This window comes from Pagrus major, chromosome 2 (assembly GCF_040436345.1).
Source record: "Pagrus major chromosome 2, Pma_NU_1.0".
In the NCBI taxonomy this organism is placed as follows: Eukaryota; Metazoa; Chordata; class Actinopteri; order Spariformes; family Sparidae; genus Pagrus; species Pagrus major.
In genome coordinates, this window is record NC_133216.1 from 17,503,068 (window position 1) to 17,647,246 (window position 144,179).

Consider the following 144,179-nt stretch of genomic DNA (forward strand, 5'->3'; position numbering starts at 1 on the left):
AATTATCCCGTTATCTCGGGAAAACGGCAGTTGTTATTTCGAGATAATAACTCGAGATCTCGAGAAAACAAATGAAATTTACTCATTATCACGGGAAAACGGAGGAAATAAAATGTATGAATGCATGGCCCTTTAGGGCTTCCGTAGAGTCAAGCAATGTGACCAATCAATGGAAAATAACTGGCAACTTTTTTTTTAGGGTTAGGGAGGGTGTGACATGCAGAAAAGGGTCACAGGTCAGGCTCGAACCCTGGGCTGCCGCAGCAAGGGCAAAGCCTCTGTACATGGGTGGCATGCTCTACCAACTGAGCTACTGGGGTGCCCCTGGAAACTTTTTTCCGTTTATTAATGGTGAAAGTTATTTCCGCACCAACATTTGCAGCGTCTCAACATTCCTAGACAGTTTGTCGAGCAAAGATTAATCAACAAAAATAATCATCAGATGGATGGATAATTAAAGTTATCATTAGTTGCAGCCCTCTTTGCATTCATACCAGCATTTCCAGTAACTTTCTCTGTAATCTTTGTCAGACAAGTGAAATGCACAATGCAAAATACACAGATCAGCCATCACATGAAAAGGACCAACGATTGTGAGTGAGTAATTCCTTTTGTGACAGTACAATGTTCTGCTGGGAAATCTTGGGTCCTGATATTCATGTGGATGTAATGGTCCGCAACAGAGTTCAAGTAGCATCCAGATGAACGCCAGGACCCAAGGTTTACCAGCAGAGCATCGCATTGTAACAAGATCATCAATGTTATTCACTTCTCTCAATGTTGTGGCTGATCGGTGTATGAAATCAGCTGCCAAATGTGTGAGTGTTTAGATCTCGCTTGTGTTTCTTTGGTCACTTACACAAAAGGCTCCATCAGTTCTACTAACTGGCAGACTGTTGATGGGATCCCTTAATGGCAGTCATGACATGGTACTCGGGTTTAAGACGTGTTTGTGGCAAAAAAACAGATGTTTTTTATGAGCCCGTTTGTAGCAACCAATAAGGATTGGTTGGAAATAAGGATTTTGGATGAAAGTGGTGAAATCAAAAGCAGTGCTCTACTTGTAGGTCTCTATAGAAAATAAATGGAAACACTGCTTTGATAATGGGCTATTGAAGGAGTTAACCATTCTGCACTTAGTATAGTGTACCATGCGGAGCCCATCAACCTCTGTTTCATTTCCGTCCACCTGGAACACAAAGCGACACGTGCATTTGAAGGTGGGAACTAAAGCGCTCATGTGAGACGGGAATGATTGCAGACTGAGTTTGACCCGTTAGATTAAAGTCTCACTTTGTTGGCGGGGGTGTGGGACTGTGAAAGCAAGGCGGCCGTGTGAGAAACATCAATGTGTTTTTGTCTCACCGCGTCAGGCTGTTACTCGACTGGAATCCAAATATAATAAGTGCACTTCAAGGGACTGAAGGGGATAAATTTGGTTTCTTGTCCTCATTCCCTCCGTTTGATGCCTTCCTCACAAAAACAGCATAGAAAACCTAGCAGACTGCAGTCTCTGTAAACTGTCTGTAAACTTATCTGGAAGTTTTTTTTTTTTTAAAGGACTCGCCTGTTCTCTATTTTTATTTGTTGTCTTTTCTTGAAATATCTCACTTCCTTTAGGAGGGATACCCTGGGTTGAAGTCTAAATTTGGTCCGGACATGAGTACACGCTGTGCACTAGACTGCAGAGGTGCTGATGCGTTGAACTCTTGAATATTTCAGCCACTCAAACTGAGCGCCACCCAGGCAGAACTAAGCACCAGATCCTCTCACTTAGAGGGGTCGCGCTACAGTGACTCCTGACAAGCACAAAGTCTGTTTATTCGCAGCAGCTGAAATGTAAGAGAAACGCCTGGTCCTCTGTTTCTGTGAAGAAATCAGATGGCTATTTTAAGCAGAGTTTGGTAATGCTGCTTTGTGATGCTTCACTCGTCTGATGGCCTCCTATCACTTTTCTCTGGAGGTGATTATTGATGAGTTAAAAGGCTTTCTGAGTCTGAAGTATTCTGGTTTTTAAGCAAAACAGACAGCATTTCTTGGCAAATTGGCAGCTAGAAAAAGCACTGCAAAGAAGAAAGGATGCTGTTTTTTTTTGGCTTTTTTTTTAATCTTAAAGGATTGTGGTGTTGTAAGTGTTGCATCAGACCACTACTCTGCAGAGTGTGTAGGTGGAGGGAGCTGGCTTTAAAAGTGCCAAAATCTGTCATGAATTCTTCATTTCCCCCTGTTCCCCCCCCCCCCCCTAGGCCATCTGTAACCCATAGTAGTGGCGGCCATGATGAATGGTGTTTTGTGTCTCAGGACCTGCTGTACGCAGATGGTTCAGATATAATAAAAGCAACAGCTGTACAATATAGTGTAATCCAATACAACAGTGCTGCAGACTGCAGCCTTAACAGAGAGTAAAATCAATCTGTGATTCACTCATTACGCTTAAATAGTACACTCACAAATGTGGAGACATTTTACAGGTGTAGCTATTATGCTGAGGTAAGTGAAAGGCACTGATTTTGATCTTTTTTTTTTGGCCCACTACCATTTTGCATTATTGAGGACATTCTCCATAAGTTTTTTACAAAACCTGTTGCCTGTTCAAAAAGTACTCTATAACTTTTTACATGGAGGCCATTTTCCTCCAACGTCATGCTCAGGGTGGGAAGCTCGAATGTTGGGTAATTTGTTAGCCGATGTTGGCATTCGAAAACTTCGTAGCTAACATTACCATTTGATTACATCCTGGGTGCTTCACCTCCAGGTTTAGACAAATGTCTCCAAGATGTTTGTTGGTATTTGTGAATTAATTTAGGCCTCTCCTAATTGTACCAATTGTTGTCTATTGGAAGTTAATCGGTAAACAAACTTGTTTTACCTCGAAAGATGTCCCTCCGGGTTAATCCATTGTCCTTATAGTTGCTAATCAATCCGGAAGCAGTGACATGATAACAGTTTGTCAGATTGCCTGTGTTTATATGACTTGCACCCCAGAACACTGCGGTACGATATTTGAGCTTCACATTTTTGTGTGATGTCAGAAGGAAAATGGCTGCCAAATTAATATAGTTGGTCCATTCCATCTGCGTGGGGGTTAGTAGATAATGGCTGAATTTTCACTTTTGGGTGAACTTATCCTTTAACTAATTTCTGCCTGTTTGAGACTGTCAGCACACAAACTAACAAACTCATAAACAGCAACATCAAAAGGCAAAACTTGGACCATGCATGGTAACATTTATTCCAGACATGCAAAATGTACACCACACAGACGACTGTGAAACTGGCACATACAGTATACTGGAAAAGGAAAACAGTAATATACAGGAATGAAATGAAGGTTTGAACTGTTTTACTGACAGAGCAGAGCTTACAGGCGAAACAGTTGGCTCTTAAACACCAGTTTCAGAAATGGAACATTTGTTTTGTTCTCTTTGGATTTTGCTGCTTTCAGATGTTTGGATAAAGAATGTGATTTATTTTTTTAATGTATAACAATGAATCGGAAAGGAATTGATAAAAACCCCTTTTTGCACAGAACATTGTGCTATACAGTGTTAACATTTCACATGATTGCAGTGATGTTCAGTTTAGGACTTGGAAGAATCACTTTAGCTGCATAGTTTGATAAATTTCATCCTTCATCAGTCGTAATTAGCTGGTGTTTCTCCTCTTGTATGAGCCCTTTAACAAACAACCACTGGAACTAAAAAAAAAAAGGAACTTAGTCCAAATGATTCCTGATTTGCACAAGACAAAAAAAACACCCAAAGAAAAGCTGTGGATTCAAACAACGCTACATGGTCTTAACAGTGACGTCACCTGTGCTTGTAGCCTGTAATGTGTCAATACAACAGTCCCGTGTCATCAATCTGTCGTGCTTGGATTTGAAAGAAAGATCGTTTAAATGCTATCTGTTGTTACTCAGTCAAACGCAAACTCACCGGCCTGTTCATTTACAAAAAAAATAAATGTGTGTGAGCCCGTTTGGCCCATAGCATGCGTACATATTGCATATATATTTTCCCATATAAATACATTTCATACCAGTACAAGGAGCGGACAAAAACATTTAGTGAAACAATGGCATCTAACAGTCCATGTATAACAATGTAAGAATGGGGAGCTATGGTGTAGAAAGGTAGTACAAGGTAATATTGAAAATGATATAAATGAAGGGAGATAGCCACTAAATCAGGACTTGTGAAAGGAAATATAGGAATTTAAAGATGGTAGGAGGTTTGGCATGCGTTTCAGCCTCTGCCAGAACACGGCAAAGAGATTTTGAAGACAATAAAGGCCACGCTCTACAGTGGCTGGGCTCACATCATGTACACAAATCACTCCCGCATGTGCAAACCTGTTCGCCTCCCCGACTCCTCGATAAGAAAAGAGACAACTAATAACAGTCAAAACGAAGGCAGAAGTTTGGTTATCTACATTCAGGCATGCAGTTGGTCTCGATTTTTTTTGTTTAGTTTGAAAAAATAATAATAAATAACAAAAATTAAAAATGTGTTCCCTGCCCCCTTTTTCACAAACCCTTGAGTTTCCACTAGTAACGCTGACGGAGCAGCCACTGTGACAGTCTTAACAAACCCAGCACCACTTGGCATACAAACGTTTTTAGAAAATGTACATCTATATATATTTATATTCATATATCCATATTTCAAATATATTTGTAGCTGTATATGCTTTGAATGCAAGAGGTTCAGTAAGGAATATATGAGGATTATATGCAGCTGTTTGAAGTCCAAACCCAGAGGCTGTTCTTCTTTTTCCCAAAGGAGCCCCATCGCAGACGTCTGTTGTCCTCGCACGTAGATCCTCCTCTTCATTTTAAGAAGTCCATTATTCCAAAAGGAGACATTTATGAGTCCTCCTGACCACATACAGATCTGCATTTACTTTTTCCTCTGTTTTCACCTGAACAATTCTACATCAGGTTTTTTTTTTGTCAAGCAAATGTTACTGGATTCTAATGCATGCATCTCTGAAGGATTTTTTCATTTGTTTATTTGCTGCAGTGCCTACTCTCACGAGTTACCTATTTTTTTTTGCATTCTGAGGGTGGTCACGACGTTATTATCATACAGCATAAACTTAAGAATCGTATTATTCATTATTTATTTTGGAACAGGCTTTTTTCTTTCCCCCTTGTTTCATCCGTTGTTTGGCTTTCACGGGTCACGTTCCTCCCTCGGCTCCTTCGTGTCATTTGCTCGCTGCAAAAGAGAGAAGAGGAGAGAAAGCGTCAGGTCCGGCACGAAGACGGCTTCATTATTTTGGCTGCTGAAGCTCAAAGTGTCGAAGGCTGTGAGCGGTAGCCACCCTCGCTGCACAGTCAGCCTGCTACACTCGCTGCAGTGCTAAATCAATCTGCACACACACACACACACACACACACACACACACACATACACAGCTTGGAAATGTGCTGAGTTTGGACATAGAAAAACACACATCTCATGCTTGTGTGGTGGTGTCATATATCACCCTGTAATCGTAATGCAGTCTTTGTTGTTGAACACTTGTTGTTAAAGCCCTGTGTGTGTTTGTGAGTGGACACACACACCGTACATCATTTTCAAACGTTTCTCCCTTTACTATACTGTAAACATAATTAATTTTAAGCACAGTACACTGGAGGCTTCACCAAATATTCAAACGTGAGTCATTACTACAAACATTAAAACAGGCTGTGTTTAGTCAACATGTATCTGAAAAACAATTATTTTACATCATTGTATTTTGAAATGTGTCCGGTCTGGCTTTGTTCCTGTACCTGAAACTGAGACGTAGACGACGATGACGACAACGCCCAGGACGATGGAGACGATGCTGAGCAGGCGAGCCAGTCGACCGAGCCTCCTGGCCCCGTCGATGTCCCCAACCTGGAGACTGTTTCTGGACTGGAGACACACAAATAGCACAGGGTGTCAGCAGGAGGAACATCTGAATGATAATATTAAAGGTGCACTATGCAACTTTTCTTAACAGGCCTAAATCAGATTGTAGATTTGATGTACTTTAAAGCCATATGTTTACATTTGTGTTTGTAAACATGGCTTGTATCTGAGTTATGGTGGGATGAAAACAAAAAGATCAGAGAAGTCTTACAGTTCAAGAATAAAGGACTAAAAAGTTACATAGTGCACCTTTAAGGAAAGCATCGGCTTACATAGTTGTGAATCCAACCATGCCACAGTGGGGTAATATTTTTCAGTTGCAATGGGCAGTCAAAGCATATAAGACCCGGGGTAAATGCACTGCTAGGAATACAGGTTAATAACGCTCACTGTGAATGTGGTACATAATCTAATGACCGAAGTAGCGTTGTTTTGGCAGGAATCATAACTCTCTGACTCACTTATTACTCTCACCAATCAGACCAAATCAGACAACAGCTAGATTAAAGATAAGGAAGGTCATATTCTAGTTTAAGGGTTGATCGATCACAAAGAAGGTATTTTATTGGATGTATATATTGCATCAGGTCATGTAAGATCATTTATTGAACCATCTTAATATTTGGGGGACTTGACTCTAATGATTTGGTTAAGAGGAAACACCCACGATAATACCTCCACTCCACAGAACAGCAATTTACTCATTATTCCACACAGAATACTCCAGGTTAGACTTTTTCACTGCTTAATAATGGATACCAGCACACGCAATGGTTATGCAAAGATTATATAAAGAAAGGATTAGGGTTAACTAATTGCCTTCACCCCCTAGAAAAAAGGAAAACCAAGATATGTATTTGAATTATAGTCAAAAATGAAAAACTGAGCAAGTCAGCACTGTATTCAAAACGATCCACAAATGTGTGGATGAAGGACTTGTGATGAAGAAATTTCTCTATTATGGAGATTAGGAAAACAATTCTTTGAGGCCTACTGTAAGATCATATACAGCCATCCTAACAAAGCTGTCCTGAGTCTGACAGTTTCATGGCCAAATGATACAAACCCTTCAAGCCTGAAATAGCACCAGTGCTCCTCAGGTGCTTCAACCACAAACAACCCAGTCATGGAGCGAGACAATAATACCAATAATCCCCAAAGAGGGAGAGGATGATTTTAAATACAAACAAACAAATAACAAACTATTCACATCAATAAAAGCCAAAAGGATTGAGCGTGAGAAATTCAGAGAGACTCATATTGATGTCACTTCTAAAAACGTTCAGCACACACACAGACTGCAGGTTAAACACACTTGACTTGCCTCAAACACTTCCTTATAACATTTTTGTAAATGCTGACTTGTCAATGTGGTTCCTGTGACAACAGGAGACGTCAAACCAAACTAAAGCGATAAAACTAAAAGTACTGCCACGGAGCATCACAGGGTTAGTGGTTCGATCCCTGGCTCCTCCTGTCCCAACACCTGATGGGCATGCCATGCACAGTAGTGCCATACACAGTTGCTTTCAGAGTGTGTGTGTGTGTGTGTGTGTGTGTGTGTGTGAAGAACAATACATTTACCACAATGACAATGTTTAAAATTGGAATTGATTGCTCTTTTGTCATATTAAACCTGGGCAAAATTCCAGACAAACTCATGGCTCAGGATGAATATCTGCTTAAAATCCTTCAGCCTGAGTCTACAAAATGACCAACTTGTAAAATTCTGAAAGAAATGGAGCACATATACGTACCTATAAGATGTAAAACCATTACATATGCCCATGATAAAAGTAAAAGTGCAAATAAGGCTCCCAAACAGAACCACCATACTCCTTTAGCTGCACCATTTCTATCTTTTTACTGTGAGTTGAGTCTGTAGACATTTATGACTAGAGTTGTTCAGATAATTTTCAAATGTAGTCAGTAACTGAATACAAATTAAGTTTTGTAATCACTTACCAACTGGATTACAAAGAAATGTAATTTAATCTGACTACTTCTGGATTACCTCAAAATCAAACATTGGTAATATTGCACTTTTAAAACATGTTCAACGTCATCTTTGACTTGGCATCTAAATACACATTTTTGCAAATGTAATCTGGGCTGATCGTAGTAATTTATTTTCTGTGAAGTGATCGTGTTAATCCAATTACACGTGGGCCATTACTACCCAATCCTGGTTATGACACTCATATTTCACATAGCCAGTGACTTTTAATAAAGACAGCTCCCCTGTGAGCTTCAGTTTATCAATATAAGCCTCCGGCAACAAAGAAAACCTTCATATGTCCATGAATCATATCGACACTATCAGCACAACATAAAATGAACACCACAAATTAAAGGGATATTGAGTTTGGTTCCCAGAGACCGCTCCCTCCACACGGCGCATGTAGGGGCTCGACTCTCTCCAGCAGCTCTCAGAGAGTTAAAATATTTATCAGGAGGTTTTCTGTAAATCGACAGCCGAGTTATTTTAAAGGGAGATGACACACATACAGTACAGTATTGTTGACTTGTCTGTCGACTCCTCTAAGGGAAAATACCAACAATAATTTATTCCCAGCCATGAACGGTGAAATTGTCTATTTCAGATAGGCGTATTGGGGTTGATGGAAGAATGTGACTTGCAGAGCTAACTGGATGGAGTATGTCAGCGCAGCACTGTGAAGGGGTCGTAGATCAACTTAATGCTGTATGTATATTGCTTTATGTAAGCTGCAGATATGGAGACAGGATGATTTATGTGTATGTTTGTGAGCCATGACGGATGGATCCTCAATCCTCGCGCAAGGCTTTTATATATGAGAGACCCAAAACAACAAATCTCAAACGGCTGATCTTACTATCGTCTTATTAACCTTCGTTCGCATTTATTAAGGCTGCTTATAATTTGTGATACTGTTCAGCACACACACCGCTGTATACGGCACATACACAAGAGCAGAAAAGCCAACACACACACACATGCAGTTTGATTCTTGACATCTCGTCATTGATTTTGTCGTAAAACAAAGGTTCGATTTATTAAATGCTGATTTTTCTTCTTTTCAAAAGATATTATTTAACAATTCATTTGCTTTTAAATATTTTAACTCTTTACTTCTTTTTTATATGTTACTTATTGGATTTCTACTTTATTGAAGAGTATGAAAGAGTGTACCTCCCAATGCAAAATTGTTGCAGATATTCAGCAGCTGATATTCTTTTTTTCTTATTGTCATTAAAGACCAAACCCAACAATGAATTCTTTCTTCTTACAGGTAGTAGCTGTTTAACTTTTCCCTCTGGGTGTGTTGGGTGACATGTTCCTTCATTAAGATAAACATGGGCGCTGTCATTTATTTTGACTCAAACCCATCAAGCTGCCATAAACACTCACCAACTCAACAAAGATGGATGAATCTGTGGCTGAAAATCATCACCACCCATTAGATCCTACTACAGTGCTCAGCTGTTTCAGGAAATGTAAATCTTTACAGCACATTTCCTTCATTCAGGTGGAAGCACAATGTGCTGCACAACAGGGTAAGCTACCATGGATACTGCAGCCACAAAAAGCATGTGGATAGTGTAAAGATAAAACATTTGACATAAGTAAACACAATTAAATGAAACATGTTAATAATACATCTGAATTAAAAATCATTAGGAAAATAAAACAGATTTAGGATTAAAATCAAGACTGGCAACCGACCAGTAAAAGTTAATAAGTCATGTGAATTAAAACCAGTGAAAAGTAAGAATAAAATAAGAATTGAGACGAATGAAAGACAGATTTATGGTTTTAAATAGACTGAAAAGGTGAATCAGGCAAAGAGAAGTGTGATCCCTATTTTATTTTCACTCATTAAAGCAACATTATGTAACTTTTTTTTAAAACCTTAAAATAACAGCTTCTAAATCATGTTGTTGGCTCAGTGTCTTGTAATGAGGTGAATAGTGTCTCTGTCTCAGCCACTCCGCCCCCCCCATCACTTGTTTCTGCACTATGTAACTTCAGTGAGAGGGTAGGATCACAGCGTTACATACATGTTTACTTCAACATACAAGTTTTCAACACATAACATTGTTGTGACGTATTAACTTTTGTTTGTAGTTAGCACCTACATTACGTCTGACAAACTGTTACAGACCTGGGATCTGTATTTACCACAGTGGTGTTGCACTCAGAAACTGTGGAGGGTGCTAAATCACTAAAAATGCAAATTCCTTTCTATTTTTTAAAGGTGCTTTCTGATTATCAAACAGGTGTAGGTGTTTAATAAATACTGTGAAACCAATGGAGGAATGGCCACAGCCCATAATAAGTAACTGTGCCTTCAAACTGTCAGCACATGATGTCACATGTATGAAGTTGCTGCCCTCAGCCACGCCCCCAAAACACCCTAAATAAAACTGTGAGCCTGAAAATGAGCATAAAATGGGACCTTTAGGACAAAAGTTGTGTGCATATGTAATGCGATATAACAGACATGACAGAAAAGTAAATAAAGTCAAGTTAGAGATTAAAATCGGCAAAAATGAAGCGTGCAGAGCATCACAAAATCTACAATTAGTTAACTGAGTGAAGCATATGTGGTATAAAACCCCGTAACAATATAATATTAAGAATGCATAACCTGTTCTGTGTCTGAACACAAACACACTGTGACAGCTAATGACCACACAGAGTTGAGTTTCTTTCTGCAGTAAACAAGAGTCACAGGTCGTACCGAGGAGAGAGACAACAACAACAACATCGGACACTGGAGAGTTGGAAAAACACTGCCTACTCTGCTGAATTTCACTTCCTGCTGTCTCGCTCTGGTTGTGTGACTCGATGCATCCATCACGCAGAGTCAAAACATCGCAGTCTGGTGGTGGTGTGATGGTGTTGATTATGTCTCACTGCGCCCCTTTATAATGAATATTTGAATGTCTGACCGGCCCTTTGTGCCAGCAGTGTCACCATCTATCAGGTTTTTTTTAATAGGATAATACACCACGTTTCCAGGAGGTCAAACTATCCAGGAAAGACATTCTCTGCTCACTAGATTTTTAATTTCGAGCTACTTGGACTCTGCACACAATACCAGCTGGTGTGTGTCAGCCTGGGTCAGCATCCCAGTGGGGGGGGGGCTTTAACTACCTTTTGGGTCCACGCCCTGATCGACTGGGTCTGTTCAGAGGTCAGACTCCGGGAGAAAACAGTGTTAGAAAAGTGCCACTCATACTCTGTGTTAAACCAAGGGCAAAGAGAGAAGGTGAAGGGAGAGCACATGTTACAAAGCTCATGAAATAAGGCCACATGCATCCCCAACTTATTAAAGGATAGAATATTTATCTCACCAACAAATCTGTCTCGAGATTTGTGGATATCGATAAAAAGAAAAGAAACAGCTCATTGTGTATTTCATGAATGTCAGTACACCTCAGGATTCTGGAAAACACCCAAACCAAATATTCAGTTACACCTGAAGCCAAGGATGTAATACAATACTATGGAAACAAAAAACAGAAGGCTCAGCGGATTGTCAACTTCACATCCATAAAGCCAAGTGCGTTTGGTTTCGCCCATCGTTTCAACCTGTCGTGATCGAATTTAAGTGTTTTGAGTGTCCAAATCACAAACAATAAGAAATGATCTCACACAGTTATTAGGCTGCAAGAAGTTTGACCTATTGCCCACAATTACTGTGAGGCTACTATATATTACATTTAACAACTTCATCTAGATATTTTTAAGAGCATCAAGCATCGGTTATCTTTGTCCACTAGACAGAGCTGTTTCTATGATCTTTTGCCGTCTTGTTGCATCATGACCTGGTCCCAAACTCAAGCCTTTTGTGTTTTAAAGCCTCATTAGCTAACTTTTCCCCACACACCACACACAAGGGATTCGGAGCAATTGCATCCCTTGTTGCCTTGAAACCAAATTTTATGAAGCTGTCGTCATATTTTTGGTTGGATTTAGCTTTTGTGTGCTTAGTGTCTCCATAATCCTCACTGTCTGTGGACCTTTTTTCTACAGTCCCGGTAAAAAAACGGTGCTGAAGGGACCCCCTGTCTTAGAGAATGTCTGACCCATTCCAGCTGTGGCAGGGTTGTTCGGACTACAAGAATCTATTAGAGGTGACTGGGTAGCTTGTTCAGAATAACAGCATTTGGTCAATCTGCTTTTTTCAAATACAGTGGTGGAGAAGTGGGACTATATACCTACAAACATTAGAGACTCTGGAAGTTAGCAGCGTGTGAAACCAGCCTCAAGTTTTGGCTGTAATAAGCACAAAAGTGTCATTTCCCATGATTGTCTTGGATATATTTTCTATCATACTGATTCAACTTAAACTTACACTGATGGACTTTTTTGTTTTGTGATGTTTAATGCAGTGAATTTGCTGTTTTTTCACTACCTGCCCGCGAATAAGCTGCTGGCTAATCGTCCTTTTAAGATAGAAATCATGCCTGTTTCGTTATCCTTACATCATTACGATGTCGTTGTGTTTTATGTTTTTGACTTAATGTCACATGTCGTAGAGAGAGAGAAAGAAAAAGCAGTGAGGCTGTGTGCTCGCTCTTGTGCCTGATGAAAACTTTAGGAGCTGTCCGTGGTGCTGAATGTGTCTTTTTAAACTGGAGGCTGTGTGTGCAGCACAGCAGGAAATGGACCTCTCGTTCCTCTCATCTATATTAAATTACACAGCTTTATTTTTGTAGGGTGTGTTTCTCCATATAGTGTGGTATTAGATGGAATAAGCACTCCACATATCCTGAAATGAATGTATCAAGGACAAAATATGGCCTATTAAAGCCACTTCAGCTGCACAAAGACATCATTATCCAATGATTTGCCTCTTACATGAACCCTCAATGAATGTGTCTAATTGAATCACTGAGGGAAGAATCATTGCAAAGATGGCATGAGGAGAGAGTTGTAATTAGAGCAAATGTGACATGGAGTGCAGGCAAGGTGAGACATTATTTCAGTGGAAAAATATGCATGAGGTTTGCTAGTTCATCGTGATACAAGCACATCTTTTCAGTCTCAACTCAAGTAATTTCCATTTAGTATTTTAAGAAGTTTGGTTTGGTATTGCTGCTTAAACAGATGGAAGGGACTCCCTGAGCAAATACCTCAGAGATATTTAAAAAAAAAAAACCTAAACAATGCATTTTAAACCACAATATGTTGCGTGTCTTCTTGTCTCAATCACGCAGTCAATACTGAGGGTGCAGAGCTGGGGTTGCCTCAGTATTAGATAAGATTACACTGCAGAGAGAGAGAGAGGGAGAGAGAGAGAGAGAGAGCTCTCTACAAGTGACTTCATCCTCCCACTCCCATGAGCCTCTCTGTCTCCAGGCTGTCTCTGGTGGAGTCAGATCCCACAGTGCAGTCAGTGCAGGTGGGTGGGGACGGTGCAAACCCTGGGGTGATGCACTGGAGGGAATGACTTTTTTAAATTAGCATTGAGTACACTTACTTTCCAGTCTGATTCAGTATATTTAATTTAAATTGAGTGTAACCTTCGCTTTCATGTATGTATCCTGATTTTTCAAATGTTCTTTTGGGAATATGAACACCTTGGATATTTATATAAACCGGCAATAGACATTTTTTTCCCTTCAACGAATCATTATGGTTTAAACATTCATTGCAGGATAATGACAATAGTGACATTTAGATTGGTTCCCTGTCAACCTGATTTACAGTATGCAGTGCCAACAGGCATATAATCTCCTGGGAAAAAGATGACTGACTGGCACCATTACTTTCACGTCTCCATTAAAGACTAAATAGATGAATAAACTCACACTTTGTCATGTGTTGCTGGTAGTTGCGAATCTTAGGAAAACTGAAACGATCCAGTTGTCTTTGTGACAGCGGCGGCAAATTAGAATGGCACTGAATAGAGTGTATAACTCCGTCTATTCTGGGTCGAGACCATCCAAGTTTTTGTGTAATCCTGCTGACAAACCAACCGACAAACTGACACAGGTGAAAACATATCCTCCTACAGTGGCCGCTAAAAACATGAAAAAGGTGAAAGGCCCACCCTGAAACCAGTGTTTGGTTTGTCCATGCAGGGCTACTGTAGCAAAATGTTGGTGCAACATGAAGGAGAAGGATACAAAAACACAGCTTTCTCAGTTTCAGGTGATTTTACACTATTGAAAACATTGTTTTGATTAAATTTTATTTTTGTCAATAGATCCCCCTGAATCCTACACACTGGTCCTTTAATTCACATTACTTCAAAAGCATGAAGACGCTACAAGACAGTTAAAAGACATTTAAATAAGAAAACACAGTTTAATTGGAGGGGCAATTTAATACTATAATCCTGATTAAATAATGTTAAAATTAAAGTAGGCTTTGGTACAATTTCAATGTGACTTAAACCACAAAGGTTTAATCAATGCACATGTCACTTTGGGCTCCTGACACTAAAATAAGAGATTTTCTTCTCTCGCTCACACACACTTCAGCTTCTCACTTCCAGGACCTGCAATGAAGCTATGGTCCAAACACAGTCCCAGTGGAGCCTGTATTGATCCGGACTCACATCACAGAGAAAAGCAACATCAGCACCTTCAATCAATGGAGGCCTCTTTCAGAAAACACTGCCTATTCAGCCGGCTAAGAGAGAAAATGTTAATGAAAAGGATTTGAAAAAGTTATAATAATATTCTACATCCAACACAAAAAAGGAAAAAGGATTGAGAGAAATTCAATGTCAGCATTCTTGTTTAATATACCCAGCCTTTTTTTTTTGTTAGCCTCAGGGGCAGCAAGAGATTTAGTGTGTGTGTGTATGTATGTGTGTGTGTGTGTGTGTGTGTGTGTGGTTAGTGGGAGGCCCCTCTCCTGGCTGATGAATGTCTATATTGATTCACAGCAAGAGTAAGCCTGGTCATATTTGTTTTCTGAATGGGAAATTCTACCCTCAAAGTGTCTTGTCCAGTGTTCATTGTGCTACCAGTACACACACACACACACACACACACACACACACACACACACACACACACACATTACTCTCTCTCTTTGTGGTTCATGTGTTCAGTAGAGGAAGGTGGAGGCTAGTAAGTCAGTAAGTGCTCCCTTTCTCTCTTGTCATTAATAATGGAGGGCCAGCAGCAGCCTGGTGGAAAGGGACACTGTACAACCAGGAGCTAGTGTATAGTTATGTCTGTCACAGTGGCCATTTTGATCCAATTAAAATTGTTTGTTTGCATTCACACCCCTTATTTCCTGTAAAACGTTCAGTTTTTGGGTTCATTTTCAACAAATTTACCATTTTATGCCTCGCCATCATTGCCTGGAACATAGAAACCTTCATTTAAAACAGTTTTCAAAATTAAATGTTGAAAATGATCTATAATTAAGTACTTGTAGTCATTTCTAAGCCCATAAAGAGAGAAAACAATGCTGCTTGGTTGGTCTCCGAGTCTGTTGGTTTTAACCACTTTGGTCTGGATGGGTGTGAGGAGCATCACGGCCCCTAGGGGCCGCTAACAAGGCTTTTAGACTCAGTCTTGTTACGCTAGAATCGCCATTAAAATTTCAGACCACTCAATGTAGTCAGATGATCAAATCTGTCAGACCCATGAAGGCAAAGCTCTCATTCTCGAAGCTATAAAATGCATTCTAGCAGCTGCTGGAAGCTCATAAATTTTAATTGTATTTATATCTTTGTTGGCTGTTGAACTGGAAACACACAGTTCAAATATGCTAACTCTGTGTTAGCGCTACAAAAACCCAAAGTCATAATGGCATATGCCATGCCTTATTCCATATAGCACATCTGTAATGTGAGTTTCACAATTTAGTCCGTGGCACAGCTATCAAGATGAACAGAGTATGGTGCTCTTAGTAGCATAATGTGTTGGTCAAAAGAAAATTAGATAATAAAGTGATGAGCAGACAAAGAGAGTGCAGTTAGAAGTCCCTCACATCCTCAATGTGGTGAAAAAAATGAAATTGTAAAAACATGATAAAACAAATTAGAGAAAAAAACTAATGTTAGCATGGTGACACACTCACAACATACTGATGTTAACTAGATGCAATGTTTATTGTGTTTACCGTCTTAGTTTAGCATGTAAGCATGCAGATGCTAATTAGCACAAAACAAAAAGTATAGCTACGGTTGATGAATACGTCATAAACTAAATCATTGGGCAAATGTAATATCTGACCTGATGATGATGCCAAAGTTACAACGGTTAGAGCTGCTGTAACGTTGTTGTCATTTTAGCTAACTTCACAATCCCCTCCTTCCTCTCTACATCACCACACTTGTGGGACTCTTTTTTCGAGCAAGCTCTCATTGCCTCTTTCTTTTCTTCAAGCGTTTTTCAACACTACGTGGTAGTATAAGTCATCACCGAGAGCGCTGGAATTGGTACATTTCCGTGTTCTGCTGTCGCCGGTGTAGGTAGCAGAACAGGAGGATCCTGCTGTCCGCTTGTTTCCTGAGAAGACAGGACCGTAAGGAGGAGTTCTCTGTTCTGATTGGATTAAGTGAGCAGGGATACCAGAAAAGTTATTTTCCTTTTTACTACACGAGTGGGGGGCAGAAGAAAAATTGATTACTGACCAAACACTCTATGACGGCGATTATTTTGGAATATAGAGCTATATAACACTTATTTTAATAAAAAATATATCACTTACAACCTTTAGCCTGACACACCAGACTGTTTGTCTTTGTTACACACAGCCATCTGGAAAGTTGCCACTAGAAACTATATGGAAATGGCACTTATAAATTACTGTAATAACAAAGCTATTAAAAAGAAAATGTGAAGAACATGTAGCAACGCGTAAATATTTTTTATTGTGCTGCTATTACATTTTCATTCAATGTAAATATCAAAGCTCCTCCTTATAGGACCCGTACAGTATACAGCACCCCTCCCCCATGCCTCAAAAAGCTGAGGTGGTGCTCTAATGCAATCACTTGAATCTACAACATGACAGCATACGCTTTCTCTATATTCTATTTCATCAGCTGTAGAATGATAATATCATCACTTGCGCCGGTTAAACTATGCGAATAACAAATAAATCTGTTTTCAACTGCGATACGAGCGGCAGTCCCTGGTTTTATGTTTTCTCCTACAGTGTGAGCAGCAGTCTCTGGTTTTCTCTCTGATAGGCTTCATTTTATCGGCAACAACAGTATGAAGTGCTCTCCCACTATGACTGCGGTATTAGATTGCTAATAAGAAGTCATTTACCTATGCACACTCACATACACACACACAGTCATCCATCCAGTGCAGCACTGCGAGTCCATATTTCACAGGCAAATCTGCCGAGCGTGCAATAATGCTCCTGCAGTTTGGGCCTCCCCATTACTGGGATAGGCTGGTCGGGGCAGTAAAAACCCCTGCCTCTCCAATCCCCATAATTGACTGCACATCTTTCGCGTTTGCCAGCCACAAGCCTTCCCCACCAGAGCATCTGTCAGAGATCTGTGGCGGCAGCCAGCTGGAAGTTGGCTTTTAGGTGGTCCTGCTGCTGGAAGTGGTGGTGGATGATGATGGATGTAACTTTTTGGCAGTCCCGTTGTTAGCAAGGCACCATCTGCCAGAATAGAAAGATGCTGACTCTTACAAGGCTAAATGAGGCCTCAACAGATTGTACTTAATTATTGTTCATTTTAGTTGTTTATGGGATTAAAACAAGGAAAGCTGCCTTGTTGTTTGATGTTTCATGCCTGTCGCCACCACAATAAGATGGATTATGTGACAGCGTAAATAGTTCAGGGCCTTTTGATGGGAGGAGCAGACAACTCAGAGGATTTGGTTAAAAGTACCATATTGTAGAAATTGAGTTTTCCTGTCGTTTTTTGATTATAAAGCATGTCAAGGTGGGATATATACAGTATATGCAGTAAAAGTATCAAATGCACACAGCATGTGTTCAGTAACTGTGCCTTCAAACAAGGCGCCAGGACGTCTGTAAGGTTGTGATGTCACAACTTTACAGTCACTGCCCTCAACACGACCAGGCAGAGCTGATGCAGGGGGCTTAAAGAGACAGACAGAGGGTGAATAGAGGTGCTGCAGCAGCAAAAATAATGTGTGGTTTGAGCATTAAAGCTTGTAAACTTTTTTTAGTAGACACCGGACAAAAGTAAGAACCTGAAAATGAGCATAATATGGGAGCTTTAAGGTTACTGTCATGATTCTGGGGTTAGCTTGTAGTCTGTGTCCTGTTCACTCTTGTCATATGTCACATGTTTCATTTAACTTCCTGCCTTTGTCTTTTTTCCAGCCCGTTTTCTGTCACTTGTTTTTTACACTAGTTAATCAGTCCCTTCTGTATTTAGTCAGTGTGCTGTCCCTCTTTCAGTTGTCAGGTCATTTGTGTCACTTGTTCCTCGTGTCGTAACAGTTTCTTACTCTTTGTTTGACTTTTGAATTTTAACAGTACCAGCTGCATACATAGCTGACCTATTGGCACCTAATATAGTTCAGGCAGACATGGAGCAATACTATCATTCATTTAGAGTTGTTTTTGTGTGCTGACAAACGTAAGTTAAAAATTCATTCTTCTTTGAGCTCTGTTTTGGTCTCGACCAACTCCTCAAGTAAAATCTGGTTCACCAGCTGCTAAATGCTCCACTGCCCTGTCTGGCCAGTCCATTACTTTGTCTGTCTGCTGTTTGGTGCTGGGCCTTTTTGTGTAGAGTAGATTTACTGGAGCTTTTCTGCTCAAATGAGTCGCCTGCTGCTGCTCAAAGGAGGGTTGATGTGAGTGTGCAGTAGCTGTTGGCCGAAAAAACCAAAATGATCCAAAATAAAATTAAAAAACAAAAAAAAAAGCTCCCTAGATCTGCAGGGCATCTGAAATCAGACTTGGCTAATGATTCTCTTTTTTTCTATGTATAATTTCCTGTAGTCTGGGCTGTTTCCTCTGACTCATTAATACGATTTTAACATCAGTTGAGCGGTTTGTTTTTTTCTCTTCAACTTTCCAGCAGTATCCATTTCACATGGGCGAGGGGGAATATTAGCACTTAGCAGCGAGCTGGCACTCTCGGGCTGCGTATCTTGTGGTATCAACCGCATTACTTTTGATTCATTTGCTCACAGCGCGTGTTGTAAAAACCTCTGTTTTCCTGCTCTGACTCGCTTGCACTTATCTGACATCACTGTGGTATCTGATTCAATTCCTTTCTAATCCAGTGATAGGAACTACTTTATAGCCATTTGCTGTCTCTCTCACACCCATCTGCCCTTGTAGCCAATGATGTTCATTGCGAGGCTCGTATCCCCTTTCCATACATCCAGGAAAGAGGGAGGATGTTGATCGCTGCCACAGAGTTGGCTAACTGCTGCAATCTGCCCTCTGCAGAGAAACTAAATTGACTCTTCTCGCCTTCTATTGAGTTAGTGGCCGGCTCCAGTTTCTCCCTCCTTCACTTTTGTTTCTTATGTCCTCTGTCAGAGCCTCTCTCTCTCACACACACACATACACACTGTGTGCCATTAGCAGGCGGCTGACTTGTGAATGTCAGTGGGTTCATGATGATGGCTTGGGGAAGTACAGGCTGTCTCGTGGATACTGCCTGATATTCCCTTTGGTGTGTAGTGCCCACAGGAGTGATATTACAGAACTAATGGGTTTGCTGCATTGCCTCTGCCTTGTTTCTCTGTAGATCTGAGTGTTGGCTGCCGTACAGTGTCAGAAGTAAAGTGCGCTGAAAAACACAAATGGCCGTGCCAATAGAGACGATGCTGCCATCAGCCCACAGGAGTTAAAATCCGTACACAAGAGAGCTACTACTGATGCCACTAAACGCCTCCTGGTAGGATACTGCCAGGCACTTAGAGCAAAGGTCAGTCAGAAGCCGGATTTATCTGTGCTGTATGCTAACAATGAATTGCCTTCTCTGCCTCTATTTGCACTTTGCTTGGTTTTGTTTTGGTTGTTACAGATCTGGATGAGCCAAATGAATAAAGTGATTTATCACCTGAATGTGCCGCTCAAAGCTTTTATTGAGTTTGGAGGTATTAAAGAAAGTAGGAGAGAATGGCTTGGGATGTGAAAGTTAATTGATAAAAAATTTACAAATGATAGTTTGCAGTTTCCGACTCTTGTGCAAGCTTTGCTTTTTTGTTCAGTTTTTTTTTTATGCTCTCCAATTAAAAACAAATGAACTAGATATTTCACGATGACAGCATTCAAGATTGGAGAAACTCCCAACAGATGTAACACTGCCTCTGGCTCGATAGCGGTGGTCCGGCCTGAATTGGTTCCAATATTTTGTCTCAGCTCCAAGGATGTAAACAAACCTTCACTGAGTCATATTTCATTCATCACTCCTGTAGTCTACAGGCCTTAAACCCTGTCAGTTTGTGTGTGTTAATGGTTCAGTTTTCTCATTTCAGACTTGAATACGAGCGCTGAAAAGGGTATACTGTAGCAACCAAACTGAACCCTCCATTGCTGTTCCATAAAACCTTGGATTTCATTTCCTTCAGCTTTACACCTATAAATAAAAATTCACAAAATAACTTAATTAAAGATGAAACTTATTGAAAAATGTTCTCTCTTCCCTTTTCGGTGTTATTCTTAATTTTGTGATTCAATACTTGGTTCCATTTGTGTCTCTATGTGGTGTCAGTCAGTTTAACACCTCTTCACTAAAGATTAAGGCAATTACAGATTAAAAGGTGCAGAATTTGGGGACCATCCAGCCTTAGAGAAAATCCTGCTTGTATCACGTCATGTTAACGCACATTTGCTTTACATAAGATTTTTTCAGAATACTGCATGTGTACAGTATGTTATATAACAATGATATCTTATATATATATATTGATTACCAGGCCCGACATTCTGTGATCACCTAAATGAAATAAATATTGAGCCATTCGCATTTGCAGGTCTTAACCCATAAATCCATGTTTTTTGTTTTTTTCCCACATCATCCTTGATGGAGGTGTGTCAGATCGGAGGCAGGACACAGCAGAGTACAGTGCTGTTGTATCTGGCTTTTGCAGCTTTTGTAGGAGCTTCTCCTTGCAGGATGTTTTACTGTAGCAACGTTTAATTTGAAGACAAAATATGGAGCTTTTAAGACACTTTTCATTCATATCATTTCAGCTTTGGTGCAACATCAAAATCGACTAGTATTGGCAGATCTATTATGTGTAGTTTATTCAAATTAAAATATCATTTATGTATTCACCTGTGCTATAAAGTATTGTCACACTCAAAAGTGACACCAGTCTCTGCTCATCAGGTTACACTTGACCTCCGCGCCACATCTTCACCCATCTATATCTAAGATAAATCTTGCAATATCTTGATTTGTTGTCTCTACATTTTGCTCTGGCTGATGGATATAGAGAGTAACAATCTCTCACAGCCTTCAATAAAATCCACCATTTTACTGCAGACCTGTCGCCACTTCAGAAGGTGACAACATCAAAGTGTGAGCTTTCAATTTTAGCGCAGCGCACCCTCGACATAAATCTACGGACTCGTGTGCTGCAGTATGAATGTGGACCATGTGGGGAGTACACTGAGGATCGGGTCTCCAGAAAACAATCACTGAATGAAGAGTAGGAGCTTATCCAGCATCCGTGGCTTCAGTGTCTCAGCTGCATCTTGTATCAGCGTTTCCTGCATCCTGAAACTTTCAGGGAGAGGATTAATCAAGTGTCAGCGCCTCTGAACCAGAACAACCTGCAGCTGAGTGGCAGCAGCAGCAGGCCGGAGATCGTTTAAAGCCTCAGCACCGTTAGAGCTGATGGTGCACTGAGCTCGAGGTGTGTGTGTGTGTGTGTGTGTATGTGTTTCCCTGATATTCATGAGTTTATCTGGGACCACAGAGCCAACTGCACTGTACTTGCTGCAGTTAAAGAGGTGAACGGTTTTCTGTCAATGAAATATGGAAATACGCAACATTTGAAGGATTTGGAAATGATTCATATAAAAATCATTCTTATTAATCTGTTTTATTTGACTGTAAATCGATTCCTCTTGGATTGTGAACTGTTGGCTTGACAAATTAAGTCATTTTAAGATGTCCCCCTGGGCTCTGTTCACATATGACGGGCAGTTTTTCATATTTATTTATTATTTTAATTAAAAATGATTGATATATCAAAAAAAAGGAAATTGATACACAAATAGCTGTATGACCTTCCGCTCACTGAGTTATGAGCGATATCCACAGTGGCATGTAGAGCTCGACTGACACTTGATTTTTAGGGCTGATGCTGATCAGGAGAAGTAGTTATCAATACAAAGCTGAGAAACACAAATTTTTTGCTATGATCCCTCAAACGTGGTTATCAAACACTTGTGACAAAGGCAGGATATTTGACAGGTTAACAATACCCTTTATCGAACAAAACGACATCAGTGCACTCAAAATTAAAACTTTTATTAATTATAAACGATCCCAAATATTTTTTTCAGCCTTATAATCTCTTAAAAAATGACTTTTCATATCGTCTTATATCGAGCAACATATACCGTATGTCGATAACAAGATATCTGTGTTATATCAATATATGTTTTATCAATATATTGGCAATATTGGCAGATAATAACGGCAAACCGATATATCGGTCGGGCTCTAGTGGCATGAAGATAATAAAAACATAACAATTACTGGAGACTTAAAGCTGTTTTGGGGGCGGCTTGTCTTATTTGTCAAGTCAGTTATATAATTTGACATCTCTGAACCAGATTATCTTCATGTCAAACATACTTTTTCCAATTTTGACACACTGCTCAACAAAGATATTACGCATGAATGCTCCTGTTTACTAAATGTATGAAGTTTGAAATTACAGACTTGCATGAATGTAAAATTAACACAGCTTTGACTCTTTAACTCACGGCTCCTCCTTTCTTAAAAAGGTGCACTACGTAGTTTTTGGGGAGGATTTTAGTAGAAAGATCTTCTTTGACTGATTTTTTATGCCTTAACAAACTAAATAAACAAACTCTTTGTTTCCATGACTGAATAAACAAACTGATGTTAAAGGACAACACAATTTCATACTGTTTTACTTTGTTTATATGTGGCGGACCCTGCCACCTGTCTAGCTTCAAACAGTGTTCTGGGGACCTTATTTTCCTCTGAGAACAGCTTGTTTATTCACTTATGGAAGAAATAACTATTTCTGAGTTTGTATTATTACCTCATTACTATTGTGAATATTAAAATTCTGAGTTTGAATTATTTCTCCCAAACTATAGTGCCCCTTTAATGTCAGATTTAGACATGGTCATCCATCACATTAACAATCATTCATCCATCCATACAGCCCAGAATACACTGCTGAAGCAATTTTGCACATTTTAATAAAGTGACACTCACCATGATGGAGTACACCAGTGCGACGATGCTGACGGGCCAGACGGGGCAGAAGCAGGACAAGATGACGAGGATGAGGTAATCCTTGGGCTTCGGGGTCTCCTGGACGGTAGCGTTCCCGGTGGAGGAGCGGCTCAGACTAACCTTGGAGGGGGAGAGGGGGGCGGCGGCGGCCAGCTGCCCGGCGGAGCCCGACCTCACGGCGACGCTGTGGCCGTTCTGGTCGGCCTCCGGGCCCTTGTCGCTGTCCATGTTGACGGTGAAGGAGGAGGACAAGGAGGTGGTCATCTTCACCCCGTTGCCTCCAGGCTCGGCGGTCAGCGCCAGGAGTTTCTCCGTCTCCTGGGCGTCTGCGGGCGGAGCGCCTCCTCCACCCTCACCCAAGTTGGACTTGAGGAAGTCGGTGTCCGTGTTGATGGCCATGTTCAAGTCTCAGTGGTGTCAAAGTAGATCAGAAAAAGTGTAACTCGTAAAAACTGCTTTTTTAAAATGGTTTAAGGACGCACCGACATCCCATAATAAGTTTTCACAACTTAATCGTTGAAGGTGTGGTGGGTGGAGGGGAATTAAGATGATCTGAGAGGTGATGCAGAAGGATCAACCCCACCCCCCTAAAAGAAAAGATTAAAACCAGAGAGGAGATGAAGGATTCCTGTAGATATCATTCCTGCTCCTCGATCACCTTCCTTCACATCGGCTCATGTCCGCAGGGGGCTCGGATCAGACAACCTCCCCTCCTCTCTCAGACACCCGAGGAGGAACAGACCACTCAGAGGAGCTCCTGTCGCCGCCTTCATCCAGTCCCAACACTTTTCCTCCGAGTCCGTCTGTTCACTGACAAAGTGGCCTGAAACGCCTCAGTGTGCTTTTTTGAAAACGCCAGCAGGTTGGAGGTGAAGCGTCTCTGTCAGGGCAGACCACCACATGAGCCACTTTCTCCTGCTCTGCTCCGCTCTGTCTGTCCAGCAGCCGCAGCAGCTCCGCTCTGCTCAACTTGGGACAACTCAAGTTACCCGGCAACAAGCAGGGCACTTCCGGTCAGGAAACACAAAATAAAAGCGTCACAACACTTTGTAATTAACAAATATTACTTATTTTAGAACAGTGCATGCTGGGAAGTCTGCCAATATTCTGATCATTTTAAATATTTGACTTATTTGTATGAGTTGATTGAACTCTGTATTACATTCGCCAACTCATCATTTCAAGTCAAGAGACTTCAAGTTAAAAGTCTGAAAATAAAAACTATAACCTTTAAGTTTAATTAACTTGAAACAAATAAACTTGTATATTTAAGTAAAGTTAATTATAAAAGATAAGTTGATTCCACTAAATTCTGTAATGACTTTTTACAGTGTAATGATAATTATATAATATAGGCTAATAACTAGTGTTAGGCAAGTTACTTTCAAAATGCAATATATTACATATTACTAATTCCCTCATTTTGAAGTAATATATTACATTACAATATTACTGTCTGTGTAGAGCAATGTATTACTTATGACACTACTTTTTAGTTACTTTCAACAAAATGCCCAAATAATATATATAGAACAATTAAATAGCTGAGATCTTTTGAAATACAGGAATGGCCTTGGACACAGGGATGAGCAGGAGCACAAGCTTTTCTGAGAGGAAAATAAAGTCCCCAGAACACTGTTTGAAGCTAGAAAGGATATAAACATATAAATAGAAAAAATATAAACAAAGTAAAACTGTCACACATGCAAAAACAGGACCCAAATGCAGACACAGGAGCAGATTCAACACAAAAAGCGAGCTTTAATGAAAGCTGATCACCAGCCCAAGCAATCCAAAAGAAGATAAGCAAACAGACAGGTAACAAAAGGCTGGCAAAAGAAAGGAATCCAGACAACAGTAAAACAAAAACAGAGAACAAACCATAAATCCAACGTGAACACGGGGAGCACATGAGGCCCAGGGAAAAGACAAAGGAATGCATGATAACAGGGTGAGGACGAGAACTGAACAGACGGAGCAACCAACAGCGAGGGAACAACACAGGGTTAAATACAAACAAACCTAATGAGGGGATGAGGTGCAACACAGGTGAGGGAAATTAATGGAAAATCCCCAAAATCGGGGGAAGGGGCTGATAGGCTGGAAAAGCTGGAAAACACTGGAATGAGGGAAAGGCTAATAAGGGAGATGCAGAGCAGGTGTGGAGGAGAAGCAGACTAGGGCAGAAGTTAGGTAATAGGGCTGGGCTGACAATCAGACTGAACACAGGTTTGGAGGGAATATCAGGCTGGTGAGGACCACAAGAAAACAGGAGGAGAGACAGAACACTGGAAAAGACAACACAAAACCAGAAAACACCTAATGATGTACGCCTGGCCTACATGAAAGAGAAAGGAATCAGTGAAACTATAAAGCAAAGATTTAAAAGTAAAATTAGCTGACGAGAAACAAAACGCCATGGTTCCTTCCAGATTCTGACATTAACAGGTTTTTAATTTGAAAACTCCATCGTCGTACTGCCGGTATGAAATTGGCCTCTCTGACTAACTTGATGCATCTCCCGATGGAGCAGGGCAGTCTGGTGCGGAGCCCCCTCCTCCTCCTTCTCCTCCTCCCTCTCCTCCTCCTCCTCCTCCTCAACATCAGCACCAGTGGTTTATGGAGGTGAGCCAGCGGCGCTTTGTGCTGCTATGCAGAATCCAGCCGGTGACAACAATGGTTTCTAATGGCACAGCCCGACATCATAAATCAACTCTTTCTGCGTCAGTTTTCTAAATAGCTTTGTGGATATTCAGGTGTGTAGATAAAGAAAATGTTTAACTGGATTTGAAAAGACACAAATTGTCTTTTAAATGCAGTCTTTTTTTTAAAAAAAACACAGTTTTAGTCCCCCTGTTCACCTGCCTCAGATCAGATCAGCCATGGCTGCATTAGTAAGGATGGTTTCAAAGGGCTGGAAGCTATATGACTTGAATGTTTAATCACGATCCTCTGTGTTTTTTTTCCTTTTTTTTCCTGTGATATCCTCTTATTGATTTTCCTCATCATTAGACTGGTGCATTAGCTTCAGCCTCATTTCCCAGAGTGACTGCTACACTGCACTGTGACCTGGGGAGGGGGGAACCAATGCAGTGATGAGTGGGGATTCCCTGAATGAAACTGACTTCCCACTGTGATGTCATAATGCTACTGATCTAATATTTTATCTCAGCACACAAACACAAGTGCATTCAAATGTAAGCATTTCTCAGATGTATTAGTCAGATCTTATGTCTCTTCTCTATCCTCACTGTCAAACTTTGTCCCTCCCTGCTTTGTATTAAACAAAAGAAGGAAGCAACACCGCTCGTTTATTTGTATTAGCCCCCAGACTCTTCAGACTCAGGATCGGTTCTCCATCAGGTTGAAGCAGAGAAATAATTGTAGTCAGAGCTCCACCTTGTGGGAGGGCAGTGTGCCTACAAGAGTTAGAAAACTGACTTGGTTTTGATGTGATTTTACACAAGGGTAGCTAAAGCTTCAGCCTACACCTTTAAGGTCAATAAACCCTTTATTTTTTTGTTTTTGTTTATTTCTATGGTCTTAGTTTTTTGAAAATTGTTGATAACAATCATTAATGCATCATGTATTTGCATTTAGGTACATCTTGAGGCTAAAGACATGAAAATAGTGCAATACAAACAGCCATTCAAAGAATTTCATGTAATATCAGCAAATTGAATAAAATTATGCATGTGAAAAATCCTTAATTAAAGTTACACAGATTGTAACAATTAGGATTGAGACAGACCAAAAGTAAGATGTTTATATAACCTTTATTATAACCCCAATCACTTGATCTAATAAAACAGATTTTATTGGACTTTCACACTCATGGGAGTGAAGTTGTGGTGGTCATGAAGATTTCTGCAGCTACGAGTCTCTAAATCAAAACAATGAAAAGCAAAAGACATAGTTTCATGATGTTGTGAAGTACTGGGGGATCATGGGAGTTGTTGTCTTCTTCACAGAACACCAGTGCAGATGAAAATCTGTCAGACAAGGTAATGTACTACATTTTTCTGCACCTTTTGTTTAGTAACGTTCCCTGACTTCCTTTCTCATGCTCTGATGCAGCATCTGATGTTTTCCCATAAGTTAGAAATACAGATAGCCATTAAATAAAATTACAGATTTGTCTGGATTTGAACTTTATTGGAAAGTACACAATGCTTTTTTAAATTGCTTTTAGACACTTAAATGCAGAAAAGTTACATATAACATCTTTAACAACTTCACTCTTCTTTAACCCGTCATTTCCCTGATCCTCTGTCCTCTCTGCAGTCTCTCACGATCAAAACATGCCCTTGTACTTGTCCTTGTCCTCCTGGTTCTTCTCTTCCATGCGCATGTTCAGCACAGCCAGGTCCTTCTTCACGGCCTTCTTCATGCCCGGGTCCAGATCCAGCACCCTGCTGAAGTCCTGCCGGGCCTCCGCCTCGTTCCAGACTTCCATGTGGGCCTTGCCTCGCAGGTAGAAGGCCTTCACCGCACCTGCAGGACATAATACAAACACATACATGTTTGACAGCAGCAGCTCATGCGAGGGACATCTATAGTTTTAAACAAGACAGGAGTGTGTCTTTTACAGCCTAGTTAGATTCACATGTGCATCTATGAAAACCTTTTATAGGGTCAGACTTTTATAGATTTTACAGCTACTCTTAAAAATACACATACACACACAGAGTGAAAACACACCCAGCTTATTAAAGGCTGAATAAACTGCGAGGCTTTAATGCTTACACAGCGTGACAGTCTCTCACACTCGTACATAAACTGTCTGGAATGTGATTATCTACTTAGCAAAGAAAACTTTTTCTGCTTTAAAATGTCTACATGACCCCTCAATTCATCATCAGTCTATGTCGGTGTCAGACCTGGGTGCTGGTTGATGATGTCGCTGGTGTGTTCGATGACCTCGTAGTACTCTTCCATGCGCAGCAGACACTGGCAGTAGTTGAGCGTCAAGGTGTTGCCCATCTTCTCCAGCTTCATCCATGGGACCTCCCACGCTTTCTCCTGAAGTCGAAAGCAGTTCAGATGGACGTCTGTTGTATAGAAGTAAATACATTTCTGTTTTCGACACACTCACCTTGGTCTGAATGTTCTTGATGCAGATGATGGCCTCTTTGTACTTCTGTGTGGCCTCTTGGTAATTCCCTTGTTTGTAGAGCTTGTTCCCCTGGCCGTGCAGCACAGGGACGGCCTTCAGCCTCTCCTCATCACTCATAGCCCACGTCTCCCTGTTGTACTCACTGGGCTGCTGCACCTGCCAATCACACACATACATATATATGGGAGTTTGTTCTTCAGTTTTCTAAAGATCCGTGTGGACGTCTCTTGTCCTTTCTCACCTTGAGCAGCTCCAGGACAAAGTAGAGGGGCTGTGGTTCCTTCATCAGCTCGTCCAGGTCGTCGTAGCCCAGGCTGCTGTAGGCGAACATGTTGGCCATACCACATGTATGGATGTGCCAGTCGACTGGGTCTTTGCCCTCTGCGATGCGCCTCATACTCTTTGCAACAAGCGGATAAACACCAGTGTGCTGAATAGGAGAGAGGAGTCAATATTTAAAAGAGAGTCATAGAAGTAGAACGCCTACATAATGAGCGTCTTGCCTCACTGTTATGTTACTGCTACTGCTAATCTCATGAGTTGTTCCATTGTTGGCTATTCATTTTCCCACTGAAGTGATCATTGCATTGCAAGTATTTCATATCTTGTGATTACAGATGACATTTTGTTACCTTTTTATTTATTACCGATTAATTTGACATTAAATATATTAAAGATTCATTGTAATTTAAACTGAAATCACATTATCTCCAGTCTAATTCCTCCTATAACATGCCAACTTTGCCCTCCTCTGGATGGGAGTAATACTGCACAACATATGCAAGGGACTGTGTGGTGCAGCCATGTTGTTCAGAGGGGTGAATAAACGCTCTAAGCCCCATCACATCTAATCAGAGTGGAGGGGAGTCAGTGGTGCTGATTCAGCAGGAATCAGAGCCGATTAGGGAAAAGTGAGGCTGCTGCAGATTAATGACAGTATGCCTCAACCCATCTGTCTCTGACACACACACACACACACACACACACACACACACACACACACACACACACACCAGACCAGACATAACAAATTATAGCTTACATAAGACACAAATACTTTAACACATATACAGAGGAAGTGTTTTTGCTTCATAACACCTGTCTCTGATACGGGGGCATATACGTGTTTGTTGACCAGGTATCTGCATGAGACAGCAGCTTTTATAACAGGAAGAGGACACACACAGACAACGTTCAGCAAGACAAAACATTACTCATGAAGAAAATATGCAGGGAATTCAAAGCGACAATAAACTGAAAGTGAATCAGATGTCCCTGAGACATTGTTGTGAATGTTTGTTATAAACCATTTGTGTTACTATTATGTGGGTGTTTCCACTGCAGCCTGTTGATCCACGTTCTGCTCTGTGTTAGCTCTGTGCAGCCAGACAGTGACGCATTTTCTCTTATTATCTGCTCCTGTGTTCATTTTCTTTTTTATGGACAGGAGAGTTGAATATATTGTGATTTTGGTCTGGGCTATAAATGTACAATGTATGTAACTGGCACCGAGGGAACTTAACTTAGTAGATTTACTCAAGTACCGTACTTTTTGAGGTACTTGTACCCAGGTTTGGGAGGTTTACTTGAAAAGTGTATTCCAATGAAGTTACGTATAATCTGTTAAAAAAATGAAGTATCACAGGAGTATCACAATAATAAAGTAATGTAACTTGAACTTGTTACTTTCCTTATTGATTACCTCAATACCAAACATATGGATAATAAATATGAATATACTTAATTTAATCTTAATACATAAGTGTATATTATGTATTTGGTTTCACTCAAGACCAGAGTGATGTTGTGTGAGACTCATGAAGTGTTGTCGTGAAGAATGTATCTGTAATCAGATTACATATTTACTTCTGTAACCGTAATGGAATACAGTTACCTTGTTGTTGTATCCTTATTACGTAATCCCGTTACACGTATTCTGTTACTTGTCAAGCCTGCTTGAGCTTCTCTTTAGTATTTCTATTTTCTGCTACTTTTTGGATTTTGGAGGCAAATATTGTACTTTTACTCTATTACATTTATATGATAACTTTAGTTTCTAGTTACTTTGCAGATTACATGCTGCACTAGAGCCAAAGTAGTACATTTTAATTTAATTTGACCTCTAGTATACATTATATGCATACATATAAATAGATGGATGATTTGTTTTCTATTCTATTGTACTGTGCTCTCAAACAAAACAAGGTAACACAGCAACAAATTAAAACACAAAGCAGTTGGCGTTTGCTAAAAATTTTTTTTAGCACTCACAGTGGTGTCACACCAGAATTCAGCCACCTCACCGATCCTCATGGAGGACATCAGGGTCTCCCAGATGTCCAGTTTAAACATGTTGCCGACCACTATCTCCATGGGCGTCCCGACCACTTTGCTGTCATCTATCACCGTACGATCATCATCACACAGCTGGGTGCGGAAGTGGAAGGTCACCTGGAGAAAAAAAGTCAAATGATGGAATACAAACCTGTGCTTATTGACTTTGTCTTTGTCTGTATATGACATGAGACTCAAAGATTTTATGTTTTCATCTGTGACCATTTGTTGGTTGGTTGTTTTGTCAACAGGATTACACAAAAACTGCTGATTTCCATGAGACTTTGTTGGAGGATGGGTCTCGGGCCAAGAATAGAAGAAAGAATTGGTGGTGATCCGGATAAAGGGACAGATCCAGGAATTTTTTCTGACTTTCTTTGACACTGCAAGATTGTTTTTCAAGAGATTTTTATTCATATCTCATGGAATAATGCATGGATCTTGATGAAAAATGATTTTGTTTTGTCTTTTAACATATTGCTATTTTATTCCAAGAGAAGCTAATTACATTTTACAATGTGATCAGACATGTAAAAGATATGCATGTTTTCTTTTTTAGATTTTATCTGCCTTCCCTTTCCTTTACAACAAAAATGGACAAATAAATAAAACTAAATTGAAAACTAAAACAAAAAGAGCGGCATAAAGCTGGCTTGTTAATAAATTGGACATAAATTGGGGGAAAATACTAATAACAGCTGTGGCAGCTTTAGAAGTGACTTCATTTCATAGAAAGGCCGAATAGTTGGTGCGTGAAATGCAGGTGATCACAAACACCATAAAATTAAATTGCATGAGGGAAAGCTGTCTCAAGCCAACAGTCGCTGATAGACAAAGTGTAACATGTTGTAACAGGGGAGTAAACACAAATGAACATCAGTCTCAACAAAAAATGCTATGTCAGCAGCTTCTCACAGCTCAGTTACTCAACAGGGCAGACAGACAGGAGGAAGGGCAGGCATGCCGAGGTTGAATGGTTGTATAACGTCCAAGGAAAGTGAAACCATTAAACAGAACTGGGTGTGCACTGTGTTGCTTTCATGAGCTTCTTCCATAATTCATGATAACAGCTCCCTCATATACAGCGCCAGTATAAGCGAAGGCCGATTTTATAAACCTGGGATGATGACAAACACGATCAGACAACCTTCAAGAGCAGTCGAGTAGATTTCCAATAAATATGACATTTTTCGAAAAGGTTAATCTCTCAAAGAAGTTGAAGCTTTTGTTCTTTAAAAAATAACCACACAAGTTGTATAACAGGATTCTTAAGGTTAGACTTATTTTGCAAACCTGACACAGATGGTTCAGAGAGTATTGATTCATTTGTGAAAATATTGTTCTCATTAAAGGAGCATTGAGTGATTTATGTCCTCTATCAGCCTCTACTGGCTGCCAGTGGGATTTTGCAACAACATGAATGTGCCTCTCTTCATCCATCTTGTTCAGTTGAACTAGCTTAAAAGTGGCACAAATGATTAGAAAAATTAAATCCATAAATCTCAAGTAATGAAACCATGCATACTGAACAAGAAAAAAACATTCAAACCTGTACAGAAAATATCACGGTTCTGCTTTTCAGCAGGCCAAGAACATTCTTGTAAATACCCTGTTACTAAGTGCTCTGTGTGCATACAGCACACAGCTGAATTGATCCTATATAACATAATTTATTAGAACAAAATTGCATATCTATGTTAAGTCGACACAATTTATAGTCAAAGACAGGAAAATGGAGCCTCCTCTCATTTTTTAATGCTTTGCAACAATTATACCAAAGTCTAGACAGACTGTTGTTCTGTCTTCTTTGATGAAGGTCATGTGATGCACAGTGTGATAATCAAGTGCACACAGGATGTTCAACTCTAATTAGATTTAGAACATTAAAACTCTGAGAGAAATATTTTAATCATCCTCTGAAATTGGTCCAATAGAGAAACCATACAAAACTGATATTTGTCTGAAATGAGTGACGTAGCTGTGGATTCAAACTCCTTAGTCTATAACTAATGGGGAAGTTATTAAAAAAGTCAGTGTCAGTGTCAGTGTAAATAAAGCAGTGAAGGCCTGCAGTACCTTTGCCCCCGTGATGAGTTTTGGGATGTCTCCGGTCCCTCCATGCAGAATGGTTTTCTTGATCCCCTCCAAACCCATCAGCATCGTATCCTGCATGTCCGACATCTTTTTTCCTTTATTGATATGGGTCACCTTATATTAACATGCATAGATATATCTTACGATTAGGTCTGTCTGTATGTTGTGTGGAGTACAACACATGTAAAAGGGTGTGGATGACTCGGAGGTGTTGTTCCTGGTGGATTAGGTCGGGATAGGGATAATGAGATTAGAAACTTCTCCTTACGTTTCATCATCTCTCGTCATCAGCACTTTCTCTGAATGCTGTCAGACGACAGAAACATCCAGAAAGGATGAGAAACAGATTCAGGATGAAAGAAACGTGAAGTGGATTCAGTTTTTGGAAGGAGTGGCTTGTACAATTTGCCTAATTCAGTGACTTGAAGTATTTTAATTGGGCGTAAACTTACCATTTAATTCTATTCGATAAGTGAACGTCAGATGCAATAAGTTTAGTAAGTTTTTCATGTTGAGTCAATGTGAATACATTATTTAATTACATTTCTAGATGATATTTATTAAAGGAGACAAAATAACCAACTTTAATGTGTAATACTTGAAAATTAAACACTACAAAACACATTATGTTTATATAGCAGTTCCCTTTAAGAGGCAATGTGTACGAATTTTGGTTAAAAATGTAAAAATGTACTAAAATTATCAACAGAATGTGAATAAATAGCAGTTTTGACATTATGGTGTCTGTGTATTGTGTTGCAGGGATATCTACTGAAGTTATCATGCTAACCAGCTAGCCTCAGCCTGTTGGAGTCCAAAGCTCCTGTGCTAGTGGTGTAAACGCTAACACTCCCCTGCTCCCCAGACCCCGAGCTCCCAGTCCGAACTGCTAAATGCACGGCTAACTGGGCTAACTAGCTAGTGTTAACAGCAGTTAGCGGTAATTCTGGTGATATGCTGCCCCCTATTTGTTTGGTCAGTTATCGGGCCAGGGATAGCTGGTTAGCGTGCTAACTTCAGTAGACATCTCTTCAAACCAATACATGGATGTGTTGACATAATGAATACTTTTGTTTCTTCACATTTTGTTGATTGTTTTAGTTCATTTTTGTTTTTGTGAACTAAAATTCTGACATGTTGCACCTTTAAAGTCACAGTTTTAAGCACATTTTTATTGTCTTTTCAGTCGATAGGTTTTTTTTAAAAAACATTTTTTCCGTTGTTGTTGTCTGAGGTGTACATATAAATGTCTGTGGGGGTCATGAATCCAACCCCTGACTATTCCCTGAGACCAGAACGAATGTGTGTGTGTATGTTTCAGAGAGAAAGAAAGTGGGAGAAAGAGAGAAAACAAACACAAATATGTCTGTGAGAGTAGGACATGGTTTCCATTCCAGAGGAAATTTCCTGGATTTATGTGGATGTGGTGATCTGAACAACGCCGAGAATACTGAGAAACGGTGGAGCAGACAATTACTGTATGGACTCCTTGACCTTGTCTATTAAACATCTGTCTCCCATCTGGGCAGTGTGTGTGTTTGAGTGTGTCTGTGTTTGTGTGTGTGTGTGTGTGTGTGTAATCCAAGGCTCCTGTAGTGTTTGCTAACAAAGTCTGCAAGCAGTTTGAGGGGGCAATTATTCTCAAACATTACCCAGTGTTAATGCTTTATTCCCGACTAATTGCACAAATAGAAAACCCCATAACTGAACCTTGGCAGCGCTCACAATTGTATAACTTTACAGCTCTGTGTTTCCTCTGTGAAGCAATGTGGAGGAATATTTCATCATGAATTATCAGGCAAGGCTGCTGTCTTATCTCTATTCAAATAAGTCCTCTATATCCCTGGAAAGTGCTGCAATGTACTGTCAAGTTTGCCTTTTTTTTTTCCACTGATGTGACAAACAGGATTGGGCAACAGTTTGGTATGTACTTGGCAGCTCTCCAAGCACAGGCAGTGAACAGATTGTACGCTCTCTTGTGGAGGAGGTCGGCAGTGCAGCAGGAGTCGGCCCTTCTGTTCTTGATCACGTCGGGCCCAAATGATGAGACGTTTATGTGTGATACTGGGATACTCAAATACACTTCATCTGAGAGGACACAATCGAGGTGGCAGCAGGGTGAGTTGGAAGATTCATGAGCAGTATCATTATAATATCAACAGCTGTGACTATATGGGCAATAATTCCTCAATCCGATTGAAATAATTCTGATTAACGATTCCAACTTAACTGTTATATTCACACTAAATATCAGATAAGATGTGTGTTTCAAGGCCCAAACGAATTCAATCAGAACTTGTTTGATGTGCGCAGAGTGGTTCCACTTGCTGTGAGAAATACAGGAAAGAAACACGGGAAGATGAATAATAATAATATTCTTTTCTTTATTGAGAAAATTCAATTAACTCATTCATTGAATGTCGATGAATGAATGAATGAATGACTGCCTTCCAGCGTTCTTGCCAGACAGAAACAGAGGAGGTTATTATGTGCTATTATATGTATATTTTTCTATTGAAGAGATTTTCAAAGGTTCACACCACCCCTCTCGGTCAGATTGAAAGTTAAATCACTGCGGATTGAGGTGGTTACATGAGGCATTTTTATTCTGATTATTCATGAATTTTTAAGGTCCATGTAAACGCAGCTACTAACTGCATGCTTGAATAATTTAAAGAAGAGGTAAACTGTTTCTACCTCTCTCTGGATTTTCCTCCTCCATGCTTCTCTGTGGGAAAATTGGGCATATGGTGGGTTTGCTTCTCTTGGACGACAGGTTTGTGTTGCTATAGTTACAGCCTTTTACATCATTATCATATCTGTGAGTTAAAAATAAAAGTAAAACAGTGTGATTAATCTTCATTGTAGGACCTCTGTATGTAATTATACACCTAAAAGATGAGGTGTTGTGCTGAATCATGGTCTCAGTTTGGTAATTTAAAGTTGTTTCCTCCACTCTGGTCATTTCTCCCACCAGTGAGGGGAGGGAAGGCAACAATCCATCCAACCTGTTGGAAAGGTAATACTATAACAATGGTGTGTGTTGTAACGCAGGGCTTTGTGTCAGAGTGACTCATATTGTTTGCGTCACACCGCCTACACCTTTCTCCACCGCTCTGCCTGTGCGTGTCTGGGTGCATTTGTGTGCGTATGCATGCATGCACATCTGAATATGCTGCATGTACACTGTAGCGTGGGAAATCCACTGTGCCAGTTTGCTGGACTGCGTGCTCACGCGTCTTTGAGAACAGGTTCAGCTACAAGCGGTCTTGCCAGCGGGAGGTACACCTCGGTCTCCATCATGTTTAGCCCTGCTGGAAACCCTTCGCTGATGCATTAGTTCCACTTTCAGCAAGTCATACTCTATTTCTGGAAAGTACAGTCATGGATTTCCTGGGGAGGAGCCGTTCCCTGTGTAAGAGCCATTCATTCATATACATAACGCACAGGGGAGGGCTCCTTCCATGACGCACAACATATACGCACATAGCATAATGTTTATGGATGTGTAAACCTTTTGTGCTGCCGCTGTGGGAAATGAGGCTCAGAGCAGGCGAGGGAGAGAACAAGGAAGAGAGAGGGGGGAGAGAAACAGACAGAAAAAGAGAGACAGAGAGGGAGAGAATATTTCCTTCTGATTGACACAGAGCTGACACAGCAGATCTAAAAGGCAGAGGAACATGCCAAAAGAGCAGTGTGGAGGTCACGATGCAGGGCTGCAAGGTCACACACAGACACACACACACACACACACAAATGCGTATGTGTGTGTGTGTGTGTGTGTGTCTGTGTGTGACCTTGCAGCCCTGAAAAGTGTTTTATGTTTTTACTTTTATACTCCAATACATTTATTTGTCTTACAATGACCATAAGAATATTGTTTAACGGTAAGTTTTATGTGTATTGTAACATGTGTAAGTGACCGTATTGTGTGTAACGTGGTTACAGTTAGCACCATCATGACCAGCAACAGCATTAAAATCCTGCAAAGATGTTAAATCATTGACAAATAGAATCCAGTTTACTATAAATCTCACCTGTCTGTCCACCGGGTTTGATTTTTTCCACAAAAATGAGGGACTCATTGCGTCACAAGACACATCTTCCATTGTGCAACCAAAACAGGAAAAGGCATTGTTTTCCCCGGTCGCTATCCCCAGGTAACGGTTGACCAACGGAAATAACTACACTCTACACTGCAAAAGAAAAAGTACCCGCTTATGGAGGAGGCCAAGAAGGCAAAGAGGGAAAATGAAAGAAATCTAGGTGAAACAGGAGAGGACAGATGAGTATTCACTTGAGGGAGAGCACCCTGGTGTTGTGTCAAAGTCTGTTCCCCTGCTGATGTGTTTCCTCTTACCACTGGGTCTTCAGACGGTTCAAATCTGGCATTCTTTCTGCTAGATCAGTAAGAAACAAAACCTGTGCACTTATTTATACAACCTGATGTTTGACTCTGCCTTTTCATAGCACTAAGATCAGGATTTTGAGATCAAATTGGGATTCTTATGGTTGTTTTTTTTGCTTTTGACAGTAGCCAGGCTGCTAGCGGTAGCCATTTTGGTAACTCTCGCAACAGTAATACCACAGGGGAACACTACGAGGTGAGAATTTTAAAAGTTGTCTGTCACCGTTTTGAGTAAATTTAGTTGATTACACTTAATTTGACTTTTACTTTACTTTACTTGCATTACATGATTTTTCTCTCTATGTTCAAATTATCTGTCCATCCTCTTTCCTTTATGATATTTCAGAACCTGACTATGCAATACCTCATAACAACTTTTGTGCAATACTTCCTGCACCTATTCACTGTCCCATACATCAACTCACCTGTTCATTTTTGTCTGTGCAATATCATGTGCAATACTGTCATTTGAAGCATCTATGCAGCATTGGTTTATACACACTTGAATATGTTTCTCTTCTTACTGAAAGTCATCCAGTAAGATTTTCATTTCGTTATGTTGTGGTTGAGTCACTGAATACCAGTCAATGGTTTGCCGTTAGTCACAAGCTATGAAAGCTTGCTGGAACAGGTGAGGAAGCTGAGTAACAGCTGTACAACTGTACCAACTCCTACAAACTCAACCTTCCAGTTCAACTGTTTATTGTACTGTACTGTACTGTCCTATTGTCTGTATTTTTTAACATCCAATTGTCCTGTCTTTTTGTATAGTTATATTTCACCAATAGAAATGGGGGAAAAGCTGTCCAAGTGTACAACAAAATACAATTCTTTATCGAAAAAGAGAAACAAGTGAAGGACATCATCAAACAAGTACATTAACTAATGTTTTAAGTCAATATTCATTAAGCAAGTTAACATTTTCTTCTATCCAATTACAGCTTTTTGACGTCACATTGCAACTGCAGTCATATGAGGCAGTGCATTAATATACTGTAAACGTCCAGATTTCACCACACTGTGTCATTCATAAGGACAAAACATGATGAATGAGAACAATAAAATGTATTCCTTCTTACTCTTCTACTCCACTGGATGAGGAAGTGAAATTCTTAAGATTTCCAGTCCATCCCTCATATTTCCTCCAAAGATTTGAAAAGGATAAGTGAGATGGCAGCAGTTCAATCAAGCCAGTCATATCCTCCAGGCTCAGGGGATTTCGTATTTGGATCTTCTATTCAACTTTTTAAACTGTGCGTATGGCTTATTTATCACAGTGACCAAAATGGATCAAAGCTGTGCACACAACTTCCATTCATAGATTACAGATGTCTGTGGAATTTGAACAATCACCCGCTCGGCTAAGCCCCGAACAACGTGTCTGATAAGTTACGGGTAAATGAGACTCTTCTGGTCCTTGTTGGTATGCATCCACCTCATTATATCTACGGCATTCATAACACAGGTGTTCGTGATATGAAATGTTCCACTAGCACATATTTCTAAACTTCAATTTCCTTGTAGGTCACAGAACAGAACCTCCCGAACACGTCGTAAAGTTCAAAACATGTTAATGTTTTTCTACGGCCGGATTAACAAACAAACATAACAAAATAGATTTTTCACCACTGACTGTATAAAATGTGGCTGGAGGTTGTGAAAAGTGAAGCCAATGCAGAAGTGCTTTAAAACTGCATTCTTTCTGATGAGCAGGAGGCAACTCCACTGGTTTCAAAAAGAAGTGGGATTGTATGTAAGCTTATGAGAAAATGACCCTTCTTCTCACTTGGTTTATTACCTCTAACAGAGCTGGAGCTTGTTTAGAGCCACACGTCAGTGTGACTTTCTGTGTGGCTCGCTCCTTACACCTTGTAGTGTGTCACTTTAAGAACTCAAGAAGTGCATAGCCATGGTAATGTAGCGGCATGGTTGGTAGCGTTGGGTCAATGTTTTGTTGTTATGGAGTGCCATCCTGTTGAGTCTGCTTGTTAGTGCTGCAATAAATCTCCATTTGCAAGTTATTTCGATGTACTGACGATATAACGTTACGCAAACAGCTCCAAACAGTTCCTATTGACTTTATGGTCTTAATTGCGAGTTTCTGGCCTTCTTCTATACGGCATGATGTTCATTTAGTAAATTATGGTCCCACTGAGAGTAAAATACACAATAATAAAGGATGGTATGTTTTAGGGTGTGGCTACCTTGTGATAAGTCCCTACCAAGGTGACCACCAACTCTTTGGTCCAAAATTTAGTCACTTCTGGCTAAACCCTCCCAAATAACAAAACAAAAAACAAAAAACAAGATGGAAATGGCCGTAATGCCAAACTCAGGGCTTCAAAGTAGTAATCAACAAATCAATGGGTGACATCATTGTAGGTTTACACTTACTGTATATGCAAAATAGATATATTAGTGTTTCCATATTCAACCAACAGTGATATCCACTCTCATCCCTGTGTACATTCAAGTTATTCATGCAGAGAAGCACAACACTGACATGTGCAAAACAGCCCACAAGCCCAAGCAAAGGTCAGAGGTCAGAGACTCTGTTCTCTAAACCACTGAGACAGAGCACCCTGCAGTACCTCTTCTGACCAGTAGGAGGGCTGCTGGATAGCTCATTATGTGTGTGTTTTTGTGTGTGTTTGTATGTGTGTGTGTGTGTGTGTGTGTGGGCGCTGTAGCTGTCCTGACTTGCAAAATTCTCAGGAACAGCCTGCACTGGAGTCCTGTGAAGTCATGCAGTGGGTAACGACAGGCGAGAAGTTTCTGGAATTACACATAAACTCAGATTCCCGAGGTGTGCACATCAATTGCATCATAAATTACCTACAGGTTTACTCGATGCCATCCCCGTGGAGGAAGATTATAAATACTCAGCTCACTAACTGGTTATTTCCTTTTGCATTCTGTGGGCTGTAATCTTTTAGCCTGTGCACAAGGATTGTTTTCCTCTGATATTCACGTCCTAATCCCCGCTCTCGTCAGAGCTGCTGGCCTTTGGCTCTGCGGCTCTTCCCCAGCCACAGCTTCCCCCTGACCGGGCCCCTGCCGTCCTGCTCTCCGCCTGGCCCCGACCTTTAGCAACATACCAGAACACATAGCAGCCAGGACAAAGGGCAAATGCACACGACGCATAAACGCGCTCATACAGTACATACCGGCTCTCTGTTTCTTATGCACACACTAATGCAAAGGTGCCCTCTGTGGCACAGGAAATATTGGATCGAGGTCTGTGATGTGCAACAAGAGGGGGATATAACTTCAACTGAATACACACACACACACACACACACACACACACACACACACACACACACACACACACACACACACACACACACACACACACACACAGACTCACAGCATGGTTGCTGACACAGCCACCTTCGCAGTTCACACTATCACATGAGCTGGGTTACCCAGGGTTACCAGCTGGCTATGGGGGAATATTCTGGGGTAGAAGTGGGGGCTGATAGATAAATGATAGCCATCCATCCCCCGCAAAATGCAAACCACTTGCTTGAGATCACAGTTTATACACTTCATACACTTTTCTTTCAATGTTTTGGTGTACTTGTACTTTTAGCTGCAACCTTAAGTAACAAGATATATTTCTGTCATAAAAATGGGGGACTTAAAAGAGACACCATAATTACAGAAAATAGCAACTGTCAAAGATATCCTAGCTTTTAGGCCCTAACATGCGTCAAGTCTCAAAAACACTTCCCTCGATGCGACATGATATTATCTTTCATAAGCCTTAAAAAAATCCACATAGTTTCAAACCTATATCTTTAGTTTGTTACCAAGGATTTCTATTAAATAAGTAGAGGGTCTGAGCCCAAACTGAGATTTTCTTACTGGTTGTTTTTATATAACTGTTTTCAGGGGCTGAGCAGAATTTCCTCGTTTTGTATATTGTATAATACAGTATAACATGTGCGATCAGTGTTTCTTTAAGAGCTAAGTATCCCTGGAGAAGTATAGTTGAGTAAACATCCGCACAATGAACATAACCATCTGCAGAACTTCATCACACTCCACCCTTATATAATCCCATTAAGGCATCATTTTTATAGCTTCCTTAAAGGAGACATATTATGCTCATTATCAGGTTCATAATTGTATTTTGGGTTACTACTAGAATAGGTTTACACGCATTAGTGCCCAAAAGCACATCAGTTTTCTCACACTGTCCAGTGCTGCAGCTCTGTATTCCCCCTCTGTCTGAAACGCTCTGTTTTAGCTCCTGTCTCTTTAAGACCCCCCCCTCCCGAATACCCAGTCTCCTCTGATTGGTCAGCTCACACACGCCTGACCCAGCACCGCTATCAACAACAGAGCAGCTGGGCTTAATTAATTCTTACATGCCAAACTAGCTGCTAGGTATAAATGTCATGTGATGTCACAAAGTCACAGAATTAACTTGTCCTATATAAAAGACTGAAGGAAAGGAAAAATGTCTCCTTTAACCTCTTGATTTTAAGGGCAGGGTTATGGTTCAAGAGGTTATTTTAGAGAAATCATACATGTAGCTGTAATGTCTCTTAAGTTGTCAATGGTGTCAGCAGTAAATGACAGTATTGTTTTGATGAGACACTTACATAGACAAGGCAAATCCTCCTGCGCCCCTGCTGTGGGTTAATAGAGCTGATTGACCTGTGCAGACCTAATCCTGCTATTTACTTACAACAAGGTTTTTTTACCACCTGGATGATAAACACAATGTAAAAGAAACCCAAATACAGATGGAGATACAGAAACCATGGACAGAAACATTAAAGGCAATACAACTTATTGTCATTTTACCAACTCAATTCTTGCAGTAAACAGACTTTCCTAGCACCAGATGCATTGAAGTTTTCCACATAAGGCAGAAAACAGCTTTTAATGCCTATTTCAATCAGCTAATGACAAATGCAAAGCCCAGATCCATTAGCTTTGTAATGAAGGTGTTCTTCTTTGTACCACCTCTCTGACCCAGTCTCATGTATTATGCTTCAACTATCTATAGCAACACTTTCCTAACTGACGTCACTTTACAAATCTTTAAACAACAGAGACGAGTAACTGCCATCGCCTGCAGCAGCTCTTTTAGCTGCAAATTTTCAAAAAAGTGTTTAAAGCACTGTTAACTTTTTAAAAAGATGTTTCATTTCCATCTGCCTTGACCTCTTTTTTTACTCCTTGAGTTATCAGTGAATATGCAGTCAAATAGCAGGTATGTCCCATTTGAAATTCAATTAGAATAGTTCAATGCTGTGTTTTGTGGTTGTTATTCAACCTGCTGCAGTTGTGTCAATGTTCTGGTGTTAGGCAGCTTGATTAATGGAATTGCTCTGGCTTATGGTTTCATTGTCTGTCCTTTTCTGGTTTTTGTCCATGAAGTCATCCTGTTACAAAATCCTGCCTGTGCTTCCGTCACTACTCATTGTTTAAAGTAGTCCTGTGCTGTGATGAAGCTATGTGACGGTGCCGTATTGACCTTTTCTGCCGGGGCCGGCGGGGATATGAGAGGGGGAAGTAAGATATTGAATGCGATTGAAGTGCAGCCAACAGAGAGCGTCAGGATCGACCTGAGTATTTCCCCCAACAAGCTGGTCTAATCTGTTGGTTGGACCGGGCCAAGGGATTAAACGGGTGCTGTTCAGGGGCCATCCTGTCTGACCTCAATACACTTAACCTGGCCCAGTCCTTAAGATAAATCGTCTACCTGTTTGGAAGCAGATGGATGAAGCTACAAAAAGAAGCAGGAACTCCACAATGGAAAATAGTGAGATTAAACTTATGAAAGGCCCAGTTGGGGATGCAGAAAAAGATTTTTGTTTAGTCATGATGTACAGTCTTCATAGAATTGATAAATCATATTATATTTTTTATTTCTTGCTGAGACATGAGACAAAAATGAGAACACGAGAAATGTGAAACCTTCAGATTGACTTCTGCACATTTTATTTTGATTGTAACTTGCCACCTTGAGGCGCACTGTACTGTATATCTTTAAAAGGAGACTGTGCTGTATTGCTTTGGAGCTCTGGAGCTAAACCAAGTTATGTGAATAATGCATCGATCCCAGCCTTACAGTATCGCAGTCCACTGTTACACTCTGCATGACTGAACACAAACCCAGTGAACTTGGAAGTCTCTGCTAACACTCCCGGGAGAGATTATCCACTCAGAAGCCCTATTTCAAACGCAATGTCATTTCCTAACCAAGGACGACCACTGAAATAGGCGGATGTTTGACTGGAGGAACCTGATGGCGAGCACGCCCTTGTGGGAGATGGCAGCGTCTGACGGGGGCCTTAATATGGACCATGTGCTGTCAGAGGGCAGGACGGTGCTGAGTTGGTCCTGCTCTTCATGAGCAACTATTGACAATTTCCTCAAGTATGCGTGAGATGCACACAGAGAGGGACACTCCCAGATACACACATGCACACACACACACTTTTTCCATCCTGGTGAGGCTGTCGCATGCAGCTAAAATCAAAGGTCAGCCTGCTCCCACATGGCGAGCAGACACACTATACACTTGCATGCATACTATCTATCTATCTATCTATCTATCTATCTATCTATCTATCTATCTATCTATCTATCTATCTATCTATCTATCTATCTATCTATCTATCTATCCATCCATCCATCCATCCATCCATCCATCCATCCATCCATCCATCCATCCATCCATCCATCTATCTATCTATCTATCTATCTATCTATCTATCTATCTATCTATCTATCTATCTATCTATCTATCTATCCAAGAAAAGAAAATAGTGGTTACAGCTAAGTTCTTGCTTGCTGAACCTTCCCACTTCAAACGCCCCAAAGCTGCCTCTGGTCATGGGCACGCATCCAGAGGATGAAACCAGAGGGTGGGTTCAGCTTCCACTTTTTCACTCGAGTAAAATTAGAGGAAGCTTGTAGGTGGTCTACGTTTACTACTTACAGTGAGAAGAACACAACCTGAAGGAATGTGAGCTTCATGCATGTTTGAAATGTACTTGGTCAGTTTTTTAAATGATCTCTCAGCCCTCTTTTTGTTTAGTTCTGATTTTATATGTTAAAGTCATCGTTATTTTGTTTGATATGCTTTTTTTCTGAAAGTAAGATGAGAAAATTGATACCACTTGCAGCTGGTTAGCTCAGCTTAGCAGACAGCTAGCCTGGCTGTCTGATGGTTAAAAAAAGCCTGCTAGCACTTCTTAAAGGTTAGATATATAACATTTTGAACAATAATATAGGAGCAAACACGATTTGATATGTTAAGGTGTGATGGAGTACTGTAATGGCGTCTTGAACAAAGAGACAAGCTGAGCTTCTCTGTTCATTGTTTTGGTAGCATGGATGTGAGTAGAGAGTCCCTCTCTGTCTTCCCCACATCTGTGACCAACATGGCCGCCTTGTAAGAAACTTTCGTATATACAGCTAATCAGCGCACTAAAATATGTTTCCTGAAAACATTTAGGCAAGAAATAAGATGTAGTAACAGAAATTTTATTCATATTTTACATTACACAACATTGTTATTGCTAACGCTAGCTACCTAACATTAGGGCAGTACAATGTGCGCGGCGCATACTGTAGATGCTATTGGCTGACAAACCTTGTTAGAAGCTGGAACCAACTGTCCTGAATTTTTACACAGATTTTAAACAAACTTGACAACATTTCCAAAAAACAATTTCTTTAATCATGCAAAGTGTTTTCACCTCCTGGTGCCAAACATGCAGTCAAGCCGCAGTAACCTTTTAATGTGAGGGTGAGATGAAAAGTATAGCAGAACAATGTGCATCCGTTTATAAGCGAATGCGACCACAGTATGCACACGTGAATTACAAGCCGAAGTGTATCCAAAAAAGATCCCATGTTTGTTCCTCTCCAAGTGCTAATAAGTAACAGTAGCTTGGAAATCCTAGACGGCCCCACGTTCACCAGTCAGTCCCTCTGCCTCTCTCTCTTACAAGGGATTAAGTTGTCAGGTTACATTGAACTCTGAGCGCCCTCCACCCAGACAAAACTGTCTTAAGGTGCAGGCCGTCCAGTTATTTATAACTCTGTTGGGTAAGCCTCCACTCTCCACAGCCCACTCCAGCGCATAGACATGTATGGGCCTCTGTGTTCTGATTTATTATGTCGACATCGCTCTGGCTGTGTGTGTAGAATAGTGTGATACTGTATCTTTCAGTCTGTGTGTGGCCATCACAGCCATTTAACAAGACTGTCTGGCCACTACTGGTCAGACTTTCCAAAGTATTACATAATAGGCCTTCAGTGAAGAGCACCAGACTGACAAGAGCACCTTTGCTGACGTCACCACACACACACACACACACACACACACACACACACACACACACACACACACACACGGACATGCACAGTGAATTAGGAGTGCAGGGTGCAGGCAGCAGATTGCAGACACACAATACCGCTCCTCTTTCCTTTTGTTACACTATCCTACCTCCCACTCTCACTTGTCTTTTTCCCACTTTCTCTCTTGTTCGCCTCACAGCCCACCTATCTGGAACTGCCGTCTATTTTGGGAGCTCGGTGCCGGCCAAGTATCGGCTGCAATGTGTAGAACACATCACGAGTAGGGGCCCCTTTGAGACAGGATGCGTTCTGGCTTAAGCACAGTGGTAAGTGGGTGTAGGCTACTTTGTATAATCTCTCAATCCCTGGCTGTACTTTGGTTATCAGATTGGATTTTTAAACCTTTTTTGACACATTTAATGACGATTTTGTCTTTGATTCGCCATTAGACAACTAATATATCCGATATGCAGGGTTGAAAATCAGTTTTCTTCATTTTTTTTCCTTCTGAGTGGATTTTCACCTGTGTGTTTCCACATCCATGAAAAAAGTCATCTTAGGTTCCTGCGAAGGCTGAGTTACTGGTGCCAGTAATGTGCTCTTCATACTGTAGGTCCTCATGATTTATGGCCCATTACACGGTTAAATATGACAAAAACCTCTGAAGACAGCTACAGTATTGACTGTTTCAATAAAATGTTCATTTATCAAAGCTGTGCGGCCCCGGCTGCATGAGACAAAGCAGAAGACGATGGTGATATATCCCCGACATTTTAAATAAGACCATACAAGCCTGAAAAAAAAAAGACTGCATGAGGAAAACCAGACCTCACCACATCTCAGCTGCTGACATTTCTGCAATTACACTTAAATTCTTGTGAGCGTCTTGCTGACATTTTTGTGCATTTCACCATTTTTGCAAGCAAGTGAATGCTTTTATCAAATCAATGTGTTTATTTCAAGATGTATTTGCACTTTTCTGTTTTTGAACAGAAACCAGAGAAAACCCTCCGGAGTGTGTCTGTTCATCTGTGAATACACTGAGCATGTTTTATTTATAGTTATATATCTTTATTTATATATATCATGCAGAGACAACTGCTGATGCAAGGCTTTCACACAGTATCTCGTTTATGTCTGCAGATCATAACATATCTCATTTTTAAGACATTTTAAAAACATTTTTAATGTTTTCAGTGATTTACAATGCAACAGAATACTGTCAATAAAAATCACTTCACATCAAAGTTTTATTTCTTACATCTTTCTGCCATATTTGTGTGTATAAGTAGTGAAACAATAAATCTTACAACATTTAACTCCTGTGCAATAATATTTTGATGGATTATCGCAACAGATTTGTTCATTTTTATGAGCGTCTGCGTCACTTTTCTTGTATCTTATGTTTCTGCCAGCTTTAAACTTTGTTAAATTGACATAATTGTCAGTTGTGGGGTAAGGACAGTTTAAAAGGTTAAAACAAAGTAAAAAAGAATGAGCAAAAGTTTACCAAAACAAACATGGACTCAGTGACAGCCGTGAGACAGTGATTCCTCTTTGCATTCCTCTGTTTTTTAATTCATGTGATTCACAGCAGAAAATATATTTTTTGAAGTTTTCAAATCAAAGATCACAGCTGTCGTCTAGACAGTGCGTTTGGTATATTTAGCTTTGTGGGTTGTGTAATGGTCCCTGAAATTGTAGTTTTTCGAGAATACAGAGTATTCCAACAGCTCCCCATAGTTTACCTCTGCATCAGCTGAAAAGAAAAAAAGTATTTCTCACTTCAGGAAACCATTGCTGTGCAACTGAAGCTGAAGTCCCTTCATTTTTTTAATAAAACTAGCCTCAGTGGCTGAGTGTGAAAGGACATTTTATTAGAGCATTGTGTTTTCAGGATGTGACAGTGCACCTGAGACCTCATTAAAATATGGAGGGAGTCCATTCTTCTACTTATGCCCACATCTAATTTAGCCAAAATGACACTTTCCATCCAAATTTCCAGTCCCTGACAAATCCACTTCCCCAGATTGGAAATTTAAAGCAGCTGCCACAGATTGAGACTTTTCATATTTTCATAACAGGCTAGATGAAGGACAAAACACTCAGTACACTCGATATTATTCTATTACCCTTCATCCTCAAAAGGGACAGAAGCTGACAGAGAGCAGGAGACTTTTAATAAAGTCTTACATCATCACATTTGATTTTGTCTGTCATATTAAAAATGATCTGAGTGAATATAGAGAGAAGAGAATCCTTTCTGAGTTTCTCACAGCAGCTTCTCCTCTTTTCTAAACTTTCTATTTGACCATCACATGCATTACATCACGTTATCTACTTAGTTACTCTTAAAAATGTAATAGAGTATTGAAAACAATTTGAATTCATATCTAAACCTTTCATCTGCATTATTGTCTGATCACAAACGGGCCAATGAAAAATACCAGTAGTTTGACTTGTGGGTAATATTTCAGTACTGTAACTTTACTCATAGTTGAGTTCAGAGTTTCACCACTTCCATTATCTTTAGTTATACAGACCTTCAGTTAGAGGACAGTGTTTTGATTTCCCCCTAAATCAGGAAACAGAACTATGCTTTAAAAAAGGATCAGACAAGATGGTAATCGTTTATAAAATGAAGCTTTTCCTTTATTGATGTTTGAATTTTAAAGAGTTCTTGATGTCTTGTAGGACATGATTTCTGTTTTGAGTGTCGTTGGTACTTAAAAAGATCTAATTTATTGTTTATTCAAATAAATTGTTTATGGTTTCTGCTCTTTTTTCACTGAATGTCTGTCTTTGTCTTGATAAATGTTATTGGGCTGTGTAAACAGCAGGGACGATGATGGAGATAAGTCCAGGAAACAGGGACAGGATGTTGGTTTTCGGTCCAATTTGGTTGCTTAATAACACAAGAATTTCAAAATATTCAGAATATGTTGGACCAAAGAATTCAATTTCCCAGCTCATACTGAGACACGACTGACGCCATTTCAATAACATTAAAAACAACACAGTGAATGAATCATATGTTGCTTTATCAAATTGCTTTATTTTTTTTATTCAACATACGTTCAGTAAAAAAATGCAGGCACCCCTCACAATCACGTAGTATTTAAAATATTTATTCTTGCACTCTTAATGGTTTAAAACACATTCCTGAACAATCCAATAAACTGACATTTCCTGTGTCATTAGATCACCTGTCAGGTGTGTATGTGAACTCCTGCTTCAGTCCCTGCTTGCTTTAAACCACACAATGCACTTTTACCTCCGGGGCTAAAGGTCACAGAGGATTGTGGGAGCACGCTGCGACACAGGCTGCGGTTGCGTCACCGGCAGTATTGAGTCAGGTGCACTCCCAAGGATCTCGCTGCCAGCTGCCGTCGAGGCAGGGATAATCTGCCTAAGCAGCTTTCACATGATTTTACCCACAGGGAAGAATTTAGGGGAGGTTTGTAAACCTCTTCAGACCTGGCCTTGGAGCTTCTTCCTGCTTTGACTTAAGAGGTGAACAAGGGCTGGACAGCAGACACCACACCGGAGAATACTTTAGTGTGTCTGCTCTTTTACTGTTGATTCATTCCTGCACAAAATCCGCTAAAACACGTCACCTATCTCTCCATTAGCCATTACACTGAAAGCAAACGATAAGAAACTCAGATCACATCTTATAAAGCTGTCCAGAGGGAGAATATCTACAGCAGATAGAGAGCAGAGTTCACTTTATCTTCTTTAAAAGACTGTAGGAAATTTCTGCGACCTTCTCTGTGAGGGTCAGAGAACTGGAACAGATGAAGTTAATCTACTAACAGTGAGAGGTCAAAGTCAACGGCCTGATGTCTATACATGCTGTGCAAAGATGTGACTGCTATTACATATTCCAAAGGGCACTGGCAACCCAATCCTTGTAGGAAAAACTGTCTCAGTGAGTCTTCTGTTTCCACGCAAAGCTCTGACTTTTGGCATTTAATGGCACGGCAGATCAGATTTTAAAATGGTTTGTTTTCGTAAATTAAAGATCAAACCCAGATCTCACTAAAAAGACTAGAATGGTGCAACATTTTGATGCTTTTATCTGTTTTTTTAATTATTTTTTTGTCTCCCTGTTTTATTGATTCTCTTGTCTTTATATCTACATTCATAACTGACCCTTTAATACTTGCGATGGTTTCACTGTTATGCACTTACAGCACTTTGTAACTCTGCTTGTGCTATACAAATATTACATTTGTACACAAATTGCCAATTATTAGCACTTCAAAGTCAAGTTAATAACAAGAAAACACTTTTAGGTGAAAAAAAATGAACAAGCATAGAGATAATGCTGTTATAATCATTAAAATGAAAAACAATCTTTCACAAAACTGAGGAAGTTCAGAAGAGATGAAAGCAGAAAAAGTGCTTAAATTAGAGACTGGTCTTTCAGCTGGCCACTTATATTTAAAATTATTTATTTTTGTCTTTAAAGATTTGCCAAAAAATGCTGGTATCCACTTTTTCCTCAGCCTCATTTTGGTTTTCTTATCTCTCACTGAGTTCACACAGCCCCTCAGCAGCTCAGGCAGATTATAGCCTGCTGAGCTGTTCGTGCGCTCACTAACCCTCTGCAGATGCCTGCCTGATGTTGATCAAAAAAGCTGCAATAGTGAAAAGTTTGCTGCTATTAGTAAAAGCCATTAGCCAACCAACAGCAACTTCATTTTGAGGACAGAAGACCTTTCTGATGAAGGTCATCGGACACCTAAAGGAGCCGTTAATGTGTTCAGCTTCACCACTTCTCACCTCTGCTTTTCTGTATTCTAGGTCAAAGTGCGCACTGTAAAGAGGATGTCGTCTGTCGTTTAAGAGAAGTGGGAACACTGTGTTGGTATCTGTGTCAAGTTTATTATAGTTAACTCAAATGTTTTTTTTAACACACAGTTTTAGTTAAGTGTATACAAATATAATTATACTTAAAGGTGCTCTATGTAGTTTTGGAAAAGAAATTCAAACTCAGAAATGTTATTTGATGTATTTCCATATAAACAAGCCATCCTCGAGAGAAAAAGGGCCTCATTACACCGTTATGCACAAATATAAACAAATAAATGCAAAATTGTGTCTTCCTTTTCTGTTATTTTCAGTCATAACAATCAGTTAGATAAGATAAAAAATTAAAATTTCTCGCCCAAAACTACACAGTGTACGAAGAAGAAAGAAAAAAATAAAAACTAACTCAAGCGATGTTGTGTAAACTAGCTAAGATAAAGTAAAAATATACAGGAGATGTCTTTAGTTTTAGTCTTTGTCAATTTGGTCAAATTCGTCAACCTAACAAGCACGAGGTTGGTGCGTATGTTAATATCGGGTCTGAAATGTCTACATGATTGTAATTGCCTTCACAAAGTGTTGTGTTTGTATTGTAACACCTATTCTGAATTTCTTAAATGTCCTATTTGTAAGAAAGTTGATTTTTGAGTCTCATTCCCAAACTCATCAAACACTGACGCTTTGGGATTGTGGGTCGGGTCGACCGCCGTGCTCTGAAATTATACCAAAAATACAAAACTATAACATCTCTAATCTGTGTAGGTTTGAATAGAAGTTAATCTTAATCTTAAATCAACAAAAACATCGTAATAACTCTGCATGTTGAGCATCAAACTATCCGAGCAGATAACAGCGTCACATTACAGCCCAGCGCTCGTCACCATCTCATCTTCACATACAGTAAATTGCTTGAGTAAGGGCTTGCTCTTACTGCGCACAGAGCAGCTCACCTTAAGAAGATTATTGTTTATGTTCCCACTGGCAGTATAATGTATGCCTCCAAACAGGAAGTGAGTTTGCTAAGTCCATAAGCCCGGAGGCTGGAACACCAACCAAAGTGCTGTAGCTCAGCTGCATGTGAACGCCAGGTCGAATTAGAGAACCGGATTTAATGTTGACAATCTTTGTGAGTATGGTGTAAAAACGTTTTAGTAGATCACAACTATTTGTTTTATTGATTAAAAAGTGAAGCTATTGTGAGCTGAAAAGACATTTCTTATAGCGTATGACTGCAGCATAACACAAAGTATACAGCCTTCATTGTAATTTTAAATGCTGTCTGTTTAATATTGAGTTCCTGGCTGTGAAATAACTGTGAGCCAATAATGAATACATTATAATTGATGGTGAGTAGGTTGACTCAGTCCTTTGATGATGCTCCTCCATCTTTCTATTTGCAGCAGCTGTCTGTTCACCTCTCTCTGTGACGCTGCTCTGCTTCCTCACCCTGCACAGCTGGCACGGCAGCTGGCACGGGCACAGGTATGGGCCACCCAGGTCTGGTGGCACGGGTGTGGCACATCTGGATGGGAGAGAAGGAGGAAGAGAGGGGCGCACGCACACACATGAATTCAAATGTAAAGAAAGAACGCAAAATGGCTCCATCCTGACGGGGTCAGGTGGATTCATCTTCTCATGCATCCAACAATCTCTTAATGCACTCACAGGCCGATTCCTTGGGAGCGGATCAGGCAGACAAGTCACTGACCTGGAACTAACCTACACAACACATAAGGTCAAGGCGTGACCCTTCAGTGCTCCTGTGTGGCGCATTAATGCAGGTACTGGCAGTGCTACCTGAAGAGGATGTACAGGAGAGAGAGTGGAATAATCCCGGCACGGTGTTTCCCATGTGTGCGTGTATGTGTGTGTGTGTGTGTGTGTGTCACAGACTCACAGAGTGCAGGAGGATTGTGGGGGTGGCAGGGGAGGAGGAAAAGGTCTGCCAAGCATAAAGGACAAGGCGGTAAAGAGGAGCAGACAAGAAGATAAGGAGATTGGGACACAGACAGGGAGCTGGGAGCCAGACTGCGTTAAAAGGTAGTCGGAAAAGAAGACGATGTACTTGAGGCAGGCGGAGGAGAGGAGGCTGCCCAGTTCTCGCCTCCATCTGCGGCGTTAAGTAAGAGCTCGAGGAGGCAACAGAGAGCATGTGTGCAAGGGAGAGTAAGCCGGGGCATCTGGTTTTGTTAAGGCCTCAGAACATTCCTTCCCTCTGTTCGACTCTGGCTGGCAGCTTTTAAAGGGACACGTCCGCTCTCATATCCTGCTCAGGGCATCGCCTTCTCTCTTGAAGTTCGATTTACGACCGCTGAGGGTCACAGGCAAGATGTCTGCCTGTCTGATTATATGAGGGCTCTTGTGCATGACACTCAGCTGAGAAATGCTGTATGTCTTTTATGAAACGGAGGAGGAAAAGCAGAAGGATGTTGATGACAGCAGACTTCAGCCACTTGATCACTTAATTTATTTCTTATTTGTCATCATTTGGGTGTTATTTTTCTCACTTTTTATGAAGCACACAAATAAAAAGACAAATAGAAGAGGATGTCTACTATCCACTGTCACTGGTAGCAATTAGGATTTCTCTAATCCGAACCGCTTTGTCCATGTTTTACGTTAAAGGATAAGTTCACGCAAAAATGAAAATAACGTCAATCTTCTCACCGCCATGCCCATAGAAAGTGAAGTTTCATAGTCCACAAAACATCTGGAGCTTCACAGCAAAACAGCGTTGCAGCATTCTGCTAAACAACTGAAGCAGATAGGGACTTGTTTTAAAAACGTAAAATGACACCTGAAAAAAATAAATGAAATGGCTCTGTAAAGCTTGTTTGGCATGATCCAAGTTTCTTGAAGCACTGAGATCCCAAATTGAATTGAAAAGATGTTATTTACAGCCTTTTAAAAGCTGAAAATTTGAATTGTAGCTGCTAAGCTGAAAGTGTCCAGCCTGTCCATGCGTAGAGGGTGTAAATAATTTTCGAATCAATTTGGGATATTGGGGCTTTTGGTGACTTGGATTATGCCGGACCAGCCTTATGGAGCCATTTTATGGTATTTTTCCACTTGTTTTTTTTTTAAGTTTTAAAACAAGTCCCCATCTGCTTCAGTTGTTTAGGAGAATGCTGCACTTTCCATGGAGGTGAGTAGATTAATTTATCCTTTAAGGTTCAATGGCAGTTTTCAAAAAGCCAAAAATTCTTTTCAGGTGTTTGTTTTTCCTTTAAATTTTAAGAAGGAGCCATATTTCTAAAATGAGGAAAAGAAAAGGCGTGGATTTGACTGCTGATGCTGAACTAAAATTTTTTCTTTAGGATGATGCAAGCCAGGTGAAACTGTGCACCGACACTGTGCGACATCATCATAATAACATGTCATTAAATACAAACACTAAACTGCACAGCTATCATGAAAACTAACCCAAAATGACAGAGTCTGCAGTCCCCATGATGCAATGCTTTTGTTACATGATACAGCAGGTGTCATGGTATGAATCTCAACACATGAACGTGCCGCATAAGTAACAGGATTTTCGTACAGTCATCGACTCTGCTTGTCATTTTTTACGCGCCCCAGAGAGGCTGGATGTGATTGGTCATTATCGTGGTGTGCCTCCGGGGGATGGACGGGTCTTCAGTGCAGCAAGGGGCCGACCACAACAGTTCTTCAGCTGGCAGCTTTAGCTGGTACATGAGGACATAAAGCTTGCCAGTGAAGAACTGCTGTAGGTCGGCCAACAAGCACCCAACACGCCCTTGTACATACCACAACCTGAAGAAAAATATGGACATAAGCCGGTGAAGTCAACCATTTAGAAGCTTTTATTTTAATTTGCAGCCATCTGTGACTTTAACTGAGGCTAAGAGGATGAGACACCTGAAGCAAACCTTAAACATACTCCTGTTAAAATCCTAATATCTCCTTAATGGAACCTTCATTTTCAAAATCACCAGCGAGGCACAAATTAGCATTTAAATAAGTTGTTTTCTACCTTTCTTTTTGGAGTTGCAGCATCTATCTACCATTACTTGTGCTCCATCTTAAGGCGCTTCCACATTGGCTTCAGCTTTTGGCCATGATGGTTGCCGCTTGGCACACATATACACACACACACACACTCCTTCTTTCTCTGTTGGCTTTAAAGGGAACTTGTTGTGGGAGAGAGGTGAGGAGGTAGAGAGAAAGATAGCAGAGAGGAAAACTTTATGACATTCTTTTGTCCTTATTTGTGAATACTGCGGTTTGCAGCGCGTTTAAATGTGCGTGCACGCATAAACAAACAAGCTGCGTGCACGTATCGGCACGGAGCGAGCCCGCCTGCATCAGACATGCCAGCCTACTGTTTTAGCATTCTCTCTGCTTTTTTTTTTGTTGCTATAATTGAATGCAGAAGTCTTTGCTAGCGAGATAGCTCGGCCTCTGGTTACAGCCTGGAACTCCTGATAGAAAACAGCTCTTGTCCTGTGGGGCAGTTCAGTTTACAGCGGCCATGCAGGACTCAATGAAGGAATTTTCCTTGCAGTTTAGACACTTCCACTCCCTTGGGTGTGTGACTGCCCTACCAACATGTCAAGTATTTTGTTATTTCACCTTGAGAACACCCCGCAAATTTCCACCCCAGTGAATGACAGTTTGAGAAATTTCGGTAGAAGGATGAAGCCCTTAAGAGGACTAAACAAAGCCGATTTGGTCCATCATCTCCTTTGCTATGAAATGGTTTTGAGAGTTTAACCATGGTCCAATCAAGTGTCAGAAATTAAAAGTGACAAGAAAACCCTTCATGTGATGTACCACTTTAAAACATTTTCAGCTCTCAGCTGGCCACTGTGTAATACTTACGAGTAGCCCAGGATTTGTCTTGCCTGGCTTCTGTTCAGCTGGCCTGACTTCAACTATTGCAGTCAGTCAGTCTGAAAAGCCTTTCCCTAGCAGCATATTCTTTCACAGTTCAAGGACAGGACTTTGGGCAAACCAGCTCTCAGCAGCACCGCGAACCCAGCAACCCCTGGAAACTCAACGAACCCCACGCTGCTCTGAGCAACAGTGGAAAGCTCTGCGCACACACACCCTCTCAATGTGACCGAATGGTCCTCTTCCACTGAGGCAAGAATTCTGAATGAGCTTGCGGTCCGACTGAATCCGGTGGGATCCATTGTGGGTGTGTATTCTTGGATATGAGATCCAGGTCAAAGGCTTCTCCATTGTGAGTACATTTGTAAAGAGGCACCTGATAGCTCCTCTGGCCTTTGTTACCGGTGAGGAAATACGCTTTTTCTGGTGTATTTAAACTGGGAAGAAGACCACATTTCTACACAGAGCTGGAGCAAGAGGTTAACAGATAAAAGGAAGAGGAAAAGGATGAAAAGAGAACAGCAAACATGAACAAGGTCAGAGATCAGCACTGCTACAATAAAACAAACTGGTGACCATGTAATAACCCCAGTATGACACGATGAATCAACGAACCTCCCTCCGGCCAACTAGTACAATCTGGCAGCTTCAGCTCAAAACACGATGTGCAACCAAAGAAGCAACTCATGTTTAGACTGAATTTGCTCGCTAAACCAAGCTAGAAATATCTGCTGCACACCAAAGAATGCGAGTGAATTAGCTAGAAAAGTGACACTAAAGGAGAAACATGCAAGACTCACCATCAGGGGAAAAAGAGGACATCCCTTCTTTGTATATGATGTGTTAAAGGGGCACTATTTAGTTTTGGAGACGAAATTCAAACTCAGAATTTTAATATTTATAATATTAATGAGGTTATAATACAAACTCAGATTTTATTTTCCATAACTGAATAAACAAGCTATTCTCAGAGGAAAATAACAGTTTGAAGCTAGAAAGGTGGCAGGGTCAGCCAAATATAAACAAAGTTAAACAGTATGAAATTGTGTTGTCCTTTAAGGTCAGTTTGTTTATTCAGTTTATATACATATTGCACCTTTAATTGTATTATAGTTATTTTAGCCTGATGCAATCTGAGATCATTTTTCACATGCCGCTGCTGCAGCTTCCTCTTTAACATGCTTATGAATTAAAAATGAGAGTCAGAAAAACCTGTTTTCTATACTGCCTGGACATGCAGGGCTGGAGCGGAGCTTGAAAAAGAAACACAAGAATGAGCACCTAAAGTCGCAAAACAGAGCAGGCTATATGAAATTAATTTACATCCTCATTATACTCCAATTACACCCATTGGTTGGTTTTTCAAATAGCATAAAAAATGAAGTTGTGCCTCTGGCGGATTAAAAAAGCCTGTTGTGACAGAGAGCTGCAGCTTTTTCCCTCTTAATGTAATTTTCTCCTCCTATTATTCCTTAGCTATGTTCTTTCTCTGCTTGCGATATGTTAAGCATGCACACTACACACACACACACACACACACACACACACAGAGGCCATCCCAGAGTGGAGAACACAGTGTACCAGAGGAGTGATTTATTACACAGAGCTGACGATTCCCAGGACAATTACAGCCAGCCTGAGCAACAGGCTGAAAATGGCTCCTCGGAGCGTGTATGCACAAACACAAGACGAACACGGGGCATATGTGCATGAGTGATTCAAGCGCAGATCCAAGCTGTGCATGACTGATAACTTAAGTCGTGGAGAACAAGGCCTACTGTCCCCAAATTGAGTCATTATTTTAAGGTTGCACATGCACAGAGAAACATCCTGTAAGTGTTTGTACTTCAGGTGCTTAGAGGTTTTCCTGAGGCAGCACAGTGGAGACTAAACATCTGTTAAGCTCCAAAAGCAAAGAAAAAAAGCTCTGGAACGCAAAAATAGGCCAAAAGGTGTGTTTAGTGGTGATGGGGTTATGGTGGTGGTTAACTTGGTTAGTGCAAATGTTAAACTGAAGTGAGGATTCAAAGCAACACTTTAGCCAAAGTGTTGGAAAATGCAAAGTCACTGTGAGACTTGGAAAATCAATCATGACCTACTGACACTTTGCAAAACAGCCAAGTATCAACTTACCCTCACACGGATAGTGATTTGACTTCAGACAACAGAGAATGTTCTCTCTGGGGGATGGGAAACACCCTCATTTGTTTCCCGTACAACCTAACTTGCTGTGGGTTTGCTCTGAACTGTAATGGTCTTTCTCAGTAACTCTGACAGATATCTCTAACTGCTGAAGCTTGATTAAAAACACACAGAGGATGGAGAATGGATCAAATCTGAGAATGCCTGCCAGTAACAACATACTGTATCTCAGAGGGCCGTGCAAGGAATGACTTGGCTAACACGAAAAGAATGAGAAGCCCCGTGAATCATTCCAAGAATGCCATTTTTTTAAAAATCCAAAATCGATTGCAAGAACTGCCTTCCAGTAGTTTATTGTGACATTTGTACAGTTTGAGTATCACGGGAGTAAGTGGAAATATAAGCTAAACAGACCTCCCGCAGCATGACACAGCAAAATGCTAACATGGAGACACTTGAAACCACCACACAAAGACTTAAGCCGGATTGACATGACGCTGTATGTAAACGCAGGGCTAATACCACAGTTGAGTATGGCATAGTTGTTTTCTATACAGGCTGGATAAGCTTACATATGTGCTCGCTGTGTTATGAGGATGAGAGCAGCTTTGCAACAGATTCTGGCAAGCTTCGTATCAGGCATCAACAATATCCACTTCACGAGCAGCGGCACCCAGCCCTCGTCTTTTCTGGTATCGCAGTAATCTAAAATATTTTCCCTTGAAATCCACAAACTTGGCAGCACAGCTAATGTTAGCTTTATTATGGTAACCTGACGGCACACCCAAGAGTGATTAGCTGAATAACAGCATAATGATCACACATATCCAGTCTGTCCCATGTCAAACTCATCTCCAAGAACTGTTGCTACATCAAATTAATTAATCTGGCGGTAGGTTCAATGGAAGCTCATAGTAAGACAAGGGCGAATCCTAAAACACTTTGCTTGTTCCTTGGAAAGAAAATGTTACCATTTACTGCCTCGCTAACATTATGTAGTAAGGTTGTCAGAAGCAGTGGTGGAGTCGAGATGTTTATGGGGCAGGTATGCTTACATGGACAACATTTCTTCATTCCGATTGAGGATTACGGGTCAACTGTTTACATGAAATGGGAGAAAGCAAGAAAGTGATGCTGCGTCATGCATTTCTCTTCCACGTAGGATAATTTATCTCACGTGTACGTGTTTGATCAGCTCCGTGTCCTGAAGATCTATCGCCGTCTGTGTTAAGTTCTCTAAGAGTCACGCATTTACATCAACACTGTGGGCATGCAACCCAGCCGGATGAAAATACTCAAGATTATATCGTTTCCATGGGACAGTTTTTACTTTGATCGGTTTATGGAAAGGTTTAAACTACCCCTCTGCAACTGATTGAAATTGTGTTCAGTTTGGTGCAGTTTATTCTGATTGAGGTGTTTATATGGAGCATTTTGTAATATTAAGTTGTAAACGCAGCTTTTGTAGGCTACAAAAACAATTTTGTAGGCTACAAAAACAATTCAAAAGTGTTCGCTGGCATTTGTATCAGGAATGTATATTCTGTATTATCTTAGAAAAACGGCCATTTCTCAATCCAGTCCAAACTATAAAACTACTTCCTTGGTTTTTGCCTGATGAGCAGCTCATTTACAGTTAAATGTAGATCTGATTTCTCCTTCACTTCTGATCACACTGGACATGATGCAGCATCATTTGTATTCACGCTTCCAGGCATAATCCAGGATCCATGTTTGTATTAGTCCTGCTCTGAGATTTTAGAAACTCTATTCATGGCCACATTCAATGTTTAAATTATGCGTCTTGCAAGTCAAAACTGTGTGATTATTAAAATTCGATACTTCTGCAATCCCTTCATTATGTGAACATGTTTGGATACTATCACTGTCCCAATTTCAGCTGGTCTGCACTCGATCATACGTGCCAACATACACCCAACCCCCATAATCCTTTACCCAAGGCCATGACAAATTGCTTTCAAGTCAAGAGTGGATCAATATATTTGCCAGTGCTTTCCTCCTACAGCCTTGAATGGGATTAGCGAGAAGAAAGGGAATGAATTTCAAGAGGCATATACATACACGCACACGCAAACACACACACGCAAGCAAACATTGCTGAGGAGTAATTCCAGCGGAGGGGCATGCTAACACTCGCACTCTGTCAGAGTACGTTCATCATTTGTGCTGCTCGCTTCTCAGAAGAAACGGGGGACGAGCTGGAAGTGACTGGAACTGATCACTGGGAGTGTGTGAGCGTGTGTGTGTGTGTGTGCGAGAGAAATAATGTGTATGCATGAAGTATGTGCGCAGGCAAATGTATGCATGCATGGGGAGATGAGGGAGAAGGAAAAAAGTCCACGCCCTGTTTCATAGAACCGGCTCGCTCTCTCACGACGCACACACGCTCACGCCATGTGAATTATGAAATGCCACTTGACACTGCTGACAGAAAATGAGCGAGTGCACGAGCGCCGTGCATCTATATTGTATAATTTGTATTTATGCCCATGGCTGATGTTTATCTGCATGTGAATTAATGATTCAAAGTGAAACCAGTAGAGGTGGGGGAACAACTTCCAGTGGTAGATAACAGGAACGTGCATGAGGCGCTCTTTAAACGTGAAGCTGAAGCTTTGTAAAAGCCTAATGTGCTCCTCATAAGAGGTTTTGTCTGGTCCAGCTGTTCCCCTTGTAGGAAACATCCAGTAATGCCCCAACGTGCAGTAATAAAAGGTTTTCTTCTAATTTGGGGGCGGAAGCTGGAGGGTTGGGGGTGAAGGAGAGGGATGCAGAGAAAGACAGCAGTAAGGGTGGGGCCCTGAAACACGGCACAAACAAGTGACTCACACACGCACGCACATACCATTGTACCTCAACAAGGCATTTTTCGCCCCAAAAATACACATTCAAAGACAACAACCTGAGAACAATTATGCCCCGGCCATTATCCACACACGTGTGAAACTTTGCAGCACTCTTTGATCCGCTGAGCACAGCTTGTTAATGCATTGATTTTCTTCATGTGCAGGATGGTGTTTGCTCAAGGAAGACGTGATGTCAACGGGCAGGAAGTCAGCAGGTGGGAACGAGGAAGAGGAAATGGCCCTTCCAGTAAAGTCCTGCAGAGCGACTAACGGGATCTTACACTGAGCATCTGTAGCCAGGAATGCATGGGAACAGTATGGAGTATGTTTGTGTGTGTGTCTGTGTGTGTGTCTGTGTGTGTGTGTGTGTGTAGGAAGGGGTGGTATCTGTCTCTGTGATGTCATGAAGTGAGACGCAGACAACCTGGGCCCCGTGTTCCCACCACACACAGATGAGACAATGACGCAGCATGACTCTGAAACTGCAGATGTGTGTGTGTGTGTGTGTGTGTGTGTGTGATACAAGCTCCCTGTGAAGGACACGGAAAGTGTCAAATTTTCTACACACACGCACACACATACGTATCAAATCATCAAATCCTTCTTTGGAAAATATAACTGAGCAGGAGGGAGAGAGAAAGCTCCTGAGACCAAGAAACAGAGGGGTGGATGTCGGGGTGTGAACGCCGGGTAAAGAGGCCCAACATAAAGAAAAGATTTGTGCGCTTCCTCCGGCTGTCATCTCCCTTCCTACCACTGCGAAGAAGTGTGTCAAAGAGTACATTGTTTCCCTCTATGTATCTGTCTGTGTCCATCCCTTGCTCTGGCAAAATGCCCCTGTAGTCTCCACAAATCCGTCCTCTCTGTCTCTCTCTCTCTCTCTCTCTCTTTCTGTATATATATATCCTTTGTCACCCTCCCCCTCTAACTAGCAGTTTAGTTAGGGTGCTGAAAGACAGGAAATGCCTGTAGGGTAAATGAATAAGAAGTGGCAGCTGCCCATGCATGGTACGAATCCAGAGAATCTCCTTCAGTATCATCCTCCCTCCAGAGAAGGTTAAAAAACACAAAGGGCTGAAACCATCTTCTTACTGTCCAGTGTCATCTTCATCACAATTTACATTTTAAAACACAGTCGACCAGCGGTTTGACTTCAAGCCAGAGAGTAAAGTTGAATGGTTAGAAATGGTTACAAATATTGTCTCTATCATGTCATATATTATAACGTACTGGTTTCCCAGTAAACCTCTGTGAGGTGACTGTTTCACACCTTGCTTTCTTCAAATGTATTCAAATGGAAATTTTACACCACTGTACTTCACATTAGATCAACAGTTGAAGGGAAGTACTGGACTGAAAGCGATCAAGCAAGAAGAAAAAGAAATAAGAAATGTTTTATGCGTGGTTTCCACAAAAAAATTAGGATTTATTGTCCGCACCAATTTAGCTTAGCTCAGTGACGATCACATTCACCATCATGTGTTTTATGTAATTTACCTTTACTAAGCTTTTTTGTCGCTTGATTAAGATTAATACAGACTTAACTATACACGTAATAACAGTTAACTATGCTTTGTGCAAGGAGAACAATGCCTTAACACGGCTAATAAATGATTTATTACGCACTCATTACATTTTAAAAAAAAATGTATTGGATGTTGCCTTTAGTGAAATAGGATAAAGTTGGAATTTAACTCGGGCCACTGCAGAAAGGACTTGGGGACAAACGCCCTACCAGCTGAGCTACAGAGGAACTCAACTGGATCAAAAATGGTTTTATTTTTGAAAATAGTTTGAATTTTCTGATGATATGCGTGGTGTTTCAGGAGAGACTATGTTGCAGGGATTCATGGCTATTGTCCTGCTACAACCGCTGACTACAGGAGGAAGGCTGAAAGAGGTGCAACAGGCCAAAGGAAGCTACTCTGAATCCTTTCTACTTCTATCAATTAAAATCCGTCTTTCCAATGAATGTCTTTGCTCCGGACAGTTTAATTTATAATCTACCTGGCCAACCACGCTAAGCTGATTTGACCTTTGACCTCTGCCGTTCACATTTGTGTGGAGACTAACATTTACTTCAGTCCAAACCCAACTGTCTTCAGCCTGTCGTCTCCAGCTGCAGCCCGGCACCCATAAAAGGTTACCATGATGATGTGGGCGGGTCCCCAAACAACGTAGAGATCCTAATTTGGTTTATTTGTTCGTGGTTTTATGAGCTAACTTTCTAATTAGATCGAACAGGATGACAGAGCTGTGGTCTACTGCACCGGCCTAAGATGAGATTTGATGATAGTTTGGTCGGTCAATGAAAAGCTGTGGCGAGTCGAGGTCAACTGCCATCACACTTCACTGACCAGGGTGTGTATTTGTGTGTGTGTGTGTAGAGGGCATGGCCGGGGTATGTTAGACTAAAAAAAAAATGTTTGTATAAGTGTGTGTATCTGTGAGTGAGTGTGTTTCCTGCCGTTCTGGCCCCAGCTGTACCCAGATGGCCTGAGAGCACAGTGTGCTAAGCTAACAGAGACGAGACAGAGACATTCACCCGGAGTTAGTGAGCTGGAAGAACACTGTGGTCTGACACACAATAATACTGATCCACAGGAGTCACGTCCTATTAAATATCCTCCTCGGTTACATTGCACAGGTGTACGGGTGTTTATTGAATACATTAAATACGACATAACATTAGTATGCAACAATTATCGAGTATTAAATACGGCCAGGGTTACTACATGACTAGATTGTGGTAATTACTGACACATTTACTTAAGTAAAACCGACTGGCTTGAGTCTAAATACTCTTTATTTTAAGCTACTAACATCATGACACTTGTAGGCTGTATTAAGCTACATGTCAAGTTTTTATCCTCACTGTGTTTTCACGTCAGCGTGATCAAATATTAGATTAAAGGAGTATGAATCTTCCTGTCTTTACTACTTTGTCTCCTATCAGTTGTCCATTAGCCCTTCTCCTTCTCCACCCTCCCATCCTTCCTACACTCATCTCTCATGCGCTTCGTTAAGCTCTCCTCTTCTGCCTTCCGAGCTTTCATTTTCCTCCGTCTCCGTGATCTAGTTCGCCCTTTAATATCGTCGCCCTCGCTCTACCTCCATCTTTTCCCTTCCTCTCTTCCTTATCCTGCACCGCTCTCTCTGTGTCTTTAGGTTGGTCAGTTCAGCAAGGCCGAGTTACATTCCTGGGATGCCTGCTACATATGGTCCACATTCCAGCCGGTCTGCTGAGAGGCCCACCGCTCCTCACCGCTGGCCCTGCAGAGATCAGCCCAACGCTGAGCGTGCTACGGCATTGCTCCAGTCTAAAATAATCTTTACGCAGCTTTAGTTCAGCTCAGCCTGCGCATGCAGCCTCACAAATCAAAACGCAGAACTAAAAGGTACAACCTGAGCCCACAGCAAGGTTTCATTTGGCTTGCTTCTCCTCCAATGCAGGCTTCTTTTTCTGTATATCTGTTCCCTCAGGCTACTAGCTCTATCTGTGTGCGCAAATTCTACAATGCACAATAGGCCCTGTTCTTTAACTAGATCACCTACAGACACACACCAGTGTAGTCATCTCATTGCTCAAATACTTTCTGTCCAGTCTGGCATCTCCATCTGGAAAACTTACAACGTGCAGGTGCAGGTGAACTCACCACGCCTGTATTTAGCAGATAAAACTAGTCATTTGTTGTAAGTTTTGCATTTTTGTTGCCAGAGAGAACTTTTTCCAGTGGGCAGGAGCACATAATGCAACATGTGTTGTGCATATGAGTATGGGGCTGGTCTGGTAAACCACACGCAGGCCTGCAGAGGCGTGGCAGCCATCTCTCTCCATATGAGGCAGATACAATATAGTCTAGGATACAGAGTAGTGTTAGCGCTGCATCACCGACTACTATATCTCGGACTGCGCCACGCTGCACACGCCTACGCATCCCTGCGCTGTGCATGTGTGCACATGCAAATGCAGAGACCATTCCATCACATCATACACACACCTATGACAGCACCTGCCAAAGAGCTTTGGTTGACTTTACCAGACGCACACACCCTTTCAACACACTTACACTTTCTAAACTCGTTGACCTCCTGCGACTGTGTATGGATAATAGAAACGGCATTTAAATGTTCAAGTAACACTGCAGTATTCATCTGAAAGCTTGCAAAAAAATTAGCCAAAGCTAGTCAAAGTTAGCTTTCTGAGGCTGCCTGGGTGTGGCCATAAAAATGTGCAACCTCACTGCAGCTACCGCATTTCCACCGCAGATCCTCCCCTCTTTGATTGGCCATCAATAACAGTCAATGTTCAGCCTCGCTCTGTTACACCAACTCACTTGATGGGTTCATAAGACTGAGTTAGCGGAGGATGAGTGAGTCATCATATCACACATTTTTATTCTATGGTTCTGATCAATGTCAGTAACTCTGATGGGGCAAAACGCTTCCAGATCTCTCTGTGGTTATTTTGGAAAGTTCAGTAAAAGGCCTGTTAGTCAGGCTCAGCCACCCCCAATTTGCCGACCCACAAACATACACACATTTGCATGATATATGGCACGCACACACAAAGATAAATGCATTCATAAGCACTCAAAATAACGACTTACAGGATGACTTGACATTTGACTCTAGATTACAGGGCACAAGGACACAAAATTGCCTGGCACGAGCATCAGATTCCAATCTTTCTCCTCTCTTACGTGCCCTTTCTCTGTGTGTGTCTATGTGTGGGGAGTGGCGCAACGGACGTCACTGCTGGACGGCTGTATTAATCACATCTAGCAACGCGGAGATAACGACTGTGCCGGCTGAACACTAACACACACACACACACACACACACATGCACATAGGTCAATCCAATGTGGTTAAACAATCAGAGCCCAGACAAAGCAAACACTCCAACAAGATGGCAAAGGGGAGAAGGAGAGAAAGAGGGCGGAAAAGAGGACATGAGGGAGGAACTTCTTGTACACTGTACCTTACGGTACGTAACAGCAGAATGTCTCAAGTGGTGAATAAAGATTGAAAGCAATTCAAGTGAGGATTCAAAAGGTCATTCATGTCTACACAAATCAGCACCGATCACAAGAATGCAACTACCAAGGCTGCAGATTTTTAAAAAATGTGACATTGATGTACACTTCTAACCTGGACAGGACTTCATGCACAACTTCACTATGACCCTTTTAACAATAGCAACAACATCACATCCTCTCTGCATACCAGTCTGTTAACACTCACAGTGCGTCATTGTAACCAAACTCAATGAGGCCTTGTAAATACATTATCGCGCTCCTATATGTGAAAAAAGTCCCGACACAGCACTTCCTGCACGGAAGGTGGGTGGGACACTGTTACCACCGTGGTTAATTCTCTTTAAAACAACCCAGGGCCCGGTCATTCAAATGGTAGCATCCTGATAATCCAGATGTGTCCAGTGGCCCGCACTCTGACCGGCTTGCAGCATCATGTATAATTCACCATTCATACACAAAGTGGGGGTAATTACTACAGGCCGGGCACTCTTGATGGAAAAGGGGCAGCCCTGTGCAACTAACAAGCATTTTTAGAGCATCTCCAGCCTGGAAAGTGCATTTTCGGTGAGACACCGTGTAGAAATGGGCATTATTACTTATTGTCATGATTGAGTAGGCCCTTGGAAAATAAGCAGCAATGAGAAACTCTTATGAATCTCTCAGAAGTGCAGTCTTGGGGGAAATAAAGGCAAGTCACTGGCCCGCAGAAATGTCTGTGATTTGCACAAGGTCAAGCCATCCATTAGGGGCTTTTAATGCCTTGCAAAGATCAGAGACGATAAGGTCTGGGCTGTCGCTTGGCTGACATAGATGGGATGCAGGTGGACGAAGGCAGTGTTTGCTAAACAGAATGTGAAAACGGGGAGAGAAGCCAGTCCTCACTGAATTAAAACCAGGCACAATGCTGTTTTCTACCAAAGAATTTTGCCTTTGGAGCCTGAACTCTGATAGGTTTTCGTATTTTAACCCCGTTGCCTCGCTTAATGTTGAAATCTTTAAACTGGGACTGCATAGGCCCCTGAACGCAGCCTATGAAATTACACAATCCCTGCTGCTAGAATAGATAGAAAATGGGGGGCAGAGTATATAGACTGTCTGAACTTGCAACAGGTTGATGAGCACAGCGAGATGGGAAAAAACAAAACAAAAACAGGAACATTTAAGAAACTTTGAGGTATAAAAACTAAAATATGCGCCAACATTTAACCCGGATAAATAACCTCTTGCTTTATACTGTCGCATCAGAGCTGTGAGCATTCCACAGGTTGACTCAAACACAACTTACCTCCACCAATTAACACCTGGTGTAGACTCCTGGAAGTAGATCCTGATGAAAGTTGGGTAAAAAGACGAGGAGGGTCTACTGTAGGCACCTGGAGATACTGAGGGGGGAAAAACAGCATAAGACAAGCTTGAAAGGGGAAATGAATGACGCGGTGGGAGAGACAGAGAGAGAGAGAAGAGGAGGAGGAGGAGGAGGAGGGGGAGGAGGAGGTGGGGGCAACTCTCCACATCCATGTTGCGCTACAAAGGGTGGGGCCTTGAGGAATTCACTCTATCTGCCTTCCTCTCGACTTAAAGCTTATCTTAATTAGACTATACGGGGTCAGTCTGCCTATGCACTCAATTATGATTGAGTCATTGGGCTTTGAACGCATCGCGAGAGTGAGGAATGACTCCTCGATATTCTTTGACAAGTGCTGTAATACAGAGCCAACTCTTCACACATCCCCCCCTCATTCTCCTCTGCTGGGTTTATAGATTCATTCAACGCCCCAAACGTCTGCTTTGGTAAAAGACACGCCCGCCCCATCCCATAGTCAGATCCTCCTCTCACTGAATCGCAGACGAACACAGAGATTAAAAGGTTTTATATAAGGCCTCAGCCGAGCGACACACCATCTTTAGTGCCAAATCATCCGGTTTCTTCTGAATAAAAAGATTAAAAAAAAACGTCTGTGGAGATAACACGCAGCGCGCCCTCTCCTGTGGCCTCCAAATGTCACCTCCGCTAAAAAAAAAAAAAAAAAAGTTTGCAAAATGTATTTGACAGTCGCACTTACTTCGCTTCAGGTAAATCCACTGGCTCCGCCGAGGCGCTCGTCTCTACTGCGCTCACACTCTCTCAAATATGCGCAATTTGTGCCGTGCCTGGATGAGATTTGAGGATTATTAGGCTCTGGTTCGGACTGTTTCCCCCACGCCCAGTTTGCCTGTGGCATTCAGCAGGGCTGGCTACTGTAAAGTTGCCACGTCCGTTACATTTCACAGACTTATGAAACCAAAAACGAGCTGCCAAGCTGCGAGAAAATACTCGACTTACTTCTCAACTGCGTAATAGTCCCAATTAATCTAGGCTACTGCGAGGGATGGAAGCCAAAAGGTGCGCACGTCAAGATGGCAATACATTTGTTATGTAATATGTTCCTTGATGAAAATGACTGAATGTTTAAAGCGGTTGGTTGGTTTAGGAGTGGGAGCCCTGGCTGCTCTCTGTCGAGTAGAAACAGTCGGTTTTTGGAGCAGTTTTTCAGTGCAGGAGCCTCACAGAAACCCTCAGCCACACCTTAACTCTCAATCAATTTTTTTTTCTGACAGCTCCAGAGGTTTCGACGAGACGCGAAGCCCCGCAAGTTCACCCCGACGAGACTGTCGCTTTGCGCGCCCGGTGCGCTCCGGTGTTTACGTCTAAACGTCTAAAAACATTTTTAAAAAATGTAAAAACGGTCCAATGTGAGTATCCGGTTGGCCGGTCCCACCCCGTGCCGCTCGCTGCTCCTCGGGGCTCCCTCCCCGGTCTCTCTCTCCGGTCCAACTCCTCTCTTCAAACCGGCTTCTCACTCCGATCAGCTGGCAGGGCCGTGACGTAAACACCGACGAGCGGCCAATCAGACGCGCACCGGAAAAATCCCCGCTGACGCCCTCCGCGCACGCACGATGACGATCAGGTGCGTCCACCAATGGGAGCGCGGATGTCTGTGAGAAATAAGGCGGGCACTAGCAATAGTGACCAATGGGATTACATCCGCCCATGGGAGGCGTTTCATCCTCTGACCTATTAGGTGTTGGGAAGTATTGTGTGTGAAGTGTGAGGAACTTTTCTACACCAGCAGGATGAAACTGAACAGAATGAGATTTAATATTTATACAGAGTTGAAGTAATATAATGTCTTTCTGCGGGTTATGACAGGTCACCAATCAACACACAAAATGTCAAAGTCAAATGTTTTATATTCAATTCTTTTCAAATCAAACCCATTTTATTTTTATAGCCCAAAATCATAAATCAGTTTCAGAGGTCTTTACTGTCTGTACAATATACGGCACTGTCTTTCCTCAATTCTCTTCTCTTCTATTTTATCAAAGGCCCGGTTTGTTATTTTCTAACATTCACGAGTCAAGCTGACATATTAGTCCTTGCATGGTCTGACACTGCAGCATAACCACGTCTAACCTTATAGAGCGGTGTAGTTTGTAGTCCAGAACCCGGAACACAGTTAGCATTTTTGCACATCTGGCTCCCTCCTCTCAAAGTCCATGAGGTTTTTGAATTGATTGCCAATTAAATGCCTGAATTAAGGTCAAAAGGTAATAAATACACATTTTGTTCTACGACATAAAACACATCATTCAATGTCCAACAATTTAATTATAAAGCGTTTCAGTGTCTTAAAAATGGAGGTTGCCAACAAGCGGCTAAACGAGACTATAAGAAGTTGTCACGGACATTAAACGTCATCACACCGAACACGGAGACTCATCTATTCACTTGTTTACGTCTTTACAGGCAGTTACAAACTATTCTAACTCTACAACTTGTAGATTGATGAATTTACAGAGGACGTGTATAGTTACTGTGTAGTAAGACGCTTAGTGGTGGTAACATTTAAATCATGGTCGCAGTGTAGTCTGTTTATGGCCTAACATTAGCTTTTTTACTTCTAACGATTTAATTTACGCTTTGAAAATCACAAAAGTGGTGTTCATCTGTGAGGTTTATCTTGCTGAACAAAGTATCGTGAAGTTGTGTTCGTGACAGAGTTTAATTTCTGCGATAGTCCAAAATATTGAGTATTAAGAGAGTATTCCGGCTTTACACGCTTCACGCCTCAAATGCTTACCATTATGTGATAAAAGTGCCATTAGATTTAGGGTGTTACTATACAATATGGTACTTTATTCATTCCCATAAGGCAGCAGGACTACAACATGCACTCATTGGTCTTTGCTCTTGACAGTTAATGCAGTGCTGATAAAAAGTACAAACACTCGAATAAATGAGGCAGTGAGACGTCACCTCTAACCCAGATAAAGTCCATTTAAAGCTGAGGTACAGATGCATTTTCTGATCTCTAATGATGCCCTACATCAGACAGACACAGCAGGCTGCTGGACGACTTGTCAAACTCGTCTTCATTAGTGCCTTGCCCAGCCATGTTCTCCTTTAAAGTCTACATGTTGAATCCAAAATGTGCAATAGCAAAGCTTAAACAACCGAAACTCCTTTGCATTTTAAACTGTTTTCAGCATTGGGTTTAGCATCTTTTTAAAGCAAACACAGCATTCCTGTGGTTTGGAGGGGAAAACGAATCAGGTTCTACTACCCAATAAGTGATTGCACTTATTGCGGATGGAAACCTCAATTGGAGGCTTGTTTGTTGAAGTCACTACAATTTCCTCTGGAAAAGAGAATTGAGAGTGCAACGTTTTCCCTTTGAACTTGAGAAAAAAATAGGAAACTTTTGTATGCCAGCTGTGGAGATAAAAGATAAAACTACACATTTTTGATGAGGAGATCTTTGTTGAGAAGAGTAGCCACGCTACTGTCTGAAGCAGTGGAGAATGAGGAATGAATATGACATGAAGACCTGAACAGCAGGTTTATTCTTGAAATACAGTAAAGAGTCTTTGATACTTTTGAGCAGTGCCCAGTGCTGCATAATAGAAGATACCTGAAGTCTTCTCAAGCCATTGCATGCATGAGAAGACCCAAATATTGGCTGAATTTTGGTGGATTTGTGGGTGCAGGTTGCACTCGCATATTGATGCGGATAATTTAAAACTTTATGTTGTAACTTTATGTTTTCAAGTTTCTACTACTTCTACTTCTCACATCGCTGTGCTTGTGTGCTGGTTAGGTTTAGGCACAAAAACCACCTGGTTAAGGTGAGGAAAACAACCTGGTTTGGCTTGAAATACCAGTTTTGGTTGCCACAAAGCCATGTGGTTTCATACTTACAAATGACGAAATGCAGACTTCCTGCTTCAAGTCTACCACCGTCACATGTAATGTTTTGGACAAATATCAGTGTGGTACATAGCCTATGACGCGTACATATGGACATATCTGTGGTTTGCAGAAACATTAAATACCTACATTTTATCCTGGCAACTGGGCTGGATCATTTCATGGCTCTACTTTCCTGTGCACAAACAGTATGGTCACCCAGATGTTTAGATAATATACATATATCCATGGACAATATTCTAAATGTATGTGTTCACGTCAGAGGACAATCAAACGAATGCGGTTTGTATGACACTGTATCCGCCCATTTTGGCTGAGGCACAGAACAGAGAAGTTACACAGATCAAAGGCAACAATCTGTCAACTCTTTTGTTGTAACATACTTTAAACAGGCAGTAACACAATGCCGCCTCAGCACAGTGACACAGCTTTTATTCCTTGCCTCAATTTATGGTGATGCATTCAATAAAAGCTGGGCAGGAATGCGCCAGAGGCACCGTCAAAGGAAATTGTGTTTTCTACATTATCAATTTTAAATCCTAGATAAGTATCTTTTAACGCAAACATATTAGTTACAAAACCAAGAGAAGGCCATCTTGATCAAGGAAACAGTGAGGTTTTGTTCTGTTACTCAGCGTATCTATGTATCTAAGACTCCTCTAACGGGAAACTAGATTAAAGGTTTAAGCGGACAGGTGTGTCCCGTAACTCTGCATCAGAGAGTTTCCATGTGTAATGGCACATAATCACATGTGTAATTCATGACCAATCAGAAATATCTCAGCCCATGAGGAAGATCGTAACATGAGAGGGTTTAAAATTTCCTGTTACAAAAAAGTCCCTGTAGTTCCTGTTGGATCCAGAATGCAGGACATTCCTTCATACTCAGGACTTGTATTGTACTTTTCTGCAATCACCATAAGATGGCTTGACTGCTCCTCACCATTCCTTTGTCTCTGTTGACTTAACCATTTCAAGGCAGGGTGAAGCATTCAGTTCACATGCCATGGCTGGTGCATTCTCTCACACACATCTTTGCTGCAGAACTTAGAGACTTAGAGTAAACGCACAACGAAGAAACTGCAAGCTAGTTTGCCGTGGGTGACCCTCATGTCCAAATATTTGCCATATCCCAGGTAACGTGCCATCATGAGTGTTTAGCAGAAAGAATAGATTTATTTGGGGGTATTTTAATTTACACAATGACCAGAAAACCCCCTGTATGATGTAGTCAAACAGAAGAGGTCTGCGGTACATTTGTGAGACATAACATGTTTATCTTTTCCGACACTAAGTCACAGAGGATTTGTCTCAACTCCATGGTAATATTTGAGACCTTAGCTTGCATTTTGAATTGCATCACACTGAAGGTGGTTTGCTCTTTCATTGGAGTGGACATTTTGATTAAGTTGCCCTGAATAGCTGGAAACCTGTGTCTAAACAGAAGCTCTGTGTTGCTCTGAGTGCTTCTAGACGCACACTGCTGTGGTTTAGCTAGATGAAAATTGGCCATAAAAGTCTTTCACTCAGTCGTCCTTCTGATTTCTAAATCTGTTGATTAAGGAATCAGAAGGACAGTGCACAAATGTACTAACTGCAGCATGAATCAAAACCTAATTGAAGATTAGATTGCTTTGCTTTGTCGTAATCTGAATTGCTGATCAGCAGCCTTTGAGCTGCACACATTCACTTCTGCAACACGTTTAGAGGCTGCTCTTGCCTAGTGTGGCTCGAAAATGTACCACGAGGTTGATTAAAGTTAGAATGCATGATCAAATACTAATAATCATATATTTAATTTACAGTACTCAGTGTACCTCCCTCAGTCTCTGGGTTACTAAAGGACTCTTCTGAAATATATGGTCACATGATGAATTTTTGTCTATGCAAACAAGTTGTGGCTCAACTTCCCCACCAGCTCAAATCAACCAAGCGTGACTGCAAAACCTTTTACTCACAAGGTTTTCAATTATTAGGGGCACAATTGTAATTCCTAGAAACATTAGTTACTCTAAGTGGGTACTTCCTCAGACCTTCTGATGCATACAAGCAAAATCGATTTTACAAACATAGCCTGAGTGAATCAGCATTATTACCAAGAAAGAAGAAAGCAGCATGCCTTGCTCTCCTTACTTTAGAAAAGACTTGATTCACAGAATAACTGAGCCTTTGGTGTGATGTGTGGAAACATAAAGCTGCTACTTCCTGTCTCTCATAACCACACAGCACAGACTCGAGAACAATGCTTTGATTTAAGTGCGTCAGTACTACCTGCTAGTTGAAGCCACACATTTCCCATCAATACATGCTGCTCTTTTCTGCCTCTTCACTGTGTCCAGTCTCTCATCTTCCTTTGCTTGCCAAATTGTGGTATCGTTCAGTACATTAATCCCTTAAAATAAGCAATGTTTCTGCCCCCAAGTACCCAGGAACTAGAGGTTTCTCTAGCCTGTTGTTGTCTGTGTTTCCACCCGCAAAGATTAGTCTGCTGATGTATGTACGTATCATTTTTGCACATCATTACGACTATTGTATATGCTTCTTTCTGTGACCCCATGTTGATGTGTTGACTGGTTTGCATCTGCAGGTTTTTGAAAATGGTGGCTGAAACAAAATGCACAACCAATCAGGAATGTTAAGAGCTTCAATCCCCACCCCCAAATTTCCCTTTACTTTTGGAAAGTGCTACCTTGCTAGCCGAGTTTTCTGGAGAAAGTTTCTGCAGTGGAAACGCAACAAAGAAGCAATCGACACCTCCGCCGAGCCATTACCAGTTCATGGCTCTCCAAAGTAAAACATTGCATAGCCACACATTACAACAGGTGGGAGACTTTCTGCTTCGAGAAAGCGAGAGCGACTCCCACAGATGATGTTAAGAGCCTGAAGCCATAAGTCAGAGGGTTCTACACTGACAGACTGCAGAGGATATTACCAAAACCACCCTGCTCATTCAGGATCAAGGTATTATGCTCCATGAAGGAGCAGCAAAATCATAAAGAGGTTTCAGGAAAGAACTATAGCATGACTTTCCATTACTATTTTGCTGAGTGAGGTCAATTGAGACGCAGAAGGGAACTATAACATGCTGATAAAAGTTTCTGTTTGGCTGATTTATCTGTTTTAATTACTGAATTCACTGAGTCATTATGTAATCATTGCTACGTACTGAAACAAGATGCTGCGTTAGTCTTCTTACTGTATAGTCTGCATGGAGCAAACTATGGTGGATGGATGGGTTAAGCACATAACCCAGGATAACAGGGTTAGTGTCCTGTGTGGAAGTTATTATTATATTGTTGACTTATTATTTTCCCTTTTCTGTTACAGTTTGGTTGGTCAGGTTTAGGCAACAAAAGTACTTGTTTAGGTTTAGGGAAAGATCATGGTTTTGGTTAAAAAAAGACCCTTTCATAATGTTGGAAAGGCTAACATCTCCCATATGCTTATTTTTTCCCAAGTCACAAAGCTATGATGTCAAAAAACCTGGTCGGTCTGATGCAATGACGTTCCTGGAGCAACATTAATTATGATGTAGTAGTAAAAACACCAACAAGGTATCAGAATGTGCACTTACGCAAAGTGGTACTTTGAGCTAAATGCTAACACCAGCATGCTAACAACAATGCTGAAATGCAGATGTTTAGCAGGTATAATGTATATTGTATTCACCATCTTACTTTAGTGTGTTATCATGCTAACTTTTGCTAATTACACAGCTGAGGCCGATGCTAATATCATTAGTTATGCAGCTATTTTGTCATAAAACAAAATATTGGATGATTATGAACATTTTGACCTGGTGAAAAGTCAGAGGACCACAACATTAAATGAAATTCATCCTCTGGACACCATGAACATCTGTACCGAATGTCATGGCAATCCATCCAGTGGTTGTTGGGATTTTTCAATCTGGACCAAAGTGGTAGATCAGCAGACTCACATTCCCGTTTCTATAACCATACTTAATAACATATACATGTTTGTTTCACAGCTACATACATGTGTTGAAAGTTAGACATCGGATTCTGCCCAGGAGAACACTTTGAAAGAGTTTTCTGTGAATTATTGCCCACAGAGTCGGACTATCAGGTGCACCTTTGAACAGCCTGTTATTTTCCTTTCTCTGGCTTACATACTGACTCAGTAAAACAACTTGAATTGCTGACATCCAGTGACCTCCCTCTGACCCTGTTGGATGCCAGAGGTCTCACATACACCTATTCTTCTGTCACTGTCTTTAGACTGCTGACTCTTACCACCACAAGTGTCCATTTGCTCCACCACTTCACCACCGATCCTGTCTCTCCCTTTACAGCTGACTCCCACACAGCTTCTCTCTGTCCAAAATCCCCACAACTAAACTCCAGTGGGCTTCTTGGGTCTGGTCCTCTCACACTGCCTGATAGACATCAGTCACAGGGGAGTAAAGGGAGCACCTCTGTCACTTTAAGAAATGCCTCTGGCGAAAAGAAACTGATTAGTAGTGCTGGCAGCCAACCACGTGGAGTGCTGCGTGGAGACTGAAGCCAATGAGAAGCCCTGCTGGGTGGAGGTTACAAAAGCAGTCTGAACCCAATGACTCAGCAAAGTTGGGTGCGTGTGAGATGACACTTTGCAGCGATTTAAAGGGCCAGCATTACACCCCTCTGAAGGAAGCTGAAAAATGCACGCTTAAAATCAGGCCAAGTGTTCACGCTCTCCCTCTTGTGCAAATCACAAAAGTATGTGGCCCAGGTTGTTCTGCAGGGTTGTCAGTAAAAGCCTCACAGAGTCTAATAGAGGGCTACACCCATATTTGTTCACTCAGGGGACACTGTGTGAGTAAGTGTTGGCCACTGGGATATACAAATGTTTGCTGGAGAAAAGCCCACTGCAAGCTTGGGAAACATAAGTTTATTTAACTATAATGCTTTAGTAAGTGTTGTCACATCCAATTTTGACAACAAATGATCTTTGGGCAGTGATCTGAGGCCCAGCGACGTTAGGTTAGCCTAACATCTTGCTTGAAAAAGATTGTAATTATACAAATCAGCAAAGTTGTTGTTCTGCAGGAATGAGAGATTGACAAATCTTTCAGAAGTCACCAACTGCACGTCCGGTCAGAGGTCACTGTTAGACAACCATCAACACAGAACCAAAAACCAGGTTATCTTTACCCACTGCACTGTGTTTACCTGCAACCATTTAATGTGCAGCTCTCTCAATTTTAAATTTGTACTACTAGTAGTACATTACAACAGTAATTGTTACAAACCATCATTGGTTATTCTCAATTTGGACACGGACATCTTGATTTTAACTGCAAATTTTCGTTTTCAAACGTTGGTTATCAGTGTCCTTGTTTACCAGTAATTGGTATGGGCACCAAACCAGTTGCGCTATAAAGTGCCAACATATAAATATAACATATATATTTATAAAAAAGTGTATGAATGATTAAATTAAATAAAGAGTATGGTCTAGAAACTGCTCCAATTAAAAAGTGTCATGAGATAACTTTATTGTGAATTGGTGCTATACAAAGATTGATTGATTGAAAAAGCAATTCATAATAATAATATAACTTTATTTATGCAGTTTAGCACGTTTCATACAAAACAATGCCAAAGTAGGACATGAATGTCTTCACAAGACATAAAATGAAAAGTAATCCCACACATAAAGACACATGAATCAGTACTTTTAAAACATAATAGCAAGGATAGTGATGTACCTCACCACCTGCACTGGGACACACAGTCACTGATGAGCTCACTGGGTATTTTTGGGTCTGTCATCATCAGACACCCTCAACCTGGCAACCCATCCAGGGCTGATTAGACCCTACTGTGTTTGCTCTAAACCATGCAGTGCAATGATTCACTTTTGCTAGATGTACTGTAAAAATTACCATGAAGCAACACTACAGCCATCATGGCGCAAAAGTAAAGATGATCCACAAGTGTCTGAAACCTCAGTGTACTCACTAGAAGGCATTTTCTTTCTGTATGTGGAGGATATTGAATGAGGCTCCAGCTCAGGGACTTCAGTTTGGTAATGATTACTATGAATGGACTCTATGTCATGAAAGTTTAGATTTGACCTGGTTTGTATTTTAAGTCACTCTCTGGAGAATATCTCTAAAGATGGTTTTCTTTTCTCACTATAAGAATCTATTCATCCTCCACTCCCTATAATCCCTTTCCTCAGATATGACCAGCTGAGTCATCCTCACACTGGTACACAGATTTGCAGTTGATAATCAGTCAGCCCTTTCAGCTCTGTTATAGATTGAATGACCCACATTATAATCCAGCCGGGCACTGTTTCTTTCTCTCTATACTGAAACACCGGGCAGTATTGTGAAGAAGTCAGGTCTGTGAGCAGCAGTGGAAACTTCCATCAGGCCACAGGAGAAGTATACTCCTGAGTATTGTTCTGGTAAGGCCTGCAACAGTCAGCATAGCACAGCACACCTCTATGACAAGACAAGGGCTATATATATTTACTGTAGCTAGCAGTAATTCAGCAACTGCAGCCATCTTCAGCATCCCAGCTACTACTGCAAGAGAAGAAGGGGCCTCTTAAAGACACAGTTCACAAAGAACAGACATCTTGGGAAAAAATCTGTTCACAAGTCAGTTAGCCCAGCTTAGCTTATTTAAAGAATGGAAACAGGGAAGCAGTTAGCCCGCAGCGTCTCTGAAGCGCACTAATTACAACCTTTGAACAGATTCAGGCTTGCTGTGTTTTTGACTCTAAGCCAGGCTTACCAGCTTCTAGCTGTAGCTTATTGGAAATACAGATAGAATGAGGGTCTGTTTCCCAATAATATGTATACACAGGTATCTGCATATGAATATACAATCTGTAGAGAAGGACCAAATTTTGGGATTGAAAGCATTCTGGTTTCCGTTTGTAGTCCGAGTCATACTGACCAATCACATTTGAGTGGGCTTTGGTTGCATGTATTTAAAAGTTCGTGTGGAGAGCAAAAGGGGCAGAATGCATTGGCTGAAATGCAATCTCAGAGGCCATCAGCTATTGTCTGATGACAATTTAGCTTTAGTTAAATTAAGAATCGTCTTGCAACTCCAACTCAATTCTTGTTCCTCAAGTTGCTAATCGCACTTGTAAACAATCACTGGAAGTGAAAGTCTTCGCCAGGAACTGTTAATCACCAAAACATTGGCCATTGCCCTCAGAGGCTCAGGTTGTTTTCACATTAGGAACGATTGTCTCGTACTGTGCCAGAGTATGATTGCCCTCCCTTCCCTCTCCCCCGCCTGTCAGCTTTCACATGAGTAATGTCGATCTTTATCCGAGTACACTTGCACATGTACGCAGTCCGATAAAGTAGGTAGTGATATGCGCCCTGTTGGTTTGCAAAGAAGAAGAAGAAGAAGAAGAAGAAGAAGTCATCGACACATAGCAAAACAGTCATCGCAGTCCACTTCTGTGTTTTGGTACAGTAGCTTTCACACCTGATGGAAACCGTACCCAAGTCCACATGAACTGTACTCAAGACCACAGACACGTGCCCATACACAACTGGACTTTGGAGGCAAGTGTATTCGGATCCGGGCCCGGTTCCCTGATGTGAAAGCACCCTAAATCAGCGATAGAAGAAAGGTGATTGCTTCTGAGATTGATTCAGACAAAACGTCAAACTTTTGCTTCAAAACCTCCATGAGTGACAAAACATTAGTGGCATGGTCACATGACATTCAAAAACATCATCAGGTCAAAAATCTTAATTTGAAATTTCCCAAAGCCTTTTTTAGGCAAATAAAGAAACTGCTCTTAGCTGTTAGCAATGAGACATCTCTTTTTAAACTGAAGTTTTGTGTAATCTCAGCTGCCAGTGAATAAAATCCTGTTATCCTGACAGCGGTCCTTCTCTAAACATAAATTTACATATCACACCAATGCCAGTGTTACAGACCCTGTAGCCTTTCTGAAATGTTAATTTTCTTTTTCGTGCCGACAATTCAAATTTATTGAAAAAATGCTGAAATCAAAGTGAAGCTCAACCAAGGACAGCCATATTTTGTAACTCTGTGGAATCCATTTAATGTGGGTTCAGTACATGATTGACCAAACAAGTCTGAGAGGTTTTGCCTGTTTGGGCAAAAAGATGTAAATTTGCTTAAAAAAAAGTCAGTTTAGTTGTACAAGTGTGCAGCTAAAGAAATACTAGGGGAGTTATGAATGCTTAAATGAATATTAACATACCACCATTTATTTTCTATTCATGCTACAAGTTGACTGTGCGGGCCGTTTGCATAACAATCACGACAGTTGCAGATAAAGGAATAATTCTGCTCCCAGCAGATTAGACATTGGTCCAAAGTGCTGACCTCCTCGTGCTCTCCTTTCTGTGCTCGTTGTACTCTTCTGCAGTTAGTGAACTCTAACCGCTGCCCTCGGTTTCCGTCACCTCTCCACGTTGAGTTTGTTTGTTCCAGGAAATGTTCTCACTTGAACCCTGAACCCTCTGACAAATCACCTACTTTCTTCACAGCTCTAAAGAAAAAAAGGGAATCAGCTGTTTCCTCATTGATTCATGTGATCCACATACAGCTCTTTCATAAGCGTGCTGGGCTGTGATGTCAGCTCATTCATGTCAGGATTAACTGCAGAGAGAGACTTTTTATGCATAGTCATACTTGAAAATCACTTCTAGTCTGCAGGTGTAGCAGATTTTTGAGGTGTAAATGGTTACCTGGGTCAGTGTGTCTCCGTTATATCACTCACTACTATTTCCCACAACAGACAGAGAACTCTGATCTCTTTGCATGTGAGGACGAGGAGGCCACGGCAATGCGGAGAACAGCATTTCCATAAGGTTTATCTTGGTTGCCACATACAGGGCCAAGGCCTACTTACTGATATGATTAGCCTTGCTCGCGGAAAAGGAACACATTATCCTCAGACAGTCTGATCCAACCTCCATTCTTTCCAAACACCCTTACTTGTCGGATGCTCGGAGCTACTAATGATGATAGTGTCTGAAATGCACCTCACTCTTCCTAAAAAGAAAAAAAAAATGATGGTAAGGGCTGTTGAAGCTGATAGCTGGAGACAGGCTGGCAGAGCCGTGGCCGCTGAAAGTGATGACATCACTCCAACAGGGAGACTTTGAGAGAAGACGTGTTAGTGACAAGTGGTAGCTATTAGAGCTGACAGGCCACTCTCAGGCACTTTCTTTTCCTCAGTATCACAGTGCCAGGGCTTGCTATTTCACACCAGCAGGTTAAATATTAATATCGTCTGAATCTCTTTGTTTCATTTTAACTCAAAATCTCACACTCATTGGATCGGTTTGTGCCAGTTGGTTGGGCACCTCCAGCGATACCCCAGCATGTCTGCTTTCCATGCTGTGACACCATGTGACAGCATTGCGGCAGACAGACCAGCGAGATGCCTCAGCCCCAACTGGCACTCCGTTTTCCGACATGCACTCTCACGGATCAATAACCTCTTACATAACATTCTGGTTTGGACTAGAGGCGAGATTCCAGCTGACTGGAACATGTGACAGGGCTTTGACTGTGTTGACCCACATTTTCCCTTCCTCCCGAGATCCCTCCCCTCCTCTCCTCTCCCCTCCTGCCGTCCATCTCCTCTTCCCACCAAGTCTCCCTCCGTTAGCCCAAACCCCTCTCTACCCCTTCACACCCTTCAGGGAAGCAGTCATGTAGGCAGTGAGATCCAGACTTGGGTGGGTCAGGGCTTTCTGTGACGTGCCCAGACTTGCACCCAGACAGAACGAATGACACACACGGGGAATAGCTGGTGGCTGAGCAGTAGTTTTTACTCGGACAAATGACATAACGCTTACAGGGGTGGTCACGGAAAATGTCTGACTTTGTATGGTATACCATACAGATACAGTGTTATGGCTTCATGCTTTGGCAGAATGTCTCTCCTCCAACTGCAAGCCAATAATCAGAGTTATGCATTATTTTGCGACATTTTATATGTAATTGGGGTTGCTTTTTTCAAGATCTTGTACTATGGCCATTAGTAGAGATTGTACATCAAAGTTAATAATGTCAGATGACCCGACCTACAATCCCAAAGCGTCAGTATTTGACGAGTTGGGAATGAGACAACTTTCTTGCAAACTGGACCTTTAAGGGCCAACTTGTTGCTCTCTTAAGATGGGCTCAGACCACAGGTGTTTACGCACGATTTTCCCCGTTACACTCTTCTAAGGCTGGGCAATATATACAATATATATTGTTATCATGATATGAAACTATATATCATCTGAGATTTTTGATAACGATATATTGTGATATGGCATGAGTGTTTTCCTGGTTTTAATTGCTGCATTACAATAAAGTGATGTCACTTTCTTACCAGACTGCTCTACTTGTTCTAATACTTGCCTTTACCCACTGAGTCATTATATTTAACAATGATTATATCTCATACATCTCATTGTGTTAGTATTTTGTAAAAGTACCAGTCCCTACAATATTGTTGCAATATCGATATCGAAGCAGAGCCTATTTGGTCAAAAATACTGTGATATTTGATTTTGTCGCCCAGTCCTAACATTTATTAAGTGCTTTTGAGAAGATTTCAAAATATCAAGCTATACATTGTATATTGCGATCCAGTCTTAAACCTCCCGAACTGCTCACATCCACTCAATGGGGCCGCACCGATAATCTCAAAGAAAAGTTAACGACTGCTAGGTTCGTACCGTTAGCGACCAGGTTAGAGTAAGGGCAACCTGCTATTTTCAGCATGTAGGTTGTTTGCTTGGAGGTTGTTGTGGTTGTTTCTCAGGACATTCATGCATTTGACACAATTATCCCCCTTGCTCACTTTATGTCACATCATTTAAATAGCTTGATGCAACATTATGTAGAAATTGACATTTTGTGCGATTTGGCGCCCCCCACAGTTTCTGAGTGCAACACCACGGTTGTAAACACAAATCCCAGGTAACAATTTGTCAGACGTAATGTAGGTGCTAACTACAAACAAAACTCAGTACATCATAACAATGTTATGTGTTGAAACATGTATGTAACGCTGTGATCCTTCCCTCTCACTGAAGTTATGTAGTGCAGAAACAAGTGACAGAGACACCATTCAGATACTGTACCATCAACATAATTTGAAGCTGTTATTTTCAGGTAAAAAAAAGTTAGCAGCTTATTTTTGCGGCAGATACAAATTGTGGAAAACGCGTTTTAAGTAGTTGAAACGATTGAGCAAATGTTTTATTTAGATGCCAGTGATGGTGGCAACCATTTTGCTCTAGTTTTCGCCAAGTGGGTGATATTTTGGCATAAATGCAAGATATCTCCAAGTCAAATCACAGGAATGTGGTTTTAACTTGCGGTCACAAATGTTAATACCTCATGACCATTAGTCTTGCATAGCTCGACCCACAGCACTGTGTCAGCTCAGGAGAAGGGTCAGGCTGCACCAGTTATCATTCTGGTATGGGGGAAAATTCTAGCGAGCTTGTTTAGGTTTGTATTGTTAGAGACCAATTCAATGTCAGGGTAACTTGTTGTTTTTAGTGTGTAGGTTGGTAGCTTGGAGGTTATCCTGGTTTTCTCTTGTGGGGACGGGGATTTGGAAAACAGTAGCATACAGATAGCAGAAGGAAGGAGAATGCTGCCTAAAATAATTGCCCAATGGCAGGCTTATACAAACAGTCTACATTCGGTGAGTCAGACTACATGACCATAGGCTGGATGTTTGCTAAATCACAACACGTGTTACATACAGAATAGAGTTACTTAGTAATACTAATGAATAACAAGTGTAGTTTACAACTTTTGTTTGTTTTTAGAGTAATTAATGCAATAGTACAATTTTTTCCCATAATTTTTTCTATTTCTCAAGTAACATGTCCAACTAATAAGGATTAATATGTAGCGATGAATGTGGTACTTTCTTCAGCTTTTGTTTGTCCAGTTTTCTGAGGTTGTGTTCAAGGTGTTGGGTGACTAACAGGTGTTTCTATACACAACATTACCTTGTTGTGCCTTCAGGAGAGAAGGGAGATGTGTGGTTTGTGTATATGTGTTTCGGCAACACACACACACACACATAGGAGCAGCAGCTTGCACACTGCATTGTTTCTGCCAAATTGTGTGATGTTCTTAAAGCGAACAATCAGACAGCATTACAGTGAGACTGAGGTTTAGTGAGGTGAACCCCATCGTGGTTTCCTGCTACATTAACCTGTCTGACTTCGCATTACAGTAAGCTGATTAGGCCACCACAGGTGTCCTATTTAAGTGTTTGTTTCACTAAAACTTCTTCCACACAAGTGCCTCTGAATCTTGTGGGTCGGTGTACCCTCAGCAGCTGAGTGACGAGTGGTTACTGTGCTGAGAAACCTCAATTACTCTCAGAGGAGTAACTATAACAAGCTAGTCCAGGCATTTCACTGCCTTTCATGACTAGTGCTGGCCAAAAATGATAAAGTATTCCTTTCTACTGATACTTTTGTAAGTTAAACACGTACCGGGTCTACACTTGAAGATACTGCCGCCACTGCTCACACTCTTAAGTCTAATGGTGCGTGCAGACCAAACGCAAAGAAAAGATTGGCCATGCATTACACACGTTAATTTGATTGCAGGATTCTTAATTCTGTGATTTTCACCGTCTGGATGAATGCAGCTTCCAGTCTTACTTGAGGCTGACCGGTGCCCAGTGCTGAGCTGCGGAGCGCCTGTCCATCTGTCTCTGGTGAGTGGCAGATTAATAATAGGAGTGTTAAAATCAATAAAAAGTAACTGTGACCAACAAGTAGACATGGACTGAATCAATCTGTTTTACCACATTGGTAAGAACCCAAGACAAAGTTTACTGTGATCTGACTGCATGATTGGATCAAAAGGATGTGTAAATAACATCATAATGCCACCTTGTAAAAATCCTGAATTCCTGCTTTGTCAGGTCCACGACAAGCAAACAAACTGGGTGTCCGCAAATGGCAAAGATGAGTGATTATTATCCTCTCCTCCATAGCTGTTCATGAATATCCGTATATCAGTGACGTTAACATCATGACGTCAGTGTGAATGGCAAAGGCGATAAGCTTTCGGGACACAGTGTCACGCGAAATCCTCGCTTGAGTTCAATATTTTCAACTCACGCAAATCGTTCGCGCCACCCGGAGCAATTTAAACACAAATTTGTGAAGATTCATAAAGATTAATTCGGTCTATTTGTGTCTTTTCATTGACTTTGTATGTAATCTAGATGCGCAAGTGATTAGCCTCGCGTTTTACCGTTGTACACGCGGCTTGTCCTCCAGTGATTAGCGGTGCTGCTAATACAGAGGATTGTCACAAGTGTTTTCCCCAGTAAACACACTGGGGAAAGTAGTCTACAGCTGCCAGTCAGTTCCAGCACTTCGCTAGCACACCAGTGCACATGCATGAATGCTCACACAGCTGCCACTTGCGTAGATTATAGCGTAGGCTCCGCATAGAGCTTATGTGCGACTATAAATCAGCCTTATGATAGAAGACTCAGTGCCAATTAGCATGTTACCCTTTGGAAACTATTCCTGGCTGACTTTGTCAACACTCGCTGCTGCAGTTTGATTGTCAGAACAATTTCAGTGTCAATCATTGTAAGTAATTACTTTGCATTTTGATTGAAATATTTTTAACGTCGCTTCTTTGTGTCCTGTTTCTGCTAATGTCATGATAGATACACAATATATATAGGTATGTATGAGGAAGTTGGAATGATTTTGATATACTGAAAATAATCCACAGATAGCAGAGTTATCACAGATAAGAGACCCACAGGTATTTTCATATCATTAGGTGAAAGCATACTGCTTCACTTCCACATATGTGGCCTGAAAGGTGCACAACGCCCTATACTTGACAACTTGATTCATTTTGAACCTTAGACCAGGTAACCCGAGGCAACATAACACTCGAAGCTCCGGGCTGTAATCGTTAGTCATCTTGACAGAAAAATTGACTTGAATTTATACGGCGTTCTTCTAATTCTCTTCATGTTGAATTTTTTGTGTATTTATTCTATGTCTCAGTCATCTGCTTGCTCCGGTACAGTATGTAGGTAATTAGATGTCTGAGTTGCACTGGGCCTGCTGTTGATTCTTTAGGAAGTAGCAGTGACTCATCAGAAGCTCGCTTCCTGCTTCTATAAATAGCCAGTTATTCACTAGCTTGAGCACGAGGTACCAATCAGACTGCAGAACCATCTCTTTTATTCATGTTTTATAATAAACCTAACTATCAGTCAATGGCTTGTTTCTCTCCCCGGAAACAGACAAGAGGGATTGTACTTCTCAAATCTAATGTTTGAATTGAATCAGATCTTTTCAACATCCAAGTTAAAGTCGAATGTGAAGTTTGGAAAATGTTATATGGACACGTTCTGTAGTTTGAGGCCTGATCAAGCAAGATCTTTTTGAACCTACAGTAACTTAAATGCAAAGATCTCTCTTGTCTTTCCAGCCCAAGCAGGCTAAAGTCACTATGGTTGTCATGGTTTAGAGATTTTTTTAAAGTTGTTGAAAGTGATCAAATGTAACTTTCTGCACTTCACAGGTACAGGCTGCAAAATTCCCAGGAACACAAATGGTTCACATTCAGAGCCAAAACTCACAGGAATGCAAATTAAGAACAGTGACATCTTCAGGCGTTTTCTTTTTTTCACTCCAATGGCTGAAGCATGAAAGAAAAGAAGGGAACCGGGAGGGAGAAGCAGAAGAATGAGAGGAATGAAAGACTCGGGGCAGAGGAGAAGGGCAGGGTGCCACCACCAGGGTGGCGGTGGAGGCGGCCGGGTGTGTAGCAGGACAGCCAAATGGACTGTGATGAGACACATGAGTGAGGGAAGTGAGAAAGAGGGCTGGTATTTTTCCAGGGAGGCTTCCTCTGCACGTGAATGCACACACAAACACAGCTGACACACACACAGAAACTCCTCTCATCTCTCTTGTCCAGCCTCTCGGTCGTCCTCACATCCTCTTATTCCTTACGCTGCCTTCCTTGCTCGTGCTTCTCTCTTCCACTCCTTCCTCCATTTCTACTTTTCCCTCCCTGCCTCGCCTCCTCACTCTTTCCACTTTCCTTCCCCTCTCTCCTTCTCCCTCACTCACTCCCCATCTCTGTCTCCCCCTCCCCTTCAGTCCCCATCTGCGGCCCTCGTCAGACAGCCACCAAGGGCAAAGAAACATCCTCCGGTGACGCCTTGCTATCGCGCACGCTGATATGACAGCCTGCGAAAATATCTAAGGAAGAGGCTTTTGTTTTGTGTGTGTACAGTTTATGAGCATCTCGAGACAGATGCCAACATGTATGTGTGTTTGTGTGTGCTTGAGACTGCATCCTGGAGTCCATTTTGAAAGCAGCTGCTCATGGGGCTGTTTGCTTATGTAAGCCTGTACTGTAAAACACAGCAGAACAAGAACAAACCGGCTGCCCGGGACAAAGGCCCTGCCCTCGCTGCTGCACTGTGAGACGTGTGTGCTTCTCTGTCTGTCTGCATCTTGGAGACACAAGATGATAGAAACAGAGAATGAAAAAAGAGAGAGTCCTCTGAGTCCTCCGGAGATTAAGGTACTGTAGGGTCACGCTGTACCGGACTGGTGCGCTGCAGATGAGGGGGAAAGATGAGCCCTGCTGCGCCCCGGTAGCCCACCTGCTGCTATCTGGCCCTCATCTACCGCTGCTCTGTCATACAGCATACCGCCTTGCACAAGACTCCGCGGGTTGCACACGGAGAGAGAAAAAGCGAAAACAGGATAGCGTTACAGGCGGAGGGAATGAGAGTGAGAATACAAATGAGAGAGAGGTTTGACATAGATCTTCAAGCTGAGCTGTTTAAACTCTCGTCCGACTGCAGCTGCTGCGTGAGAAAGCTCTATAATGAGCCTTGTTTCCTAATTATACAATAAAACTGTACACTACAGCATCAGTGACAGCACATGACAGTCATTGCAGCGATAAATATGTCACAAGAGCCACTTTGTTTAATTTCCATGAAACTGAGACAAAATAAACCAGGGTTGACCCAGCGTGCAGGCGACTCTTGTCTTCAGAGACGCTTTGGTTTTAGTTTACAGGGTTTAGACTGTGCAGACACAGTTGGGCAGACCAGGCTGACTGTCATGTTGCATTATCTCTTCGAGTGTTAGCTGACTCTAATTTAGCCCGAAGGAGAGGTGGTTACCTACCAGCAACCTCATCTTTCAGAGAAAAGGACATGCATACACATGTGCAGACAGAGATGCACACATTCTCGCAGCGGTGGACGCTGACAAGCAACATGACTGTCATTGTCCAGACCTATCTCGCCCTTGTGTCCTTCTCTTGTGTCTCCTTCTCTTGTGCCTTTCAGGCCCAACAAGAATAAAACTAGCACACATTAGCTGTTGGTAAGCCGAACTGCTCCTCTGCAGCAGAAAATGGCCACACCCTGTACAACCCATGTAATGTGACAGTTAAGGAATTTGCTGCAGGCTAGCCACAAATACTTGCAGCCTGAATCCGAGATAGTCGAACGTCACTTGTGGTGTGAGTGACAGGAAAATTGTGGAGCGGGAATCAGGCTTGTTGAAAACAGTTTTCAGCATGTTGACTTTTACGGGTGCTTAAATAAATGTTTAGCAATTTTGAAATACTTTTACTTGGAAGAGGGGAGGGGAGGGAGGGTTGATAGTATTTGCATAATAACACTGTGGGACTCTACTGCAAAGACCTCTTAGTTCAAGATTTCGGGGTTTGGACTGGTTTTCATGTGATGCATTTGGAGCAAAAATTCATTTATTTTGTCATTGCTATCAGGAAATATCTGAGTTTCTGTTACCTCTTGTAACTCAGACAATGTTTCTCTGCTTAAACATACTAGAAGGAGTATTCAACTTGTTATGAAACAGTCTCGATCTAATACTGATGCCTGTATATGACCTACATAGGCAAACAAGACCATCAGCAAGAAAATCAGCATTTTCTGCATCCGGAACTAAAAAGTCATAAAATTAAAACTGGAAAAATGAGCTAGCTGCTCTGTAGTTTGCCACAAATTGAAATCTAGCTAGCAAAGATTAATGTTGCTGACACTATCGGCAGCTAACACCAACATTGTAAATGTTAATGTTGCTAACGCTTGCTAATGCTCACAAAGCTAACATTACGACAGTATGATGGGCGCAAACTGTAGGTAGAAATCAGCCATTCTTACGCTTCCCCCACCCACGAACTGGCAACTACCAAGACTGTTGATGCCAACGGCTTTATATAATTGGCTCACAAACCTTGTTTGAAGCTGGAACCAACTGTCATATTTCAAAACGATAATTTTGGAGCCAACAAACATTTGAAATTATTGACTCACAATCATTATAATGTTTCTAAGGAAAAGAGGTGCTTCTATTTGCACCTCTCTCTCTGTAGATGTGTTATTTAAAAAAAAAAAGATTTGTCTACGTTAAATTGTTATCAGTATGACCTTTAAAACTAATTTGTACAATGAAGTATCTTAAGTTGCCCTGACCTCATTCCCACTCCACTTTGGAAGTACGACTCAAAACCCACTGAGTCACATGAGCAGTGAAGTCTTATTGACGTCACAAAATACAAATGTACTGTGCAAGTTCAATAGCTTGGAAAATGTAGACTTTTCAGCTGGTCTCCAGTTTGTGGTAATATTACACTGCACAACTATATTTCTCCCTTTGGATCAAATTTAGAAACCTGAGCTTTTGAGTCCAGTGCGTTGACAGACACTTCCACAAGTCAAGAGAAAAGAGCAACAAGACTGCAGATGATATCACATTTACAAGAACATTCAGTATGAAACAGAACAATAGTGTATCCAGTTAAGTCTTTGTTCAAATTTCCAAGGTTACCAAAAAAAAACTGGGACATTTGCTTTGTGTTATCTCAACACCGGCGGTTTCCTCATACTTTCTGATGACCTTGGAATTAACCAGTTGATCAGTTCAGATTTACACTTACATTTAATCTACTAAAGCTGAAAGCTTACCAGTCAGCTCCTGTTAAAGCCCGGCACACGGAGAGCAGAAAAGGCTTTTTTTGAATGCACTTATTGTAAAACTACATTGTATTTATGATTGTTTCATATGTTGGTTTCATTACTTACTTGTTTTGTGACTCTATGGAGAAAATGCATTCTTTCCTCTCATGCCTTGCACTGACACTTGAATTATATCCTTGTTTGTGAGACATTCTTTCTCCCACAAATGCCAAATCACGGCAACTCAGCGTGATTTTTGTTCTTGTTAAATGGAGCTGTCCAGGTTCTCATTGACCGAATCCTGCTTTTGCACTTTAAGATTCTGCACACCACATGTGGCTCATGATCACTGATTGGGACATCAATTCTTTATTGATTTGTGGACCAAACGCGGAGAGAAAATGAGTTATCTGTGTCAAAATGCCTTTTTGGTCTTTCAGATAACATTTAGTGAGGTGTGGTTGTGTAATCATTACCTGCACAAACACGTCAAATGCAAGATTCTATTTTAGGGTTATTTAATGAGATCTCATTGCTAATAAGTTTCAGCATTAAATTGAGGTTAAGCAGGATATAATGCTACTATCAGGCTGGCCACAATCCAAGGTGAGCACCCACACAGAGGCTCAGAGTCCAACCACATGGTACACAAGGTACACAGTTCATGTGAGCTGATGCTAAGCGCATGGAGAACACATGTCCCACTACTATACGAGTTGCAAAGAAAATAATGGCTTACACAATACTTTGGTATTTATTTACGTACTTCTTACGTACTTAAGTACTTCTGAAAATGAAAACAGAAGAAATACTAAAAGACGACTTAAAGGATAAGTTCACCCAAAAGTGAAAGTTCGGGAATTATCTACTCTCCTCCCTGCTGACGGAAAGTTGGGTGAAGTTTCTGGAAAAAACAAAAACAAAATGGCTCCCAAAATCATTTTAAAAGACTTTATTCACACCGTCGATGCACGGTCGAGCTCATGCTGACGCTTTAGCTCAGCAGCTACAGTTAAGATTGCTGCTTTGAAAGGTGTGTAAATAACATCTTTTCAAACCGATTTAGGATGTTGAGGCTTCCAGAGATGTGAATCACGCTGGACGAGCTGTATGGAGCCATTCAAACAATTTTTGGGTTGGTATTTTTACATTTCAAAACAAATCCCCATCTGCTTCAGTTGTTAATGAAGAATGCTGCAACGCTGTTTTGCTGTGAAGCTCAAGCTCTAATGTTTTGTGAATTATTTAACTTAACCTGCCTTTCCATCGACATGGGGCTGAGTAGTTAGTGTCTTCATTTTCATTTTTGGGTTAACTGTTCCTTTAAGAACTTAACTAGTCCTTTTCATGCACACTACTATAGACAAATACCGCTCACCTGTAACTTTTCTATTATTTGTAGAGTTGAAAGATACAAGTGAGTCTTGTGGGCAAATAAAGTCTGTTTTCAACCAGTCACTGCAACTAGTTAAACCTAACCAGCACACCATGAAAAGTGTGTTCACATCTCTCCTCTATGGAGTCAGGCGACATAAAGTAACCTTTGTGACACATTTCATGAACGTGAATGAAAGATGATCTGTTGTTTCCTCCAAGGTATGAGTGAGGATCAATATTGAATATGCAACAGATTCAAACCTCAGTCAAATGCTTCAGGTTCCCAGAAAGTTGAACATCCCCACAGCATTAATGGACATATGTGTGTCGGGGCCAATTTGTGTGACTCGGCAGATATCTATTTAAACTGCCAGCTTAATTTATTCCCCATGTGCTGAGCTCTAATTTTAAACAGGGAGGGTGCTAAATATACAGAGACAGTTTCCAAGCCAAAAGCAGAGATAGCTGCGTCATTGTGTCTGTCAGAGCAGAGTCAACCCCTGGAGAAGTAGGAGCGTGGAACATTCCAGGCGGAAACCTCGTTGATGCTACCATCTGCTGGCCGCCGATGCAGCAGAACGGGAGGTCTCCATGGCCACGTCAGATGACGTCGTTGGGTAATTTGGATGGGCAAGTAGGTCGAGTGATCTTGATAAAGGCATCGTTGTAAAACCAGGTCACAGGGAAGCAGGCACACATACAATATTTAAAGGGTTGCGGTTGTAAAGCTGCAGTGAATGATGATGTGATCAGAGCTCTGCAGTGGTTTTAGTTCCTGTTATTGCCAACAGACTGTTTACTTCTCTTGACAGTAGTTTACTTCACATTTTGCTCCCCATACCACTTTATTACTTTGCAAGCAAAATGTATTTTCTAAGTCAAATTTTTTCCTAAGTTAACTTTTTCTTGTGTTAAAACTTGCTGTCATAAAGTAAAGGCTGATTAAACAAATTATTTTTTATTTTGTTTAGGTGAGATTCATGATCCCAATAAAAATACTGTCACAGTCTTATTTTTGTTTAATACTGTACATACCCTCAACTAAAATAACTGATACGTATTAAATTGATGACAAATTTGGACAAATACGAAGAAACGATTATTTTGGTTACAAAGGAAATCTCAATATTTTGTTTTTTTGATTTAGTATTACAATAAAGTTTGCAAATTGAACACTCACACCCTCCTCATAAAGATCCACCCTTTTCCCCTCAACAGCCACAAGATGGTGCCCCTGATCAAGGTACGTTTCAGTGGGATGTTGTGACGTGTGTTTTTCTCCATAGCTGTACTTGAAAAATTCATTAAGTGAACAAAATTGAAAACATGAAGAAGTTAATAGCTCTCACAGACATCCAAAATTAATGCCTGACCCAACAGATACATGTGATATAACATTAAACAAAAATCAGATAGACTTTGACTTGTATAATCAGAGGTAATAAAGCTTTCTGAACAGCTTAGGGGACAATTTGAGCCCTGGATGTTCAGGCAGTCAAGTCTAATTAATTGAAACAAAATGGGACATGCTCACTTGATAACCCTACTGTGACATAACCGTGTCATGCTTTAGAAATACTGCAGGTGTATTTTAAATATTTCACAGCTGTACATTTCATAAAAGATTGCTCATGCAAACAACTTGTTCCATGTCTAGTTAAAGAGTGAGGGTTTAAAAGCACTAAATGCAGCACTCTTTAATTGAGTTTGATTCAAATTTGCCTTTCTAGCATGAATGGCCCAACACCAATATTACCAAAGCATTGGCAATTTTACGTTGCGTTTATGGTCTGGCTCGGTTTCAGCACAAAAACTACTTAGTTAGGGTCAAGAAAAGATCAGGTTTTGGCTGAAGATAGCTGCTTTGGTCGCCACAAACATGGCTGGACTTTGCACTGAGGTCTCCCTAAAAATATCCAGTGTCGTGCTTATAAATGTTGAAATGCCGTGTTCCCTCATCAAAAATATCCAGTGGTTTCACACTTGTTGAAACAGTCTTGAATTGCTGTCACTGGCTTGGCAGCGTATCTCTGATGTGGACATGATATTGTACAAATGTCAATATAGTACGTATGGCAAGTACAAATATGAATGTATTAGTGGTTTGCAGAAATGATAAATGCCAACATTTTATTCTGGTGACTAGGCTGGAAAAATTAGGCTGGAGAGTTACTCTATGTCTGTTATATTTCCAAATTCAAAGTGCATTTTATTATGTTCATTTCTCAGAGCCTGCTACGTGGGGCATAGGGTAAGTAAGCATGCTTCTGACTCGACCTCTTGTGGTCAATTTGTGGCAGACTTAGTCTAGTTTTTTCATGTAGGAATAGACGATGCCACCTCCCTGCTGAATTTCAAATGTCATCATTAAGTTTCAGGATTTATTTTAGACCACAATATCAATCTTCTTAAGTCCTCTTGGCACTCTAACATCAGAGCCTGAGATAAACTGAATAAACAGAAAACTGAAAGTCATACAGTGCTTAAAACATTTCAAGCAGAAGATTCAGAAGCTAAGGGCAGGAAGGACTAAATGTTTGTCCCTGTTTTATCTGTCCACACACTATCTCTGCTGTTATTCACACATGTAAACACCAGGGAGACAAGAGGTATAATCACAGCTTGTGCACAGTATGACTCTTTTGGATCCTTACAGAGAAGCAGAGCCAACGAAGAAACACCAAAACACTCTTATTGCTCACTTCTTGATTAGCATCCAAACCAAGTACAATTAGAGTGTCAGCGACCCAAACCTAAACATCTGTTTTGTATTTTTGTTGGCCTGTTGGTCGCTGAGTCCTCTCTGATCACATTTAGTTGTCTTGGCTCCGACGAGACTCTGATAACGTCATGCTTCTAACTAAAAAATCTCTTAAATGACTTTACATAATCTCAGGCATGACTGCTATTTTCTGTGAAACAGACACGTAAAAGCTTTGCCCACACCGGCTATTAAAACCTGGAGGAGTCCAAAAACAGACATTCTCATGATTAATTTACTGCCCTGACCAGATGTCAGTGTTTTGTTGCTCCTTCTTGATCCTGAACTGATTTAATGTTGATTTTGGGTAGAGTGATTCAGTGCTAAAAAAATGGATACACTTTCTAAACCTCAGGAGTCATTTATCATCATAGACTGTATGTAAACTTTTGGTGGCATTATTGTCCTTAAACCCAAAGTTTATCTACATAACAGTCTTACAGTACAGAAATGCCTCAGGGGAATAGTTGAAAGTGTATTTTGGGAAATGCTGTAGATGTATTTGCTTTCCTGCCAAGACCTCGATGAGAAAACTGATACCTCTCTCATGCTGTGTATTCTAAATAGTAAGCTACAGCAAAGTTTGCTTAGCTTAGCACACTGACTGGAAACATGGGGAGACAGCTAGTCTGGCTCTGTCCAAAGGTCACAAAATGTGCCTACCAGCACTTCTAAAGCTCATGAAACTTTATATAAATGTTTGTTTATCATGTACAAAAACTGAAGTGTAAAAACAGCAAATTCTTGGGAGCTGTTTGTTGACTGTGGACAGACGCATCCTGGACACCTGCTATCACCATGAGGTTGCCAGACAACCAGCAGAAGGTTCTGCACCCAGCTACAAAAACAGTCTCTTACATACATTTCCCTTAAAGGTGCAATATGCAAGAATTGGCCATCTGTCAAATTCATACTACATACATATGAAGGGTCAGTATATCACTCAAGTCACCGCTAACTGTAGCTGCCATTAGCTAGTTAGCTCAGTTAGCCGTGCAGCTAGTAATCCAGACTGGAAGCTCAGGGACCAAGCGAGTGTTGGTGTTAACATAGCTAGAACAGGAGCTTTGGACCAGAACAGGATGGGGCTCACTGGTTAGCATGCTAACTTCAGTAGTAGATATTTCTGCAACACAATACATAGATGTCATGAGTGTTTTCAACTAAAATTGTTCCACAGAAAAACCACAGATTGTCTTTTTTTCACTTCATCTAATCTTCGGCATGAAAACGAACTGCCGTATTTCCCAAAATATTGCAACTGTTTCTGTTTCATTGCTTATGAAATCCACTTTTCATTTATAAGATTAAGAATGTTATTTCTTTTTTCAAAAATGAAATACTCTACAACAGCTACTGTTATAAAAACACTGGAAAACAATCGATACAAGTTGTTTATATATTGTCAACTCTTAATCTTGTTTGTATCTTGTTTATATGCATTCATACTGAATGCATATAATTTTTATTGTACAATTACTGTCTATATGTCTCAATCCCTTATTTTCACCTTTTTACTTCCATGAGGATTCTAATGCAGGAACCATTGTGTATTTCTGAGACGTCACAAACATATTGTCTTCAATAAATCCCAATCAGAGTGTGTGCCTCAATCTACAGACCCTATGATTTCGTATAATCAAAGTGATGTGAATGTCAGGTTCTTTGTTAATTAAATATCAGTCTTTTTAATTAAATCAGTCCCTGATCACTGAGGCAGACTATTGGGTCTGAATTGAATAAGCAAAGTGGGAAAGGGCAATTCAATCTTAATGGCTTAATTCGCTCGTGGCCAATGAAAGCCGACGTTTATTGCAAGGAAACGGTGTCTACTTTTGGACATTTGTTATGAGACTTAACGTCAACAGTAAACCACGATGGGTTGTAAAAAAGCAATTTTCTAGCATGGTACCCCTGCTGTCCAGCTCTCTTTCAACATGTGCTGACCAGATTTATTTCCAGTAATAAAGACACAGACTTTACACAGAGTTTTACTGTTCGTTCTGGTAAATTCAAAGTAAGAGAGAGCCAAAGGCATTTTCTGGATACGAGTGTAAAAAGGGAATTCACTGCTAAAAGTGCACGAATGGCCAAAAGATTGCTTGTTGTTTCAATCATAAATGTTTGCATACAAAGTGTGAGCGCTGTTTGTTGGATAGACACGTTCATGTGCCTGTTATTAACAGAAAGCAGCAAGAAAACATGTTGGCAGTTTCTGCAAACCACTCATATGTTCCCGTGTGCGTGTCACAGGCTACGCACCATATTGACATTCCTACAAAACATGTCACATTACGTTCACGTGACCTGACTTTCATATCTGGAGGCTGGAGGAGATGGTAGTGGAGTTACAGGCGAGAAGGCTGGCAAGCCAGTGACCACAGTTGGATACTTGGTTACAACAAGTCTCCAACTGTTGTGGCAAACTACTGGATATTCCTGACGAGGGACCACAGCATTTCAACATCTGTAATAGTGACATCACAGGGTAATTTTAAGAAGACCTTAGGACAATTTCAAACTGTGTTTGTGCTGACCAAAACAGGTCTTTTAAGCCAAAACCTAATGTTTTCCTAACCCTAACAAAGTGTCTTTTATGCCTAGACCTAACCAGAGCATAAGCAGAGCATTGTCACCAGATACAATTAAAATACAGAACAGAAAGAAACAGAAAGTTGCAACAAAGAAAGTTTTAACATATCCCTGGTTTGCAGAAACGTACATTGCCAACATTTATTTGGCGATTGGATTGGAGAAAGCACACCTTGTGACACTCGTTGTACTTGCCAACAACATAGTATATGGTAGTCTATTTAAGTCTATCAGACATTCTGAAACAACATCTTTTACAAAGCACAGGAAAATACTGTTGTAACAAAGCATATGCACTTACATAAAAATACGATGGGCACATTCATGGCTCCGATGTATGTCTGTAGTCTGTTCGGTGACATCTGTGCAACATCTTAACCCCTTCCTTGCTGAGTCAGTCAGTCTTGTCTGGTCTTGTTTCTGCTCCTCTACCCTACACATGAAGTGAAAGGCCTCTGCTTCTAATGTAGACATCTCTTCAAGAGAGAACCTGATAATTAAAGGGATTCATTAAAGCCACAGCTGCTCTTCCACCCACAGTTGCAATACTGATGATGACTTAATTATTGACAGTTACAGAGTCATTATCATGGCTTGTTGGGTCCCTCCTACAACAACTCTGTCTCTCAGTACAGCTTCTACTGAACACCGAAAGGGAAATGTAATAATTTTTGAAAATGTGTCAAAATCACATTTTAAAATCATTTTGTATTCCTGTTGAGTTTATAATGAGCTAGATTCTGTCTTTGCATCGCTTAAGGTTACTTTTATGAAAGCGTTATCTTTATTAATAGTGTCATTTACACGTGTCACGTGAATGTGTGTGTGTGTGTCACAGGCAGTTTCTGTCTCGTACAGAACTGTGAATCTTCCTGCAGATAATGAGCGTGTATAAGAATATCCTGCACGTGTGACAGCTCCTGCACACCCCTGTGTGTGTTTATGTGTATTGGCGAGGATGCGTGTTGACAGTGGGTCGGCGGGCACACATTTTGTGTGTGTCTGTGTGTACTCTGCTGTGTTCCAGCTGTCTGAGTGGATAAGACTCAGCAGGGCGGACAAGCACTGCAGTGAATGTCACACACACACACACACATGCAGCATGGAATGGCTGCAGGGACTGTGCTAAAATAGGGAGTGTCTGTGAGTATTCACTCAGCAGGGGTTTGACAAGACCAAAGATCATAACCTCAGCGTGATGAGCTTTGAAAGCGAGGATGATTATGAGCAAAAATCATGAGAAATAGCGACCAAGATATATTATTAATCATATTTACTTACCTGTAGTGGAAAGATAAGCGCACACAGTGTATATCCTCAGTTTGTCCATCTTGGTTCATTCAATTTAATTTTATTATTTTGATTCCATCACATAAAATTACACATTTAACAGGTGGAGGCTTTTTATGAAACAACAGAAGACAAAAATCTGAACCTCTGCTTTATCCTGCTGAGCTGCCCTCTCGAGTGCTTCTCGTTTAAACACTTCACACAATATTTATTACTCTGTATCATTTTAGTTTGTATAATTTATAAGCCTAAAACACAAGAATTTCCGGGGACTCTCCTCCTCAGTACGAAACCAGCCACCGTCACATCTTCACCACCTTCACATCCTGGGCTTTAAACGATGAGAGCGGAAACCTCACAAAGCGCCTTCGGCCACAAAGCTCATTAAAATAGAACCTCATTACACAGAAGTTACTCTAAAAGGTGATTGCAATCACACATGTGGTGCTCTATTCAGGGCGTCAGGACATTTCCCCATACAGAAGAGAACATTCAGTAATATGCACAATGAATTCTCTTCAATCTGTGCAATAACCATCGGATGAGTTCATTAAACTCTTTTGACATTTAGCTCAAATTAACTTCAAATTCTGGATAATCTACTCTAGGCACAAGACTTTCAACCCTCCCCAATAAATATCCTATCAGTGATACAAAGAATAACAGTAAGACGCAAAAGTTAAGTGTCCAGGTTTCAAATATCCAAAATGACCATGCAGTTGTGATTGCAAACATACTGTAGCTAACGTGGCTGCAAACTGTGTGACATGTAGGGCTGTTTCCATTAATGGATGAGTGCGCCTGGGAGCAAAGTATCAGGGGGACATTTGCAACACGGAGCTTTGCTTTTGTAACATGGATGTTGCTAACTGCTGCTAACTGTAGCTGCCAGTTAGCTCAGTTTGCCATGAAGGTAGCCGGTGGGGAGTGTTGATGTTTACACCATCAACACAGGAGCTGGACTGACGGATGGAGGACGTTTTAAAGAATGATCACCAAAGCCAGGCGAGTGGCAGGACCATGACCCAAGAGAAAGAAAGAAATCAGATGGACGATTTAATTTTACAGCGGCCCTGACTAGGACTTCGACTCCAGGGATGAAGAAGACAGATTCAGGTGGGGTCAGGACAGGCGTATATTTTCTGCAAGTATTTGTTTTTGTGAAGTTATTTATTCCCACGTTTTGAACAACGTTACATGTGTGATGTTACACTGTGTAGAAATAATTTAATAAAATGTTCAGTCTCCTTGCTGGTTGTTCGACACATTCAGAATCGCTTTTGCCGCTTCATCTGCACCGACCCCACAGCCCAGAAATGTAATTAATTAAATATAAAATAATAAAATATCATAAACTTGTGAAGACTAGTCAGCTCATGACTTCTAGTCTCAAGTCGGGGAGGGGGGGAGATGTATGTGTGTGTTGACAAAACAGTGAGAGAATCCTTCAGTTTTAACAGCTGGCAGTGAAGAGATTTGTATCAGTCTGTAGAAAAATATAAAGCCACCCATCTTGAGAGTTTAGTGTCAAGCGTTAAGCAGTTAAACATAACAACTGCGTGCAAGCGTGTGGACTGTCATGATCATTTATTTGTCCTTGTGTTTTATGGCTGTGATTTATGAACACTTGAAAATATGCCATGCCCTCAGATCTTCACAGCCTCTGCACATCTGTAGTTTTGTTTAACACTTCGTAGCTGAGTGTCACAGAACAATCTGAGTCTTCACATCCCAAATCCAAACACTATCAGAAGGCATCATTGTAGTCCATTAACTTCCATTAAGCTCCCTCATCGTGTATAGGACCTCTGCCAATTGTAAATGGCATGGATATTATGGGAACACGCTGGCATTCGTTTACATGTACTGACGCTGCGGTGGCGGAAAACCCTCCCGCCTGCTCCTCCACCCAGCCCCCTCCTCCTTGCGGCGAGCTGCTTCGCTCTCTCCTCTGCAGCGAAGAAGTCTGTGGTCGCCCTGAAGAATTCCAGCAGAGCTTTGTGGCTCCAGCTGACACCACTGCTCCCAACCCCACCGCCTGGCACAGCAGCAGAGCCGACTGCACCAAACGCACCAGCGGCGCTCCCCTCGGACTGGGTGGAGAAACCACAGTGACCTCCGCGGTCAGTTAGAAGGAGGAAAAAATGTGGGTTCGTCTCAAAGAGCTCCAAGGGCACCGTGGATTGGGTGTCGCCACGGATAGGGTCATCCTGAGCGCACACGGACAGAACAGGAATAGCCACTTCGTCTACATCTCTCAGGGGTTCGTTGCGTTCCCAGTAGGCATCCCACGCACCTGAAGCACTGCTGCTAGTGCCGGGCCCGGTTGGTGCTGTAGGTCCAGTCTGACAGAACAACGACTCCTCCAGGATACGCAAGGAGCAGCTGGAAAACAGGGCGTCTGTTTGAATGGTCTCACCCAGCGCCGTCTTGTACCTATGAATATCATTTGAGCACACACACACACACACACAGTAAACAGAGACAACAAGAGAAAACCAGTAAATCAATTCTGAAGAGCTGCATGGGTCTCATATTCTCCTTGTGGCATTGATTTGAGAAACTTCACCTGGGTCACGATGTCTCTCAGAATCGATGACCTGACACTGAGCAGACCATCTGTTGCTACAGTAACTTGATTGTACCCTTAATTGTCTGTGCCTTTCCAGTAAATGATTGGTGAGTACCCACATCTGTTTTTCTTACCATCCCTAGCTGTGTCTCCACTTTGGCTTACAGAAAATCATTTTCCTTGTTTCATATGCAGCAGCTTTATGAAGCTATTCCCCAGAGTAAGCTGAAAGAAGAGAAGCTGTTTATCTCTTTCTTTTCTTTGTTTTACTCATTTTTTTTACTCATTAAATTAGCTTAAATGAATTCACCAATTTCCAAAAAGATTTGTATGCACTGCAAATCTACACCCAGAAATCTACTGTTGACCAATCTGTTGAGCTAAGTCACTAGAAAGTATTCAGCGGCAGACACATAACAAGAGGGATTAGTAGTCGGTGCTTTTAACAAACTCCCAGGTTAGCTAAACATCTTTCTGGTTAAATTTTGACCAACCCTACTTGCCGTAGTTGTACATGCATGTATTTTTCTTGTGCAAGGGGGGATTGTTGCAGACATTTCAAGTGCTCTCGCATTCGGTTTTGCTTCCAGTCTTGTTAAACCTGCTGATTTATTTGGCCTGTCAGATTTTGTTGTGTGATGTGTCTGCGCTCTCAGATTTCAGGATTTTTTTGGGTAAACGCAAGTTCAATTATTAAGAATTATCCTTTAAAAGCCTACCAAGTTCATTTGTGTCTTTCCAGTCACCGGTGATATACCCCCCCGTACCTGCTGAGACATATCTTCTGGTAGAGCACCAAAGCCCACTGCAGCGGCCAGCACAGCCCGTTCTCAAACCAGCTCTGACAGCGGAACAGAGGCGACAGGCAGACAGCCGCCGTCACATAGCTGGACGATCCACACTCCCCCAGGTAAGACAGGAGAAGGCCCGACCCGCTGCTCTCGCTCACGGCGTACAGTCTCCCCGCAGGCTGTCGGTAGCGAATGTAGCGCACGGCCTCGCGCAGGTCTGCGGGGTCTCCGAACTGCTGCAGCTTGAGGGTGGTGAGCGGGGTGCCGTTGTGGCTGCGGCGGTTGAAAACTGCCGGGAGGTAGCCATGGGACAGCGCCATTTCACACAGCTGGAGAGAGAGAGAGGGTAGACGGAAATAAATAAAAGGATGTCCAAGTCTTGATGTACATGTCTTCAAAAACGTGTTATGGATTAGGAGCTCTTTTACATTAAATACAGACCTAAATAATTTGTTTGTCCCTCTCTGAATAGGCCACATGGTGGAACTAGCGTGGCCTGGTCTCTTGGTTATAATACAACAGAATCACACGTCTCCATTTTTCCCACTAAAAATGTCTTTGCAGTTGTCACACCTGAAAATGTACAGCGCTACTTTTTATGGTATGGAAAAATAAATAACCAGCTGCTCCGGGAAGTGTGAACGCAGTAAAACTACAGGATTAAGTGTTGCTCCCTTTAATTGTGCTGCTTAAACACGATTAAGTGCACACAGAAATAATACAGAGTAGGTTGAAAAAGAACACATGAGAATCACATGCTTATAGTTTCACCTGTTTCTGATTTAAACAGTTGAAGAGCCAACTCTAGTCGGAAGGATATTCAATATTAGGCTACTTTAGTGATACAGTGTTGCACAGATGAAGAGTTATGCATCACAAGATATATACTGCCTTCACAACGTAGCCCAAACAAGAGAACATGAGTGGCAAACACGGCCGAAGAAGCCTTCTCTTGGTGGCTTCAACTTTTCAACTTGAAAATGTCTGCTTGCTTATGTCCCACAAAAATATCAAATTATTTTCCTCTGTGAATGAGTTTATCTCAGCTTTAGCCCATGACATGTCGAACAGCTGATCCAACAGTCCATATGTGACCACAACCATGTAAATGACAGATATATGAGAAGTTAATCTGTAGCTATAAGGATGATGCCACTTGTCCTGGCATTTGAGGTCACTCTCTGACACTGTTGAAGCCTTATGCACAATCTCGTTGCCTGTGGTGATGTCCATGAAGAGAAGGACTTCAGTATGGAAACCTGTGATCTCATGTCTGGCAGGAAGTCTTCCCTTTTAGTCATCTACACTGTGGGGAGAAATATTGTGTGCATTTTGATACAAATGTGACAATATTCTGTGATAACAGATTCTCATAATCTGAAAAATACTGAATATTGGATCCAACGAAGTATACATATGTGTAAATATATGTAGAGATGACTTTTTATGTTTACTTTAAAGTACATTTATTGCCAGAAAATGACTACTTGAGTACATTAAATTGCAGATATTCTTGATTTTTACTGAAGTACTATTCGTATGGGTGACTTTAATTTTAACCAAAGTAATATTTTAACACAATATCTTTACTTTTACTCATAGTCATAAACATAGGTTGTAAACTTAGCAAGACTTTTTGCTTTATTCAGCACACAAAAACATTTTTTCATACTTTAAATGCTGTGGAGAATGAAGGAGAATGATCTATCCTTAAAGTTAAGAACATCTGTGTGCAAAACTGCAAAATGCAGGGTTTGGCTCCATAAAACTGATGGGAATAACAAATCAAGCTGATTTCACACAGCAGGTATCATTGAATATGTGTCTTTTAAATTTTGTAAAAGGCTGTTCTGCTCCCCCACAAGCCTTTTCATCTTTCAGGCACAAATGATTTTCATCATTTTCCCTCACCATCTAAGGCTCTCAAGGATCTGGCTCTTCAATGCTGATGGCTCCGCTGGTTATTTATTCTCTGCATGTTTACAGTAAACTGCTTACTGGCCTTGCGACTGTTATGGTGTTTTTAAGTACGAAGAGCAGACTAAATACATAACTTCTTCTTGTACTGGAAACATAAATTCATTCACTGAATCACTGTTAGCATTGATATTATTATTATCACAGATTCTCATGTGACATATCTATTTCTATCATTACAAAAAGTACTCACCAGACATTAATCATCGTAAGCCTTAGCTTCTAAATACATAAATTGTGAACTATAAAGAACAGGAAGTTTTGATTGAGAGCAGAGCAGAAATGACAGTTTAATATATACGTTACACTGAAAAGCTCTCCAGGCAGAGGCTGTTCCAGTCAAAGCTCTGTAAATTACCTTTAGAATAAATTATACAAATCCATTACAGTGTCTGGAAACACCAGGAGAAGATTTGCCTTCCCTCTAAATGTGCGGTGTCACTCTGCTTCATCTCAACTGAGGAGGTTTTTAATGCATCAACGTTTGTGGTCACAAACACACATCCTGAGCAAATAAACTCTCAGGTTTGTATGAGTTAAATTCTGCGTACACTCTGCAGAGATGCCGGCGAGGAAGAGCTGCAGAATCACTGCATTAAATATTTACCAGCTGAGAAAGACTGCAGAAGCATTTCTGCCACTTTCTGGGCCGTCTGAATGAGAAGAGGCTTTGCTTCGTCCAGATACATGACGAGGCAGCGTCGGAGCAGAACTAATACACCGGAACATCATTCATTGAATCTTCCTTGACTAATTCCATAGATACCATTTCCAATCATTGTGATTCAAGAGGAGCTTGTTCGAGGAGGGGGAAGAGAGCAGTTGCAAGTGAATATGAATTATTGAGTTCAGTTTCATTTCCAAAGATATTGAGAGACACGATCATATATATTGTAATTTAAACTGCAAATGAGAGCCGGCGCTGAGTGATGAATGTTGCAGCTGAAATTAAATTAGGTGAACTGAGTGTAAAGGGATTTTTGTCCTGCTCATGCCAGGTTTTAATACAGCAACACTGTGTAAACTTGTGGTGACTCACTGTGTGAGTCAGCCACTACAACAGGCACAGTGAGTGCTGAGTAAGGACTGCTCACTGTTAGATACTAAACACACCTTGAGGATGGCATATAAAGGTTTTGTTAACAGTGTTATCTGGTCTGGAAAAGCTCACTCTGATCTGTTATATCATTTGTCACAAAAACCTACTTTTTGTTTGGAAGTGAAGCAGTGACACATGACCATCGAGGAAGACTTTTTGGGACAATGTGATAAATTATTAAACTGACGCGAGACAGTCGCGAGAATCAAATGTTGGCATTTTACATTTTGCAAACCACTGTTCAAGAGAGAGTGTCAACATTTGCAGGTGTGAAATCACTGGATATCAAGACAATTTCCAGCTGTGTTTGCGGAGCCAAATCCAGATGTTTTTGGCAAGATTTCAGGACAGTTTGTTTTTGTGCCTAATCCTTAGCAGACCATAAGCACAGCGTTGTCGCAACATAAAATTGAAGACTGAGCCGCAAGAAACATAAACTTGAATCATAAAGAAACATTTCAACGTATCAAACATACAGTTAAAAATATCTGTGGTTTACAGAAGCGCATATTTGCTGACATATTTTCTGCCGACTGCGATGACTGATGTCGACAGCTCAAGGGAAACACTATTCCTATTTTTTTCATATCGATGACAATGAAATATAGTAACATGATCTTTTTTATGGATCATATTTATGCAAGTTCCTGGCAGTACTTTCCCTGAAATGTTATACTGACATTGTGTGATAGATCACAGCTACTTTGCAGAAACAGTACAAGAACCCAACAGCAGCTCGTGCAGCAGTTTCCTGCCAGAGCTGATAAACTGTCAGCTCTGTGACAAATTCCTTCAGCAGCGACTCCAGACACTGGATAGCATGCCAGCTCTCATACACACATGCAAGAGGCAGCGTTTACTCCCCTCACCTTCTGTGCTGAGACAATGACAAAAAAAATAAAGATGCCCCAAGTTCAACAACATTCAATAGTGTGATCTCCATCTGCGAGTCCGCTTCTGGTTTTAAACAAACTTCAGCAGCTTCATTGGGACGTGTGACCGCACATCAAGTTAAATTAGGGATGTTATTCGATTAAAAGCCTTTTAGAGGCAACAAAGCCTCTCGTTACAATGCTCTGTCCTCTATTCAGGTCAATAGTTTGCCTAAATACTCTCCAACTGAGTGATACATGTCCAGGGAATAGATTTTCTCTAGTGAGTTAGATATATGTAAGAGTGCAGCCAGTGTTTTACAAATAAGGGAGAATATGTTTGTTTTTGTGACAATCTTGTGGAACATGATATGTTCTACCATGCAGGCTCACCCAGCATGAAAGATACATTGAATCCCTTCTAATATTTTCACTGCTCTGCTGATGAGCCATGCAAGAACATTGTTTTTAACTAAATCACGTGAACCCTAAATGTAGCTGAATAAAAAAGGCAGAGGTGGTTTCTTCAGTCTTTTGCATTGAGCAAAATCATTTTTTCTTCTGTTCTTCCATCCAGCATGCATGGCAGCAGTGCTGGAGAAGAGTGGTGAGTTAAAATATGATGACACCCTGGATACAGGGTGCTGGGAAGTCTTACAAAGGCAGGCAAAATGATGGACAGAATAAAATATATTCTGCAGTTGCAAGGCAGTTTATTCCTTTAGGCTCCATTTCAAAGTGATAAGCTTCACAACATACATTCGAAAAGGGGTGGGAAGCTGTGAATTATTAAAGATAACGCCACAGTCCCGACATTTTCTCCATGCTATAGCTCCTGTTCCACAAGCCTCCATGAAAAGATTTCCACATGGAGGGTTTATGACATTTGTCTCATGGTAAAGCTGAAACACAATACTGGGGTTTTCTGTCCATATTCTAAGGTGAATGAGTATATACTATTGTACTGGCTGTTAAAAATGATACCTTTGTCCCACGAGCCATGCTAAATCCCGATGCCTCCTGTAGGGATAAGCACTGATAATGGACACAGTCTGGGGCACAGGTTTACATTTTGCCGAATGTCTGAACCAAAATTTCTTCCCAATCCCCTTCTGTCCCCTCCACACACTTCAGCTGTTTTTTGAATGGTGCTGCAAACTTCAAAGCTTAAGATAAGCTCTTTACACACATAATCATTGTTCCATTTCAAAAACTGAGAGCCAACACCCCAAAAATAAGTCCCTGTCCTGATACTAGAGTGCACTCTGCTGTGTCGACACCAAACTGTAAAATTCACAAAGAGATAAGAGGACAGAAAACTCGATCTGAAGCTCGTTTGCGCGCTCATTGTCATTGTTCTCTGTCAAAGCTGTGACGTGATTGCAGTAAGTATTTGATCAACGGTAGCAGCAGTAGACAGATATTGGTACATTTATGCCCTGCTGATGAAGTATTACTGCTATCATTACCTCTATCAATGATCTAATCTGGACCATCAATGGTAAAACTTTCCATGACCGTCAACCCTTCATCCTATCCCACAAGGAATCTGGAAAAAGCTGCTCACTCAGCAATCAGAAAGTAAAAAAGCAACGGTCTGAAAAACAATAATTTAAGTGTTGAAGTGTAAATTACACATAATGACCAGATTGTATCATACCTCCTATCTATGAGGAATGAAAAATACTTGATCTTGTAAACGAGTGCCAAAAGCATTCTGAATGAAACACTTGTGACTGTAAGTAGGTCACAAAAGTTACAGTAAAACTGCCCACAAATCAACGTGCTCTGTCAGGAAAGTGTGACGTGCGTAAATCATATGAGGCAAGACGGCTGCAACATCTGGATGTCTGCTTCCAGGAACATTCATGGCCTTTCATCAACACGCCGCTCTGAACGGTGATCACGGGCCGCTGAAGATGGGACTCATTCCTGCATGTCTTAACACAGCTTCATCATTTGCGTGACGTCTTTTTGATGTTGAGGATAAAAAGTTGGAAGTGATCAGGAGATATGATTAATAGGGGTGTAACTATTCTCCAAATCCACAATTTGATTTTATTTAAATATTGTTTTGTAGCGCTGACAGTTATGCCATTGTTCAACTATTGCATCTGGATTTGCAAAGATCAACAGATCGTTGGTTTTATGCCGTGACATTTTCAAATACTTCTTTAAAGCAGCACTATGTAGATGCATCTGAATCATGGCAGACTGCGTGAAACAAAGGAGCATGAGACAAACTGAAGGTAAAAATATGAATGATTAAAGAAGAGATGGCTCATTCATAAATTCATGAGCTCCTGAAATGTGCTGTGTACACTTCAAAAAGAGTCTACATCCCCCTCTCTGTTTCTTCTCTGTGTCACAGATAGAGAACCATGTGTGTGTGTGCCCACGCAAACACAAGCTCTTTTTTATCTCTTCCTCACACACACACACACACACACACACACACACACACACACACACACACACACACACACACACACACACACACAAACACACACACTGGGTTATACACAGTGAATCTCAGCAGTGACAGGAGCAATCTTAATTGGTGTATATCCCTTGTGGTGCCTCAGCCTCCAGCCCTCCCAAGCGTAACTGGCTGACAGCTTCACAAATACTCTCTACTCTGATGACGCATGAGGCACAGATCTGTCTCAATATGACAATTACAAAAATACAAAAACATTTTTTTTTTTTTTTTGAGGGGGGGGCGACTTGAAGTCACCACATAGTTATAATGTTTTAACACTGTCTTCCCTCTATTTTTGTCTTCTTCTCCTCTCTTCTGTCATCCTCTGGAGTTATTCACCCCCAGATTTATGTCAAACACATTTGGTTTTGTTAGACTTCTTGCAGAGTTGTGACTTCTGACATGTTGCCGACAGTAAGCCTGTGACGGATTTCCACACAGAGCTATTAGTATGAAATGAAATGAGCTAGGACGATGCCAGGTGCCCAGAGCTCTGCGAGAGCCAACGGGCATTCATGTGGAGCCGTGCTGCACTTCCCCAGGCCCCTCGAGTCAAGCGATGCTTTGTAATCCCTCACTCAATTACCTCAGTCAGTGTATTGAAAGAGCAGTTGAAAGGCTGGTGTTGCCTCCGCATCTGCTCTTTTTTTTTTTTTTTCTTTTTTACCGCGCTGCTTTTTTCTTCAAACTGAGCTTGGCATGCCTTAAGCCAACACGATTGCATTTGCCCAAATGGCTATTGTTGATTTGCATTGGCATCTTCCCACGTCTCTTTTAAATTATTGAATGTCTGGCTTCTATTTTGACTCGTTGAATACTTGCAAATATTGTGCATGCATTAAATATGCATCTTTTTGCTTCGCTCTTCTACCCTCTGAATTTAAAAGTGATGTATTTCAGATCGAGAGGTACAGTCCTCAAGGTAACTATGTGTACCCTTTGAGGGCCAGAGTGGTACATACATGTACCAATGTTTCTAAATGTACCCTTTTTAAAAAGGTCAATTTTGTCACCTTAAATTAAGATACAAAATTGCCACCAGAGGTACAAGACTGGGCTCTTTAAGGTGCCCCAGTAACACGCTGATGTGCCCCTGAAGCTACAAATATAAACCTTCTTTTCTGACGATGAATGAGAGGACACAATACCCTCTCAAGCTGTTTTATGCTGTGACACAGATTAGAGGCACATAGCAGGAAAGTTCAGGAAACAAAGACCATTGTTAATGAAATGGATACAAATGAGTTTCTGTGAATATGTCATGATACAGAAACAACATGATGCTGTCAGTGTCTACACACATGATAGAAACTCCTGTTTCAAACCTTAATAAAGGTTGTTTGGTTTGTGGATTAGCTTAGTTTATCTCTTTGGTATATTTAAGGACTTAACCTACTGTTTTTAATGAGTTTTTATTATGAACCTCTGTAGGGGTGCATCTAATTGACAATCTTAATTGTCGATTAGCCTAATCCGTCTGTTATTTTCTTAGTTAATCAATAGTTGTCCATGAAAGTACAAACAAAAGGTCAATTATTATTTCCCAATTCCCAACATGACGTCCGGAAATGTCTTGTTTCGTCCACAACCAAAAAAGATTTAGTTTGCTGTCGTAGAAGAGTAAAGAAACCAGACAATAGTCTAATTTTAGAAGCTGGAATCAAAGAAACGTAGCTTTTTTTTTCTTTCTTAATAAATCATCATCAAAATGGCTGCCGATTAATTTAATAAATGACAGCTAATCGATCGATCACGGCAGCTCTAAACTTTTACATTTTGTGTGACTTCCTGTTCAGTTTCTTCATGAAAATGACTCATATATGGTTCAAGGTGCACTATGTAGTATAATAATAATATAATATAGGTAATAATACAAATTCAGAATTATTTCTTTGATATATCCTCAGAGGGGGAATAAGGTTCCCAGAACAGTGTTTGAGACCAGAAAGGTCCAACACAAATAAACAAAGTTCAACAGTATGAAATATTGTTGTCCATTGAGGACAGTCATGAAAATCAACCAAATGAATATCTTTCTCTTCTAAATTAAAATCCCCAAAACTACATACTGCACCTTTAATCAAGTACTACCTCCTCTACAAATTGATTATTTCATCCAAGAACGCACAGATTACCTTCAACACATTTCTGGTGATCTTCCCAAAAGAGTTGGGGATGATGAGCAGGACGGGACTGGTGGAGTGACTGGAGGTCCTGCGTCTTTTCTGGTAGGATGGCACTGCCCAGTCCAAGGCCACCAGTCCGTCATCGCTCAGCTGCAGGTTGTCCCGCACAAACTGGACCGGGCTGTCGTACGGCCAGCACGCCTCGTACACGCTTTGCAGGAAGGCGCTCGCCCTCCACGTCCAACCGACGCACGGAGAGTAATTACTGAAAGTCCTGCAGTGCTTCAGGAGATAGTTGGCCAGCGCGGACGGTTTGCAGATAAGCGCCACGGTGCGAGCTTTAACATCACCGGTCCCGGCACCCGCACAGGCCGGCTGGACACCGTCGATGTCCTTCGCTGCCTGTTGTGAAATCCCCAGTCCTTGAAGGAGCGCATCCGTCTGGCTCTCGGTGCCAAAATATTTTGAACCTGGCCATATTAAGACCACCAGGATCACAAAGCACAGAGCCGCCAGCCATTCCAGCATTGGCACGGTTGGGGAGAGCGAGACGAGCACAACGCGGAGGCTTTCCACACCTTAATCTGAAAGTTGATGATTATACATTCACGCTACAGAAAATAGTCCACGGACACATGCCTACATAGAGCCGATCTTTTGACCTGAACTGATGCTCAGCTCGGTGAAGTTTGGTGCTCCCCTCCGGTGCCAAGGCGCACCAGTCAGTCCCCTCGTCGTTGTAGGCGTGCTCGCTCAGTTATGCGTTTTTATTGTTCTAGCTCATTCCAAACCTGACTTCATCTTTCCATTTTTGCAGGCACTTTATAAAAAATTGAAGTGTAGATCCCGTCCGTGTGTGCGTCCAGCTTCAGCTGGTGCAGAAAGCGAGGCTGTGCAGGACTGCGCTCGGCCGGTGCCTCCACTCAACAGCTGGGAGCGCAGGAACTGCCCGAGAGCAGGCTGGAGGCAGGAAACGCCTCCCATCATGCCCAACCCACCCAAGAGTGAGCAGGTACCCCGTGATGATCTCTGGTGTTAATAGACTTCCCCTTAAATTACTTTCAGTACACCCAGTACAGCATCCTGAGCGTTTATTCTCTCTGCAGCTTTGCCATTAGTCTCCCTCTCTGTCACCAGAAGTGTAGTGATCATTATCACATCTTTGTGAATTTTTAAATAATCCTTAAATAATAATTGGCAATAATACATTTGGCAACATGTGCACACTGTGACCAATCATGGTTCCAAATGACTAAAGGGTGAGATAAAGTGACCTTCTATGAGCTTCAGAGGTAAAGCAATGTAACCTGTAAGGTAGCTTTTTGTTATGTAACTAAACAACTTCAGGTTTTGCTCAGTTTTGTAACTAAGTTGGAGGAAATGGTGAAAGTAGGCCAATGTGGCTCGGACCACAGACTGTGATGCACAGCAGCGCTGCAGACATCCAGTTTGTGCAGGCTTATAACGTTTATGTAATGTGATAACCTCCTCTCTGCTATTTTCCTCGCCCCCACTTCTCTTTATATCATCTGAAGCTCAAACAGAAGAAAACAGAGATTGTCGTCTACATAGGCGTCTCCCTCTCCTTGGAATTTAAAGGGTTACTTCACCAATTTTACACATATTAGTGTGTTTGCAGATCTTGGGGAGCGCTACTATGAAAAAATAGAAAAGAAGTATAAATGCTTTTGTGGCTCCACAGGAAGCTGCATGTAGTCTGACGAATCTCCTCCAGTGATGTCACTCAGTGGCTAAGTTGCATTACGGGTAATATAGGCATCAAGTTTTGAAAATGAAGGAGAATGCGTGGAATAAAAAAGGTGATACCTCTGGTTCTGATGTATTGATTTCTCTCCATAATGAGTTCAGCAGTGTTACAGGAGTGTAATGTAGACCAGTGGACTGCTTTTCAAAGCCTGGTGCCTACATTACCCACAATGCAACTTAGCCACTGAATGACATCACTGGAGGCAATTAATCAGCAGCTTCCTCTGGAGTCAAAAAAGACTTTATTCTGCTTTTTTCACATATGCATAAGAACTCCTTGATACCTGTAAACACACTTTAATGTAGAAAATTGGTGGAATTACCCTTTTAAAAGAGCAGTGGGGCTCCTTTAAGGGATAGACCAAATCACAGTGTTTGTTTACAGTAACTGCTTGTAGAAAATCCCCACATCACCAATAACCATACACACAATTACACATATTCTTCTTCCTTCTCAAAACTTGACGCCTACAATACCCACAATGCAACTTAACCACTGAGTGACATCACTAGAGGCATTTTATCAGATTACAAGCCTCCTTCCTCCTGAACCACAAAAGGCTTTATACCACTTTTTTTCACATATGCAGTAGTACTCCCCAAGACCTGTAAACACACTATAATGTGGAAAATTGGTGGATTACCCTTTAAGCAGCAGGCTTAAAAAAACATTTTCCCTCCTATTTAATCACATTATTGCCAGCTTCACATTCTGGTGCACAAGTGGCCACGTGTTGAAGCCATAGTTGTTATTTTACATGATTCAAAGATTCATGGAATATTTAATTCAGTCACAAAAACACTACAATAGGTTGATAGATTTCATGGAAAGCTGGAGTGTTTCCATCTGTTTTTGAGAGACATGTTGTTTGGTACACTCAATTAACCGATGCCATCAAATCAAAGCTCTGGAGCGAGCTGAACATAAATTGAATGCGGTGTGGACCAGTGGTGTGCACAAGCAAGAGAAAAACAAACCCGGACGGAAAGTGACAAGACAGTAGATCATTGTGTATTTGCTCCAATTCCGCCATGCCATTCCTGTGGATGAGCCAACGGAAAATGAAAACAAATGGCAAAACAGGAGATGCCCGGCCAGCGAGCAGAGAATAAAGACAAATGAGTGGATGGAAGGATCTCGGTATCACCTCAGATACACTTTAGACGCCGGAGCAGAATTGCTTCCAGCTGGTGCACCGGAGAGCCAGGTGGGGGAAGTTGTATTATGTTAATTTAGTCAGTATGCAGTCCCAGACACTGATCATGAGACACTTCCCTTTTTGTGTGTGATAACCATCTCTGTTGTTGCAGCCCTATGAAATGATACTCTCTCACTGTGTAACCTTAGGAGCTCTGCAGTGGTCTATAAAACAGTTGTCCGGACATTAAAATGTTATTTTTGTCTACTTAATTCAATTTCCTGCAAGTCTGGAAAACTTTTTATTCCCTATAAAAGACGTTTTTTTTTCAAATGTTCTGAAAATAACAATATTAGTGAAATTAGCTGCATGGCTAATAAAATTACATGTCTGGTTGAGACAGTATCACATGCGAAAGGGAGCGAAAGATCAGCAAAAACATCCTCGGGCTCAAGAAGTTCAATGATAACCCCTGTTGTTCTTGTACGATAAAAGTTGAGAGTCTGCAGTTAGTCGGAGCTCCTGGTGGAGCTGGATTTTCTTTTATAGTTATCATCTTATTGGCCTTGACATGATCAGATTTTAGTCAAATCTAGACATCAATGAAAGCACTACTGAAGCAGGCATTGTCAGGCTGAGATAAAAGGTGGACCCAAATGCAGGAGACGGCAGATCAGTTGCAGAACTTTATTTTCAAAATGAACATCAAGAACAGGTAACTAAACAGAAACGAAACACACAAACAACTCAACAAAGACTGAACTAATGGCTGGACTTAAATGCAAACTAAACTAATGAGGGAATGAGGTGCAGGTACCTGACCTTCTTCTGGCTAATGTCCGGGCAAAGGGAAACAAAGTGGATGAGGTGCGACTCAGGCTCACTCAGCAACAGGAAATCAGAGGCGGCTGTGCCCACATCTTCACAGAGACGTGGCTATTGTATTGGATGAGCGGACCTTGTTCAGAGCCGACAGAACACAAGCCTCTGGAAAAATGCGCCAAATAAGTGACTCTGATGACGACATGTCCTGTGGCTGGCCTCTACACACTACACACGTCTGTCAAGGGCTGAATCAGGCTGATACGCAGTCATCTGTCTAATATATTAATTCACACTAGACTTGTGGGTTTTTAATAGGGAGGGATCATTTAGTCTTAGAGCAAAATGTGGTCACTGATAACTACATTCTGTATCACCAGCTGTAAGTGTCAATGGAAACGTGAGGTTGCGTTGCACTTCTTTTATTGTTTTATATTAAACTTTAAGTAAAACCAATTTAGATTGCATTTTCATATCCTCTCTCACTGATCTAAGTGGTATTTGATCAGAAATAGATGTCAAAGCTCAGTGTTTGTTAAAAAGGTCTGTGAGGAATAGTAAGAGGAAAACTGTTGAAGCCATTCATAGTGATTTTGTTCTCCTTGTTCTCCTTACATGTAGGCTGCATAATATTTTCAATAAATATTAAATATATAAATAGTTTCTAAATAACCCAAAACACTAAAATGCAGGTACATTTCAGAAGCCAATGGCAAAGAAAAGGCAATACTCACTATTAGCATCAAAATATACTTTAAGTACACATTATGCAGAACGGCCAGTTTTAAGAATAGCTATAATTAGCCTATTGATGCACGATGTCTCAGCATCAGTAATGTTAGAACTGTTAAAGGCGGGGCCAGTCTCAACTACACACTGCCGGGTCGCTTAATCCATAATAATCCATATTTATTAGTTGATATTTTATATTAATATCTGAATCTGTAAAGTAACTAGTAACTTACGTTTTTAATAAAACAAGTACAATATTCTCTTATGAATTGTAATGGAGAAGAAAGTAAACATAAAATTGATTACTCAAGTAAAAGTATCCCAAAATTGTAAAGAGTAAATGTACTTAGTTACTTTCCACCACACACACACACACACACACACACACACACACACACACACACACACACACACACACACACACACACACACATTAAAATGAGCATAGTCGCATTCTAGAACGTTGCTTTGATCTTTGACTGTGAGATATCAAAGCAGTATTCCTTTAATGTGTCATGGAATGTGATCTGAAAAGTTTATAGTTGCTCTGGCAGAACAATTCACACACACTTTTCTTGAAATCGACCAGACTCGAGAGGACTTTCACACGAACAGAAGAGCGGATTTTCCCATCGGATTCGGACAAAGTTCTCGGCATCATGCTGGCACTAGGTTTCGTTTTGGGTGCTTTGGTTACTAAAGGTACCAGAAAAGTGTTTAATTACTTTGCAGAAGGGGAGGGGTGTGGACATGAGGAGAACATCCCAGAACCTACTAAGCCCACTAAGCAGGGTATTGATTCAACATCTGGCATCACTGCATCAGTGCCATGTGTTGAAAGAAAGGCAAAGAAAAGCAAAGTGGATGTTGAAGAAAGGCGTTTAAAGAAGTCAGACACTGCCAATTTAAAAATCCGTCAGCGGGGCAAAGAACCGCAGATGACCAAAAAGGACAACAACTTGGCAGCAGTCACGAACAGCGGTGCTGTGGCCGAGCAGCCGCAGAGCCATCTGACACAGTGGCAGGACGAGAGGACCGCTCTCCAGAACACCATCAAAAGACTCCAGCAAACACTGGAGGAGAAGAAGCAGGAGTGGTCCGAGAAAGAGCGCAAAATGCGCTCACGGACAGAAGAACTCGAGAGCACAATAAATGAGATGCTTGAGACAATGTCCAAGAAGAAGAAGAAAGGCTTGACGGCCAAACTTTTCAAAAGCTCTGGTTCCAAATGAAGGCCGGAACTTCAGGACAGCGTTCTTGGAGGCTCACCTGCAATATGACACTGACTTTTTGCTTGCTTGCCTTATTGGCGCATTCAGCAGCTTTAAAAAAGAAGCAAGCACTGGAGATTGAAAAGCTGCAGCTGAAAGCTAAAATGGAACAGCTTGAACTTGATACAGCTATTGCAGAGTCTAAGGCGAAGTTCAAGGTGTTTAAGGAATATGACAGTATTAAAGGAAGTACTCATAATGATGTACCACGGATGCGCTCACAAAGTAGACCTCAAGAAGAGAGTGATGGTGCTTTGCTGACCTCAAATGCTGCTGCAGGAGGACAAGAATCATATGTTCCTGGTTTGTTGGCACAGTCTTCACCAGACACAACAAAATGAACCTCGTAGCCATAGACACACTCAGGTAACAAGCACTGAAAGAGGACTGTTTGAAGTCATGCAGAAGCAAAATGCTATTGCTGAGATGCTTTTAAAGCAACAGACGAGGTCCTATAAATCCTTCATCAGGGCCTTCGAGCATGCCGTGGATAACAAAACTGACAGTTATCAGGACAAGTTGTACTACTTGGAGCAGTATACCAGCGGGGAGCCGCAGGAGCTTGTTCGTAGCTGTGAGCATATGTCACCTGACAGAGGCTACCATGAGGCCAGAAAGTTACTCCAGAGGCAATATGGTGATGAGTTGAAGATAGCAAATGCTTACATGGATAAAGCTTTGAGATGGCCTCAGGTTAAACCAGAAGATGGTAAAGCAGAGGTCCGTGAGGCAGGAAGAGGACGAGCAAGGTTTTCTCACCTAGTCGACTTCATTGATCGGCAAGCCAAAGTAGCTTTGGATCCTCTTTTTGGAGATGTTATAGAAGGTTTGCAAACCATCAAGGGTAAAGAAAAGGAGACAAAAGAGAGAAATCTCAGGAAGACCAGACAAAGAGAAAGCACATTTGCTACAGGTGTACAGGACACAACCATGGAGGCAACAGCAAGGAAAAACAGCCCTGTGAAAGGTGTTGTAACCGCCTTTCACAAACCCTGCCTGTTTTGCCAGGAGAATCATGCTCTTTCTGTCTGCAATAAAATTAAAGAGCTGACAAACACGGAACGGATAGACTTCCTGAAATCTAGAGGCCTGTGTTTTGGATGCCTTACCTTTGGGCACCTTAGTAAAACTTGCAAAAAGAGACTCAAGTGTCAGATTTGTTCCCAGTCTCATCCAGACATACTTCATGTCAAGACAGAGGATAACAGTGGTTCAGAAAAGACGGAAGAAAACAACACTGAGAACGACATAGTTTCTAGTGCCTATGTGTCGTTGGGTCAAGAGTCGTGTGAAACACTGGGGCTGGAGAAGAGGAATGTGTGCTCGCTGTTGTACCAGTTAAGCTCAAGTCTAGGAAGAGTGAGAGATATGTGGAAACATACGCCTTTATAGATCCTGGTAGTACAGCAACATTTTGCACTGAAGACATTCAGAGGAAACTAAATCTCAAAGGAAAGAGCACCCAGTTCCTTCTTGACACAATGGCTCAAGACAACTCTGATAGTCACAAGTTAATGAAGAGTGTTGTCCTTTTAGATCTTGAGGTGTGTGGTCTTGAAGAAAACACATACATTGAACTCCCAAAGGTGTTTACACACAGCCACATCCCAGTGAAGAAAGATAATACACCGCAACAGGAAGATATTGCACAATGGCAGTATCTGAAAGAAGTACGCCTGCCACGCATTAAAGCAGAAGTGGGAATGCTTATCGGTGCCAATGTCCCGAAAGCCATTGAGCCAGGGCAAGTCATAAATAGTGATGGAAAGGGACCATACGCAGTTAAGACTGCCCTGGGATGGATGATCAATGGACCTCTCAGAAGAGACGACGGCCCAAAAACAGACAGTGGTAAGCTGCACAGCTACACAGCTAATCGCATTCAAGTGAGTGAAATAGAAGAACTGTTAGTGAAACAGTACAACACAGATTTCCCAGAACGAAGCTGTGAAGAAAAAGAAAAAATGTCCTATTGAGGTTCAGAGAGCATCCAGTGGCGTTGATGGCAGATGTGGTGCTAAGGCACTTTTATGTTGATGATTGCCTTAAAGCAGTGGAAACAAGTGAGCAAGCAATCAGCCTGGTACAAGAACTCACAGCCTTATGTGCCAGGGATGGTTTCCGTCTCACCAAGTGGGTGAGTAACAGTAAGAGAGTCTTGGCGTCTATTCCAGACAAACCTGAAGTTAAAGATCTGGACATGAGCCACAGTACCCTCCCAATGGAGTGTGCACTTGGTGTGCAATGGTGCACAGAAACTGACAAGTTCAGCTTCCAGATAAACATGCAAAACAAGCCTGTCACCAGACGTGGCATCCTGTTCACAGTAAGTTCTGTCTTTGACCCCCTCGGCTTTTTAGCATCACTCATATTGCCAGCAAAACTCATTTTGCGCGATCTGTGCAAGGAGAAACGTGGTTGGGACGAGGAGATTGAAGGTGAACATACAAAAACATGGCATGAATGGTTAGCAGATTTGGAGAGTTCAGCACACCCACATGTATCAAAACAGAAGAGTTTGGATCCAAACCATCAGCACAGTTGCATAATTTTGCTGATGCTAGTGAGGATGGATATGCTACTGCTTCCTACATATTGCTTACCAGCCATGAAAACAAGAAACACTGTTCCCTCCTCATCAGAAAATCAAGAGTGACTCCCTTAAAACACGTGGCAGTAAAAATGGAGTCGTGGCAGTGAAAATGGACCGAATGTTGAGACGGGAGCTTAAGATCCCACTACAGGAATCCATCTTCTGGACTGATAGCACTATGGTGCTCAGATATCTTTCAAATGAAAGTGCTCTCTTCAAAACCTTTGCAGCAAACAGAGTCACTACAATAAGGCATCATTCTCATCCTACCCAGTGGCGCTATGTGAACTCAGAGCTAAATCCAGCGGATCAGGGCTCTTGAGGAGTCAAAGTGAGGAAGTTCCTGCAGAACAAAGTCTGGATACATGGTCCAGATTTCTTGCTGGAACCTGAAAGTGAGGGGCCGACACAACTGGATAAAAAATGTTTGACCACAGAAGAAGACCCAGAAATCAAAACATGTGCTCGAGTGATCATGACCGGCACACAAGAGAGCAATGACACAATCAACAAGCTTATTGCTTACTACTCGACATGGCAACGACTAAAAAGGGCTTTTGCATGGTTTCTCAGACTAAAAGAGACACTAATGCTACTGAAAAACAAGAGAAAGGAGCTTGAAACAACAGTCAGTCAGTCTGAGAACAATCCAGAAAACCAAAACAAGCTCATTGCACAGAACATGAAGAAGTTCAAATCAACATTTCAGCAGCATCCGTTGTCACTTGAAGAGCTAGTTGAAGCAGAAACAGAGCTAGTACGGATAAGTCAGCAACAAGACTACACGGAAGAAATCTGTGCTCTAAGTAAGCATGCTCTAATCAAGAAAAAGAGCCAGATCTACAAACTTGACCCGATGTTGCAAGATGGTATACTGAGAGTTGGAGGCTGCCTTAATAAAGCTGCAATACCACAAGAGGCTAAACATCCAGCCATCCTCTCTAAAAGTTCACCCATAGCCAACCTCATACTGCAACACATCCACCAAGAAGTTGGACGTTGTGGTCGCATCTATATGTTGGCAGTACTGCGCGAAAAATATTGGATCCCTCAAGCTAATTCAGCTATAAGGAGGAGTATTTCAAAGTGCATTGTGTGCAGAAGGCTCAATGCTAAAGCTGGAAGACAAAAGATGGCCAACTTGCCTGAAGACAGGCTACTACCTGATCAGCCACCCTTTACCAACGTGGGGGTTGACTTCTTCAGGCCATTTGAGATTAAACGTGGAAGGAGCCTTGTTAAACGATATGGTGTAATTTTCACTTGTCTCACAGTAAGAGCTGCGCACATTGAGATTGCTCACAGCCTGGATACAGATTCCTGCATCAACGCCATACGCAGGTTTATATGCAGAAGAGGACAAGTAAAAATTATACGCTCAGACATCGGAACGAACTTTGTCGCAGTGGAAAAGGAACTGCGTAAAGCATTGGAAAACCTGGATCAGACTAAAATACAGAACACCATGACAGAAAAGGGTATTTTCAACACCCCGGCAGCCTCACATCAAGGTGGCATATGGGAAAGGCAAATCCACACTGTAAGGAAAGTATTGAACTCCGTGTGACAGCAACAGACTCTAAATGACGAAGGACTCCAAACCGTCACGTGTGAAGTTGAGGCCATCATCAATAGCAGGCCGATAACCCACTCATCAGATGACGCTAATGATGTTGAAGCCTTAACACCTAATCACCTGTTGCTTATGAGAACACGACCCAATATCCCACCAGGAGTCTTTGACAAAGACAATCAGTATGCACGGCATCGATGGAGACAGATACAGTATATAGCCAATCTCTTTTGGACTAGATGGACAAGAGAATATTTGCCACTTCTTCAGGAGATACAAAAGTGGCTCACACCACAGAGGAACTTCACACCAGGAGATATTGTACTGATAATGGATGAATCTGCCCCTCGCAACTCCTGGAGTATGGGTCGAGTGATCAAGACATTACCAGATTCCAGTGGTACAGTGAGACGAGTCAGCGTGCAGACTAAGACTAACGTACTGGACAGACCTATAAACAAACTGTGCCTGCTGAAACATGCAATGTGAACAGTTGGAGAATGTCAATAACAGTTTACGTATATAGTTTTATATTGTGTAGTATGATGTACATATAACAGTATAACTGATATTCTGTAGAATGGTATATGGCTCTCATGTTGATAATATTTGATAATTGTTCTGCATTTAGCATAAGCAAGTAGGGGCTGGAAATGTAAGAGCCATATTGATACTTGTTTTTTTTCTTCAAGTTTTAGTAGTTTTTCTTTAAAACATTTTGTAATGCTCCTTTAAGTATACAGGTGATGACATCACCGCCCCCTAAGCAGACTTGGTTAAGCAGCCCAAGGAGCTTCACAGTTTTTGACCATACAATAGAGAAGAATCTTGTAACTTTGTTTTTACTTTTTTAGTAAAGTTTTACCTGAACATTAGCTACTGCCTCCGAAGAATCAGTTGTTTTCTCCTTTTACCCTTTAAAAAAAATGCCAATTTTGCCATATAATTATTCTTAAATATGGGAGCTAGCTTGTTGAAAATAAGTTATGATGAGCTAGCACAGCTGTGTTTTTGCGAGCCAGCTTCTTAGAGAATGTTACCACAACAATAAATGCTCTAGCTAGTTGACACAGTCTGTGTTCAGACACAGATGATTTCAAAAAGGTCACAGGAGATACAGAAACATGTGGAAAATATAATAATTCATTTTGCATTGATGGAAATAGATGAACAGGAAAAAGGTCAACACATCAACTTGAACTTTGGGACCAGATAACGAAAGTGACTATATTAGAAAAGGTTTGCACTGACTGTAGGGTGGGTTGACGTTATAACTGGGGACAACCTGGTCAGAGACCCTTGTCAATGTGAAAGGCCTCAGGAAAATTGTCACAAAGTTTGTCTCAAAACAAACAGGGACTGCTGTCCTGTGTTTGAAGACCCTGACCCTCATCGTTAGGTTTGTTTACAACTGAAAAAAGCACACAAAGAAATGGTTGGTAAGACAGATAGATGATGGAGACAAAAGAGGCTAGTCATGGTGGTCATTCAAAGACTTTTAGGTTGGTTAATCCATATTTAAGATACTAAAATCTGTAGGGGGAACATGCAGCCCTGAAGTATTTTGTAACGTGGAGTTCCTGTTTCCTCTATTAGAGGGAATCGGCCATCAAGTGAGAGAAAAGACAAACAGATAACACACACACATCATCATCTTTCGGAGTTGACAAGGTTCATTGTATTCACACACACACGCATGCGTGCGCACACACACACACACACACACACACACACACACACACACACACACACACACACACACACACACACACAGACCTCTAATCCCCAATCAAACATTGTGCTTTGACATGCAGAATCTGGAGTCTTTCCCCAGAGTGCTGACCGAATTGGAAATACACTGGGCCCAAATGGAGACGTAGCCTAGAGATCGCACTTCTCTCACGAGATGTTTAATGAATGAAGTCTCCTGGCTGCCATTCTGCTGAAATGTACAGATTTTCACTGCTGCAGAGTTGGTACAACCAGTGTAAAGAAGCAAACAGAACACGTTTTATTGTGACAGGATGAAGCCAAAATCAAAATCCCCATCTTCTTAAATATGCTCATTCACCATCTTATTGGACTTATGAAACGATTGATACCACTCATGTCTATAAGCTGTACATGAAGCTGTACAACCAGCAGCTGTTAGCATAGCTTAGCATAAAGACTGGAAACAGGGAAAAGAGTTAGCCTGGCTCTGTTCAAAGGTAACAAAGTCTACCAGCACCTCTGCAGCTCACAACCAAAATAAAAGACATCCTCTTCTCCAGTGCCTGTTTTGGGGAAAAAGACTAGTTCTTGGAAAAGTTTCCTCCAGATACTATTAGTCCAGTCCAGTCCCCCTTGAAGCCATCCCTGAATTATTCCCATTGAAGTGGAATTCCCACATTTGTGCAGCTTGTGTATCAGTCACATGGTTTACTCACACACTCTCCTGTCAGGCTCTAGACAGTGGGAAGAGTGATTTTCTCTAGCTGACAGCATTTTTCAGACAGCTTGAATGATGATTTGATTCAGACCCTTTCAACTTGTGTTAAGGCTGTCTCACTCAAAAGGATATATTACAATTGTACTGGAAGTAACTTGCGAGCAAAATAGGCTACAAATCACCCATAACGTAATGAGTATAGTAATAGGCATATTTTATTACATTTGGAAAGAGCTAGCTGCTACGTATTTATGATAAGCTGCTAACCGGCTGCTGCTACATATTTATCTTCAGCAACATATTTAAAGCTTCTGTAAGCGTTGTTGCCGTTTTAGCTAACCTCTTGTCCATTTTGCAGTCAGCATTCCCCTCCATCCTCCAGGGATACCAGAAAATTTCTACTCTCTTTTTTTGCATAAGCAGAGGCTGGAGAGACATGGGTTACTGACCAAACACTCTATAACACTGATTACTGTTGGAATATAGAGTTATTTAACAATCATTTTAATAAAAAATATATCACTTACAGCAGCTTTAAGGTACCGACGTGAGTCTGCATCGATCTTTTTGTCCAACTGTCCACAAGAGAGTGAATAAGAATATTTTCAACAACGTCTCACTGTTCCTACCTCTAACACGACAGCCTCTTACTCACTGAGCTCAACTGCATCATTTTGATGTGACCATTATCACAATTAGCAGTGACATACTGAGACAAGGCAGCTTACTCAAATCACTAAAAGTGAAAAAGAATAAGCCGGAGATAAGATAAAATGAATCTGAACCCAAGACATGAAGCCACATGACTCACAGTTTGTGTGTTTAGATCTAATTTGTGGGCCTGGTCAAATATCCCTCCTCCACATTTGAAATCGTATTCCTCGTCAGTGGGGATGCAAACCAGCTGGGGTCATTTGGGAGGATTGTCAGTTGATTTAATAGTCTCAGTAAGAATGGAGACTAGCTCTGCTGCTCTCACTGTGTCCTTGTCCCTCCTCCTCTTCAGACTCAGGCCCTCATGCCCTGTCTCCATGGCACAGCCACAGCCTTTAACATCAAAACAAACAGTGACTGTGCCCCCGCTTCAAGCACATTACTGTAATTTGTGGAGCAACGTCTTGGCTCAGACGTGGTTTTGCTTCTCTCATGACTTACAGAAATAAATCAGTCCTCCAACATCCCACCTAAGCAATTACAAAAGGAGAAATGTTAAAACAGGTCACCTCTCACCAAACCTCTGTAACTGCAACCATATGCAGAGCTCATGTTTAGGTTGGCTTTAACTTTTTCAAACACCAACATCTATTTATGTGGTGTTGCAGTACGTGTCCTTCCCTTGAACCCTGGCTATGACGTAGGTCTACTGTTGACTGACTCGTGATCAAACAGATGTATCCACTTCATCTCTGGGTGAATATTTGACGGGGGTAGTCTGCAAGGCAAACAGAGACGAATCCAAACAAATTTCTCCATTTTCACACTCTTGTTTTGATAACATCGATAAATCACACATGAATTTCGAGGATAAACATTGTCCTACCAAGTGCCATAGTGAAAAAATATATCAAGTTCACTGCAGATGTTTTTCACCAGCAGCCCATCCAGCCACAATGCCGCATTACCATCCTCTTGCGCATGTTAGCACACGACCACTTCCTCTGTCACGGCCTTCCTGCCCCATATGAAGATCCTGTGACTGTGAGAGTGAAACCTTCTCATAAGCTTATGTTGTGTAAAGGGATGTAGCTTGCAAAGCCATCAAGATAAAGATTGAACAGCATGTCAGATCCTATAAAAGCCATGCAGGGATCAGTAAATGTCCTTAAAAATACAACTTTTACTTTTTTATCATTTGCAAGTGAGGTTTATCATAATTAGTCTCCATATAAAATCTGAAATATTGGCAGTGCAAGAGCAGTCAACTGCAATATGCCATCCCCCTAAGCCCTGCTCTAATTTTAAAGCTTGTGAACCGAGTGCTAAACTGATGCTTATTCTCAGACATATCCATTCGCAAAGGGTGGGACAACAAATTAAACATAAGACGAGAGAAGCTGTTGACTGAGGAACAAAGAGATGCTGCAGCAGAAAAAGAGGAAAAAGAGACAGAAGGAGATAAGAGAGACGTCATAAAGTGATGTTCATGTACAAAAAGAGATATCAGAGAAGGCTGAGGTGGTACGAATTAAAGGGAGAGCAAATTATGCAGAAATATGCAGATGTACCCTGACTGCTATTTTTTGCCTCTTGACCTTCTTCTCATTAGAGACGAGTGAGTTGCCTCTTGGAAAATAGATTAGACGGAGATTAGCAAGTCTTGGATGTCAGTGCAACAGTCTTTTCTCCTGCTATGCTTGTGATCTCTTCCTCTCAAGTAAACCATCAGGAGGGCACGTCGGGCCACAGATGATTTTAACAACATACTCAGGCATTAAAATGTGCATATACAGGCAATGCTGCTTTCTTTTACGAATGAATCCCAATGGTTTGCTGACTTCGATGCTTTAAATTCCTTTCTTAAAAGGAGAATCATGTAAGATTGTGAAGGCAGCTCCAAAAATATAAGAGGCAGCAAGACCGCTAACTGCTGCTCCCTCTACTTTTCTGCGGTAGCTATCTTTGGTTGTAGCGACTAGCTGCAGTTAGCAAGCTAGCTCAAAATGTAGACAATGGCAGAAATGTAAACAGGTTTTCACAGTAACCTGTCTACAAAACTATTTAATCATGATTATTTTATGTTATAGAGAATTATTTAAGATTAAAAAAGATGTTTTCAAATGTAACAGGAGTCAAAAAAACATGAACAAAAGCATTGAACTATTTAATAAATATTCAAAATCAAATCAAATTCTATCTTAGGTTTCATTTTATAAAGACTTACTAGTTTTTTGATTTTCTTAATTGCCTGGAGTCGATTATAAGTCAAAACATAACTGTACAAATGCAGCAGGAATGTGCTGCTGGGAACTGTGTAATCTCAGAAAATATCAGATGACACGTGCGAGTCCTTGGCTCGGCTATGTTTGAGTAAAAAGAGAAGAAGTCACAATATGTTGAGTTCCAACTTGGCAGCAGAGTTGGATGTTTTGACGAATACATCAGAGAGTGGGAGTAGGCTGATGAGGATGTACAGTGTCATTTCACACCACTGGACCCATATTCAGCTGTACTTTAAAAGCTACATTGTATTGCTGTATTTAAGTATGTGCAAAGTGATGGTTTGCAAACATGACATTCAGGAAGTTAAAATAACAGACCAGATTAATTAGGATGCTGTCATCCCCTATTCTCTTAACAGTATTTCTACTGTAGGTTTAGAAAAAGGCCTGCTCAGGGTTTTGGGTTTTGCGAAACATGCCTTGAATTAATTCAAGCCTTTTATTTTTTTTGCACTGAACTGCATATTAAAATGAAGATGTCATAATAACAGTACTTTTCATAAGAGTGCATTTCTTATTGTGTAGTACAGTATTGTATATGTAATGTTGCTGCTACAGTAATCACTGCTTGCTTTGTTCAAACATGTGAGTGAGGACACAGTAAGTTTGGGTGGAATTACTTACACTCTCAGGAATCCTTAATGTGAGAAGAACCTCATCAGCTGCAGTAATAATGAGTCATTCTCCCCTAGTACAAATAAACACTAGTTGCTGTTGTGCCTTTCGTAGCATTACTCAGGAACTGCTTGTGAAAGTTGTGAAAGTGAATCTTAAAGGTCCCTTATTATGCTTATTTTCAGATTTGTACTTTAATTGTATGTGTCTTCTAGAAATTGTTTGCTTGCTTTAATGTTTGAAAACACATATTTTTCTCATGCTGTCCATTGTCAATGTCTGCAAGTCCTGATCAGTGGAGCCATGAGTACCTTAACCGTGTTTGTTTATCGTCAGTGTTGTTGTAAAATGTGTGGTAAGATGGATGCCTTGTCTTTGACTGCAAGCCAAATCTACCAACAGGTTCAGATAAAGTAACCTGAACTTGAACCTGGGGGCTGCAGCACCTCTATTCACCCTCTGTCTGAACTGTCTCTTTAAGGCCCCCACCCAAAAAGCCCAGTCTGCCCTGATTGGTCAGCTTTCACAGACCTGAGCTCATACCACCATCATCCGTTTTGTTTTTTTGGCCACTTGCTTGCAGCGTCATGGTTAATTTATCAGCATACAGTTGCTTATTTACACATCTAACAGTTACAGAGCAACATTATAATTCATTTGGAATTTATTTTCTGATGTCTGTAAACTCTGTCTGTACCAACTCCTGAAAATGTCTGGCGCTTTAGCTGCTAAAGACTCCACCAGCTCCTCACTAACTGTGTCATTGTTTTTTATGTCCTTTTTTTAGCTGCTTCAAAGTGCATTGGTATTATTAACAATGTTCTTGATTAAAGGCTTCTTGTAGTTAAAGTAGCATAATTAGCAACAAGAAAACATCATTTAAAAGTAAGGCCGTTTCTGTAAACTAGTGTTAAAAGGGATTGCAGGAAGAAACGCTGCAATATCAGTTAATGAGCTTGCTACTTCCCCAACATAAGGCACAGTGAGTAGCTGTTTATTGACATTTGCAGTGTTTATAGATGTTTTATTGATACAATAGCGTCATGACACTGATGGTAAAAAGATATTTTATTGTCACAGTCAACTTCATGTTCCCCAGATCTGTCTGTAGTTCTTATTGATTGAGACATTTCTTGTCTCAATCTTGGAAGCACATTTTTGCCTTGTTTCTTCATGATGTTTCTTCATGATGTGAATTCCACTCAAGGTTATTTTGAGAAAGCCCATGTGATCCTCTGGGAATGGTGATGGAGCCGGTTGGTCAAGGGTCATTTGGTTCTTACACCCTGAACTCAGCGTGCAGGTTGCCATGGTGATCTACCCCGCCACCTACCTGACAGTCTACCTCAACAGTTACCTCACTAGTCCCATAGTGAAGTATTGCAGCACACCTGTCAGGTGTCACACACATTGTTTTGAAAATAGTTGTCTGTAAAAGAGAGTGTCAAGGTCAAGATCAAAGCTGACAGCTATGGATGACATTTGCACAGATAAACACAATGCTCGAGAAAGCTCCAATAGCTTGTGTCACTGAAGCATATGCAATTAACAAGATGAAAGCCAATCCCATATGTTTATACTGGGTCTCATCCAATTACAGCGGAGGCACTGAGGTAAATCCAAGCTCCTTTGTTGATTTTTTTCACGGATGGTCACTCTCGTTGAGCTACGTCGCTAAGCAGCCTCCCTTTGAGGGCGCAGGGTGCTGTTTATATGCGTTTGTATATGTTGTGGGTGCATACGTATGGGTGTGCGCTCTTTGTGCCAGCACTGAATGTACAGTAAACAGAACATGACCCCTCAGCTGCAGGGTGCTGGCTGAACAAGCCTGACAGTGAAGAAGGGCAGGCAGGATCAGTGACTTGGTTAAAGGTTGCCTGAATCTGTTGATATGTTCTGCAGACAATATGAATCATAGCAAAGGAGAATTTGTTGATACCATTCAGAGAAAAGATGGATTTGAGTTTTAAATTATATTATAAGTCATAAAAGTCATAACATAACTGGAAGCCAGTGTTCCCAGACTAGAGTTCAAATCTTTACCAAATCTCGACTAAGACTGACGGAACAATTAACCAAAGCTGATTCAATTTATTTGAAGGGTCAACCTGTCAACTGAGGTGTTCTAGTAGCTAGGCTAAGCACATACTTCCCCATCTTCCTCTTCTCTTACCTCATTCCCTGTCATCCTTACTGTCAAGTATCTAATAAAAAAGGGATCAATGGCCCAAACTGTTGAAAACTGAGGCTTTGCATTGAAGAACATCACGTATTTAACTTAATATTCATCTTTTCCTAAACCTTAACAAGTAGTTTTGTTGCCTAAATAAACCAAGCTGTAACCGTTACATGTTCATTTTCTTTGACATAATGAAAAAGGTCACCTGACTATGGCTCTGCAGGCAGAATTGGTCTTTGCCGTTTGCTCTGTGTGCACTTTGAAAGTGTGCAGCCGTGTTGTTGATGAGACTGTGCTGATTCTCGTTGTTCATATGCAAACATACATTTTTCATTCTATGCATTCAGAAATGTTTGAACCATCTAAGCTGCAGCATTAGTTCTCTTGTAAGCTCGGACACGCGCACACACGTTTCATCACTCTCCACTTAATTAATGAGCATTCACCCAGCTGCCTCTGTAGTGACACGTATGAGATCTTTAAGGATCTGTCAGTCATTGGGGTTGGTGGTCAGTCTTGTTCTGACTCAGGTGATGGGGAAGTCAGGGCAGATTATGAATAATTACAGCCACTCAATGGTTATTTCAGTCAGATGGGGAGGTCAGGTTTTAATTTATCTTAGGCTTTAATAAAGTCATGGGGAAAGTCACTGACCTTATAGCTGTTATTTCACTGTTCGTATGTTCTCACACTCTAAAAGGCGGTACATCATTTATCCATCAGGATTATTAGGTAACATCTCAAAGGATTGTTTTTGTTTTGTATTAATGCAGCCCTGCGCAGTGAGATCTGTCACTAGAGATAAACTCAGACCACCAAGTGAACATAAAAGTCCTTTTTAAAAGAACAGAGAAAAGCAATTTTTCTTCTTCCTCAGATCTCTGCTGTGAATCGGGTCAACGCTGGAGGTTTCTGTTTGCTCTTTCATCGGCTGCAAAGTGGCTGGGGGCTTTTATTGTTATTTTTCTTTATCACATCATTGTCGGGATGGGATGGGTCCGTGAGGCTCTATTGTTGTCTGAGACTCTGTTAAAGGCCGTTTTCTATGTGCATCCACCCCTTCATGTTAGAACTTCCTTCCTGCCATTCACGGTTGATGTCATTGGTGCTATTTCAAGAGCACATCGCAAACTGTCATCGTTGTGTAACTTAGTGGGAGAGGAAGACTGAGAGAAAGGTTTGCTGGTTGTGTGAAGGACGGGTTAAAACTCTGGTGTGCTCCATTTATTTAACTAATCTTGAGTGTGTTCGAAGCGATCATAAAACACAGAAATATGAGAGAAAACCCAAGACATTATCGGGACGATACATTACCATAGATACAGTCGTCAAAACAAAGATATCAAAACATGACCCCCTCACTGAAAGAGTGAACTGAAAGGTATCTGAGAGCAAATAACATTTCTGCCCCTCTTTGTTCACAGCTGGATGTTCTGACTAATGGACAAATGTTGGATTATGTAAAATCCAATGTGAGGTGGTTGGAAAGCTACACATGCTCTTATCTTGCCCTGTGTCTGCCAACATGCTGTTATCTGGGCACGGTGTTTGCACAGGTATCTGGCTATGTTCAAATCATAAAATGACTGCAAATAAATTGTGCTTTCATGCAGGGGCGACAGTCACAGAGAGTAAACATAGTCCAGTTAAAGCCTGGGATTTTTAAGAGGGTCAAGGACTTCTGTAGAAGGTCTGAGGGCCATTAGCCTGAACAGGAAGTTCAAAGATAAGTTAACCATATGCTTCACAGACAGAGTTCAATACAAAACAAAATAATAAATTCCAATAAAAATGAAAAGGAAATCAGACATACTGTGGGTGAACAACACAAGAGTATTTTGTCGTTTCATCTCCGATTCCATTCTTGGTGGCAGGAGAAGACTAAAATACATCTTTCAACAAAAAGAAGACACATTTCTGAGAGAATGTAGTTTCAACTCGCAGATCCCTCTGAAATATATATGCATGAAGATTCATGTAGATTTATATCTGAGTAGTGTGCAGAGACATGTAATACCTGAGCCAGTCCTCATCAGAAAAACTGCCACATAGGTCGAAAATGAAACCAGCTTATTACAACCATATGTATGTATGTTGTCAGGCGACGACTTCTAGTGGCTGTAGTAATTATTACAGCTGCAAAGGAGGAAGTGAGGATATAGTAAAAAGTGCAAAATGTCCATATAAGGAGGAGATCACGGGTGGACGGTCAGGTTAAACAAGCACAAGAATTTCACGCAGGAGAGCGCTGTTCGGCCCCAGTGTGAAACCAGAAGTCAAGTTACTAACGTAGTTAAAGCTGAAGTACAGTAATTATGCTTTATTGCTACACTTTGCTCTGCTGCATTTTTAATATTCTTAATTTTGTGCATGCATATTAAGTGTCAGTTTTTTTTTTTTTTACATTTATACAGATTTGAACTGTCTGTTCCTGCACACAAATTTGTAATAGTGGACCTTCAAACGTCCCAATGAGACTCTTTGTACAACAGAGTACATTTAACAATGCCAGCTGTCTTTTCCCTGCATTTCAGATTTATGCCAGAAAATTAAAGCATCTGTCACAGAGGTCTATTTGTCCCCAAATGGACTCACATACAGCCGATGGTCTAAAAATCATTATGTGGTTGTAGATACAAACACACAGCTATGAAGGTTGACTCTGCCATTTTTGGCATCCTGCCTTCGTAAACAATATTTCCCATGATTCTCGACAATGCTGATACTCTTTTACACACACACACACACACACACACACACACACACACACACACACACACACACACACATCCTGTCCTGTAAATGTACTGTTTATATCACTTAGCACCCATTAAAACTTTAGCCTTTTGTAAGCTGTGCATAAACACACACAGACCCACAAATCTGTGTAGGGCGGGAATTAAGCGCTTGTTGTGATAACGAGATGGTTTATTTTACTCCAGAGGGATAAATACTGTAGCATTTCTGAGAAGCAGAGATATGAGGACTATACACTGCAGCTCTCATATGTAAAAAGAACATATACACAGGCATGCCCCAATACACTGAGAAGATAATCCTACCATGTGTTTTGTGCTTGTCGTCCTGTTTACAATTTAGAAAAATCTGTAACTCAAAGTGTGGGATGCTGCCTTCTGTTGCACGTAGACAAGTGTCATTCAGGCATTTTGGGTGTTTACAGCATTACCCAATGCTTTGATGTAATTTTGGAAACACTGGCATGAAAAAATGACACATGAAGGTTTTGTCAAAATCAGATCAGCTATTGTGTGAAACAGATTTTCTGACTGAGAATGAAGAACAGTGTGTTGAGTATGCACATCCAGGCTCTAATATGAGAAAGGAAACAGAGAGACAGAAAATTACAAAGCAGTCTTATGTGGACTCAAACGTCCACTGTTCTACACAAGGAGATGACAACCAATATTCCCAATGAGGCTGATCTTGTTTTGTCACGGACTGAAGTTACGAATAACTACTGTCACATTGGACACACAATGTTATTATGTAATTTAAGTGTTCTGTGGGGAAATGGATATGATTTAAATAAATATAATTATCAATATATCCAATAACAATGCATTAATGTAGCAAAAACAGGTTTGGTACTCAAAATCTTCACAGTTGGATCTCTTCATGGTGTTTAACATTATGTCAACATACACTTGAGGCAAAGATAAGCCAGTCAAAATGAAGGACTTGGTCTATGTTAGTGGGAGCTCAGTATTTGTTGTCATTTTCTCAACATCTTGGGGGAAAGTAAACACAACACCAGCCACATGCAGAGTGAGATTAAGTTTCTATTCAAAGAACCATTAGATATATCATGTAGACACAGTCACATGTGAAGGTATAACAACAAACAAATGTAATAGAATTTAAAAATATCTGATTATGTGTTACTTGCCAAATCTTTAAATCTTGAGAAAAATAAAGCTCTACTTCTACCAAACAACTGCTGCCTTGTTATCCAAGTTGTATGTACATTTCCAATTTGTGCATCAAAAAACCCAGAGTGGGTAATCCAATAAATCTTGACGTACATGAAGCACGTGACTTAAACATCTGCTAAAGCCTCCGCTCCTAGCTTGGCATCGCCAGGCTGATGATCGGCAAATGCGTATTAGTCTGGAACCGCTCAATTCATTTTTGACTTCCAAGGGACATTATGAAGGAGCGCGGACTTAAATGCCTCTGGACACAACTGGATAGACCTGCATCTATCAGAGCATCGAAATGTGTGACGCACCGCTGAGGAACACATGCAAGTTGGGGTGGTCCTTGATCCATTTTCAATGAAAAACAATGCTGGCCTGATCACAAACTTACTTAAAGGTCCCATATTATACTGTTTTTCATCAATTTCACACAGCTGTCAGAGGTCCAACAACACTGTATTCGACATGTATTGCCCCAAACCCATCCGTGGTCCTGAATTTCAGCTGTCTGAAAGTCGCTCAGGTGAGCTCTACTGAGAGCAGGCTGTTTCTGTGCCTGCACCTTTAATGCTAATGAGCTCCGTCCTGCTACACGCGCCTCTCAGGGAGAGGATGCCGCTGACGCTAACGGTAGCATGTGCTAATGTTTACGGTGGATGTATCGCTATGGCTCGCCGAGATGCTGTTGTTCAACCACACCAGTTTGACCCAGAATCAGACCCAGAAGGAGAGGCTCAGGAAAATACAGACTCTGCGGCTGCAGCAGGACTCCCCAACACAACCACCCGGCTCCCATCCCCCACTGACCTGCAACAGGTAACATCTAAAACAGCTAGCGAAAGCTGTGTTTGTCTCCAACACAGTCTCCAAACTCTTGGACACTGTTCGCATAGTCTCTGTCTCCAGTCTGCACACATTTCCAGACTTTTTACTGTGACAACCAAACTACCTCGTAATATTAATAACATTAAACACCGAAGCGGAGCTAACTAGTTAGCTAATTTCAAGCTGACGTCACCATACTCGTAGGCAACTGTAAATACTATCAACACGTGGCGACACTTACCTGTGGCTCAGTTGCTGGGTCCCGTATGGTCTGTGTCGAGGCAAAGCCAGCTTTGTACTGAAGCAGTCCGATGTGAAGCGGTTAGCACACACAAGCAAACTTACAGGAACCGTAGCCGGCACGTTGTCGCTAAAAATGAAACGCAACCACTGTCTCTTCTGTCTCTTCTGTAGCTGGGACAGAGTATAGGCACTTGTGTTGATTTTTTACAACCAACAACAGAGCAATTTACGTGTCTAGCTCTGAGCAACGACATTGTGATACACTGCTAGCTTACCGCTGGACACACCGACCTTCACCTCGGGGATGAACGCCCCCCTCTCGGATATCTCCGGGGAGAGGGGGGAGTGTTTTCGCGCAGAGGAGGCCGGTGTCGTGCCAATGTAGGTATCCCCGACAGAAACTGTCTCCCCTGGCCGCGGGGATACAAATTCTGGCAGACAGGTTGACAGTCTGAAATAATATGTCTCCCCCCCCATATCTTTGACTAGAAGAGAAGAAACTTGTTCATAATCACAGAGGTTATAGAGTAGTATCTGAAGTACACATAAAATAAATCATTCAAAGGTCAGGCTTTATTGGCACGACACCGGCCTATGCAAAGCACTCCTGTCGTTACGTCACGACAGGAGCTGAATCTGAACAGCCTGTAGGAGCCCCGTTTTACCAGTGGGTGGGCTGCAGAGACCATGCAGGACTCGTTTGCTTTCCTCATTCTGGGAGTTGGTAGGCTCAGGGAGGACCAGTTTATATATGTAGAGACCAGATAAAACGTGTTTTTCATAATATGGGACCTTTAAATTACAGCTAAACAGTATTCTAAAATGTTCAAAAACAAGGCGAGAAATAGACAATGTGGTAAGTCAGTCATCGTGTCAAAGGTGCCATATTAGATAAATTGTCCCGATAGGAACCAGATCGAATGGAAAGCTGTCTGAATTATAATAATAAGCTATGTAGCTATCTGTAGCTGCTCCACTCCACTAAAGAGACGAGACATAACAGACCTGTGTGGGGTGATGAGGAGACTGTAACCATTCTCAAATTAATTCATGAAACAAACATAATGATATATTTTCACCAGGTTTTCTACAATATCTTTCACCTTTTGAGGTTTGAGCACAATTAGCACTATTTAGTAGTGGTGGATGAACAAATACACACTATCTTTTGCAGATTTGGTTACAATTCAGTCTGAATTTGGATGAAAACCAATCTCATCTTGCTTTAATGCAGAAGCTTTTTATTTTCTTTTTTACAGCCTTTTTTTTTTATATACCTCTACTGCCGTAAATGAATGTCATTAAAAGGCTTCTAAATCAAACTGATCCACTTTTTAATATCTCAGAGAGAGTGAGTGCTGGCTGACAAGATCAACTTTCCCAAAATAGAAAATGAAGTCAGCTGCAGTGTGTGTGCACGAGAGAGAGAGAGAGAGGGAGAGGGCAGAAGAGAAGAGAAACACTGAGCTCATGAGAGACAGATAATTTCATCTAGGTTAAAAACATGAACACTGGAAACCTCATTCATATTACCACCACAGTGACACCTGAGTTAAAACTCGTATTCATGGACTTATGTTCCCAACACTTGGACACAATGCAGAAACAGCTGTTCATTAATATACTGTATGTGTACTGAGAACTAACACATTTATTCAGCAGTAAATCCTAAACTGTGCTAATGAATTCTGGAAAACAAGCCTTTTCTGCAGAGCTGAAATGTCATATTTAAAGGTCACCTACATGTGACTAATAACAATATTTGACCTTAATGATGAATGTGTTTGTTTAATGGACAAGTACATACTGTATATACACAGATCCTTTCGTACTCTGGAAGGTTTAGAAGAAGAATCGCAGCTCTGCCAAAATATCTAAGGCTCACGTTCCATCCTTAAAAAACAGAGCAGCTAAGTGTTTCTGATGGCTGCTTTCAGATGTAATGCACAAGCAGGGACACACACACACACACACACAACGCAGCATATGGAAATAAATTGTTAGAAACAACTACCTCCTCAGTATGTGTTAAATTTCCATACATTATGATTCACACACTTTGCCTTAGTAAATGAGAAAACAGCTTGTGTTCACTCACAACGCATCCTGTACTGCATTCTAGTCAGCGGCCGTACACTTAAAAGTCTGACGCTATAGGTAATGTGCAGTAGTAAAAATAGTGAGAAAGTCTGATTCAGTTGTGTCCGGTTTGTGACAAGAGTCAAGAGAGAAATATTTTTGATGTATCTAACGTAAGTGGGTGGACGTACTCCAATGACACAGCTGATGTCATGTGCATTACTCGAGTGACGTCTCATGTTCGTGACATGACTAACATGACTTAAATGAGTGATTTTAACCCAAACTATGATCTTTGCCAAACTCTAATCAAGTAGTTTATTTTACCTAACTCTAATCAGGTAATTTATTTTGCTCGAACCCTACTCAAGTAGTTTTTTCGCCTAACCCTAATCAAGTAGTTCATTTTACCTAACCCTAACCCCAGATCCGAAAAAGTATCCATACAAAGGGGTGCCAGCCGACTCCAAACGACCTGAAACACGCTCCTAAACACCCCCTGGAGGGAGGATGTTGGGCCTGACACTCAAATTTCACCTCTGATCCATCCCATTCACTTTGCAGGCCTGCCTCTAACCCTAACCCCAGATCCAAAAAAGTGTCCGTACAAAGGGGTACCAGCTGACTCCAAATGGCCCAAAACCTGCTCCTAAACACTCCCTGGAGGAGTGTTGGCCTTGACACTCAAATTTCACCTCTGATCCATACCCTAACCAGGTAGTTTATTTCATCCAGCCATAACCAATTAGTTTATTTGACCTCACCCTAATCAGGTAATTCATTTGCACCAACCCTTATCAAGTAGGTTTTGGTGCCTAAACTTATGGACTTTAATAACATTCCAATAATCACAATCTGTCAAATAATGCTTCCTTTCTTTTTAAACATGCTGAAGATTGGAAAAAAACAGCACATAATCTAACAAAAACACTTATTCATACACACGCTATCACATAAACACACTCACACACCTTTCCACCACAGATGTCCTACTCTTTCAGCAACAATCCACTGCTCCTGTTTGTACACAGTGGCTCCTGATGGGAACTAAAACTGTGTACATCAAACCTCATAGACAATCTCGCAATACAGTTAGTAGCCCATATTAAATCCATGTCAACTGCCTCAAATCTGTATACACTGTGTTTGCTTTTTGTAAGAGCCAAGGAAAATACATTCTTATAGGATTCAGTTACTGGTGAATTGGTTTTGTATCAGGTTATCTTGAAAGACAGCAACATCCAATCAGTTCTGCAACGCTCTGTTAGCCATTCAGTGGGGTAGACACAGATCTAATTGAGAATGAAATGTAACATGGGATGATCATTGTGCAAAGATTAGAACATGTGACTGCAGAATAATACAGGTTTGTTATTCAGTTCACTGTTAATTTCAATATCATTCATTAAAGACTAAAAAAAAAGGTTTGATGACACAGGCAAACCATCCTCTCTGTTCTGATGCTCAATCAAACCCCTGGTTAGTTAGTGCCACAGAGGATCCAGCGATACAGAGATACAGAGGTAATGAACTGGAAAGGAGGCTATAGTTCACCCTTAAGAGCTCTATTCACCATGGGCAATGGCCCAGACATCCTCTCTCCTGCAGCATCTCTGGCCAGCATGATAAGGGCTCCGTAATTAGGAAGGTAGATAGGTAGAGTATGGGCCGTAGATTGCAAAACTAATGGACTCACTGAACTGACATCCATTAACAGGCTTTCTGAGGGCTGCCGTCAGTGATACAGTATGGAAAAAAACATACTGTCCTTCTTGTACAGCATCATGTTCCAACAGGGAGAGGAGCAACATGGACTGCATTTAAAAAATACTATTTTTGTAAGAAAGAGAAAGACGGAATTTCATGTAACAAACATACACTGTAAAATCTGACAAAGTAACTTTACTTTAAAACATGGAGTAAACCGATTGCCTCCAAATTACCAAGTAAAGTAGATTACAATAACAAGTTGTCAAAACTTTAATAGTCTACTTTTTTAAAGTAAAGTCAAATTTTAAAATTGATAATGTACTGTATCATTCCCACATTGCTAATTAGTTTATAATTATGAGTGGTGACAAACGTAAACGTTGCCTGGCTTACTTTCAGAGACAATGTTTTGTTTTTTGAGTGAATAAAAAACAACACTTATATACTGCGCTTCAGTCACAGCTGACTTCATCTGTATCAAAATGTTGAACAATGCTGTTTTGCATGATTGCCTTTATTGGCGGAAAACAAATTGAATACCGTTGTGCTGTCAGTGAACATTAAACTGATACGTTCAGTATCAATATATTTGCGACTTGCCAGGCACATTAATTAACAACATTTCCCCATTGTGTTAATAAAACGTGTCATTCATTCAGCATTAGTAGGGCAAAACACATTTGCTGTTGCAAATTAGTTGTATATAAATGTAATTTCTAGGAGACACAGCTGACAAAGTATAGGCTAGCATGTAGAGGGGTGTGTACGGTTAATGCTTGTTGACTGTTTTATCACTGTAGTGACTGTGCCAGAGCTGTGCGCTGTGTGCTTAAAATGTAATTGAAAGCATGCTTTGGTGTGTGGAGGTGTTCATATTGGGAGAATGTGCATGCAGTAGACAAACACTTTTAACCTTTAGGGATAAAGGAGACAAATCGAATCACGCAAAGGCTGAAGGAACACGATTAAATACCATAATTGCACTAAGCTTGCATGAAATTGCCAATTGCCATCTACAAGTATGTCGATCACGCGTGTTGGTACATTCATTCATTCAGCCAACTGATTTTTTGGAAACTAATTTTGTGATCAAATATAATCAAGTTTGAGGTATCTGCAGTGCATGAAGAACATCCCAGGACTGTAGTGTGTATGGCAGCTGTTAAGTCAGCCAGTTGAATTGTGTTACATGGAAAAGACACATATGAATACAAAGGATGTGGCATGGAACAATGTAAGCGGTGTGACCTTGAATGAAAACACAAATCGCTTTTCCCAAATTGCTCACAAACACTGACCAACAAAGGCTGAACCAACACAGCCCTGAAGTGTACAACACAGACCCAAATCGAGCAAAGCAAAGGCAAAAGGCCTTGTACACTTTACAACTGACTTTACACTTTACAACCATTTAGTGCTGGCAGAGTTCGGGAAATCAAGCAGCCCCCGCTAAGACCAAACCAGCATAACTGAACAGAAATGTATCAAAACAGGAAGAGAGGGACAGTTGGCAAACCACGGACAGGTGTGAAAAAACTAAATAAAGAAAAAGCAGAAACAGACAGATGTAAGTCTTCGAGTAGTTGTCACTGCGAGTGCACTGGCTGTTGTGAATTGATAGGCTGTTTACTGAGGCAAGAGAGGGCAAAGGGAAAGCAATGGGGAGCACTTTGGCCTGCCATCAGGGTGGCTGCTGGAGCTTTTAAGAGCCTGAATGAGGGGTGGTGTAACTTCATTAGTGTCCCTGGGCGGTAGTGAGAGCAGGTGGGGAGCACTGAGGGAGTCGAGGGAGGAGGGACGATTCCATCTGGAGCCAAACAAGCAATTAGACACACAGAGTCTCCGCCACCTGCCTCGGCGGTGACAAGATGAAAGGTGGATGAAGATTGCCTTGTAATTATGACGGCTATGTTCGCCATCTATCTACGTGTGTGTGTGTGTCAGAGCCTCAGAGGGATTTTAATATTCACATGTGAGTATTAAAGTAGCACATTAAATTGCTGTCTGCAACAACAAGAGTGTGGGCGATCATTGATCTGGACACTGAACACACAAACACACCCGCCCACACACACACACACACACACAGAGGAAGTTAACTGTGTGAAATGGAAATATTACCAATTTGTCACTATAACAACAGTTTGATTAAGGCCTTGCCTCTAAAAGCAGCTGCTCAAAAATAAAATTTTCCATTAGTAAGCACAAGACAGTAAATCAATATTCACTTTATTTTCCTCAGTCTTAGATATTGAAATCATCATATGAAATATTAAACTTCTGTTCTATTGAATAATCATAATGGAGGTAACGATGAGGTTCATTAACTGTGCATCCCTGCTGACCCTTCTTAAACTGTTCAGAGGAAACTTTTGTATGTGTGGTCTAATTTTATCTTTTCCATCTTTTGAGAAGGGTTACATGGAGTGCTGTTATTAGAGTGCTCTAAAGGTCTGTTTTGAAACTGTTGGCAGGAACAGCAAAATTGGGTCACAGGCCTGTTTTTCTTGGGTGGCGTCCTGAAGACAGACAGACAGACAGACAGACAGACAGACAGACAGACACACACACACACACACACACACACACACACACACACACACACACACACACACACACACACACAAACACATAATGGCAGCCATCACCAGTGCTTTGTTTTTTTAGTGACAATGTCAGGATGGCTGACTGACACTTGAGTGACTTCTGCCCTGTAGCATCATCTAGTGGTGAAATACTGTCATAGCAGTTCAAAGTCTCTTGATTCTTAATGTAAGTTATGAATGAAATGTTAAGAAATGGTTGCACAGCAGTGGTTGTAGCGCAGTGTATTTATACATTTTATAGTTTGTAATTATCTTTGGGTATAACGTTTTATACCAAGGAACATCAGGAGATTAAAATACAATTCAAAACATAAAACAAAACACATTAGTCACATAAAGAGACATATTTTGACAATTTTGTTCTAATTATCTGTCAAGCACAACAATCTTGCTCTGCGGGTACAAACAGCTTATTTCCCAGTTCAATTTAAAAAGACAACCCATCAAGGCTGAAACAACACTGTAAAGAGTCATTATGTGCATTAGCACTGTACTATGAATGGCTGAAAGATTAATCTGACATTTTCTCAGGTTGGATGTACTCTGACCTTAGAAAATGTCACTGCGAGCTCGAGTGACTCTTTGAATGGAGGCAACACGGAAACAAAAGTGTCAAACTGAAAGGAAAGATTTAAAAGAAGATTGTCTGTAATTACCCATGAAACACAGTCAGACACCTAATTGGGTTTTGAAAGATCTTATCTTTTTGAAAATCTGGGCTTCTTAAACACTGAGTGTCCTAGGTTTTAGTAAGCAGTACACTAACAGCATTAATGACAGATACATGTGTGGTTTTTCCTTCAGTTTTCCATTAGGGGGAAGCATTGTCCTTTTCCTCAGTAGTAACAGTAGCCTTGAGGCAGCTCATTACTGTTGCTGTGGCTGAGGCAGCTACTGGATTTTAACTTGAAAACAAATTAGAGTAACGTAGAACAAATAGACACGAGAATGTTTACCTCTGCATGAAGGAGATTTACTGCAGCACAGCAAGCTGTGCTTCCTTTCTTATCTACTCTCTCTCTATGAGCTGAACGTGCTGTCAGCTTGACGCTTTATTCTCAGTTCACCTCTCTACACTCTGAGGAAACTATTCATGACACCAGTGATAGAATGCAACAAACTGCATTTACTCAAGTACTGTTCTTAGTTCAATTTTGAGGTACCTATACTTTCCTTGAGTATTTCCATTTTATTCTACTTTCTACTCTCACTCCACTACATTTATCTGACAACTATAGTTACTAGCAGTGTTGCAAATAACACCCAGTAAAAGTAAGTCAGTAAAAGTAAAGATATCGTGTTACAATAGTATTCTGGTAAAAGTGAGAGTCACCTATATGAATAGTTCTTGAGTAAGTATCAAAATTAATTTTCTGATAATAAAAGTACTTAAGTATCAAAATTACAATTAAGAGTATATTATACATTTATTTACACATGTGTACTGTATACTATTGAGTGATTATTGGCCTGGCATTTTTCTGATCATCAGAATCAGTGTTTTTAAAAAAAAATGAATTAATCCACTTGCTGCAGCAGCATGTAATCTACAAAGCAACGTGTAACCACCCAGATTCATCCGGCCCATATACCGCATGGAGTGATGGCACTTGTGCGTTTTGCTCCTGTTTGCCAGATCAGAACCACAAGCAGGCCGCACCATGGCCACATGTCAGCCAAGAGTGAACAGAATAAACCAGAACTGGCCTAAATCTGGTCCAAGTGCCATCATTCCATGCGGTATGTCGGCTGGATGAACGAGTCTGGTGTGGGCTAAATCTGGGCCACAACAGTTCTGCTATCTCGGCAAAGTTATCAAATAAATGTAGCCTAATGGAGTAAAGAGTTCAATATTTGCCTCCAAAATGTTGTGTAGTCTAGGTATAAAGTAAAGAACAAGTACCTCAAAATTGTACATAAGTACAGTACTTGAGTAAATGTACTTAGTTACATTTCTTGACTGATTACTAGTTACTTTGTATATTGACATTATCTTTTCCAAATATAAATCAACTAATAAATTATGATGTACTATTAAAGATTAAGCTACCCAGCAGTGCTAGTTGAAACTAGCTCCTTACCAGCCGCAACATTAAAGCGAGTCATGCATTACACATAATCCATTACTAATTATAATCTGGTAATATAAATTGTATTATTGAGAAATGGGTCAGCCTGCACAATGAGTACTTTTACTGATTAAAGTATGTTGATGCTACTACTTTTGTACTTTTATTCATTATTTATTTAACTTTGATTTAACTTTATTTAAGGATCTGAGCACTTCTTCCACCACTGCATGACACACAGATATTGGCAGTTTAATACCAGTTGTGCCATCATGTGGTCGATGATAAATCACTTTAAAATTCTGGTCTCAGTCCACTGGGAGCATCCGCTGCTGCATTTGTGCATTCATACTCTCACTGACATGACATCTATCTTTGTGGCTTGCGAGTAGTGCAGCTTCAGAAGAAAACAACCCCCACTATCAGTTTTAAGAACAGAACATCCAACCAATAGTGAAGTCTGTTGAAATACTATGTAGATGCTAATACAATTGAAGCTATGCATTCACATAACTTGGTGCCTCATGGAAATAATCACAATATTGCCTCCTAGTGGGCAATTTATCTGAAACGGGTACGTTGTGAGATCACTTAATCTTTAAAAAATCATAAAAAGAAAAAAAGAAAGGAGACTCGCCCTCCTTAATTAGCATGTAGGCTTCAGTTTGCAGGCTAGTGCTCCCTCGTGCATGTCCTGATCTTGTGCCATGCAAACATTTACTCACATATGCATGAATGCTAAAACAGACCCACACACAATGCACCTCTCGTGCAACTTCCAACAGTCACACACGCAAATGCACCAGCAACCCCCCACTACACTCCTGCTCAATATCAGTGGTAAACCATGTGAGTCCATTGAAGCAAAATAATGTGGTCTTCCTCATCACCATAAAAAAATAGGACAGTGAGTCAGACCATATGATATGAGCACGCATCGCAGGATGATATGGATCCTGTCTGTGGAACGAACCGGATCCTTAAATCTTTTCTGAATCATCCACACTATTTAGCAGCATAGAGTAACTATAAGTCTACGCATTTGATTGGCAATAATGTTAAGATGTCCTGTGGCATTCAAGCGTATAACTCCACTTTTACCCAGAGGCCGAGTGTTCCTTGAAAACACCGCTCGCACTGTCACACACAGTCTGAACGACATGATCAATATGCGTTTGCCTGCAGGCCTGCTGTTAGCTTGTTGTCAACCGGATGATTGGCCATTTCTGAGGCACAAGGGAAAACTGAGCTGTTATTCCTGAAGTTGGATCGAACAAACTAGCAGTTACCACAATGTCTCGCTTAAAGGCACAACATTTTTTTTAGTGTTTAACTGTACACAAATAAAATCAATGTCTTAATAAACCAGTCTATAGATGTGCCTTTACTACCTGTCTTCTCTCTCAAAACTGATTCAACAGATGAATATAATAATATAATAGGCATGAAATATATGATTTTTATAAATATTAGATTTGAGAATCAAGTGCCGGAGCCTCGGAAAGGCTGAACTTTTGAGATAATTTTGTACCAGTGGGTGGCCAGTTCTTCCAACTGTATGGTAACTTCATTTCTAAATGCGAAAATCTGAAACAAAGATGTATGAGCCTTATATTATACGGAAGCCCTAAAGGGCCATGCATTCATACATTTTATTTCCTCAGTTTTCCCGTGATAACGAGTTAATTTCATATGTGTTTCGAGATCTCGAGTTATTATCTCGAAATAACAACTGCCGAGATCTCGAGATAACGAAACTTTGTTTTCCCGAGATAACGATATAATTATTTCGAGACATAAGGCTCACTTAGATTGCGCCGCCGATATAGCTGAAGCCTTGCTAACTGTCTTTTTAGATTATGCACACTAATGTGTATATTATCTGTAATAGCAAGGCTATTATAATATAATAATGCTATTTCAGCCTGTGTCAGGCCTTGATTGAAAAGATATGTGACGTGGTGATCGATATGCTCCTGCTCCCCTGACATTGCTACACTGAATGATGTTTCCTGCAATGATTTAATATACTACACTATCCTTTTGTTTTCTCAAGATCTCGAGAAAATTATCCCGTTATCTCGGGAAAACGGCAGTTGTTATTTCGAGATAATAACTGAACTCGAGAAAACAAATGAAATTAACTCGTTATCACGGGAAAACAGAGGAAATAAAATGTATGAATGCATGGCCCTTTAGGGCTTGCGTAATATTATACATTATATGTTCTGTTAATTTAAATAAGTCCTCTTGAAGGCATCATGAAACACTTCCTATGAAGCCTATGTCAATGAAACTTTATAATGCATTATAAACATACGTATAATAACTAGAATGTGCCTATAGCGACGTATAATCATAGTAATAAGCACTCATAAATATCAAAATTGCTTTATAACAACACCTCAGGAATTTTGTGACTTTACTTAAATCACCTAATGACCACTTAGAGTAACTTTTAATGTCATTATAATACAACAATTATAATGCACTGATCCCTGCAAAAAAGAAATGTCAGAGAGCAACCAGCAATTATAATATAGTACAATACTTAACTAATAACTTATTAAAAATGCCTTATAATGTATCGTGGCTATTGTTAAAAGTGCTTTTAACTATACATGCATTATAATTATGATTAGAGACATTGGCGTCATAATATTTTATGATTTTTTTCAGAAAAATGAATATTTATGGGTGCATATAACTACTACTTATACATCACTATAGGCACATTATAATTAATTAATTAATTGCATTATATGTATGTTTATAATGCATTATAAACATGGGCTTAATAGAAAGGGTGACCACTAGTTCCACTTGATTTCAGCCAGTTTTGAGAGGATGACTTGATTCATTATGTTTTCTGTTTAAACAGTTACTCCTCTGATCACTCTTTTGTCATGGTCCTGTCATTTCCGTTTCATTTTATTTGTGTTCTATGTGTTTTCTGTGTTTTTATGTTTATGTTTCTTGTGTGCCTCCCCAGTCTGCTTTCCCTCCACACCTGCACTGCATCTCCTTCGTAAGCCAGGCCCTGTTCCCAGTGTTCTTTCTAGCCGATCAGTTCCCTCCCTTCTGTCTTGGTTCCTCCACTCATCACCCTCACCTGTGTTTCTCCACCGCACTTCACCAGCACCTCATCCCCTCGTTAGTGTAGTTTCTATTTAAGTCTTTAGTTCAGTCGTTCGTCGAGTCATCTGTGTTGTTTCCTTGATCCTGCCATGTTTGCCTATTCCTGCCGTCGATCCTGACTAAATTTCATCTATTGATATTCCTGATTGCTGTCTCCTGCATTTGAGTCATCTTTAAAAATCTTACCCAAGACATCATAGATTTACCTGTTGTTGATATTACCAAAGTAATGAAAAAGGAATTGGTCATTTTGAATTGAACGCGGGAATTGAATATGAATACATATTTCGGTCCAGGTGGACGATGACGGATTCAGTAATCTGCCGATTTTCAATCAAGTTTTGCGAGTTTTAATACAGTGTATTGATGCTCTCCAATTTTACCATTTCAGGTTTAATCTCATCACTGGATCATGTCTTCTCCATTCTTTTAAGGAAATTTCATAAAATGACACAAGGAAGATGATTACCTTAGAATTAAATATCTAAATAGCTTCATTATTTTTTTAACCTTCACAGTGAACAAAATATTAAACCAGATAAACTCATCACCACCCATGCTCATGGCCACTCTCCTTTGTAAAGAGAACTGTGATATAAACAAATACTGAATACAGGCACACGTATGAACGCATGAAGTCCAGCTGTATTGAGGTCTATTCCTGTTTCTGACAGCTACACGCATCACTGGCTGGTTTTCTCTGAGCCAATCGGCAAATGGCTCACTGGGTGTTTCCTTTTACTGCAGCATGAGTTAAGAAGAGCAGGGTAGAAAGCAAATGACTGAAAAGGAGGGTAAAATGCTGAAAGGTGTGAGGGAGAGAGGGGGAGAGAGATCAGACCACTTACTACAGTGACGTGAGTTTCTTAACTGTACGTCAAACAGGAGAGCCGTGTCACACTGCATGGACCAATAGGAGGCAGAGAAATGGGGCCACTTATGACATCAATGCTGGCATGGGATGAGAGTTGCCTGCATGAGGGAGCTTTCCAATGAGTAGACAGACGGAGCGAGCATACAGTGATACTCCAGCACAAAAACACTACCCACACGCATTC

The 144,179-nt window shown here is 41.1% G+C and overlaps 3 protein-coding genes and 1 long non-coding RNA gene across 7 annotated transcripts; all 4 read right to left on the reverse strand.

Moving 5' to 3' along the window:
- Nucleotides 1-4,819: 4,819 nt before the first annotated feature.
- Nucleotides 4,820-24,181, reverse strand: trarg1a (trafficking regulator of GLUT4 (SLC2A4) 1a). Its single transcript, XM_073493027.1, has 3 exons — nucleotides 23,252-24,181; nucleotides 5,780-5,906; nucleotides 4,820-5,219 (listed from the first exon to the last, which is right to left on the reverse strand). The coding sequence occupies exons 1-3, from the start codon at nucleotides 23,669-23,671 to the stop codon at nucleotides 5,209-5,211; spliced, it is 558 nt and encodes a 185-aa protein (XP_073349128.1). The 5' UTR covers nucleotides 23,672-24,181; the 3' UTR covers nucleotides 4,820-5,208.
- Nucleotides 24,182-27,566: 3,385 nt separating this feature from the next.
- Nucleotides 27,567-32,903, reverse strand: aipl1 (aryl hydrocarbon receptor interacting protein-like 1). 4 transcript variants are annotated; one of them, XM_073492465.1, is made up of 6 exons: nucleotides 32,799-32,903; nucleotides 30,660-30,839; nucleotides 28,630-28,818; nucleotides 28,368-28,544; nucleotides 28,153-28,294; nucleotides 27,567-27,766 (listed from the first exon to the last, which is right to left on the reverse strand). In XM_073492465.1, exons 1-6 carry the CDS (start codon nucleotides 32,901-32,903, stop codon nucleotides 27,567-27,569), a joined length of 993 nt encoding a protein of 330 aa, XP_073348566.1. The 4 variants fall into 4 exon arrangements, with proteins under 4 accessions (XP_073348566.1, XP_073348572.1, XP_073348586.1 ...); XM_073492471.1 differs by having other exon boundaries at nucleotides 30,660-30,815; nucleotides 32,799-32,894; XM_073492485.1 differs by having other exon boundaries at nucleotides 28,153-28,222; nucleotides 32,799-32,894.
- Nucleotides 32,904-48,590: 15,687 nt separating this feature from the next.
- On the reverse strand, nucleotides 48,591-67,770 carry LOC141008323 (uncharacterized). Its single transcript, XR_012180064.1, has 3 exons — nucleotides 67,338-67,770; nucleotides 66,560-66,656; nucleotides 48,591-51,892 (listed from the first exon to the last, which is right to left on the reverse strand). It is a non-coding gene; the product is annotated as an uncharacterized lncRNA (long non-coding RNA).
- A 28,807-nt stretch (nucleotides 67,771-96,577) lies between these two features.
- abhd15a (abhydrolase domain containing 15a) lies at nucleotides 96,578-109,325 on the reverse strand. Its single transcript, XM_073480894.1, has 3 exons — nucleotides 108,462-109,325; nucleotides 99,873-100,225; nucleotides 96,578-98,969 (listed from the first exon to the last, which is right to left on the reverse strand). The coding sequence occupies exons 1-3, from the start codon at nucleotides 108,978-108,980 to the stop codon at nucleotides 98,324-98,326; spliced, it is 1,518 nt and encodes a 505-aa protein (XP_073336995.1). The 5' UTR covers nucleotides 108,981-109,325; the 3' UTR covers nucleotides 96,578-98,323.
- Between the last annotated feature and the right edge of the window lie 34,854 nt (nucleotides 109,326-144,179).

Coding starts and splice junctions, on each gene's coding strand:
- trarg1a (XM_073493027.1), bottom strand. CDS start 23,671: ATGGCCATCAACACGGACACCGACTTCCTCAAGTCCAACTTGGGTGAG. Junction 5,907..23,251: donor CACTGGTGTACTCCATCATG/GTGAGTGTCACT, acceptor GTGTGTCTCCAG/TCCAGAAACAGTCTCCAGGT.
- aipl1 (XM_073492465.1), bottom strand. CDS start 32,903: ATGTCGGACATGCAGGATACGATGCTGATGGGTTTGGAGGGGATCAAG. Junction 30,840..32,798: donor AACTCATCACGGGGGCAAAG/GTACTGCAGGCC, acceptor TTTTTTCTCCAG/GTGACCTTCCACTTCCGCAC. Junction 28,295..28,367: donor TCAAGAACATTCAGACCAAG/GTGAGTGTGTCG, acceptor TTTCGACTTCAG/GAGAAAGCGTGGGAGGTCCC.
- abhd15a (XM_073480894.1), bottom strand. CDS start 108,980: ATGCTGGAATGGCTGGCGGCTCTGTGCTTTGTGATCCTGGTGGTCTTA. Junction 100,226..108,461: donor TCACCAGAAATGTGTTGAAG/GTAATCTGTGCG, acceptor CTCTCTCTCCAG/CTGTGTGAAATGGCGCTGTC. Junction 98,970..99,872: donor CAGAAGATATGTCTCAGCAG/GTACGGGGGGGT, acceptor TGATATTCATAG/GTACAAGACGGCGCTGGGTG.